This window comes from Alexandromys fortis, unplaced genomic scaffold, assembly GCF_014885135.2.
Source record: "Alexandromys fortis isolate MF-2015 unplaced genomic scaffold, M_Fortis_MF-2015_v1.1 scaffold_99, whole genome shotgun sequence".
Lineage (NCBI taxonomy): Eukaryota > Metazoa > Chordata > Mammalia > Rodentia > Cricetidae > Alexandromys > Alexandromys fortis.
Genome location: NW_026067982.1, coordinates 6,796,979 through 6,925,194, shown reverse-complemented (window position 1 = coordinate 6,925,194; position 128,216 = coordinate 6,796,979). Strand labels below are relative to the sequence as shown.

General features: G+C 45.6%; 8 protein-coding genes and 2 long non-coding RNA genes across 34 annotated transcripts in view; 6 read left to right on the top strand and 4 right to left on the bottom strand.

Moving 5' to 3' along the window:
* LOC126511460 (olfactory receptor 1361-like) overlaps positions 1-1,187 on the bottom strand; it is a 7,695-nt gene extending 6,508 nt beyond the window's left edge. Inside the window, exon 1 of the mRNA XM_050158614.1 lies at positions 257-1,187. Coding sequence (XP_050014571.1) covers positions 257-1,185 — 929 coding nt within the window. The 5' untranslated portion in view covers positions 1,186-1,187. The remainder of the gene's footprint in view (positions 1-256) is intronic.
* A 9,890-nt stretch (positions 1,188-11,077) lies between these two features.
* Positions 11,078-12,025, bottom strand: LOC126511459 (olfactory receptor 1361-like). Its single transcript, XM_050158612.1, has one exon. The coding sequence runs from the start codon at positions 12,023-12,025 to the stop codon at positions 11,078-11,080; it is 948 nt and encodes a 315-aa protein (XP_050014569.1).
* Positions 12,026-28,838: 16,813 nt separating this feature from the next.
* Prop1 (PROP paired-like homeobox 1) lies at positions 28,839-31,243 on the top strand. Its single transcript, XM_050158457.1, has 3 exons — positions 28,839-28,947; positions 29,915-30,138; positions 30,905-31,243. Exons 1-3 carry the CDS (start codon positions 28,839-28,841, stop codon positions 31,241-31,243), a joined length of 672 nt encoding a protein of 223 aa, XP_050014414.1.
* A 15,991-nt stretch (positions 31,244-47,234) lies between these two features.
* On the top strand, positions 47,235-56,732 carry Znf354b (zinc finger protein 354B). Of its 3 annotated transcripts, XM_050158495.1 has the most exons (5): positions 47,524-47,662; positions 48,119-48,203; positions 50,245-50,371; positions 51,086-51,181; positions 53,647-56,732. In XM_050158495.1, exons 2-5 carry the CDS (start codon positions 48,171-48,173, stop codon positions 55,194-55,196), a joined length of 1,806 nt encoding a protein of 601 aa, XP_050014452.1. In that variant the 5' UTR covers positions 47,524-47,662; positions 48,119-48,170; the 3' UTR covers positions 55,197-56,732. The 3 variants fall into 3 exon arrangements, with proteins under 3 accessions (XP_050014453.1, XP_050014451.1, XP_050014452.1); XM_050158496.1 differs by lacking the exon at positions 48,119-48,203 and having other exon boundaries at positions 47,235-47,662; positions 51,127-51,181; positions 53,647-53,728; XM_050158494.1 differs by lacking the exon at positions 48,119-48,203 and having other exon boundaries at positions 47,515-47,662.
* On the bottom strand, positions 50,379-65,201 carry LOC126511386 (uncharacterized). Of its 2 annotated transcripts, XR_007594682.1 has the most exons (5): positions 65,044-65,201; positions 60,037-60,110; positions 54,020-54,062; positions 53,849-53,922; positions 50,379-51,140 (listed from the first exon to the last, which is right to left on the bottom strand). It is a non-coding gene; the product is annotated as an uncharacterized lncRNA (long non-coding RNA). The 2 variants fall into 2 exon arrangements; XR_007594683.1 differs by lacking the exons at positions 53,849-53,922; positions 54,020-54,062 and having other exon boundaries at positions 65,044-65,198.
* A 16-nt stretch (positions 65,202-65,217) lies between these two features.
* Positions 65,218-80,390, top strand: Zfp2 (ZFP2 zinc finger protein). 7 transcript variants are annotated; one of them, XM_050158503.1, is made up of 7 exons: positions 65,239-65,307; positions 67,137-67,224; positions 69,079-69,168; positions 70,301-70,426; positions 70,654-70,746; positions 73,449-73,519; positions 77,728-77,803. In XM_050158503.1, the coding sequence occupies exons 2-6, from the start codon at positions 67,221-67,223 to the stop codon at positions 73,496-73,498; spliced, it is 363 nt and encodes a 120-aa protein (XP_050014460.1). In that variant the 5' UTR covers positions 65,239-65,307; positions 67,137-67,220; the 3' UTR covers positions 73,499-73,519; positions 77,728-77,803. The 7 variants fall into 7 exon arrangements, with proteins under 7 accessions (XP_050014456.1, XP_050014460.1, XP_050014461.1 ...); XM_050158504.1 differs by having other exon boundaries at positions 73,449-73,515; positions 77,728-77,795; XM_050158501.1 differs by having other exon boundaries at positions 65,254-65,307; positions 70,657-70,746; positions 77,728-80,390.
* An 8,844-nt stretch (positions 80,391-89,234) lies between these two features.
* Positions 89,235-102,549, top strand: Znf454 (zinc finger protein 454). Its single transcript, XM_050158497.1, has 5 exons — positions 89,235-89,429; positions 90,365-90,499; positions 93,201-93,327; positions 93,654-93,743; positions 98,745-102,549. Exons 2-5 carry the CDS (start codon positions 90,467-90,469, stop codon positions 100,076-100,078), a joined length of 1,584 nt encoding a protein of 527 aa, XP_050014454.1. The 5' UTR covers positions 89,235-89,429; positions 90,365-90,466; the 3' UTR covers positions 100,079-102,549.
* A 2,784-nt stretch (positions 102,550-105,333) lies between these two features.
* Positions 105,334-118,484, bottom strand: Grm6 (glutamate metabotropic receptor 6). The gene is made up of 10 exons (XM_050158474.1): positions 117,999-118,484; positions 115,671-115,887; positions 114,996-115,131; positions 113,410-113,564; positions 112,073-112,213; positions 111,771-111,971; positions 110,604-110,749; positions 109,890-110,513; positions 106,498-106,809; positions 105,334-105,531 (listed from the first exon to the last, which is right to left on the bottom strand). The coding sequence occupies exons 1-10, from the start codon at positions 118,482-118,484 to the stop codon at positions 105,334-105,336; spliced, it is 2,616 nt and encodes an 871-aa protein (XP_050014431.1).
* LOC126511387 (uncharacterized) lies at positions 105,484-112,843 on the top strand. Its single transcript, XR_007594684.1, has 3 exons — positions 105,484-105,603; positions 111,944-112,116; positions 112,668-112,843. It is a non-coding gene; the product is annotated as an uncharacterized lncRNA (long non-coding RNA).
* A 7,590-nt stretch (positions 118,485-126,074) lies between the features above and the next one.
* The window catches only part of Znf879 (zinc finger protein 879), a 27,534-nt gene continuing 25,392 nt past the window's right edge, over positions 126,075-128,216 (top strand). For 4 of the 16 annotated variants that reach the window (XM_050158477.1, XM_050158493.1, XM_050158475.1 and 1 more), the window contains exons 1-2: positions 126,075-126,299; positions 126,886-127,398. In XM_050158477.1, the coding sequence (XP_050014434.1) occupies positions 126,904-127,398 (495 nt within the window). In that variant the 5' untranslated portion in view covers positions 126,075-126,299; positions 126,886-126,903. Of the gene's footprint in view, positions 126,300-126,885 lie in introns of all 16 variants that reach the window. The other 12 variants (XM_050158484.1, XM_050158483.1, XM_050158488.1 and 9 more) reach the window with 7 other exon arrangements.

Sequence of the window (128,216 nt, the reverse complement as noted above, 5' to 3'; positions counted from 1 at the left end):
GAGACGCAAAAGGAAGAGACGGACACGCGGCTCCCACGTGGGTGCGCTTTAATGGGGAGAGGGGAACACAGTAAGGGGTGGGACGTGCAGACACACAAGGGTAGGGGGAAAAGGGCCAAGAGGGGGGCCAAGAGAGCGAAGCCTCGTGGACCTTCACTTTTAACGGGGGGCGCAAGGTTATCTGGGAGGAGTGGCCTTCACCTGGGCGCGGCCAGCGCGCACACAGGTGACGGTAATCCAGGAGAAGTCTGGGAGCTGTAGTTTCCAAGGAATAACAATCTTCCTTAGGGCTCCTTTGATGTCACGATTCCTCAGGCTGTAGATGAAGGGGTTGGCCATAGGGGTCACCACTGTGAAGATGACAGAGGCCACTGCATCTTGTAGTGAGTAGGAGGAAGAAGGGTGCATATAAACTCCTAGGATCGCCCCATAGAAAAGACAGACCACAGTGAGGTGGGAACCACAAGTGGACATGGCTTTTCTTATCCCCTGGGTAGAGGGCATCTTCAAGACCTTAGAGTAAATGTGGGCATAGGAAACAACAATGCATACAAATGCTATAAAAAATATCACTCCACCCTCAGTAAAGATTGTGACATCATTGATAAAGGTATCAGAACAAGAGAGTTTCAGGACAAGGTAAGGATCACAGTAGAAGTGGGATACTGAATTATGGGAACAAAAGGTGAGTCGAACCATGAGGAGAGTGTGCAAGAGTGCATGCAGGTTTGTGATGACCCATGATATGGCCACCAGGAGGACACAGAGCTGAAACCTCATCATCAGGGTGTAGTGGAGTGGGTGACAAATGGCCACATAGCGGTCATAGGCCATCACACTCAGGAGGAAGCTATCCATGTTTCCGAATGCGAATAAGAAATAGATCTGGGCCATGCACTCCATGTAAGAGATGGACTTGCTTCCCACCATGTGATTCACCAGTGCCTTGGGGACGGTGACTGAGGAAAAGCAGATGTCGACACTGGAGAGGTTGGCCAAGAAGAAGTACATGGGTGTGTGGAGATGAGGGTCACAGCTGACGGCCAGGATGATGAGAAGGTTCCCAGAGATGGTGACCATGTACATCCCCAAGAACATCCCAAAGACAACGTCTTCTTGCTCTGACTCTTCAGAGAGTCCCAGGAGGAGGAATTCTGTGACTGTCGTCTGATTGTCACCATCCATGTCTCTGGAGAAGAAAGTGAGATTCGTATAGAGAAATCATTCACCAACACTTGGAGAAAATTTTTATGCAGTTTGGAAAATTTTACTCATTAGTGAGAAGTGACTGTTAGTAAAATCCCTTACAATGTATTTTTATAGCAAAGAGTGGTCCGTTTGAAAGGACTGAATTCTAATGAGTATGAATTTACTGATATTGCTGTTTGCTTAGTACCATGTTTATACAATAGCTAACTCAGTCTAGTGCTGGAAGCAAAGACCTGTATTTTAAGATCTGCATTTTGTTTACAGCCATGTTAAGCTCACAAATTAAGTAAAATATTTACCTTTATTCCCTCTGCAGGGTCTAGGAAATCAACCTGGTATCTTATCTCCTAGTGAGACCTGCAGGCACCAGGCTTCAGAAATAATTAGCATTTCCTTTGTTAGTCCACAATCTCAGACCCTCAGTATTTACTTATCTGCTAGGGATGTCTCCGGACCTGAATTCCAGCAGACCTGACATCCTTCTCCTCCCCCCTTGCCCATTTGCTATATAACATCTTCATAGAATTAATAAAGCGTGGCTTGATCAGAAATCCTGTCTTGCCGTCATTTCTCGTGTCTCTGTTTCCCTCCATTCCTCTTCCTCCTCTAGGTTTATCAGGGACCCCCGTTTGTATCTCACTGGCTGGGATAGTCTAGAAACTGGCATGCTACCTTTCATTGTACACATGAAGAAACTGTGGAGTGGACAGCTAGATACTATACCAGAAATCACTGATCAATACCAGTGAGAATTCCAAACAAGCTAATAGTCTTGTTCTCTGTGTTACACATATACACACATGGACATGCATGCTCACACATCACAAACACAACCAAACTTCAGTGTATGAACAAACACAACATGCACAACACACACATAGATGGCCTGTCGTACAGACATGCACACATTTTTTTTTTTACACATAATGTTTTCTCTGAACAAGAATTTCTGGGTGTAAGTTATCCTGCCTTAACATTAAGTCAGCTGGAACTATAGGCAGGTACCAAGTCCCCAGAAATTTTTGTGTTTTGTTAGCTTCCATTTATTAAATTTTAATCAAATAAAGTCACTGCTAGTTGTCATGTATTATAAACCCTGTAGTTCTGCTGTGATTTTTTTCTGTTTCAGCACAATTGGGAAGACCAACAGGCTTTGACAGAACTGCCTAGCGGTTGGGCATTTGCATTCTATCTGCTAAGATGTGGTCATCACAGCTCACACTTCAACCACTGCCCAGACCCCTGTGTGCAGTGTCTCCCCCACCCATTTCTCATTCAGAAGAGGGTGGCATACAGATTCTAAGTGCATTATTTTTCTACTGGAGGAAAAAGGGATTTACATGTGGATAAAACACAGATTCATGTGCATCTCAAAGACAATCCCCAGGCTAAGACATCTCCATGATCAGGAGGTGAGGAAAATATCTGGACTGCAATGCCCATGGAGGGAGACGAGGCAATTACAGCTGAAAAGGGAGGAGAGTCACCCTGGGGTGGTCACAGGCCTGGCTGGGGAAGAGAGGAGACAGGTGTCAGGAGAAATGGCCTGGCTGCAGGGACAGAACATGACATGGAATTTGGTGACGTTGGTTACAGGATGCTAGTGTGGTCCAGAAAGCAAGCTGACTGCTGCTGTGAGAGTGGAGCTAAGCACAGCGCTGTGATGGGAATCCAAGGTAACTTCTGGAGCATTGCCATGGATGTAGACCAGTGTAACAACAGCATCAAAGAGCTAGAATGAGGGCTGGGAAGATGGCGCAGTGGGTAAAGCACGAGCCATGTAAGTATGACGACCTGAGTTCAAATCCCCAGAACCCCCCTTAAACTCCACACCATAGAGCACGTCTGCTATCCCAGTGCTTTCATGGTGAAGTGAGAAGCAGAACTCTGCAGGAGTGCTGTGACACATGTGCAGCTACACTCATAAACATACACGGACACACACATAGACACACACACAATAAAATTTATAAAGCTAGAACAAGCTTCTAGTGGGTCACTGTGTAATAGACTATAGAAGCAGAAAATGAGAAGCAGAATGTCAATAGTTCATAAAAACAAACAAAACAGAGCTTTGCCTGTAGATGCTAATGATCCTGAAGGCAGATAGAAACAGAAAATGAGACTGAATGGAATGCAAAGGCAACTTGCTCCAGGGGGAAAGACCACAGCTAAGGCTCACTCCTCAGAGCATTGGGCTGCAGCTATTCCATATTTTCTCATCCTGTGCATTAAGAGATGGTGGACACTGGAATGGTCAGATGGTGGGAATAATATGAACATATCATGTGTTAAGCCCTAGCTGTACAGCTTCCATAGGATCAAGGATGGATTTTCCTTTCTTTGATTGACTCTTCAATTCCAGCTTTTGGATTTTATTCCACTTCCCCTTAAGCTTCCTTATGAGACAGAATGCAGCTGCCACTACTAATAAAAAAAACCTTCAGGATATATGTATGTATGTATGTACATATTCATATATGTACATATACCTAACTGTGAGCCTGTTTTGCTGAATGATTTCTGTGAGTCAGGGACTGTTGGGTGTGTCTGAGATGCCAAATGTGTAGACCCTGAACCTTAAAGGCTGCTTTGTCTCTGGACTGCAGCAGCAATCAACACTCCACTGCCCAGTTTCAGTAATATCCAAGCAGCCACAGTCTGAGACACCTTCGTTATACAACCACACACTCCAGGGGACAGGCCCAGAACAAATATGAGGACCAGGATACAATAATGACATTCTGTCTCTGTCTCTCTGTGTGTCTCTCTACATCTCTGTCTCTTTCTGTGTCTCTGTGTCTCTCTATGTCTCTGTCTCCTTCTCCCTCTCTCTCTCCTTCTGATTAAGCTTTTTAATACCATGCAGTTATGCTCCTAAACCTCAAACTCCATTCTGTTCTTCTGCTCCCTCTACCCACGTAGCAGCTTCCCCTGTGTTCCTAGTGCAGAGAACCTCACGTAGCAACAAGGCATGGACATGAGGAGTGAGACACTTTTCCTCCTTTCATCTTGGTCAGATCTGCATCTGCAGAGGGATTGAATGAAGTTCTTTCTCTATAAGTCATCCCACGTGCTCGTCTATAGGAGTCTCCCTGCTGTGGGGGTGGTCTCTGCTGTTTCCTCAACCTCCTTACCTGGGTGCTCTTGGTTACTATCAGATGTCCTCAGGAAAGTTCTCTCTCTGATGGTGCCATGGTTGAGACTGGGTTTTGAGAAATCCACACTTGAAGCTGAGAAGGAAAGGGCCTTTTGTCCTAGAAGAGAACATCTAGATGAGGCGTGTGGCTCTCTCTGTTAAGCTTGGATGGTTGGGAGTGAATAAATTGATGCTCCATCCCTGGAGGTGGTGCTGCCATGAAGATGGTGCCAAGTGTGTGCTCCCTAGGGTGGATTTCTCAGATGTTCCAATTAGAGACACAGATGAAGTGTTCCCATTGTCTGGGCAATGAAAATTAGGATCCTCAGAAAGTCAGTTCTTGTACAAGTGCTCACCACTAGGATTCTATCCTTGGTTAATTATTTATAGTTAATCATGTCTGATAAGATGATGCTTACAAACATATTACATGCTATCAAAATATATAAGTATTATGTATCATACAGCAATACAATATAAAATTTGATCAAGTTACAGAGGAGGTTAAAGTCAGCATCAAGTTGATATTAAAATCTAGTGAATACATTACTAGAAATCAGACCACAAATCAAATAATCTAACCATCATTGGTATGGCCTAAAAACAAGATTGGAGCCCACTATCCAGTATGAATCAATTACCAAGCCCAATTGTAATGACTTCTAAAACAATCATATGAATAATGTAGAAACAGCACTTGACAAATTCTAAAAATATTAATTAATGTAAAAATTCCCAATAAATCCCAAATCAAAGGTCTCCTCAATTTGATAAATGGTTTTTACAAAAAGATCTCATTACAATCAATAAGGTACCCAATATTAATCTTCATCTGTCATGTATTTCAACTACTCTTTCTCCAAATGACTTTGCTGTCCTTCTCATTCCCCAGTCCAATAATTGTTAGACTAAGCTCATCCATGTACAAGAAGAAATTTTAAGGTATTTGATTCGGCAGCAGTAAACCCTTCACTGTTTTAAATGTAATATATTTTCTACTGACACTGAGTCTTCTGAAGTTCAACACCATGAATCTCTCATCATTTGACTCTTCTTTTTCTCCCTTCATCTTCTAGAAAAAGTCAAAATGACTTGTAGGGCGAGCACGGTTGCTTAATAGATTAAGACACTTGTCACCAAGTCTGTTTGATCCCCAGAGCATACACGGTCAGAGGAAAGAAGTCACTCCTAAAAGTTGTCCTCTGACCTTCATATGCAACTATGGAACACATGAACATACACAAACACAGACAGAAAGCAAGAAAAATGTAATTCTTAATTTAAAAAAACATCTTGTATATATTGACATAAAGACATTTAATACGTCTTCTATTGTTTTTTTTCTTCTCTCTTTTGTGGGTCTCACCACATAAACCATGATGACCTTGAAATTATTTCTTTTTGTCTCAGGCTTCCAAGAGCTGAAATTAAAGATCTCAGTCTATACAGAGGGGAGCAGTAAGAACTGCAAACATTAGCTCTCCATGGTGTGGCTAAAGGGAAGGAAGGTTTCTATTGTTGATCTGAGAGAAAGACCTCATTTTGCTGCTTCCTGTATGTGGATGAAAATGTGATCAGTCAACTTCCTGTTCCTGCTGCCATGCCATGTCTTCCTTGCCATTAAGGGCTCTCCCTCTGGAACTGTGAGACAACACGAACTCTTTCTTCTCTAAGTTGCTTCGGTCTTGAGGTTTTATTACAGCATCAGAAAACAAGTTCAGATCTCTTAGCACAGGGAGATTCTGATTTAAACTTTCTCCTTTCCTGTGCAGGTTAGGATGGGAAGATTCTCTCTCCAGGGAATTATCAGGGCTGGTGGGGGCTCTCAAGTCAACCTAATAATTCAAATGATCCCTTCTCTACTGTGCCTGCCCCTGTTCTTGCCTTTGTTGTAGTCACTGGACACAGAGATTTTTATTGTAAGTGCAGTCCTGTCAGCATTTTCAAAAACAATGTGGATGTCATTTCATAGGTGGGACACTGAGAAAGATAACGCCCCATCTGCATGTGGTATGTGAGGAGAAACCGTCCTTTTCAGACCTCTGGCAGCTCTCTTGGGTAAGTTTGGGATCCCTGGCAACGCTACTGGGAACTATCATTTCTCCAATGCATAATTTAGGAGTCTGTCGCTTAATTTCTAATATTTGGTATTACTTCTAGATATATTGTTGGTATTTCTTCTTGATTGACTTTTGTTTGGGTCAAAAATTATAATCTGTGAGCTGTGGTATGTGTGTGTGCGATGTGTGTGTGTTTTGCATACACATATGTGTATCCAGATGAGTCCACACATGGATGCCAGAGCAGGATGTCTAGTGTCTTCCTTTATAAATCTCTAGTTTATTGCCCTAAGATAAGGTCTTTCACTAAACCAGAGCTTGCCGCTTGGGGAGGGGGGGTGTTACTGACCAGGGACCCACCTGCCGCCGTCTCACAATGCTGGGGTTAGAATATTCACAGCCTTGTTTGCCTTCCTTTGTGGGGTCTGGGGATGTGACAATTCCAACTCAGGCCCCCAAACCTACAGAGCAAGCACCCTTCCCCACTGAACCATCTACCTTGCCCTGAGCCTGGTAAAGTCATGTGATCTGTGTCCACTTGACAGTACAGTGTAGTTTCGTGTCAAGTGATATTGAACGGGTTAATGCTGTGTTCAGTTCTTTTCCACCAAGACTGGCCTTTTAATTTATGTGTACAATTCCTGAGAGACTTTTATTTCTGTTTATTTTTATTTCACATGCATTTTGAACTTTAATTTTGAGTGCACATACATTTTCAACTTGCACTGTCTTTCTTATGAATAGAAATTTCCCTTTTAGGCTAGGAAATAGTCCCAAAGTGTATTTTTTGTCTCATATTAACATAAAACCATGTCATTTTTTAATAAATTTTCTGTTTGTGTGGCATACATGGTTCCATTTTTAATAGCCCCTCACATGCATATTCAAGTGAATCATATTTTTGCCCACTAAGCTAACCTCTCCCATTTATTTATTTATTTATTTATTTAAGATTTCTGTCTCTTTCCCACCGCCACCTCCCATTTCCTTCCCCCTTCCCCAATTAAGGCCCCCTCCCTCGTCAGCCCAAAGAGCAATCAGGGTTCCCTGCCCTGTGGGAAGTCCAAGGACCACCCACCTCCATCCAGGTCTAGTAAGGTGAGCATTCAAACTGCCTAGGCTCCCACAAAGCCAATACGTGTAGTAGGATCAAAGAACCCATTGCCATTGTTCTTGAGTTCTCAGTAGTCCTCATTGTCCACTATGTTAAGCGAGTCCGGTTTTATCCCAGGCTTTTTCAGATCCAGGCCAGCTGGCCTTGATGAGTTCCCGATAGAACATCCCCATTGTCTCAGTGTGTGGGTGCACTCCTTGCGGTCCTGAGTTCCTTGCTCGTGCTCCCTTCTGCTCCTGATTTGGACCTTGAGATTTCAGTCCGGTGCTCCAATGTGGGTCTCTGTCTCTGTCTCCTTTCATCGCCTGATGAAGGTTAATATTCTGGAGGATGCCTATATGTTTTTCTTTGGGTTCTCCTTATTTAGCTTCTCTAGGATCACTAATTATAGGCTCAATGTCCTTTGTTTATGGCTAGAAACCAAATATGAGTGAGTACATCCCATGTTCCTCTTTTTGGGTCTGGCTTACCTCACTCAGGATAGTGTTTTCTATTTCCATCCATTTGTATTCAAAATTCAAGAAGCCATTGTTTTTTACTGCTGAGTAGTACTCTAATATGTATATATTCCATACTTTCTTCATCCATTCTTCCATTGAAGGGCATCTAGGTTGTTTTCAGGTTCTGGCTATTACAAACAATGCTGCTATAAACATAGTAGAGCATATATTTTTGTTGTATGATAAGGCCTCTCTTGGGTATATTCCCAAGAGTGGTATTGCTGGGTCCAGGGGTAGGTTGATCCCAAATTTTCTGAGAAACCACCACACTGCTTTCCAAAGTGGTTGCACAAGTTTGCATTCCCACCAGCAATGGATGAGTGTACCCCTTTCTCCACAACCTCTCCAGCAAAGGCTATCATTGGTGGTTTTGATTTTAGCCATTCTGACAGGTGTAAGATGGTATCTTTTTTTTTAGGATTTATTTATTTATTATGTATACAGTATTGTGTCTGCCTTCAGGCCAGAAGAGGGCACCAGATCTCATTACAGATGGTTGTAAGCCACCATGTGGTTGCTGGGAATTGAACTCAGGACCTTTGGAAGAGCAGGCAATGCTCTTAACCACTGAGCCATCTCTCCAGCCCGTAAGATAGTATCTTAAAGTTGTCTTGATTTGCATTTCCCTGATCGCTAAGGAAGTTGAGCATTTCCTTAAGTGTCTTATGGCCATTTGAACTTCTTCTGTTGAGAATTCTCTGTTCAGCTCAGTGCCCCATTTTGTAATTGGGTTGATTAGCCTATTATGGTCTAGTTTCTTGAGTTCTTTATATATTTTGGAGATCAGTCCTTTGTCAGTTGCAGGGTTGGTGAAGATCTTCTCCCAGTCAGTGTGCTGTCTCTTTAAATCTCCTAATGAATGCCACTCAGGGAGGGTAGTCTCTGCCGCCTATGTGGGGGACAAGGTAGTTACGGACAGCCTTCTGTCAGGGACAACAGCCAGCCCCACTGGGCAAGTGGACGGCTGTCCATACAAACACAGTCAGGCTGAGCAATGGAGAGAGGTGGGTGGTTCGTGCCTGCCACTCTCTTACCAAAGAGCTATGGCCATTTCTCATGAAGAAATGCTGGTTTTGTTTTGTTTTTGTTTTTGTTTTCATGCTTGAGCAGGGTATGGAGTTCTGAATTGGTTGGTGTGATTGGCATCCTGCTTTACCTTCTATTAGAGGCAGCATATCAATCCCTAGAGATTTCCAACCCACATCTATTGCACCTGGGTCCAATTCCAAACTTTTCTATTAAAATCAACCAAACTTTTTCCATACTCACTAAACTGGTTACAGAAATGTTGTAAGTACTGAATAGTGTGTGTTCTATCAGAATATATGATAAATGTCTATTTCCATGAAAGCTTAGTACTAGTCTTTATGGTTCCTGACATATTTGGGTGGGTATTGTCTTATTTACAGTTCCTTCCCTTCTCAGTCCTAGAGGTTAAAAAAGCCAGAGCCTCAGAGCTCAGGCTGGCAATGAACTTGCATCTTCTTGGCTCAGTGTCCTACGTGCTGGATCACAGGAATGGGTCCCTACACTTGGCTCTTCCTATGCTTCGTGTTGTATGAATTGTGGAGGGAAATCTGAGGGGGAATGTGCGGAAAGCTGGTTTGAACTGGCACCCTGGGAGCTCTGGGTGGCTGCTAAGAGCTGTCTCCAAGTGGTGAATCAATGCTTCAGGAAACTGTTAGGCAGGGAGCAGGAAGGGCGCATCCCAGGAGTCGTGGCAGCAGAAGAGAAAGCTCCTCTTGGTGGAAGCTGTTGCTAAGGGAGTCGGGAAGCACCCCGAATATGAGTATCTTTGTCAGACTTCCCTGCTGTTGCCTGGCATCCTGATGAGCTACATCTGGATGAACACCACGAAATCTGAAGACTGCAATCACAGTGATTGCCCATTACAGTTACTCTGTGTCTGACACACCGCACACAAGCATTTCAAAAGGTATTCATTTCTTGAGTAACCACTGAGGTGATTCAAAGTAGGAACCAAGCATATTGTCCTTCACCGTCACCCCAGTGCCTGCCTGAGAATCTATTCATGGGCCCAGGGAGCGTTCCAGGACATATTCTTGGCCCTCTACCTTCATGGCTGGCTTGTTATGCAGCTCATCAAAGGGTCAGAAATGGAAACAGAACCAATCCCCAATAGACTGTTTCCTGCACAAACAACTACCACATATTCTTTCACCCCAGACTGGGGCCAGGAACAAAATAGGATGTTTTCATCTTTCTATTTCCTTCATGCTTCCCAGCATTTGGTAGTTTATTTTTCTATTTCAATAAAGTCTTGGATACTTCTAAAGATCACTAGTGATTCTATGGACCTGGACAGGTTAATTTCTTTGTGATTCGATTTCTTTGAGCTGTAGATGGGAATAGTGTATCACATGAAAGTGAGAGCCTCAAGTAAGATAATACAGAGATAAACCAGGCATGGTGGCACACACCTTAAGTCCCAGTACTCAGAAGGTAGGGGGAGGCAGACCTCTGTGAGTTCAAGGTCAGTCTCCTCTATGTAGAGAGTTCCAGAGCAGCCAGGGTTACATAGTGAGACTCAGTCTTAAAACAAACAAACAAATTTGATGCAGAGATAATCTGTAATTCAATAAGTATTAGCATATATTTCATTCAAAATCATGCTGCAAAAATCATTTGTAAAACTTCACTATTTCACATGACCCTCAGAAGGCATATGAGTTCAAAGTCATACTAGCATCTCTTAATGTACTACTAGCATTTAAATTTAAATAAAAATTACTAGCATTTAATACTAGTCCTACTAGCATTAAAAGATGTCTACTAGCATCTTTTAATACTGCTAGACACAGCCATGGAAAGCACATTGAGGTGTCACATAAGGTCAGCAAACAGACTCATCTAAACCCTCTCTTGTGTTCTTCTCTAAAATAAGGGTCACAGGATTCATTCTAGATGTAGACAATAAATTCATAATTTTATGACTATTCATCAGCATTGTATTTACAGACAGCAAGATGAACATATGAATATACTCATCACAGCCTCCATTGCTCCATTATTGGTCTCCTCTGTTCTAAAACTTCTACCTGTAGAATTTCAAAGAACTGAGTCTCCTAAACATGAGTTTCCTTAGGGCTCCTTTGACATCATGATTCCTCAGGCTGTAGATGAAGGGATTGACCATGGGTGTCACCACTGTGAAAAAGGCAGTGGCCACTATGTCTTGCACTGAATATGTAGATGAAGGGTGCATATAGACCCCCAGGATCGCCCCATAGAAAAAGCAGACCACGGTGAGGTGGGACCCACATGTGGACAGGGCTTTTCTTATCCCCTGAACAGATGGGAACTTCAGTACACAGGAGAGGATATAGGCATACGAGACAGTGGTGCACGTGAATGGCGTGGCAGAGGTCAGCCCACCCACCGTGAAGGCTGTGACATCATTGATAAAGGTATCAGAACAAGAGAGCTTCAGAATAGGATACGGGTCACAGAAGAAGTGGTGCACTGCATTGTGGGAACAGAAGGTGAGTCGAACCATGAGGAGAGTGTGCAAGAGAGCATGCAGGTTTGTGATGACCCATGATATGGCCACCAGGAGGACACAGAGTCTGGGCCTCATCATCAGGGTGTAGTGGAGTGGGTGACAAATGGCCACATAGCGGTCATAGGCCATCACACTCAGGAGGAAGCTGTCCATGTTGATAAATGTGATAAAGAAATAGATCTGGGCCATGCACTCCATGTAAGAGATGGACTTGCTTCCCACCATGTGATTCACCAATGCCTTGGGGACGGTGACTGAGGAAAAGCAGATGTCGACACTGGAGAGGTTGGCCAAGAAAAAATACATGGGTGTGTGGAGATGAGGGTCACAGCTTATGGCCAGGATGATGAGAAGGTTCCCAGAGATGGTGACCATGTACATCCCCAAGAACAGCCCAAAGACAATGTCTTCTTGTTCTGACTCTTCAGAGAGTCCCAGGAGGAGGAATTCTGTGACTGTCGTCTGGTTCTTTCTGCCCATATCTGTGGGGGTAGAAAGTTCCATCTCAAGGTAAGATTGGAGGTCAACTCTTTAGCAAAAACATCATAAATTTGGAAGAGCTTAATTTTTGGCTGAGAATTTACTAAAACTGAGTAGTCTAGCTGAGCAATTTTACACAAGAGGGTTGTTAATTTTCATAGGGTCTGATTACAATGGCCGTGCTCTTCTTTGCTCCTGTTGGCGTGTGTAGGGTCTTTCCTGTGCTAACCCTTCCTTAGCCTGATAATTGTGGCATCACACTGCACTTTATAAGAGAAAAAACTGAAGCTTGAGGCGAGAGGTGATTCATCCAAATTCACAGAGCCAACGAAAGTGACTGCTTTAAATCAGTGGAAATATCATGTTATTGTCGTCTTTTTATGCTATGCTTTAAATAACTATCAATTATTAAAAATTTAACCCAGAGATAAATCTATATCTGATGCTACAGTAGAATCCTGAAGATTTTGTCTGTGATTTTTCTAATTTTTTTTTCAGAAACTGGAATCTTTGTGGGGTTGAGAGGCCAGTTAACAGTTTTGTTCAGAGTCTTACCTGCCCTTACCTTGTCGTCTGTCTGCTGTTGGGATGCGCTGAGCTGTGTACAAGCCTTTTGTCCTTCTTCCTGTGGTCAGAAGAGGAAGGGCAGATGCCTCAAGCCGCTGGATATTCTATTTGAAGAAAGAGATTGACAGACTGAAAAATAGCAAACTCACACTGAGCAGCTGAAAATAAACTTCAAGACTAAGAAACCAGTCCAGTTAAGGAAAGCCGCTGAAGACTGTGACTGCTCCATCTCTGTGAAGATTCGGGGTGCTTAGATGGGGAGGAAGGGGAATTGGTCTCCCTTGGAAAAGGAAGAGGGAGAGATGGCTCTGTGTGGTATGGTCTATCTGCTGGGACGGGGGTGCACTAGTGAACATTTTGAGAGGACCGACTAGTGTGCCTTCACTCGGGAAGCCATGAGTCAGTCACTAACGGGAGTCATGTCAGGGGAATTAAGCCAAAATGCTGAGATGTGAAGTCACCTAGCCTGGATTAATACCCAGACCTGAGTTAAGATGGGGGGTACTAGAAAACCCTGGAACATGGCTAGCATGCTCCTTAGAAGGTGAGGGATGAAAGCCAGGGAGAAGACCCAATGGGTAAAGTGCCTGCCATCAGGCCTGGCAACCTGAGTTCAAGCAGCAGGACCCATGTGATGGACAGAGAGAGCCAACATGTTATTCTCTGACCTCCACATGTGTACCGTGGCCTGTGCATGCATGCTCTTACACACAAATCAACATAATAAGAATAGTTTTAAAAACTTTGAGGGCTGAGGGAGTGACAGGTGACATCATACACAGATTTACCATACCAGTTTGGGATTCATTAGCTTCTGGTCTTCTGGCTAGATCCCACAGCACTATCAGACATAGAGAGGGGCAGTAGGATTTCAAGGGAGGATTCTCGTGTTTGAAAATCATGTGGGACTTCCACTAGCCTGGATGTTCTCGGCACAGAACCTCTGTTGATGTAAAGATTGGCCATAGGAGGCTGAGTTGGTAGACAATATATCATTTCATGGTTTAAACCTTGAACAAGTTAACCCTCCATAGGAAGTCACATACCACACCACACCATGTTCCCAATGCCTCTCAATGATTGCATGTTCTTTGGGCATACCCCGTAATAGAATTCTGCACCACCACCTCCTCTGCAGCCTCCTCACTGGGAGACAGTGCTTTTCTGTGACTTCAATACTCTGTTTCTGTCCATTATCTCTTATAAGCTGAGCTAGTGTTTGTTTGTATGAGACAGCAGGCATATCTGCATCATTGTTAGTGATTCTGAACCATAAAACCAAGTCTGCTTAATCCCCAAGTTTAGGTCTAAGCCAAGACACCTCTGTGGGGCTCAGGAGGATGTCTAAGTGGCCTGACTCCGAGATACTGTGTTGTATAGCTGGCACTACAGAGGAAAAAAGAGGTCAGACAATGGGCACAAACATGGAAATGAGAGGATGAATAAGGGTCCCTTGTGTGCCTGAGATATTCAAGGATATAGGGAAGTGAGGTTCTTGACTCGGAGCTTCCAGCCATGCATAATGGTAGCTGTGTGCTCTGTTTAGCAATCTGTACTCTTTTGTTTCCACCCTGGGTGTGTTGTTGCTACACTCTCAGCAGGGAGTGTGCTTTGACAGGAAAATGCTGGCCTGTATGAGGAAGCACTGGCTCTTTCTCCTTTGAGCTTGGTGAGATGCAGAGGAACTGGATAGATCTGTCTTTGTTTTCCTCAATATCATTTCATGTGTTTGAATCTCTGTGAATCCATCTGCTGTTGGAGGTGAAGGTGCCCTCCCTCACCGCTTCCCCGGCCCCTCTCACCTGCCTTTCTCTGCTGATGTCAGGGCCTCCACAGAGTCCCCATCTCTGCTGGTTCTGTGCTTGACCCTGGAGGATGGAAAGTCAATAGTTGGCGTTGAAAACCGAGGGGCTTTTCCTCACTGGAGAAACATGTGACTCCCTCTGGTCAAGCTTGGGAGGTTGGAAATTAATAGGCAGATTCTCCATCCCTTGAGAGCCAGTGTAAAGATCGCTGCCAAGGTAGAGAGCCCCTTGGGCGGAGGCCTCAAAAGTCCTCATTAGGGCATGAGCTAAGAAGTCACTGTTTATATCCATCCCACACTCGGAAAATGGGCCTGCAGAGGCGCTTTCCCTTTTTCCCTTGAATGTTTTTAATTGTTTGCTTTATTAGCTTATTAGTTTTAGTGAAATAATGGCTTTCATCCTGATACATATAATATCATATATGTATGATAGAATGTGTATCACTGTATTTCGCTCATGTCCACTTCCCTTATCATCCTCTATGTCCATGACTTACCGTATCCTTGCCAATAACCCCTTCCTCAAGTAGTCGTTGTCTACTTTAAGGTCTTATATATGCTTACATACACATATACAGGTCATATATACACATATATTTAAATCTGTATCCACGTCAAAGGAAACACGACATTCACGCTTCTTCCCCTGTTGGTCTCCCTTGTTCTCCCCCCTACACTGCCGTTAGACCCCTCCCTCCTCCCTCAGTCCTGGATTTTCTTAAATATTCAAAGAGGACACCTTTTGCATTATACTAAAGTGCAATTAGTAATTTAAAAAGTGTTTTTGAATCATACTTTTGATAATGTTGCTACAAAATCTTTGCCTAATTCAAGATCAAAAATATATTCTTATTTTTTTTTCTCCTAGAAATGTATTGTTTTGGGGCCAAGTGGTGGTGGCACATACCTTTAGTTGTGTCCCCAGCACTCGGGAGGCAGAGGTGGGAGGATCCCTGTGAGTTTGAGGTCAGTCTGGTCTACAGAGTGAGTTCTAAGACAGGCTCCAAAGCTACAAAGAGAAACCCTGTCTCAGAAAACTCCCCTAGGAAGGAAGGAAGGAAGGAAGGAAGGAAGGAAGGAAGGAAGGAAGGAAGAAGGAAGGAAAGAAGGAAGGAAGGAAGGAAGGAGAATGGAAGATGTTGGGAACTGTGGACCCCCAGACCCTGAATTTCCTGTAAAAAACTTGTTTTTCCTTTGCTTGCAGCTGCTCTGAGCGCAAGATAGGGGAGTGGTTCCTTGGTGGGCTTGCAGCTGAGAGTTGGGGCATGGTCATTAGTCAAGGAAACCCTATATAAGCTCCCCTGGAACACAATAAAGTTGGCATTCTTGATTCAAGGAGGCATTCTTAACATTCTTGTTTCAAGGATGACCCGTGTCTCTGTCTCTGTCTGCGTGTGTGTGTTTCAATCTCCAGCTCCTAGCCCATAGCACATAGCAGCGTGTGTAGCTGGTGTTGCACTATAGAAAAAACGAAATGTATCATTTTAACTTTTCTTGCTACATCTGTTTCACTTTGAGTTAATTTTGTATATAATGTGAAGCTAAGATGTGTTGAGTAGTTTTAATATGGTCATTTAATTCTTATGATTATTTGTCTAGAAATTATATCCCTCCATTGAATTGCTTGGACGACTTTGCGTCACGTGCATTGATCATGTGTGAGTGGGCACACAGGTGAATTAAATGTGGTCCATTGCTCTGTGTGTCTATGCTTTTGTTAACTGTCTGTGACTCTTTAGCAAGTCATGAGATACAGTGATAGGAATCCCCAGTCATGTTATTTTTCCAGTTGCGCAATTTTAGTTCATTTCCCATAGCAAAAGTAATAACAGTTTGTATCTTGAAAAACAAATTCTTCTGTGCTATGTGGTTTGGCCCATGGAAACCCTGTGTGCTGTCTTGAGAATAGATGACTTCCTGCAGATAAGGGGTTTTGAAGTCTTTCTCTTTTTCTCCACTTGTCAGGTTTCCTTTTGGTTTGTTTTCGGCATATAGACCTTGCATGCACTAGCTTAGATTTCATATTTTAAAAATAATTTTTATTTATTTTTTGAGACAGGGTGTCACTGTTTAGAATTGGCTGTCCTGCTTCTGCTTCCCAAGGACAGATTAAAGGCTTGCACCATGACACCAGCTCAAATGATTTTATACTATTGTAATGTATTACTTAAGAAACTATGATGTTCCATCTGTTCAACATTGCTTGTGTATCAAAATGATGAGTTTTGACTTATGTCCTTCCACCGTCTGTTAGCTAACCGTGTAGTTAGCATCAGCTGTCATTTGACATAGCCCAGAGTCACCTGGGAAGGGGAAACCTCAGCAGAAGAACTGCCCTGATCAGAATGAGCTGATGGTGTGCCTGTATGACATTTTCCTAATTGCTCACAGATTTAAGTACCATGGACAGTACCATTCCAGGCAGGCCTGTACAAGGCGGAACAAGCCAGCAGGTGGCAGTCCTCTGTCTGTGGCCTCTGCTTCCTCTTCTGTTCCAGGTCCTGCCTTGGGTTCCTGCCTTAGCCTCCTCTAATAATGGATTCTAACCAGTGCAACAAACACACCCTTCAGGCCCAGACTGCTTTTGGTTATGGTGTTTATCACAGCCACAGAAACTAAACCAGGATACCTGCCTAGCTACAGAATTAGGCGTTTGGTAAACTTTATGTTTGTTTCTTTCTTTGCAGTAATAAAAACAATATTTGTAAAGATGTTAAAGGAAGTCACATTATCTACAGACAGGATGAGACTTTTTTTTTCTTTTCAACTATGTATCTTTTCCTGTCTTGCTGCACTGGGTAGTATTTCTACTCCAGTGTTTTGTAGGAGAAGAGCTGTGGATGTTACTTTCTTTTGAGGCATATTTAGTATTTCATCTTAGATAAGTTTACATTTTACTTTGTTGCTGTTGTTTAAATTGTTTTGTTGTCTTTCCTTTTGCCCTGCTGAGAACTGGACCTTGGGTGTGCCAGGCAAGCACTGTACCCCCGAGCTATATTCCTAGCTCTAGCTCTATTTGTTTAGTAAATGCTCTTTGTTAGGAGAGGAGTCCTTTGATTTGGAATATATTAGGTATTTCTATAATTATTAATTTTTCTCTTGTTACATTCTCTCCTGCATCAATCCCTATGATCACAATACCATCCATTACAATGGATATGTTTGATAAATGACTCCCTCCTTCTCCAGCAAAACCTCCCGCTCTCCACCTAGCCTTATCTGGAGGATGTCCTCGGGCCTGGGGGACTGACCTTATCTGAAGACTGTCTAAACCAGTTGCCTGACTTATCTGGAACCCTACCACCACAGATCCCTGCTGGAAGGCTCCCTTGTTGCACACGCTAGAAGACTTACAATGGTAACACTGCATACCACATATGTCCATCCACTCTTCCCAGCCCTCTGTTTGTACAATGGGAAGCCCTGCTTAGTGAGGAATGTCAAATACAGACTAGAAAAAATGAATTCCACAATCAACAAATAAGACAACAAGGACAACTTCCACCCCCTGCCGGCTCAATTAATAAACTGGAATTATGACCAATTGTTAGGCCAGGGTAATTTTTCCACAGGAAAACAACAGGCCCCGCTCCACACTGGCTGCTTTGAACAGGACCACCTGTGTTTGCTCCAAGCCTGGGACTGTTTGACCTCCCCTATTCGTAGGACCTGGAAAGGCCTCTTCACCAACCTTTTTTTAAAAACAAACACCAATCTAAACTCTCCCAGATTTCTTTTTTAAAAAAATATTTTATGGCTTATTTAACTTTGTTTTATGTGCATTGTTGTGAAAGTGTCAGATCCCCTGCAACTGGATCTTCAGACAGTTGTGAGCTGCCATGTGGGCTCTGGGAATTGAACCTGGGTCCTCTGGAAGAGCAGTCAGTGCTCTTAACCACTGAACCATCTCTCCAGCCCTCTCCCAGATTTCATACTGAGAGTACAAGCCAGTCTAGACAGAAAAATAACAGAGCCCACAGCCAAAGCAATGCTCCTACATAATCTTGTCTGGAAAGGAACAACCCTGTAGCACAGACAGGCTTGTCACAGCCTGAGGTATGAACATTATCATAAATGGATCATGGCTGCTCATGCATCTGGACATCTTCACACCAGGCCTCCTCTCCTGCCCATGGCCTGATTCAAGATGTTTTAAATGTGGAAAGATAGGACATTGGGAAGGGGAGGTGCCCAAAGAATAATTCAACTGCCTCTGAACCCCCAAAATCATTTTCGTACCCTCTGTTGTAGAAAAGGATTTCACTGGAGTAAGGACCCTACCACCTTGAAACTCCACAGGAGGCAGCCCTCAGCCCCACCATTAAGAGGGAAAGTCACAGGGGCTCAATGGGTCACTAACACACTTGAAAACCCTCACCCCAAACTTTCGATTAAAATTGACAACAAAAATTTCAAATATTGATAGACCCAGGAACAGAAAAAAACTGTCCTAAGGCAAGCCAAGGTTCCCAAAATTGGACCCTCCTACTGGAACCCCAGTTAGTGGGAGTTGGGGGGGTCTCTCCAGAACGTTTGTTACCCAAGACTTTTACAGAAGAGGTGAGCCGGGTAAAACACATGGGACCATTAGACACCTCATGGCTCATGTGACCACTAACTTACTAGGAAGAGATGTCCTAGAAGACTTAAATGTGGTCCTTGCTGCTGGGAAAGAAGGAGAATGCCTCCAAATAAGAGATTACCAGAAATATCAGCATCAAAAGAAGCCCCAATCCTAAGGGTCGCTGTTCATACTTCATTCCCTGCCAAGAGTGGATCACAGAAGATACGTCTGGGTGGAACAGGGGCCTTTAAACAGGGAAATTAACTGTTTTACAGCTACTGGTTAAACACCAAATGGACTTGGGACACGCTGTCCCTTTAGAAGCCCCTATACCAGCCTCAGGGGAAATCATAGAATGACTCCGTGTACCAGCAGAGGGAGCTCCTTGACTATTATCTGTGATGGATGCTTTATCCAACATGATTAAGAACAAGAAAGAAGTACACTCTACAAATCAAAGGAAAGGAACCTGGCATGATTATCCCATCCACCCACCCAGACAGCCAATGGCGCTTACGAAACTACACTTCTTTTGCTAACGGTCTCATCGGCTTTTCAGGACAAATAGATAACCACCACCCAAAGGATAAATTTCTGGCAACCATACCACTCTTAAGGTGGCTCCCTCCCCGCTTATTCTCTCGGTCTCCTATCCTACATGCCCCCTACGGCTTTCGCAGATGGGAGAGTGTAAGTCCTACTGTGTAAGCGCTATCAGAGAGCGGCTTGCTCTAACAGGCATACCTGGGAGGTAGTCATCATAGATGTGCAAAAGGTAGACAAAGAAGAGTTATAAATGCACCAAAGAAGGGGAGGGTCAACACACATCAGCCTAGAAAGAATGATATTAGTGAGACCTTGTCATGAGTAGGTTTGCACTGACTGGAAATACAAACTGGATAGTTGGACAGCCGGTCGAATACGGGAATATCTGATGGGTGAGAACCAGTGAAATTTTGCGATCCCAGGGTAAAGGAGAGCGGGATTGACCGGCACGGCTGTCAGCAGAAGTCTGTTGCTGGGCGATGAAAGGAGACAGAGACAGAGACCCACATTGGAGCACCGGACTGAAATCTCAAGGTCCAAATCAGGAGCAGAAGGAGAGAGAGCACAAGCAAGGAACTCAGGACCACGAGGGGTGCACCCATACACTGAGACAATGGGGATGTTCTATCAGGAACTCACCAAGGCCAGCTGGCCTGGGTCTGAAAAAGCCTGGGTCAAAACTGGTCTCGCTGAACATAGCGGACAAGGAGGACTACTGAGACCTCAAGAACAATGGCAACGGGTTTTTGATTCTACTGGACCTATTGGTTTCGTGGGAGCCTAGGCAGTTTCGTGGATGCTCACCTTACTAGACCTGGATGGAGGTGGGTGGTCCTTGGACTTCCCACAGGGCAGAGAACCCTGATTGCTTTTTGGGCTGACGAGGGAGGGGGACTTGATTGGGGGAGGGGGAGGGAAAGGGGAGGCGGCGGTGGGGAAGAGACAGAAATCTTTAATAAATAAATAAATTAATTAAAAAAAAAGAAGTCTGTTGCTGGATGCACAGAAGAAGCAGTTAGAGGCATTAGTTGGCGGTGGAAAGGAGAAAGCCCACAACATATTAAATGTATTGGTTCCATGTGATTGTGGCTTCGATCTGTTCTTGAACCTGTGAATAGTGTCATATTTAATTGAATGTTTGATGGTAGGGAACTCTGTGATTGTCTGACTAATCATTTTTTTGAGTGTTTGGTGTGTTCCTTCAATGATGGCTTGACCCTGAGGACTGTGGGGATGCCAGTGTGGTGAGCTATCTTCCAAGTCTCACAAAAAATTTTAAATTGGTGGCTTTTAAAGGCTGGCCCATTATCAGTTTTGATCTGGAGGGGGAGCCCCATGACAGTGAAAGCACCCTTCAGTCGCCCTTTCTCTGGGTACAGGAGGAGTAGCAACAGACCCATCATCTGGCAGGGGACTTTCAAGACAAACTTGATCAAGCCGTGACCTCCACAGCTGAGAACGTAGAGTCACTTCAAAGGCAAATGAACTCTCTTGTGGAGCTGTGCTCCACAATAGAAGACCAATAGACCTTAAAAACTGATGAATTGGGAAAGACATGTGTGGTCTTGGGAGAAGAATGGTGTTTCTTTGTCAATGAGTCCAAACAAAATGTAAAGACCCTTAAAGCGCTACTTAAAGATCTTCTGGCCCGGTATCAGTCCCAGGACTTTTTATCCTGGTTCCATAACCCTTTATTCTCTTGGCTCCTCCCCTTTATTGGTCCTCTGATTGTGTTATGTTTTATTTTGATGCTTGCCCCCTGCCTTGTTCAGTTCTTCTGGCAACAGATCACCACCGCCACTAAAATGACCACCAATTAGAGCCGAGAATAATCCTATGGATTCATGTTGCTGAGCTACATAGCTGTCAATCTCTATACTTACTTTTATGTGTTTTCATGGAGCTTAGTTCACAGATATCTAATGAACATCGAGTGTACACATTTCCCCCATGTACTATTTATTAATCCTCTCATACATTACATTATTAGTAAGTAATGATTTCAAGAGGTGGCCCTAGAGGTGGCGAGAGAAGTTCAATGGGGTTGGACGATGCTCCCCAATCATGAGCTCTATAAGACTTAGCCTACTTAGAGCAGCTAAGGCTGCTTCTTAATTCTTCTGCAGCCTTAAATCTTCATTCTCTGTCTTTTACAGATGAGCTCACCGTCAGTTACTGCCCTGTTTGTATGTGTCGCCTTGGGTCATCTGTATCAAAGACTACAGGTTAGAAGTAGCTTCATTTAACAGAAGGAAAAACACAAAGCAAAAACACTCAGCCGTATTTCTCTCAAGATAGCCTCAGTCCTTTTACCTGAAGACAATGCTATTAATGTAACTCAGACTGGTCTAGGTCCCTCTTAACCCTTCCTGGCATTTGGCACTTTTAGGCACTGAAGGACCAGCCTGACGGTTTGCTGATTTCCAGCCTTGCAACACAGCATCTAAATGTCCTTAGGGGCTCCAGAGCCATTGCTGCTGCTGATGTCACTGTGTGCAGAATTCTGCTCAGAGGCCTCTCCTTTATGTTAAGCAAAGTGAGAAAATTAATCAAATGTGGTACTCGGTTCTACATTTGGAAGGAAGAGGGGAATCTGGTAGAAAGCAAGGTGATGAGGTGTACTGGATAATTAAACCCTTTTAGGCAGAAAGAATCGAATAAAGGTCTGTAGCTTAGCCTTAGCATTTGGATGGTAGCACAGGGGAGGGATGGGCTTACTGATAGGAGCAAAAGGGCCAAGGAACAGGCAGGAAAGGTGTTTAAGGGGTGATTGGCTGGGGCAGAGAACATTGTAAGCAATGCTTTTGGGAGATAGGTTATGAGATATACTAATACGGGTACAGGGCGGGAGGTGCCCTGGCATTTTGAGAGTTAAATTCAAAAACCAGTGAGAAGTTGCTGTGCTCCTGGACAGTTCCTCCCCAATCTGTACCAAACCAAAGGGCATGGAGTTTGCCCAGCAGATAGACAAAGACACTCTCGGAAGATGACTGCCAGAAGCAGGGATGGGGCAGGCGCCGCATCAAGAAATGCTCGTGCCAGCCTGTGCAGCCTTTGTCATTGTGACCTGTGTGCATAGTGTGTTCTTTATAACAGGCTGTCTCCTGTGATGGGCATGGTGGTCAAAAGTGGAAGAAGCAGGAAGGTGGGGGAGGTCCTATTATCTGCGAATGGTGGGTAAGGTCAAACACAGGAAAGTCTGCTATAAATATCCCAGATGCTATGTTTAGAGAGGTGTGCTAAGATAACTATGTCTGCCCATCCTTCCTGCCTGCCTGCCTGTTTGCCTTTCTTCCTTCTTTCTCTTTTCTTTTTCCTTAGACAACATCTTGTTGTGTACCCTAAACTGCTTCAGTCTCCTGCCTCTGCCTCTGAAGCGCTAGGACTACAGAAATATACACATTTAACTGGACGCTCCCTTTAAATGTCAGATGGATAATTTTATTGGAACCATAATCAATACCACCCCCACACCATTCTCAAATCACATGTTTGTAGGATTAGGAAACAAGCCAGCTGACTCTGAGGTTAGTCTAAACCTGCACAGTACAGTCTCATGTCTCATGGAGTACAGAGGGCTTCTTGATCCCCAAATCTATACGAGAAATGCTCCCAGAACATCGGGGCAGGGGTGTCTATGTGGTGAGTGGGGCACCCCGTGGTTTTCTGACTTGAAAGAAGTCTGCTGAGTTTAGGGATTTTATCAGCCAACCTGTGCTTTCTCTGTGCAAGGAAGACCTCACACTGGGAGTTGAATGCCAGAGAAGCCATCCAATGCTTGCTGTGAGCCATCGCAAAGGCTTGTAAGTTTCCCAAGTCCAGAGTGGGTCCTGGGGCTGACTTGAGGCATCTCCACAACACCCACAGCAGAAGCAATGTCTGTAAACAGAAAAGAGACTCCCCATAAGACATTGCTGCATGAGCCGGATTTGAGTGGTTCAGAGAGGTTAAAGGCCAAGGGAAAGGCTGGGGCTCCCTCCACTGAGATAGTCAGTGAAGTGGTCCCTTGAGAATCATCTGAGGAGAAACCCAAAAATAGGCATCCTGAAGGGGGTCACCCTTAGTATTGCAGACACAGTATGATCATGACACCCCAGAATTCTGCAGGCAGACACAAAGGAGGGACAGCTTCCCCCAACAGCCCAGGAGAAACAGCAGCTGACCTCCCTCTTTGCCTCACCTTCTCAGAAAGAGTAGTGCTGAAGAGGAAAGTAGAGGGGGACCGAGACTCCTCCTCACCTCCCCCTCGCCTCCCACCCTCAGCCCAGCACACCAAGCCAAGAACAGGTGGGGAATTCAGGATCTTTGAGTTGACTGAATAAGAATGTTTTATGTAATATACTATGACTGATAATGATGGGATCTGGCCAGCATGTTTTTCTGAAATTGGTTGAGAGATTAGTTAGTCATCTCAAGACTTCAACCCCAACTAATTGTGGTACCCTAGTTGGAAGGCCGTATGGCACTGAGTTCCTCTTACTCTGGACATGCTTTGACGCTCTGTCCCCTTCAGCTTTCTTCTGGGGAGTGAGTGTTCCAACCAGCTCTGGGGCGGTAACATTTGGTTTACATGATTTGCACACATTGGCTGCTGCTTTGGTGCACCAGTCTCTCCTGGCTTCTAAACATGGAACTGTCTGGCATGCCTGTATCAAGGAGCGTTTGCATCCTTTAACATTAAAACTAAGGCTTTTTATCCCAGCTCAGCTGATGTCCATCTTTGGGGCTCAGCATGGATCTAAGTTATCTCACTTGAGATACAATGTTATATAGCCATAGAGCGCAGTGGATAGACTGTGCAGTGCGGTAGAGGTAAGGGCTGAGTGGGGAGTCTAGACATCTGGCAGAGTGTCTGTCTTTTGAGGTGGAAAGTGACTCGTGGCTCCGAGCTTCTGGACAAGCATTTTAGAATCCCATATCTGCCATCTAATCCTTTGCCAGTGCTTTCTCAGTCCATCTTTAGTGAATGCAGTGAACTGTGTGCCCTGACGGGGTAGGGGGCGGGGGGAGGGAGGATGCCGCTGCATATCATGCTAACAGACACCACCCCACACCCTCGCCATGTATGCTTCCCCACGCCGCTGACCACACAGACACCACCCCACACCGTCGCTCTGTACCCTCCCCCAGCCCCGCACCGCTGCCCACCGATTGAACTTGATTAGATGCAGAGGGATGGAGTGAGCTGTCCTCCCCACCATCACCCCATGTGCTTGTGCGAACCTGTGCGCTGTGGAGATGGTGGTGCCGCAACTTCCCCTCTCACCTGATGCTGTCTGCTGCTGCTGCCAGATGCCTTTATAGACTCCTCTGGGATCTGTCGATTCCCTGCTTGAACCGGATGATGAGTCTGAGACTTATTCTCACAGGAGACCACTCTAGTAAGACACTGGGGCTTTCCCAGGTCAGAATTAGAAGAACTGGGGCCGATAAATAGACCTTCCCTCCCTGGGGACTGTGAGATCCTTGAGGATAGGGGTGGAGTGATTCCAGTTGCCAACCCTGAGGGCCCCCAAAGGCTGACTCCCCACAGCTCCTCATTAGAGCCATAAGCATACTAGTCTTTGTTCTTACCCCCCACACCCTGGACTTGGATATATCCCCGGATGAGAAGAACACTTTGGTGTTCGAACTTGGACATTCAACCTTGTTTTTCTGAATTTGATTCTCCATCCGGGAAATATGAAGAAGCAGAAGGTGAACAAAGTTCAATTTCACGATATTAAAGCTTTTTTTTCCCTTTTATCATTCTACACAGGATTTCACATAATACAGCTGGTCTCAGCTCACTACATAGATAGCCAAGGAAGACCAAGAACCGCTGCTTCTTCTGCCTCGTCCTCTCCAGGGCTGGTATTACAGGCGTGAGCACCACACTTGGTTTTACCTGGTGCTGGGGTTGAAACCTGAGCCCTACCAACTGAGCCATGCTCTCAGCCCTGCATGGCTTTATTATTTCATAAATCTAGGATTCCATAATGTATTCCAGAATATATCCAGTGTCTGTTCGTTTTTACCAAGTACATATTTATAAAACCAATTCAATCTTACATGAATATCTGTCAGAATGTATTCTTGGATTGAGTTCTCTGAAGAGAACAATCACTTAGTCTCATGTTATTATGGGATGGCCATACTGAATTAAAGGGAAGGTTCCAAGATTCGGAGCCTGGTTAGTTCTAGTCCTCTCTGCAGGATTCAAAGAGGCTGCTGGCAATGGTGGGGTTCTTGTTGGCGAAGCATTCTTCCCAGGGGGTGGAACCTTAGCTTTGTTGAAAGCCAGCTCCCCTCCAAGGCCCAGAAAGCCTGGGTCTTCTAAGCTGCCTGCATTTTAGTCTCCCCCTCCCCCGCCAGGCCTGCTGCTCTCACAAAGGTCCTTCTGCTGGAAACCCAGCTGCTGAGCACTAAACCAGACTTCCCTGCCTTTGACATATGGCCAGCTCTGTTCATTCTCCCAGGGAAAAAAAAAATTCCGCCACAAGAGATTGTTCCCGCTTTGGGTCTTACTTACCCTCATCGTCCTCTCCGGCCCATATCACACCACACTATACCTGGTCCCCTGCCCTGTGTCCATTAGAAAGCTGATGAAATTGAATGTCACAGAACGTCACAGCGGCTTTGCTCTGTACACTCTGTTAATGGCTTTGACTTTCTTCTGAATAGCCCCTAAGCCTTTGGGATTAAGGTTCGATTTACTAATTTATACTAAGAAAGCAATGACTAAAAATAGGAAGCCATTCCTGTGTTTTAATTTCTGTAACAGTTCATCTATCCCTGACACAGAAAACCAGAAGCTTCTAGAGAGAAAGTGAGCAAGATTTTTGCATTTCACTGTGCATTTTCCACGGAAACACAAAAGAAGAAATCAGCAATTCCCTTATAAACACTTTCTAATTATAAAACATGTTTCTAAGGTTTGTTTTATTTTGATCTGTATGTGTATGACTGTTTTGACTGCATGTATGTCTGTGCACCATGTGTGTCTCTAGTACCCCTAGGGGCCAGAAGAAGGCATCAGATCCCCTGGAACTGGAGTTACTGGTGATTGTGCTCTACCATGTGGGTCCTGGGGATCAAACCTGGGTCCTCTGCAAGAGCAGCCAATGCTCTTGACTGCTGAGCCATGTCTCCAGCCCCTATAAAGCGTATCTTTCACTTGGAGATGGCATTTATGATTTTTTAAACTCTTCCTGGTAGCCTTATATGTTTGATATCTTTCTAATTAGTCTTCATAAGGCCATATCATTTTTTAAAGTGATTAAAATTTTTAATGGCAATGAAAATTTAGCCCCCGTCTCTACAAAGTATTTGAGAGACAAGGAGAGTGGAGATCTGCATCTCAAACCAGCCAGCACCAAAACCCACAAAGCTGCCACTGACTGAGGTGGGTGGGGGAGCACCTGTAGAATTCAAACGGGGAATGGGGATCTGTGGGGACTGAGTGCTGTTCACAGGAGCAAAGAGTCCACTCTGTTCTGCTGTGGGTCTTCTTAGGTCACAGGTTCTGATGCAGTAGGGGGTGAGGCCCGAGATGTTGACCCTAACGAGCTTCTGCATGCTGCTGCTGCTGCCGCCCTCTGGAGTGGGTTAGGGCGCTTGTTGCTGAGCCTGAAGGTCTGAATTTGATCCCTGAGACTTGGAAGAAGAGAACCCACTCCCCACAGATTGTCCTCTGACCTCCATGTATACACCATGTCATCTGCACATGTGCACATGCACGTGTGCGCGTGCATACACACACATAATTAATAATAAGTTAATTAATCTTTAAAAAGGACTGTGGTGATTATCCTGTTTTGAGTAGTCGTGATGGTTTTAAGGGATGTGTTTGAGGAAGTCTGTCTGATCTTGGGAGTCAGAGTGTCTTATAAAGACAGTGAGTTCTGAGGGGACTCGTGTGTCACCAGTTGGGTGCCCTGAGAAGCCAGGACGTTATGGAGAGGTGGGAATCATCTGGTGTGGATGGAAAGTCCCCCAGTTTCAGTGTGTCCCGGAAGACCTTAATGTTTGTCCCTAAGATGTCAGCTTGCCCTTAAAAGATAAGTATATCTTAAGGGTACCAGGATGGACTTTCACAGTCAAAATCACTGAAAGAGACAGTACATGGGCCTTTAGAGAGTCCAAGCCAACCCTGGGGATTCAGTGAAGAATCATAATGGCAGTGTCTGGGAGCCTGAATTTATTTTGAGGTAAGACCTGAGGTCTGGGCTGGGCAGGACACACTTGAAACTGAGATGCCCTGGAGGATCACAGTCCCCTCAATCTGTAGGTCACCTTGACAGGTCACAGTACCCCAGGGCGCTGAAAGAGTGAGGAGGTGAAAGTTGGATGGGGAAATCAGAGAGTAATTGAGAACTCTGAGATGTGTGGAAATTTAGCCGTGAGCGAAGCCACTTATTCACCGCTGAGTGAACCCAGGGGTGAGCTGGAGTCAGGACCAGCAGGTGTGGGAGCCAATGTTAGGACTTTATGGAGAGTGTGGACGGGAATCACTTGTAGTGTTTGAAGGTCCTCAGACTTCAGTGTGTCCTAGAGTGGCCTACTGTCCTAGGGTGTCAGGGAAACAGGAGGACCGGTACACACCTGTGGTTTTTCATCCTCAGTTTCCTGAAAACACGTCTTTTGAGTACCGCTCACAGGCTGAGATGCCAGGCCTTGCTCCTGGCCCTGCTGTCCTTCTCTCCAATCCCCCTCTCTACAGTGGATTCTGAGCAGGGGTGTCTTCGTGGGAATGTCTTCTCCTCTGTCCCCTGCCTGCTCCCAGCAGGGGGATTTAACAGGACAAAAGAATCTGGTCCCCTGGGAATATGAGCTCTTGGCCTCAGCCCCTGGACCCTCTAACGGAGCACCTTCCCTCCTCCAGCTTGTGATCCTCCCCCCAAGCCAGGGGCTCTGGTCACCAAGACATGATTGGACAGGCTCATGGGGCCAGGAGGAGGTTGCTTCTCCAAGACTAAGGGAGAAAGACAGGTAGCGTGAGAAAGCAGAGGGCTAAGAGAAAACAGAACAGGGTCAGGGAGAAGGAAGTAGAGACAGGCAGAAAACTGGGCAAAGTCGAGAGAGGAGGAGGAGATGTCGATCCAGAGGAAGGGGCGGGGATTAGAAAATAGTGAGTGGACTGGTATCTAGCTACGCACGCTCGCAGGCACACACACACACACACACACACACATAGCAAGAGAGGCTCAGAAAAAGCTAGACGGTATAAAGGTATAAACAGGGGAACGAAAGGTCAGAAGACAAGACAGGATAGACAGACACAGAGAAAGCCTACAGGGAGTCAGAGACTGGAGGACAGCAGGCTAGCCCATCTTTGGTTTGCGTGGCTAGCTATGGAAGCTCCAAGAAGGAACCAGCAGGAAAAGCAAAGGAAGGGCCGTGCTTGTGGTCGACCCCTGCCTGAACCACATGTGACCTCTGGGACCCTGATCTCCACAGTCGGTGAGTGAATCCCCAGGGTTGGCTTGGGTCCCTTGGAGGAGCAGCAGATATGGATCCCAAAACCTGCTCGGCTTTGGGGCAATGGTTTGTCCCACGGACGGTTGAGAGACGGAAAGCAGAACTGGAGCTTGCCAAGGCTTTGAGGACCTCAGGAAACGAGACAGCGGAAGTCCTTTGCTTTGCAGGGTGGGAAGCGAGGCCTTATCTGAGGGAGCTATGGAACGGGCACTTAAGGCAAAGGCAAAGTCCGAGTCTTGTTCTTTGCGCAAGGAGAGAGCTGAAGGAATCGGGGGTTTTCCTCCAGGGGGCGCAGTTCTGAAGACTCTGGATACAGAGTGGGAGCCACACCCTTGGTTTCCCCCTGGGATGGGTCTCTGTACTCTAGACCCCTCCTTCCCTCAGTGCCTATCTTCCCAGGTGTCTCTTCTTCCCTCCCTCTCCCCCCCTCCCGCCCCTGTGGCTCTTAGACTAATTAATATGAGAGCTCAGGGAACCTTTGGGGAGGAGAGGCAAGCCTTTCCCACGAGCTCAAGTTCCTGCAGGATGGTGGCAGGGCCAGGGCAGAGGCAAGAGACACATCAAGAAGTACAAACGGGAAGGGAGAATGCGTTGTCTCTGTATAACGGGCGGGGGAGGACCCTCCATCCTCCTGAGCAGGGGTGGGTGAGATGAAGGAGGTGCATGGGCAATGAAAACTGTGAGCGGCAAGCAAAGAAGTCCTTGGTAGGCAGCAAAGAGAATACCCCCGAGGTGTGCCCTGTGAGTCCTATGTGGGCCCCGGAGGTGAAACACATACCGGAGGTGTGTAACCAAAGTAGTGGCAGACGCTGGAGGCAGAAACAGTGGTTTTGAAATCTTAAAGAGTTCTTGTGGAAACCCCACAGGAAGTAACATCTCAGGAACTAAGCAGAACGGCTGGGTGGTCCCATTATGAAGTGGGTCTCCCTTCATTTCCCTCCCTCCACAGACACGGGCCCTGAGGCTTTTAGGAGACTCTCTGGCCCGGGGCTGGGGAGACCTAAACTTTGCCCACAGAGGAGCCGTCCCCACTCCCGGCGCCGCCATCGCACCACCTTCAACCCAGCACAGCTGGAACAGCTGGAGTCAGCCTTTGAGAGGAACCAGTACCCTGACATCTGGGCTCGAGAGGGGCTTGCCCAAGACACTGGCCTCAGTGAAGCCCGAATCCAGGTGATGATGCACTAATGTATTTGGGGGAGAACCAAACATTTCCTGGGGGCTCTGTCTGGGCATAATCATGGGACTTTTGACCCTAACTTAAAAATTTAACAGAATATAGGCTTCATCTACCAGTTAACATGACCTTGGGTGCACCTGACCCCCGCTCTAAGCTCATTTAGGTGGATGTTGATGGGTGCTGGATGTAGGGCTGGAGAGGGGTAGCTCTTGTCCAGCATACACAAAGCCTGTGGTCTGATCCCCAACACCACACAAACAGAAAGAAAATCAAGACTCACTCCCCAGCCTTTCGTATGGACACAAACTGCAACAGACAGACAACCCAAACTGTTCACATGTGTACTGTCTTACTTCTGAGCACAGTCTTACATTTCCCTGATGTCTCCAGCATAGGGTTGGATAGCCTGAACTACAAACCCTTTCTTAGCCCCAACCCCGCGTACACCATTAATAATTCCCCAGTTTTCATCCCTCAGCCTCACTCTAAGGACACTTTCCTACTCTCTGGGGAAGAAAACTGCCATGGTGTCAAATTTATCTTTCTTGTCGAAAGTTGCCGTTTTCTATTCAAAGTTGTCAAAGTTGGGAGATGCAGTTTGGGAGTCGGCGTGAGGATCCTGCCTCAGCTGCAGTCTCTGGAAGAACTGCCCTTTCCCTAGAGATGCAGCAGGTGCTGACTTCCTGTCCTCAGAGGCCTGTGACAGTGCCACCCATTCAGAACAGGAGCCCTCAGGTGACTTCTCTTCCCTCTCTGCAGGTCTGGTTCCAGAACCGCAGAGCTAAGCAACGGAAGCAAGAGCGGTCGCTGCTCCAGCCGCTAGCTCACCTACCCCCGGCCACCTTCTCTGGCTTCCTGCCAGAGTCCCCTGCTTATCCCTACTCCTATACAACACCAGCTCCACCAGTACCCTGCTTCCCTCACCCTTACAATCACACGCTCCCCACCCAACCCTCCACTGGTGCCTCATTGCCTCTCCCTCCCCAGCCTGAGGACTGGTACCCCACCTTGCACCCAACCCCTGCTGGCCATCTGCCCTGTCCCCCACCCCCACCCATGTTCCCCCTCAGCCTTGAGACACCAAAGTCCTGGAACTAAGTGGTGACAAGGTCACCCTCTATCTACAACCCTTGTGAAACACAAGAAAATTGGGGGCTCCCTTTTCATCCTAAAGGGGACGTTAGAAACACAGTGAGGGGCAGTTCAGGATTGGACATGGGAAAGGGTGGGGGATCTTGATGAACTGTCAAAAGGGGAAGGAGCTGAGAGACTGAGGCGTTAACTGGTAGGAGATGTGCGCTCAAAAGCTCCAGTAGAGGCGGTAGGAGGGCAGCAGTGTGGATGGGACCAGAGGATGCTGCTGGCCAGTGATGACCAAAGAGAACTTGAAGCTTCGCTCCTTGAGATCCCGGTGGGAGAAGCTGAACTAAAGGGGGATCTCCACAGGCACTCTGGAGTCCTCTCCTGATGTCTTCTCCATTTCAGCGACACGCGGCTTGTGGTCCTATGTGTGTGTGTGACTTACCATCCTCCCTTCAGTCCTTCTCCTCTCCAAAGCGCCTTTGCTAATCTGCAAACCAAGGAAGGCCTGACCTGACGCAGAGCACATGCGACGTGACAAGCTCGGTCTGCAGGAGTCCGCAGCAGCTGCCTTAGCTTAACTTTGAAGTCAGCCATGGGTTGAAACAAACTTTGCTTGTAACAAAGGAACCTCGTGACCTGAGGCCAGCTGGCTCACAGACAGGCCATCCGAGGCTCATAACAGGTCATTCCCAGGAAAGTATTTTTCTGAAGAGCCTTGGTCTCGGCCCCTTCCCCCACAGAAACACAACAGAGCCTGGTTGGTGCTACCATTTCTGTTTTATGTGACTTAGATTCATTTTGTGTGCAACTCAGTTATTGGTGGGATCATGGAAGGGCCTTTAGAAAACAGGCCTCCACAGAAGGATAACCACAGTGCTTGTATATTTTCTTATCTATCAGAAACGCCTGCAGTCAAAATTCTTGTGGGATGCATCTAGATAATCATCTCATTATGGCAGACAAACTTTAGGAAAGACTCTGAAGCTATTCTCTAGACACTCGAGTTCTGCGGCTGGCGCTTCCACCAGTTACAAATCAAAAGTACTCTCTGTCAGACATGGCGGGTCATGATTATAATTTGAGTATTTGGGAGGGTCTCCAGTTGAACGGCAGACTGAACTGCACAGTGAGTCCCATGCCAGGCTGGGAGTCCTTGTCTAAAAAAAAACAAATCCAAAAACAGTCTCAAATAGTTACATGTATTCTGAATATGTACAGATTTTTATTGTCATTACTAGCAATTCAGTCTAGCAACAATTTACATAGTACTCCATGGTATTAGGTCTTAGAAAGAATATAGAGGGATATGGGGTATTGGTGAGAAGATGTTCCCACAAATGTGCTGGGAGGCATCCATAGTTGTCCAGGGACTCTTGCGGTCCTTGGCCTGCAGGTCAGATATGACACAAATGCACATGAGGAGATGTGTATAGATTATGCAAATATCACGCAAATACTTGAGTATTCTTGTAGTTGGGTCTCTGGAGAAGGGCCTAGAACCAATCCCACACAGATGTTGAGGGATGACCCCACTAGTTCTCAGTCCATCAAAAGTATTAGTTTCAGCACATCCATGGTGGGCTTTTGTTTTTGTGTATACCATTTTTTTTGACAATTGAGAGTGATGTTGCTACTACTCATCTTTAAATTCTCCTTTATTTCTAGAGAGAGATGAAAGTTTTGAGCTTATTGAAAGCTTCCATTTTCTTCCTTTCTCTGTAGCCTGAGTTATCTGTGGGTTGGTGTAGCCATCTTTCCACTCGTTCTTGAGAATGTTGGGGATGCTACTTGTACATATGGAAACTGCTTTTGATGTTTGTTACTTGCTTTCTGAGGGTTTCCTAAGAAAGTTAAACCCTGATTCCCTAGACACCTATTGTATGTAATGACTTAACTTTTGTTTTAAAATGTCTAGAATTGTTTCCATTTTGTAGAACTGGTAGAAGTTAGAAAAGAGTCTTCTGGTTCATCTTCTGTGTTTCAGGTTATACAAAGAACCCAGCTGATGGGCTCCTTGCTTTCACTGGCTTCTCCAGTGCTTTCTTCATCAACTGGGCAACAACACAGGGCTTTGAATCCCCTGGAATTTAATTTACTATGCACAGTAAAATAGTTGGTTATGTTTCCCCCTCGGTCAGCGAGTGGGTTATTCCTGTATCATTTCTTTGATGGTGTAGTTTTGCTCTATGACTTTGTAAGGGCATGTGTTTTCATGCACGAAGTTCTTGTGTGTACTGGGGCAGCTGTAGCCACCACATCCTTTCTCTCTGTGTTCCAGTACCAGAACCAGAGTGTCCCAACAACTGAACTGTGAGAATCCTGGGTAACTTTTAAAGGTCTCTTAACCAAATACAAAGTGTGTTGTGTCATTTCTCTCAGACTTCTGTGTCTCTCAGCAAAGTTGTTTGGTTTAGACTTACTTCACGGAGGCACGGTCTCATTCTGTGTTACAGGCTGGCCTTGAACTCGCTATGCAGGCCAGACAGGCCTGGCACTCTCAGTCTCCTGTCTCAGCCTCCTAAATGCTGGGGTTACAAGAGTGCACCACCACCATATCTAGTCAAGAAAGTTCTTTTGCTTTTTAGGACACAGCTTAAAGACCGTGTGTGTGTGTGTGTGTGTGTGTGTGTGTGTGTGTGTGCTTTTTGTATCTGCTCTTTGTAACACAGATATATATATGTGTATACATATATATTTAACTACATATAGGGGTATTATATATTTTATATGTGGCTGTATATCTAAATTATAAAAGTCTCCTAGGAAGAACTTTCTTTTTCAAAAAAATCTTCAATCTGTCATATAATTTTACACCTTTAAAATAAGCAGCCTTCATTTTAAAGTTAAAAATGATCATGGCATCATATGTTATAGTACATATACATAAAGGGAAATATTAAGACCACAGCAAGCTCCAGTGCCAGGAAGGAGGTGTAGGGTGTGCACATAGAGCCGCTCCATTCTGTGTGGTATCTGTCTGTGCATCTGTCCTAAGAAGTTCTGAATATGGAAATAGCTTGTAACAGTTGCCTGACTTAATGATCTTGCCTGTCAACAATGCCAGTCATCATAAGTAACTGTGTTCTCAGTCTATTTGCGATCACCAAAACCATGAACATGCGCACGCAGTCTTTTCCTTTCTGTAAATAGGATGCTACCATAGATGCTGATTCCTTACCACCTTCTCAAGATTAAGTCACAGACAACTTTCGAGAGGATTGTGTTCACCCTGCCTTTTATTGCTAGCACGTGACCCCTCAGCCACCCTTGAAACACACAAGAAGTGGAGTTGGTTAGGTGTTTTGCTTTATTATGTGACCAGCACAAATGCCATTGTGGTTTATTGCCAAAAAAAAAAAAAACTTTTGATGAGAAGTAAAATGATGACTCTCAGATAGAAATAAACAGATTTTCTTGAACTCAGGATTAAGGTAGCCATGATTAAGATGCTGAGGTAAATCCTAGGCCAATCAAAGGAAGGACACGTTTATGGATTGGGGGAGTGACACAATTATGTAACCTGAAGCAGCAATGGCCTTTGTAAGTTGGGAAGAGAAGTCCATTGAAGTTCCAGGAATGCTATTTCATGTCAATATGAGCTATTTTTGCATCACTACACTCATGAGTCATAAAGTGGCCCAAGAGCTAGCAGCTTCAGAGACTCCATGGAATCAAAATCAAATCACCCAGAAAGATCTTGAGGCATGGTTTTGCATCAAAGCGTTTCCCCCTGCATTTCCTCCTGTGCAGGGACCCTTACGTCCATGCGATGGCTGTTTCATAGGACCATCACTGTACATAAGGCTATGTACAACTAAAATCGTAAGGCAGGAGAGGAAGAAAGACGACGTAAGATAAAACTGTGACGATTACTTCCCAACTCACTTACCAAAAGTGTAGTTTAGGGTAGCTTTGGTGTCAACCACAAAACCAAAATATTAGAATAAAAGTGGAACCAACTTTGTTCAAATATGTAACAGGATATATCTCAATGTTGTTAAGAAAAATGGAGTAAGTCAAACCAAAATTAGTAGGTAGAAGGAAATAATGAAGATCAGAATAGAAATCAGTGAAGTTACTAGTAAAAGAACGCTGCGAAAACTCAATAGAGCCATCAGTTCAATGGGGAAATAATTAAAACCATAAACCCTTAGACAAACTAACCAAAAGAAAGGGAAGCAAGATCCAAATGAATGACACTAGAAATAAAGAAGGGTTGTTACAACTTATACCAATAAAATCCTTTGAATAGTTAGAGAATATTTGAAGACTGATTCTAAAAATCTGGGAAATGTAAAAGAGATGGGTAAATTCCTAGACACACATGACCTACCAAAATTAAATCAAGAGACTCCAAAGAATTTAAACAGGATCTGTGATGAGCGGCAAGATGGAAGCTGCCATGGTCTCTCAATAAAGAGGCCAGGACTCTGTCAGAATCTACCAGGCCCTCAAGGAAGAGAAATATCGAGTGAGGTGGGATCTCAGTGGTGTTTTCATTTGTATTTGCTTGTTGGTTAATGATGTTGAACACTTAAAAGTATTGATGAACTTGTATTTCTTCTGAGAATTCTGTCCCACTAGCAGAGAAGAAAGGAACGAGGATGAGGCAGGAAGAAGGATGGAATAGCGTAGGGGGAGAAGCCAACCACAGGCACACCAATGAATGAAAATGTCAAAAGAATACATTGGTTTTTATCATGCCCCTAAAATATTTAAAATAGCAGTTAAAAAAGAATGAAGAGAAACAGCCTGGGAACTGGGAGATGGTGCAGGTTAAAAATGCTTGCTACTCTTGCAGAGGACCAGTCCCCAGGTTCTGCAGCCCACAACTCTAACTGTAGGGGACCCAACACTCTATTCTGACCTCCTAGGCACCATGCACACACATGCATAAGCAAATATTAACCTTTAAAGGCCACTTTAAATAACTATTTTTCCAAACAAACTCACCGCTTTGATTACAAGAACTAATTGTAGAATTTGTTGAATGAACAGGTAGGATATGATCCAGTGTGGAAGGCAGAGAGCGCCTAGAAACCCGCGGGTATGTGGAAGTGGGGAGGCAAGCCCTTCAGACAGAGAACTGTTGTGGTCAACGCCTAGTGCCCTGAGTCCCATGAGATGCAGCATCCTTCGAGAGAAAACCAAGAGAAAGTTCAGGTTTATCTCAATAAACAAATAAAGGGACAAATATATTTATTAGTTTAGGGAGCTTTAGCTTTTGCTAAAAGTGCTTTAGATTATTTTTAAGACTTTTTAATTTTTATTTTACGAATTTTTTTTTCAAGACCTTGGCCACCTCTAGAACAGAGCAGGGCGAAGACGGGCCGTTTGGAGGATTTTCTTGCATAATTGATCCTCCTAATTGTCCCCTGATCCTCCAAGTGTCCGCTGATGTCCCTGACAAGAACGGTGTTCGGTCCCTTTGGCCGGAATCCCCTCTTCCACCTCCTGTTTCCCCGTAGTTGGTTTCTATCCTCTGTCCTCTGATCCTCACCTTGCTCTTCTTCTAACCAGCCCGCCCGCACTGGAGTCTCCTCCAACTAGAATACTTGGAATTAAATCTATTCCTTCCCTTTTACTACCCAGCTCTAGGTTTTTGTTTGTTTTTGTTTGGACAAAAGTCTTGCACTTGATAGGCAAGCGCACTACAGGGTGCGGCTTAGCTACACAATTCATGCTAATAACCTGTCTTAGAACTGCAGTCGAGCTGCTTATGAAGAAAACGGGCGGGGATGCTAGACTCCGACTCCCTTGGGTCTTAAGGGACAAAAAAAGAAAAGAAAAGAAAAGAAAAGAAAAGAAAAGAAAAGAAAAGAAAAGAAAAGAAAAGAAAAGAAAAGAAAAGGAAAGGAAAGGAAAGGAAAGGAAAGGAAAGGAAAGGAAAGAAAAAAAGAAAAGAAAAGAAAACCGCACGGGGCTATGCAGCTACTCTTGGAGCTTTCAGAGGAGTCAGTTAATGATGCCCTGAACGTAGGAGCTGCTTTGGCTTTGCCCTGCCGGCAGGGGTGGGGAGGGGTGTGGCCAGAGCATCCACCTCGGTGACGCTTCAACGGTTCTAACGCCACAGCCACGCTAGGTCTGCTGGACCTTCACTTGCCTGGGATTTCTGAAGCTCCCAGGATGCGTCTGAGATTTTTTTTTCCTCCCAGGAATAGTTATTTTGTAAATCATAAATGAAACGATTAAAAATAACAAGACAGCCGTGGCTGCCCCAGACTAGACAGTGCAAGGGGATCTTTCTCAGAAGCGAGCTCTAAGGGTGGGAAGTCTCGGTGAGCGGCAGAGGAGGCCACAGGACAGCTCGAACACACCACCCTGAAGTCTCTGACAGGGACAGGTTTTTGTTTTGTTTTGTATTGTATTTTTGGGTAGTCTTTCAACTTTTCTTGAGGATTGCCGATACCACAAGACTAATTTCCAGAAGAAAGAGGAGTTCTTACTGGATGGGTACACAGACCTCAAGGATGGCGGCTCCCGGGCTTTGGTAAAAGATGCTGGAGTTGCCTGTGGTGATCACACAGCTCTAGAAGGAGACACCTGAGGGCGCCGGTGCCTAACAGTGCTGAGGGCCCTCCAACAATAAAGTGTCCTCTGGGACACAAACACGTTATCCTGTGGCGTTCCCTGGACATTTATCAATATTCTGAGAATAATCAGTCGTCCTCCACGGAATCCAGAAATGATCCCCAAAGCCCAATTGTGGAAGAGAGAATACAGGACCGTTTTATTTTTGAGGAATGCTTGACTTAATGGAAAATTGCAGAACTGAGGAGGAAGAACTTTTATTTTTGTGTGATCGGAGCGAGGAGGGCAGGTTGGAAATGCGCCTCCTCACTTCCGGTCTTTCTCTCAATCTCCCACGGAAGAGGGGTAACCAAGCCCCTCTCTGTGGCTCTAACCTGCAGCACTGCTTCTGCTTCCAATTTCCTTCCTCGCTTTGTAAGCTCCTCGTACTACCGTTCCATGTTACAGAGGCCCAGAGGCAAGTCAGAGGCAATGCCATTTCTCCTGGATGCTTGGCAGTGAGCCCAGACTGAAGACTCTCCGGCACCCTCACTTTGCACCAGGGTTAATCAGGAGAGGAAGGCGAAGGTGCTGACTCGGGTCCCAGGGAGCAGAGGAAGAGCTGTTTCCCCTGCGTGCATGGGCTCATACTTCGTCTCCAGAACGCTACCAGATCCCCTCTATCCCGGGTCAGTACCCAAACTCAGGCTGCAACTTCATGGGCACGTGAACCAAGGGACTGCTCCGTTAAACTGCAGCCTGCGGCTTGGAGGCAGAGGCAGCAAAGAGCGGGTATCCTGGGAAAGACTTGTCTTCAAAATAACCGAAAGGAAGACCCTTTGGAGAACCCACAGATGCTGCTCACCTGGGCAATGCCATTAAGACAAGAAAACCAAAGTGCAGACCTTCCCATCCGTTCCCCTTCGCTTTCTGATTTCTTCCACCTTTCCTCAAGCTCCCAGGCAGAAGGAGCAACCCGACTGGTGAGCCCCCTCCCGTTAGCTGGGAACACTGTGCCGCGGCCTACCTGCAAAATCTCCATCCCTCTTCGGACTCTTCCAGGCTCCCTTCACCCACGTCACAGAGATCCAGCAGACAGGCAGCATCCAGAGTCACTCACCCATCCCAGCTACACCCTGCGAGGCCACCCAGTCTCACAGGAAGTCAACCTCCTCTGTCTTCTAGTCCATGGACTTTTCTGTTCTTCATTACTCCCCAGCCTTCCTTCCCAGCAGGAACCTAGAATCAGGTTTCTCTAGCCTAAAGCTGGTGAGCTAGTTCCTCAGTAAGTGAGTGGTTGCAGAATATGTACCACTCCCCCAGCACAGTGGAGCACACACATGTGCGCAAGTGCAGAAGGTAGAAGAGGGTGTTGTTGCACACATGTGCACAAATGCAGAAGGTAGAAGAGAGTGTTGTTGCACACACAATGTGCACAAGCGCAGAGGCTAGAAGAGGGTGTTAGGTGTCTTCCTCCACTACTCTCTACCTGTTCCTTTAAGACAAGTCATAATGATCCTCCTGTCTTGGCCACATTCAGAGCTGGTGTTTCAGACTTGCAGGTGTACACAGCTTCTTATGTTGCTGGGATCGAAACACCAGTCCTTAGAACTGGCATTGGATGTTCTTAGCCGCTGAGCCATCTCTCTGGCTCCCCCTCCCTTTTCCCTTTGGAGAGAGAGGCTCATGTCTAGACTCAGACTAGCTGGGATGAGCCTCCTGTCTTCTCCCAAGTGCTGAAATTACAGGCTTGTGACACCTCCCCCAGTTTTTTGCAGTGCTGGGGAATCAAACCCAGGGCCCTGTGCATGCTACTAATGAGCTACCCCCCAGTCTTGCCATAAAATTTATAATAGGTGTGTGGACCTTGCCCTAGAGAGCCAGGGATCAGGTAGAAGCCACCCCCCCCCAACCCTAACAAACCAATGAAATGCCTTTTGGCAATAACATACGAGGTCGAGTTCTCTTAAATTTTGTTGAAAATTGGCCTCCTCTTCTCTATAAGACACAGCAAGATGTTGTCACAGTTAACACAACAAAGTCACTTAGGAAAAGGTAACCTCAACTGAAGATTGCCTTGATTAGACTAGCCTGCAGCTACGGGAGGCATTCTTAATCGCTAACTGATGGAGGAGGGCCCAGCCTATCACAGGTGGCACTATCCCTAAGCAGGTGGTCTTGAGCTGTATAAGAAAGCTAGGGGTGGGGGGTCACCCTGCTTTGAGCTCCTTCATTATTGGCTGTACTCTGTAAACTGAAATAAACCCTTTCCTCCCAAACATTTGTTCTGGTCAGTGTTCTATTATAACGTCAAGAAACCAAACCAGGGCCAGTGATCATATATTGTCCAACACCAGGCTCCACACCAGTGCCTCGAGGGACCTAACAGGTGGTCAAGGAGTTCTAGCAGAGTCTCGGAGGGTTATTTTTGGGGTGGGGGGTCAGCAGTCTCTAAGAGGCTCTCATCTGAACCAGGAGATGACAGGATCATTAGCTTCAACTGTTCCTAACCTCACTGGCCAGGGTGTTCGTTGCAGCTAACACTCAAGAGTTCTTTCGGGAGCAAGCAACCTCGGAAAATCCCAGGAATCAGAGACCCTGCCGTACAAAAAGGGGTAGGACAGCATTGCCCTCTGGTGGTCATTGTGCAGCACTGCACCAAAGAACACTAAAGTACTTCATCTCCTTAGACATTTGCTGAGAAGTCTAATAATGGCCACACAACAGGCCAAGTGAGAACATACCCCTATAGTTTAAAAAAATGTACATTCAACAAGATGTGATTAATACATAAAACATATCACAAACTTGCCATTGCTATGAAGGAACCAATCATTGTAGAAGGAGAACAGGGAAGGAGCCATGGAAATATGACACTGGCAGAGCTGAGTCAGCCATGGGAACAGACAACATGTACAAAGACTCTTGAGGGAGGAGCCAAATAGACCTGGCCTCTCCAGCGGACCTCACCGTGGGATCTGAAGGCTTGGGATAGGACAGCCCAATTCCTATCATCTCAAATTCTCCACTGTGTGACTTTTTTAAGTGTAAGCCAGTGTCTACTCACTCAGTACAGACACTGAGGACAGACCAGAGAAATAATTCCAGCCAAGCCTGGCCTAGCAAGCCGGCATGCATCCTGAGGTTTCTTACAGGAGCAAAAGTGAGGAGTTATTCAGAGCGCGGGTGACTCAAAGGCAAATGCATCACCAAAAGTCCAGCCTAGTGTGGGCGATGCCTCATGAACGCAGTGTCCAGGAGCTCCCTGTACATCCTCCCCTGTTGGGAAGAATCCCCGTGCCCCAAAAGCTCTCCGTTGCTTTTATAACCTCGGGGACGTCACTTCAGAATCCTTCGACTCTAGGTTCCTTAAATTTCATTAGCTTTTCTTAGCCTTGTAATTTTCCCTAACTTCTTGAACCTTTTGAAACTGCCTCCTCCTCCTGAAGGAGGAACACAACCTTCTAGCCTTCTGTTCTTTCTGCCCCCCCCCTTCCACAGGGCTCCCCAGGCCTTGAAGGAGGTGATACAGAGGTCTGGTCACTTTCCTCCACCTGTGACTGAGCATTGGGCCACTATGCCACATCCATTACTTGGCACTTGAGTAGGTTATGAGTCTGTGCAGTATATCACCCATTACAAAAGGTTTCACTTCAGGACAACGACAACAATGAGCATTCATGGGCATAAACACAAACACTTAGAAGGCAAATTGATAGGCACATCCCATTCACGTAACAAAACAATAGCAGCTGCATCCCCAATGAAGCCTATGACCTCTTTAGCCATGGGCTTATGCCCTGGCTTATAGTACCAGAACTGAATGAGCATCTAGGGGGTGGGTACTGATCCAAACAGAAAGCAGTTCAGTTGCACCAATGACAGTAATGCCACTGTTTCATGAGTAGGTAGATTTTGTCCAGTTTGTCGGAAGTGCAATAAGCACGGTCCATAGCCAAGCAGGCTACAACAATTTTTCTTGAGAACCTTGCATAGCATCTTCTAGAGCTATGAAAGCCATTCAACAAGGAAGAAACTTTCCATTCAGTCTCAGTCTGAATTTCTCCACATCCTGCAACCAAAGAGTATAGCGTACTCTCTTGGCATGCAACCAACAGCAGTGGTGTGGTGGTTTGAATGTAATTGGGTCCCATAATCTCATAGGGAGTCGCACTATTAGAAGGTGTGGCTTTGTTTGAGTAGGTATGGCCTTCTTGGAAGCAGTGTGTCACTCGGGGCGGAGGTGGAGAGCTTGGAGGATTCCTATGCTCATAATATCACCCAGTGTCTGAGTCAGCGTCCTGTTGTCTGCAAGATGTAGCACTCTGAGCTCCAGCACCACATCTGCCCACACCCTGACATGCTCCCCATCATGACAATAATAAACTGAACCTCTGAAACTGTAAGTGAGCCGCCCCAATTAAAGGTTTCCTTTATAAGAGTTGCTGTGGTCATGGTGCCTCTTCACAGCAATAAAAAATCCCTAAGACAAGTGGAAATAGCCCTTATAGCATACGGCCAGCAAATTATAGGGAAGTATTCTGTGTGTGATGGCACAAGTCTTTAATCCCAACACCCGGGAGGCAGATGCTGGTCTGGTCTACGTAGCCAATTCTAGTACAGCCAGGGCTACAGAGTGAGACTCTGTCTTAAAAAAAAAAATTGTTGAGAGGTAACTGAGTTCCGGTATCAGGATTTTCATCCAACAACACCACAGCTCCTGAGAACGCCTTCCTTTTAAATTCATGAACTGTCCCTCATCTTTGCTGTTCCTGCACGTGCTTTCCCAAATGTGTAAGCCCTTCAAGAGTTAGCATTATATAAAGAAACTTTCCTGCAGAAGATGGGTAGACTCCTGGGAGGCCCCATCACTGATCATTCTAAGCAAATGCTGATTATTCTTAGACAGCTCAGGGGATAATTAGTAGTAGTAGTAGTAATATTACTACTACTAATAATAATAGCAATAATAGTAATAAACTGTTAGCAAAGGTTAATACACCGTGAAAGGATCGCATCACTTCTCTCGTGTATTTCATCTAAAGAGCAGCGTTGGGTGGAGCGAGATGTCTGGGAGACACTAGTCTAGCCTCTATAATACACTGCCATTTCCCTGGAGCCTTTCCACGTCCTCATCCCGAAGTACTGCCTCGTGCGTCTGGGGCTGTTGAACACCTTCCCTTCTCTGGGGAGCTTGTGCTGCCCTGCCTGAAGAAGGCCAGAATGGGCAGGGCAGTCCTAGTTTGCTGTGATAAGCGCTATAACCAAGGGCAGCCTAGGGAGGACAGGGTTTATCCGTCTCACACATCGTGATCAGAGCCCATCACCTAGGGAGGCCAAGGCAGGAACTCACACAAGGCAGGAACCGAGAGACAGGAACTGAATGCGGCAAAGTTTATGGAGGACCACAGCTTACCGCCTTGCTCCATGCAGCTTGCTCGGCCTACTTTCTCATACAACCCAGGACCACCTGACTGTGGACGGCACTGGTCAGAGATGGCCAGCCCTACCACGTCACTCATCAGTGAAGAAATTCCCTCACAGGCTTGTCTGTGGGCCAGTCGAATGAGGCATTTTCTCAGCTGAGGTTTCTTCTTATCAGAGGACCCTAGCTTGTGTCAAGCTGATTTAAAACAAAACAAAAAAAAAAAAAAAAAAAAAAACACTAACCAGAACAAGAGTCACACTTTAGACTGCCATGCCTGACCCTGCTGCGTGATAGGTTCCAGATCTTGGCCTTTCTGTGAACTGTGCTGGCTGAGAAAGCGTCTTGGACTAAGTGGCCAATCCCTCCCGCGCCCAGTGTGCTTTTGGGCAGGTGGGGAATGTACCCTGCATGCTCTTAAGAGGCTAACCGCCCACACCTGGGAATAGCTGGGTTTTTGACCTGTGCCGTTTTGATATCAGTGGCCCCTGTGTGAACGGTTGCTCAGGCTTCAAGGGCGTTCAGAAGTGTTCTCGACAGCGTTTGATTTTCCCGTTACCCCCACCCTCAGGAACGCGGATGACACAAAGGTACATTTGCCTATGAGTGGCCCTGACAGGCTCCACTGTCTGGTTTCCCCTGATTTTAGCCTCTCTTGGTTGCACATCACGCTGGTCTGCCCTTCATATCCCCTCCCAAAGCCTCTGCCATCTCATCTCACAGCAGAACACAGCGAAGTCACTGATGCCTCACACCAGGCCTGGGGCCCCAGTGGAGTCAACCTTAACTCTCCTGCAAAGAGAGCCCTTCCTGACCCAGGGAACTGGGTACCACACACCACTTCTCTCAAGACCCTGCCTCAGCATGCCTGTCTTCCTGTGGCATCCCAGTCCCTCACATTCATGGATATTTCAGCAAACAATCCCCAGTATCCCTTGTGCCCCAAGGGAATCAGGAACCGATTTCCTTTGTGTTGCCTTGGGTTACGTGGGCTTTATCTCATGGAGGAATAAGTGACATTGCTCAGATTTTCCAGCCATGGCACTTTCCCTAAGCTCTGTAGGTGCTGCATAAAGGTGAAAGATAAAATCCGTTGCTTCAAGACTTCTGGAAGAGTCCTTCTGGGGGTTCAGTAACCCAAACTGGAGGCTTGAGCCAACGAGGATAAAGGAACAAACAAACAAACAAACAAACAAACAAAAGCCAATATTTTGTCCCTTGGCCTCCAAGTTATCTTCCTTTTGGTCAGAGAGGCTATGAAGACTCCAGAGTTCTAAGCAAAGCACCTCCTGCAAAGAGAAGCATCCTCAGAGGGGAGAGCATCACCTCTGCTCCAAGGTAAGCCACGGGGTCAGGAGAATCCTGGCACTGGCTGCTTCATATGGCACATTGGTAGAGGGAAATTAAAGGAGGCACGGGGCGAGTCACACACCAGGAAGCCTGGGGTGGTCTTAATCATTTCTTAAAGATTACTTTTTGTCACCTAGATGATTTTAAGGAGCCAGTGATAAAGTGACTTGGTTAGGATTTCAACTGCTGTGAAGAGACACCATGGCCACAACAATTCTTATAAAAGAAAACATTTCACTGGGGCTGGCTTACAGTTTAGCCACGTCATCATGGAAAACATGGTGGCACGTAGGAAGACGTGGTGCTAGAAAGGTAGTCGAGAGTTCTACATCTGGATGCAGGCAGCAGGAAGAAAGAGTGACAGTGGGCCTGGCTTGAGCTTCTAAAACCTCAAAGCCCACCCCCATGACACACTTCCTCCAACAAGGCCACACCTCCTAATAGTGACAGTGCCTATGGGCCTAGGGAAGCATTCTCATTCAGACCACCACATAAAGAAGAACAAAAAAATGAGGTAGTATTAGAAACCAAAGATCTCCCAGCTCCTGGTAAAATGCTCATACCAACCCAGTTTAATCAGGAACCCTGTGCTTCCATAGCCCCACAAAGTTGTCCAAGTGATCAACTTCATAAAATTTATATTTATTTGTAAATTACCTGCATATGTGGGAGGGGGTCTGTGTATGTGTGAGGGCAGGTGCCTACAGGGTCTAGAGGAGGGCACTGAATCCCCTAGAGCTGGAGTTATGAGCTACCAAGTGGACTTTTCTGAAGGAATGCAAAAGACTTTGGGACTTTGGGAAGCAAAAGGGGCTTGAATGCTGTAAATGGAGTTTAATGGGCAAGCCTAGTAGGATCTTGAAAGAATGTAGGGCTGATAGCAATGTGGGCTGCAGGGGCCTAGCTCAGGAGGTTTCAGGGGAAACAATATTAGCAACTGGGTCAGAGACCATTCTTGTGATATTTTGGCAAAGAATATGAATGCTTTCTACCCTTGTCCTAGGAACATACCTGAGGCTAAATTTAATGCAATAGATTCGTTTTTCTGGAGGAGGGCGTTTCAAGAGACCTACATTGACTATGTCCTGTGGCTATCAGGACTCAGTCTCACGTAGGTCTAGAATGAAGAAAGAGCAAATGAGACAGAAAGAAACAAAGTGTGCAGTCTGAAGAGGAAAGGAGCACCAGGAACCTTACTGTGGCAGCCAAAGCATACGCTGAGAGGGATAATAAGGCTTAGGAGAGGTCTGATCTGTAGAGAAGTAAAGGGAAGGGCATCCTCAGGGCAAGACCCCATCCAGCTCAGTTCCACCTTCTAAAAGAAGAAGGCCTAAGGAATCTTCTGCTCCTGGGAAGGAAGGACAAACAAAAGCTACCACCAATGTGATTCAAGGGGTCCAGAGCTCATTCCAAGCTGGCAGCCAAACTTGACGGTGTTATTCAAATCGACTCTAGAGTCATGAAGGAGGCTTGAGCAATGGGGATGTGGAATCTTACTCTGTAGTTTCACAGAGCGGCTGAGACCATGTGTGTGGCAGGACCTCCCTAAGAGGCCATTGCACGAAGCCGTGGAAATGAAGTCCGTATTCCGTCAGAGATTGCCAAGTGTGGAAGATGCTAGAACCGTGGGATATATGCCAAGGAAAGCTGCACACTAGGAGTAGGACCAGCCCAAGAGAGAGGTGGGTAGCAAAGTTTGAGGGATGATACAGGACCCTCTCTCAATTCTTATTAAAACTGGATAAGGGCAGAGTTCAGATTATTACCAGAACTCAGAAAAAAAAATTTAGGGGATACTAGAGAATTGAAGGCAATTAAAACAATAGTCGAGGTAGGGAAAACTCAAGAGTCAATAATGAGAAAAAAAGCTCCTAGGATTTAGCCCTGAGCAATGCTAGCATTTCCTGAGCAGGGAAGGGGACCCAGGAGAATTAGGAAATGCCCGTCTCTGTAGTAAATATTACAGTAGCATGTTAGCAGTAGGGATGCAAGGTGGGGGCTAAGAATATTCGCTCACACTGGTGTGTGTGCATGTCTGTATGAGCGTATATGTCTAGTTACACATGAAGCTATACATGCATACATGAAACGTATTGTATTAGCCTGTTTTCTGATGTTATGTGATAGAGGTTTCATGAGATTCCATTGGAACTGAGTGTTTTCTACCTCCTAGCTACGGAGCTTTTATAAACTTTATCACATTATTCACACTTTTGCGGTAAGCACGCCTGTGTGTCCAGCCACACAGAAGTGTAGCACGTATAATCTACTGTTTAGATAAATAACCCGTTTTTCAGAAATGTACACCTACCAGTAAGCAAAGCATGACTGTATTCGATTCTTATCTTTGTCCTGAGTGCACTGTATCTATATCAGAAACAGAGATAAATATGTGTGTGTCAGAATCTATTGAACTTGCAACATACAGCATTTTCATTGGCAGCAATTTGCTCCCCCCCCCCGTGTGTGTGTGTGTGTGTGTGTGTGTGTGTGTGTGTGTGTGTGTGTGTGTTCGCGCGCGCTGCATTGCTTTCAGACCAAAGGATTGATTGATTGTAAACCCCGGAGCTCCAGGTTTCAGCCAGCCTGCCCCTTTTTTGCTTTGAATCTTGTAATACCCTCGGAGTCTAAATAATTCTTTGCACAGGTCAGTGTCTACTCTCTATCCCACTAAAAAGCACTGCAAACCAAATGATGTTCCCTTTTGTTCTCTAGTTTATTTCAAAAGCCTTACAACGCAATACGATTTCAAGTAACTGCGGGAGAAGTGGGTCTTTTCGGGACAGTGTCGGCTGGCCTCACCACCATTCAAACAAATGCAATTACGATGCTTTCCACATCCAAGACTCCACAGAGCTGCTGAACCCGGGGCCCTTTGCGGGGCCTCCACTGCAGCTGCGCACCAGAGCGACAGAGCCGGTCAACTTCAAATCCCAGAAACCCTGTGTCCCGGAGTGGACTACATTTCCCAAAGGCCTGCGCGTCCTCAGTCCTCGAACCCCTTTCCCAGCCCCGCCTCCCCTGTGAGTTTCAACCGGCTTGCTGGGCTTCTGAAAGGCTGGCTAAGAGGCTCGGGGCCGAGCTCTCCGGGGCTGAGTCTCCACTCGTGGCTCGGAGCCTTCATGAGGCGTGGCGGGAGCCAGAGGGAGGTGAGCGGCGTGGCCAGGCTGGAGGACATGGAGGCCTATGGCGGCCCCAGCTTGGGCTGCCCTGAGCCTCTGGTCCCCTTTCTGGGGTTTTCTCTAGGGTTCTGGAAATTGACCCTTTGACATCTGCGCTGTTGGGTGGGCATCACGTGGAGTGGAGGAACACTGTCCTGGGCCTGTGTCAGATCTGAGCAGGTGGAAACGGGTGCGTCCTCACTGTGACTCTGGCCTCGGTTTCCTAACCTGAAGGGGCCGGGCAATGCCAGCTGGCACGTGGGGGCGCAGTGAGTCCGCTCTATGATGGAGTCCAGTGTCGCCTAAGTCTTCTCTGATGCCCATCCCCAGCTCCTGCTTCTCTCTCTGGAGGCAGGAGAGCCAGGCTCAGCTGATGCTGATAGGACACATTCGGACATGGTGCTTCTGAGGGTGCGAAGTAGTCCGACTTTTTTCTTCCCTCAGATCACATTTTTGGAGACTGTACCCATCCTTAAGAAAAGCCCAGAAAGAGATCATGGCTCCAGAGCAAAGGGAAGGGAAGTCTCAGGTGAGCGCGTTGCCGTCTCAATTCTTAGTAGAAAGTGGGTTTTGTATGGTTTTGTTTTTCCTTTCTGACTGAAGCCCTGTATCCAGGATTTGGTGCCCATGGAGGAGCTGGTCCTTCATCGTGAGTGGTTTATGTAGCGAGCACACCCTGTGCTCACAGTTGTCTAGCCTCGCTGTTGGCTGACCCCAGTCTGCTGTATACCTACTAAATTGACAGTGACATACAAGTGTCCTTTTGTTTTGTTTTTGTTTTTGGAGACAGGGTTTCTCTGTAGCTTTGGAGCCTGTCCTGGAACTAGCTCTTGTAGATCAGGCTGACCTCGAACTCACAGAGATCCACCTGCCTCTGCCTCCCAAGTGCTGGAATTAAAGGTGTGTGCCACTCCGCCCAGATGCAAGTGCCCTCTTATCACTAGGGACACATCTGGGGAAAGTCCTTCTGGTCTGCCTCCTTCCTTCGTGTATGCTTCTCTCAGCCCTCACTAAGAGTGCTCATCTATTTCCTTTTGCCCTTGAAAATACTTAGATGCCCCCTCAGCCTTCTCCAGGCCATATCCCCACCAGCACCACCACTCTTTGGAACCTAAGTTTCGATTGTAGCATTTGTGTGAAAACTAATCGTGACCTGCCATTTTAAGGTGCAGGAATTTAAGAGATGCCCCACCTAGATGAGACACCACGTGGACAAAGGAAAGCCACACTGCAGGGGATACAGTTTCAGGAGCATGACTCTGAAAGCAGGGAGACAACTTCTCAAGAAGCCATGAAGAAAATCAGTGAGCACAGGGGTCAGGAAATGGGATGCTCAAGACAGCTGAATTTTAACCCATCCCCTCTATTGCCATTTGTGGGCCTTGAGAAAGTAAGTCTAACTTTCTGTGCCTCAGTTTCCTCACCAAGAAAATAAAAATAGCAACACTTGTCCTCTTCTAGAATAGGTCAGAGAATGGCATAGTTAGTTCGTGGAAGGTGTTTAGATCAGGCCAGGCTCATAGTGACGACTCAGCTTCAGTTACCCTGGCACCAGACTACACTGTATTAACAATACAGGTTATCTTTGGACCCTAAAGGGCTGGGATTTGGGTAGCTCCGTTTCCTTAAGCCTTCACATTCCATCTAGGAGAGTCAAGTTTTGTTCATGTCCTGAACCTTCACCCCTGTGTGTGTTTGTGAACCATGTCCCACATCTCGCTTATCTTCTCCCCATGTCAATACTACAGTAAAAACAAAAACAGGAATCCTCAGGGTCCAGAAGTTTAAGACCAAGGAAAGAACAGAGCAGGTCCTGTGTTCACGTGAGATGTCTTCAGTTGCGGTGCTGCTATCAGTGGTTTTGGCAGCTGCTGACCTCACATTCTTGTCTCTGAAGCGAGGCTTGAAGCAGGAGATTGTGTACAGGCTTACCAGTCTATCTACACAGCTTTTTTGCAATGTTGAAATTATTTTATGCATGTTCCTATTCACTGATTAGAGCAAGCAAAGACCATCTTTTGTATTCTCTCCATAATAAATTATGTTTCCTCTATAGGTATTGCATGCATGTGGAAATTAAGGGTAAAGAATCTTGCTGGCCATGGTGGTGCACATCTTTAATCCCAGTACTAGGGAGGCAGAGGCAAGCAGATCTCTGTGAGTTTGAGGCCAGCCTGGTCTACCATATCAATTTCCAGTTCCATCCAAAGCTATATAGACACTATCTCAAAAACAAAAACAAAATAAAAAACTCAAAAGAACCTTTATCAGAAGAACTTCTAATTACCATGATGTGCACTAATGGCCATACTCCCTGCACACACAGCCATGATGTGCACTAATGGCCACACTCCCTGCACACACAGCCGGATTTCTGCCCGCCGCTTCTCTCTGTGTATGAGTGGCTGGTTGATCATTAAATGGGTGATCCGGCCCCTTTAGAACCTTCAGTGGCATCAGCAGCATTTCACGATGGCCCGTCCACCTCCCACCCTGTCATCTCCCTCATGCTGTATGAGGAGCATACAGCAACTCGCTGGTCCTAGAGTTGGAATGGCTCTCCCTCACAGGCGTCAGTGACGTTCGAGGATGTGGCCGTGCTCTTTACTCGGGATGAGTGGAAGAAGCTGGACCACTCTCAGAGAAGCCTGTACCGGGAGGTGATGCTGGAGAACTACAGCAACCTGGCCTCCCTGGGTAAGGGCGTTCCCTGTGGGCATAGATTCAGAATGAGACCTTAGCATCGCCTTCCCTGAATGAAAGCTGTGGTTATTAAAACACCCTAACTGGGTTTTGCTGTAGGTCTGTACAGATCAGATCTCTATAAATGCTGGAACTGTTTGCCACTTTCAGGTGTTTAAGTGCCCAAAATAAGAGAACAAAGGGGGCTGATACTGTCCGTAGTTTGACAGTAGAAATCCTTTTCAGGGTTGAAACTGCATTTTCTTATTATATTTATTCTGTGCTGCCTGTAAGCAGACGTCCCTCAACCCTCCTTCTCTACCTATCTTTTGCCTCTCCCACTTCCTTTTTGCAGTCAGGTCAATGCTGTATACTTTATCTTTGAAAAGGGATAAAATTGTGTTTTCCTGCTGAAACAGGCTACTTGACACCTAATCTTTTTCACAGATACCTGCTTAGAAGTTTTCATTCTGCCTGTATACCCAATGTTCCTTTTCTAGAACTGCCTGCTTATTGTGCTTCCATAATGTACAGTTAGTTCTGCCAGTCACCTCCTATGAGCTACTTGGCCTCTGCTCAACACATCCCATCAGATGACAGGCAACAGCCTAAGTACCCTATAAAAGTGTGCTATGCCATCTCCTGAGCTTCCCACACAAATATGCAATGCTTGTTCATGTTAAAACAAAACTATAAGCCTTTTTTATTGTTAATTTTGTTTGTGATCAGGATTTCCATTTACCAAACCAAAAATGATCTCCGTGTTGCAGCAAGGAGAAGAACCCTGGAAAGCAGAGAAAGAAAGTCATGGCAACTCCTCTCTTGGTGAGTGGGTGGGCCTGTGATACCCCAGAATCTCTACAAAATCAGAACAGAAGGTAACCTCAGTGACTGGAGACTGCCCTAGAGCAGCGGGTTCTTTAGTGACAGGGCTGTTAAGGGGGAGGACCAAGGATGAGAAGATAAAGAAGATAGGAAAACTGGGTCAGGAATCTATGCAAGCAAGTTTATTAAGAAGTGCAGCATCTTATATTCTCTTTGTGGTGGGGACGGGAGAGTCAGAGGAAAGCTCTCACACAGTGGGGCGATGCCAGCAGGAAGCTAGCCAAGCAGTGTTGCACAAAGGGAACACAGAATACCTTAAGCGAGTGTCACAGACTGAGCCCATGGCAGCCTTGGGACTGCTAACCACAGCTCTTTGGTGTTAGAAGAGTTGCGTACTCATGATCTGAAGCTGAGGCTCCCCCAAAGCCCTGCCTGCAGGCCATTACTAACTCTGCCAAGCATGTTCCCTCTCCATACACCAGGGCCTCAGAGAAAGCCTTGGATCAGCCTATTCTCAACAGATTTCTTCAGGTACTTGATCCTCAAGGACTGATAGGAAATGGAAATCCCAAGATCCTAGACCCTAGCTTCCCCTCCTGTCTCTGCTGACTTTATAAATGAATATCTCAAAATCTCTTATTCTTCCTGAGGAGGCTGTGTTTCGTGCACAATAATTCAGCATACTTAAGGATATATTGAAAGTAATTCTTTCTAGCTATGCACAGAGTATTATAGAAAGAAAAGACAAAGAGAATGAGCTTGGAAGGCCTCATGGTGTTTTGGTATAGTTTTGAGAGATTTGGACTGTCCTCTGGATAATAGGAATATCTAAGAAGTTTAAGGAGATTTTTATGATCCCTGATATTTTAGTGGGGAAAACAGGTCTGGTGCAGAAATAAATGCCCCAAATAAATACACAACTAAAGAGCTCTGACATATCCCCACTCTGGCTTGTATCACCCTGCTTAAGATGAAAGAACACACTGATGTGGACAGAGCTCCACGACAGGCTGGGGAGTGAAAAGGCTGCAGAGCTCTGTGAAGATGTGGCACCATCTCTGCTCAAGAAAACGTGTTGTTTGCATGAGTGACAGCTGTGTAGGCAGGGAGCCATGGAAAGCAGTCATTACTTTTGGAATGCATCTGTAAAGAGGGACTTTATTCTGATGTGTAGTTTCTTTCAGAGACTGTTAACAGTCGTGAAGTCCTTATGTGATTGGAATTCACTAAGACTGGCTATTTTGGAAGCATTAGGAGGACAGATGCAAAGTAAGGCGAAGCTAGAGGTGGAAGCTTCCTGGAGCCACTTCAGGAGACGAGTAGGGGATGGAGTGGCTGCTTCAGGAGTGAGGGAAGTGAGACGGTGTCTGCTGGGTGAGAGCGTAGGAGTTTTCTGTGGTTTCCAGTTGAAGTACTTGGATAGTTGTTCACCCATAGGTAGATGTCTAAGGTAAGACAGATGTAGTTGGGATCCACATGAGAGGTTAAAACCCCTCATAGACACATGAAAGTGGAATTTGTAGCCTTGAGTTGACTACAGAGGGCAGAATTCCAGGAATGCCATTGCACCATGTTTAAGAGAAAGGAATCAGAGATGAGGAAAAAGAAATGAAGAAATGGAAGAGGTGGATGTTTTGGCAGCTGAGAGTTGAATAAAGGAGACTCCCTGACGTGAGAGCAGGACTCCCAGTTGGCCCTACCATCTGGCCATGTCCTTATCTAAATAAGCTGGATATAAGCAAGGCAGCATCAGGCAGGATGGGACCTGGTCCTGTTCTTGTGCAATCTAGTGGGGACAATGAGAGTGAAGATACCAAGCACACACAGGACACAGAATGACGGTCACATTAGACACGAGAAGTCTAGTGAGGACTAGGCAGCAAAGACAGGAGCTCCCTGATCATGTGGAGTCCAGTCTAGGAATTGTCTAGTAATGGTCAGAAGGGAGCCACTGTTGACCCAGGAGACAGCAGTCAGACTAGATCCTGCTATGGCCCATCGAAGGATTTGACCTGAGGATTTGAGAGTCTTGTACAGGACTGAGGAGTCATAAGCAGCCTGGAGCTGGGCCCAGCCCCCCATTCCCTTCGGAGAGCAGCCCCCTTAAATGAGCTTTGTTCATTCCAGTTGTTTAGCTCTCATACACTATTTTTTTTTTAATTTTCGAGACAGGGTTTCTCCGTAGCTTTTTTTTTGGTTCCTGTCCTGGAACTAGCTCTTGTAGTTCAGGTTGGCCTCGAACTCACAGAGATCCGCCTGCCTCTGCCTCTCGAGTGCTGGGATTAAAGGCGTGTACCACCACCGCCCGGCTTCGTACACTATTTTATAAAGTAGTATTTTCCATTTTTCCTTCTTGCTAGTATCTTTAGGCATATAGTATTTATTTAGGTATCTTCCTATATTCTTCCTATAAATCTAGTCTTAGCTAATCATACCCATCACCAGCAATTTTTTTTTTCTTCCAGGATGCAACAGCAGTCTTCAAACCACAAAATCAACTCAAACTAAAGATTCATCATCTCAGGGATTAGTGAAGAAACATCTCAAAAGAGACAAGTCCTGGGACTTCACCTCAGGAAATTTCTGCAGATCTGGCAATGGTTTTAAAAAGCAGGACAAAAATGAAAGCTTACAAATAACTCCAGTCACCCATATGAAAATCCTTACTGTAGATAAAAGCCATAAGAATTTTGAATTTGGTCCAAACGTCGACCTGAAGTCAGTTGGTAAACGAAAGATCACTAGGGAAAAAAAACAAAGAAATAGCCTCAAGAAAAATTCAAACTCACTTAATCAACCAAAAATCAAGACTGCAGAGAAACGCTATAAATGTAGTACCTGTGAAAAAGCTTTCATGCACAACTCATCCCTTCGAAAACACCTGAAAAACCATACGGGAGAGAGATTATTTCAATGTAGAGATTGTTTGAAAGCTTTCAGCCAAAGTTCTGCTCTTATTCAACATCAAAGGACTCACACTGGAGAGAAACCCTACATATGTAAGGAGTGTGGGAAAGCCTTCAGCCATAGTGCGTCCCTTTGTAAGCACCTAAGAACTCATACTCTGGAGAAATCTTATACATGCAAAGAATGCGGAAAATCCTTTAGCAGGAGGTCTGGCCTTTTTCTGCATCAAAAAATCCATGCCCGAGAAAATCCTCATAAATATAACCCAGGTAGGAAGGCATCCACTTCCCTTTCAGGATATCAGAGAATCCATTCCAGAAAGAAGACCTACTTGTGTAACGAGTGTGGCAACACCTTTAAGTCTAGCTCCTCCCTTCGCTATCACCAGAGAATCCACACCGGAGAGAAACCTTTCAAATGTAGCGAATGTGGCAGAGCCTTCAGTCAGAGCGCTTCACTTATTCAACATGAAAGAATTCACACTGGAGAAAGGCCCTACAGGTGTAATGAATGCGGAAAAGGCTTCACTTCTATCTCAAGACTCAACAGACACCGAATAATTCACACTGGGGAGAAATTGTATAATTGTAATGAATGTGGCAAAGCCTTAAGTTCCCATTCAACTCTTATTATTCATGAGAGAATTCACACTGGAGAGAAACCATGTAAATGTAAAGTCTGTGGGAAAGCCTTCAGACAGAGTTCAGCTCTCATCCAGCATCAGAGAATGCACACTGGAGAGAGACCTTATAAATGTAATGAGTGTGGGAAGACATTCAGGTGCAATTCATCCCTCAGTAACCATCAGCGAATTCATACCGGGGAGAAACCGTACCGATGCCAGGAATGTGGGATGTCATTTGGTCAAAGTGCAGCTCTTATACAGCACCAGAGAATTCACACAGGAGAGAAACCCTTTAAGTGTAACACATGTGGGAAGAGTTTTAGACAGAGCTCCTCCCTTATTGCACACCAGCGAATCCACACTGGAGAGAAGCCCTATGAATGCAGTGCATGTGGGAAGCTCTTCAGCCAGAGATCCTCCCTTACCAATCACTACAAAATTCATATTGAAGAGGACTCCTTGAACACAGATTTGCATGAGTAAAAGCAATTAACCAAAGTTCCTCGGAATATATACTTCATATTGACTTAATAAATATAATGAATATGAGGAAACTTTCAATTTAGTCCTATGAGATTAAAATTACAAGGATAAACCTTGGCTATATAATAATTGAGAAAGTTTTCCTACCTTCCAGTCACCTTTTAAGAACAGATACTTTAAAGTTACAAACATTAGCACTGACCATTTGTAAGGTAAAAGGAACACTTTTATTTTGTCCATATAATATATAATATATGCAATATATAAACCCTAGAAAAATCTGAGTTTAGGAGTGCTATGCTGTTGTTATTAGCAAAAGAAATATCAGCTATGAGCATATTTACTACAACCAATATTTTAATAGGGAATAACTAAAATACATGCATTTTTAAAGCAAGGGACCAAACTTAAAAAAAAAAAAACTACCTCACAATGTCTGAAATTTTCCTTTTCCTATGTTATTGTCAAAATGCATGATTTTTATTAAAGAGAAAGAAAAAATTTTGTGCTTCTAATTTTCTAACTTCCCTACAGTCTTCCCACTCTTAATTCTAATTTTGTGCTGTGAATTATTTTCCTTCATTGTCTTGACTCATTAGTTATTAAGCCATGCCCTGAATGGTAGCAGTAAATCTTGTCATAGTTGCGTTGGAGCAAACAGGCTAGACTGCCAAAATGAGCTGTGGGAGCTTAAAGACATCTGACAGAACTGCCTCGCATGCACACCACACACCTGCACCTCCAAACATGCCCGCCACACACAGACACACAAAGGACAAAATTGAGTTTTCCAGTGCCAATATATAGACATAATTGATTTTTACATATTTGCCTTATTTAAGTAACCTAGTTTATTTATGTGTGCATGCGAATTTCTAATAGTGTGTTTGTAGATTCTTGGCACTCACAATCATGCTATCTACAAATACCATTTTTTCTCTTACCAGTGTCTTATCTTTCTTAAAATGTGCCACTACCTATATATCATTTTAGTTTTTCTTATCTGATGACAGTGTCTTTTATTTATTTTCCTTATTTAGGCCCTCTAAAACGTGCCATACAATAAAAATAACAATACTTTCCCATTTAACCTACTAGCTTCGGTTTGTGGGTGCTTGTTCTGAAACTGACTGAACAGCGCTTGTGCTGAGTTTTCTCATAACGGAGTAGCATTTTGTTACATCCACTTTGTACATTGACTAAACATGATAGTTTTCCTCTTCGTTGTTTTAAGAATATACTTTCTGATTCTCACCACCACTGGGTCTTATAACACCCAGGCTGGCCTAGATGCCAACTATGCAGCTATCTTCCTGTTTCAGCCTCCTAAATGTATGACAGGCATGCACCACTGCACCCAGCAGTTGTCCTAATTTTGATGGTGTATGGGTAAAATAAATTCTTATTGGCCATGCTGTATTATAATGTGTGTGTTTGTGTGTAAGTCAGGTTTCTTCCTTAGTAAGTAGAAGCCCAACTGAAGTAACCAGGATTGTCTTCTATAAACTTAGAGCAGAAAGAAAGTAAACTTATTTTTATTTTATGTATATGAGTATTTTTGCCTGCATGTATGTAAATGTACCATGTGTGCAGCTTCCAAGACCATAAGAGGACATCTGAAAACCTAGAACTAGAATTATAGTTGTGAGCTACCATGTAGGGGCTGGGAACTGTTGTGGGATAGTCTTTTTGTACAATGTACAGATGTATCTCTGCCAAGGCACCTGATTGGTTTAATAAAGAGCTGAATGGAAAATAGCTAGGCAAGAAAGGGTAGACAGGGCTTCCAGAGAGAGAAGGATTCTGGGAGGAATCTGAGGTACGGAAAATTTATCAGTGAAACTCTGGGTACGGGGCAGGGAGTCAGACATAAAGTGTGGTGGAGAGGTAATGAGCAATGTGGCAGAACATAGATTAATATAAACAGGTTAATTTAAGTTATAAGAATTAGCTAGGAACAAGCCTAAGCTAAGGATTTTAAGTCTCTGGCTCATTATTTGGGTGCTGGCCATCCAAAGAATGTCCAACCACAGGGAACCAAATCCAGATCCTCTGCAAAAGCAGCCAGTGCTCTAACCCCAGAAATTTTTAACATACATATCTAGATAGAACAGTAACAACACCTGAACAAGAAGGGGAAACTTCTGTAACTCCAGTTCCAGAGCATCTGACTCTGTCATAACGTCTACAGGCCTGCATCAGGCACACATACACACATGTAGGAAAAACATTGATACACATAAAAGTAAAGAGTACTACCAAAAAAAAAAGGCTCAGGGTAAAGGAGTAAGTCACAAAACAATCCCACACCAGTTTGGAATTATGATTAATAAAAGGGTCATTTATTTAAAGGGGAAAACTTACAGATCACCATCCTAGACAACAGCCCTCTGCACAACCAGGAAAAGAGTCTCTTAGCTGGAAGTGGAGTCCAAAGCAAAAGAGAGAAAGAGCGCGCGCGCGCGCGCACACACACACACACACACACACACACACACACACACACACGGGCTACCGCTGCTATTTCAAGCCAAAGAGACCACACCCAAGTGGGCTGGTATTGGCTGAAGGAGTGGAAAGAGCTCCTGTAGCACCAGAGGAAGTGTGGATCATTCTAGCATCCTTAGGAACAGTGGGAGACAGCCTTCCTAGTATAGAGGGTTCCTGATAACAGAAATTAGGAAATTAATGCTTGAAATGAAAGCCGAAGTTAAGCCATTAGATATCTTGAGTGGTATCTGTAGTTTAAAGCTGTAAGACATGATCATGAAAATAAAATGGCTAATTTGAGGACTGTTTTAGGAAGAACATCTAAAAACAAACAGTTCAAAGGTTATTTCTGGATTGAAAAATTGCCTCTCACAGAAGTTTGGGAGCCTGAAAAAAAAAAGTTCTTTATTAGCAGTAAAAATTCTAGTTCTATTGTTAGAACTGGACAAATGTCCAGATATTTTTCTGTAGTCAGATCTTTTCATTGGGATCACTGGCTACTCAATAACGACACAGAGACTTATTGTTATAAAAGATCAGACAATAGCTTAGGCTTGTTACTAACTGGCTATACAACATAAGTTATCCCATATCTCTTAATCTATGTTCTTTTATGTGGCTTGGTTACTTTTACTCTCTACTCCCCATGCTGGCAACTCCACTTTCTTCTTCCCAGAGCTCTCTCTGCCCAGATGTCCATGCTATACCACCTGCCTAGCTATTGGCCTTTTAGATTATTAATAAACCAATCACAATGACATATGTTTACACCGTGTAAAGGAGTATTACACAGCATTTCCCCCTTTTGTCTAAATAAAAAAGAAAGATTTTAACTCTTAGCACAGTAAAACTATATACAATAAGAACAATTATTAGATAAGAATTGCATTTATAATGTCCAATCCATTTGCATTTGGCAAAATCAGAGAAAATATTTTATTGTCTATCCTATCCTAGTGAGTCTAAAGTTTTGTACCTAATTTTCTTTTTATCCCAATTTGTATACCAACCCCAAACTATTTTTTAGAACTCAAAAAATTTTTAAACAATTTAAGCTTTTATGTCTCTCAACCTTATATACTTTTGTGAGTTTTTTTCTAAATTTGGTAACAAAGAAAACTATAGCTATCTAGGCTTCAATCCCCATCAGAGACCCAAGAAGGATAAAATATCACCTGAATAAACAGGAAGAATAGTGTAAGCCACTTCTAAATTTAAGAAATGACAGAGATATCTGGCTGCCTGGACAGCCACCCCAAGGTTCCTCTGTAACATTGGGGCATCCATCTTTGGCCTACAGGCCTAGAATATCTGATAGACTTTTCTGTGAAGCAAGAATTTTGAAGGTATGTCCTATCCTGTTTTGTCAAACTTTGGCAGTCACTTTCTTTATGTCTTTCTTGTCCATTTTTGACAGTATACTGTCAGCAGTTGGGGCAAGGGCAGTTTCTTACCCAAATAGCTAGTTTTTGCTGCTTGTTTAATAATTTTTCTGTATACTGTGAATATGTATTACTCTCATTGGTTAATAAAAAGCTGACAGGATAGTAGCTATAGCATGAATGCTAATTGGTATTAATAAAAAGTCAGATATGGGGGTTAATGCTGAAGATCAGAGAAGCAGAGCACCAGTCACTAGAGAGTTCTTTGGCCTCTACCAGTGCTCAGACTGAAGGGACAATCCTGTCCTCAGACTGCATCTCCAGACTGCATCTGTCTCCACTAAAACTCAGACTGCACTGAGCTCCTGTCTCCTACCTTATATTCTTCTTTCTGCCCAGCCATATCACTCCTGTCTCCAGTTCCCCAATGCTAGGATTAAAGGTGTAGGATCCCAGGTGCTGGGATTACCTTTGTGTGAGCTCTGTTTCTCTTTTAGATAGATTCAATATTGTGTAGCCCAGGGTAACCTTGAACTAACAGAGATCCCTCTGCCTCTGTCTCCCAAGTCCTGGGATTAAAGATATGTCCCACTACTCCCTGGCCTCTAGTGTCTTAGCTCTGCACCCTGATCTTCAGCCAAGCTTTCTTGTTAAAACAAAGAAAACATCACTACAGGTAGATGGGAAAACCAAACTGAGAATGATGGGAAGAAGGAGGGGGGAGTCAGGAGAGATGCGAGTCAACTGTCCAGGAAACAAGAAATGCTAAAGGACAGGTAAAGCCACAAGCCATGTAGTGATACATAGATTAATAGAAATGGGTTGATTTAAATTGTAGGAACTAGTTAGTAACAAGCCTAAGCTATTGGTCAAGCATTTATAATTCATATAAACCTCTGTGTGGTACTTTGGGGAGTGACTGATGAGTATTTGGGAATAGGCAATCAGGACAGAAAATGTCCACTTACATTTTGCCACAAAGAAAGCAAAATCCATTTGGAGATTCTTTGAGGCCCATCATCTTCTCTGAAGTAGATTGGTGCTGCCAGGAGCAGACATGTAATGAAAAGACATGTGTTATTAAAACATCTTAAATGCCATATTCTGTAGACCTCTGAAGTGTTTGAAGATCACCCATCTATTTAAAATATCTCTATTTGACCTTGAAGCCATACCTCACATGATGCAAGTTTGATTGTTATTTGTGACTAAGTAGTAATCTGCATTTTTTTAATTACCCTAGTTTGTAATGACTTTCAAGGACTAGAAATTTATATTAAATTGTTAAATGAGCTGCATAGGTGCAATACCTTAAACAACTAGAAACATGTATATGTTCTAACAAAACAACCTTATATTTGTATCAATATACAAAAATCCACACCAATGTAGAATATTTAAGACTAGTAGTTGCTTTTTTAATTTAAAAGTAGATTTGATAGTCTACCCTTTTATTCTATCATTTCTATATTCCCCCTTTTTTCAGAACAAGATCCTTGAATCTAATCTTTTTTGTTCAGCTTTTTTCTTAACCATTACCAATAACAATTTGTAACCAACCCCCCCAAATGATGAGAAATATTCATAACTCATTAAATGACCGAAAATCACACACCCCACCTCTTAGGAATGTGGCTGTCATGTTCTCTAGATTTCTTCTTGCTGTCTAGGGGTAATGATATCTCTAGGGGACCCCGATAAAATTGGGATAATAGTCAAGTCCAAGTCCTGGGAGAGTTAACTGTATTATTTGTTGTTCAGTCTCTGTGCAATGGGAAAGTGTAAGGCTTATCTGAAGTCCTGACTGTGGTAGTCTGTGAGGCTAAAGTGAAGAATTTTGGATTAATTTCATTGGCAGAGGAAATCTCAAAACAGCCTAGCATAGACTCTGTCACATGGTTACTAGTGCTAATTCTAATAAAGGTATATAATGAAAAGGAGCAAGCTGAGCAAGAAAAAATATTTGAGGAGGAAAACAGCATCAGAAAGTGGAGAAATATGAAGGAAAGGAATAAAGGGAGTAGTGACCTCAGGTTAAGATCCCACCCAGCTAAATTTCCAACTTATGAAAAGGAACTAAAGAAAAGTTTAGAGCAGGATGTAGTGGGTTTTAAGTTTTCTTTAAATGACCAACCTCTCCTCCGATGCAAATAATCACAATCAGACCAAATCAGACCGAATTAAAAGATACTCAGGTTTAATGAATGCCAGCACTCCAGGTAACCCCAGGAAAACACGAAAAAGGAGAGACCACATGTTCATTCTCTGGGGAGCAGTTTAAATAGCCTGTGGGAGTGGCTTTAACCTTCCTTGGGGAGGGGGTTACCATTTGGTGGGCTTTCTTGACCCTCCCTGGGGAGAGGTCACCGTTTGGCAGGCTTTCTCAGAGGTGGAGCTTGGACTGAGGCAACTCCCAGGAGAGGGGGCTTTGAAATGGAACTTTCCACCCAACATTCCAAAAATGGATGCCAGGGGTCTGGGGTGAAGCCCGCTAACCAAACAGTGGGGCACACCTTTAATCCCAGCACTGGGAAGGCAGAGAGGCTGGCAGATCTCTGTGAGTTTGAGGCCAGCCTGGTCTACAGAGCAGGTTTCAACACAGCCAAGCTTAGGCCATGAAAGACAGAAAGCCGGTGAGGATGTGATTGAACAAGGGGGCCATGTTCCAGTGCCAGCAAGTAGCAGAACTTGGCAGCTGCAGCCATGTGGTTCTGGTTTTAAAGACAGAAGAAAAGAGTCTTTTTCAGAGACCAGGAATGTGTCGTGGGTGTCCCTGAATGGAGTCCCTGTAGAGAGGCCATTGCACGAAACTGAATTAAAGCCTGGATTGCCTTAGAGAACCCAAGATGTTAAAGATGCCAGATCCGCTGGGATTCCTATCAAGGAAAGTTGCTAACAGGGAGTAAAAACAGCCCAAGAGAAAGGAGAGTGTGCAGTCAACAAAGCTGAACAGAGTTGGAGATCTGAAGAGCATTTTTGACATCACATGTAGAGATGCAGAGTCTGAAGTTTGCCCAGCTCGTTTTTGGTCTGGTTTTTGCCAAGTATTTCCTCACTATGCTCCTTTCCCTGCATTTTGGAATGATAATGTATATGTGATTACAGTTAAGAGATTGTCACGTAGCTCAGAGAAGACTTGGGACTTTGAAACAAGTTTGAGACTCTTACAGACTAAGGGGACTTTTGAAGTTGAACTGAATTCATTTTTCACATGATGATATGGCTATAGGCCTTTGGAGGCCAAGGGAGTGAAATGTGGTGGCTTGAGAGGGAGTGGCCCCTAAAGGGAGTGGCACCATTAGGTGTGGGCTTGTTGTAGGAAGTGTGTCACTGGAGGGGCAGGCTTAGAGGGACTCTCAGTTCACCTTTTCCTGCCTTTCTGTAAAACAGGCAGCCAGCACCATGAGTGCCTGCGTGCCACCATGTTCCCTGTCATGATGATAATTGACTGAACCTCTGAAACTATAAGCAAGGCAGCCCAATTAAATGTTTTCTTTATGAGTTGCCATGACTATAGTATCTCTTCACAGCAACAAAAACCCTAACTAAGATACCGAGTAAGTGCAAGGGCAGTTGTTTTAAGAATATCTCAGAGCCTCAAAGAGATCTCTGGCTTCTTTACGTGTCACACCCCCAAGGCATAAGGAAGACCTTCAAGTAGATAAGGATGTCTTCCTAAAAGTGGGACAGGTAGTACGCTCAGGACTTTCCTGGGGAAGCTTAGAAGCAGTACTCTTGGGAGAAGGCATCAAGGATTCATAAGAAATTTTCCATAAATCCATTATCCCTAAGTTACATAACTATGTATGCATGCAACCCATGAAGATCAAAAACAGGTGGCACAGCGGTCACCATGTGGCTCATCTTGGCTGGATCTTTGTCGAGCAGCTGTGCCATCCTCATCAGATACGTCTGCACCTTACCCCATCAAAGAATATGATCTAGAGACCAATTCTATTAAATGTGTGGCTACTTTGAAACCAGCATAAAATCATATCTATAAACCATTTCCTCCAAATCTTGGAGAAGACTGACTTATATGGGGCATAAAATCATATCTATAAACCATTTCCTCCTAGTCTTGGAGTAGACAGATTTATATGTGTCTATCAACTTGTTAATTTTGTTCTTCAAAGGTTGTACATTTGTGGTGATGTTTTCTGGTCAGCTTTTCTATCTGAGTGGAGAGAATACAAGTTACTTTGTATTTGGTGAAACTATGCAGACAGTGCAGACCTGTGACTTCAGTATTCAGGAAGCCTTGAACTTGTATCAGTCCTCCTGCCTGATTCCCCAGTGCTGAAATTACAGGTGCTCACTAATATGCCTGACTCTGGAACCGATTTTCTTTTCTTGTAATTGCTTTTTGCAGGGTTACTGTAACATTTCTTGTAAACCCTCAATTTTTTTGGGGGGGGGGGTTCAAGACAGGATTTCTCTGTAGCTTTTTTGGTTCCTGTCCTGGAACTAGCTCTTGTAGACCAGGCTGGCCTCAAACTCGCAGAGATCCACCTGCCTCTGCCTCCCGAGTGCTGGGATTAAAGGCGTGCGCCACCACCGCCCGGCTCAAATTTTTTTTTTTAAAAAATATGTTTATGTATGTATGTATGTATTGTAGGCAGACTTTTCTTTCTCACCTGCCAGTTTCCAAGTAACCAACACAGAGATGTGATATTAATTATAAGTGGTTGGCCAATAGCTCAGGCTTGTTGTTAGTTAACTCTCACAATTTAAATTAATCCACTTATATTGATCTACATTCAACTATATGGCATTATCTCTCATTCATCTTGCACATCCTGTTTTCTTTGTGCCTCACTACCGACTCCTCTGACTCCCCACTTTTTCCCAGTGTCCTTAGTCTGGTTTCCCCACCTAACCTCATCCTGTCCAGCTATTTCAGCTTCTTTATTAAAGCGTCACAGCATAATTTTCACAGCGTAAAGGAATGTTCTACAGTGTATGGTATGTGCATGTGAATGCAGGTGCCCGTGGAGACCAGAGGTATTAGATGCCTTGGCCATGAAGTTACAGCTGGTTGGAGCAGCCTGATGTGGGGTGCCAAGAACTCGGGTCCGGCTCAAGAGCAATAAACGCTCTTAACTACTGAGCCATCTCTCAAGCTAAGCCCTCAATTGTGATTTTTTTTCATATTCCCATATTTTTAAATAGTCCAAACAAACAATGGAGAAAGAGCCAGACACTACAACTGAGGACAAGAAAGAGATTTCTATTTGGTATGTTGGCAATAGGGGCAGCAACTTGCACTAAACAAGAGCTCAACCCTGAACACAAAAAAGCCAGCTAGAGATTTGTAGCCAACAGGGGAGAGCATGTTGGACATCAAGGAGGAGCTTTCTGCTAAAAGTATGTCACAGACTTAAGACATAGGGGTGGGGTTTAAAGAATTTGGTCACGTGTAGAGGGTGAGAGACTGAACGCATTTTTTGAGGCGAGTCAAAAAGTGGCCTCCAGAAGCCTCTCCAATATTTGGTTCAGGAGCCAGTCTTTGTCGCAGGAAACAGAAGATTTACATCCTGAAGGAAAAAAACAACGGGGTAGGAGACAAAGTGTAGAAGAGGGACTATTGAGGAAAGAGGCCAAACGAAGACGCAGGTGGATGGAAGAGGGTGGCCAGGGGGTGAATGTGACGCAATGCACCGTATGCAAGTAGGAGTATGTCAAGGTTTTAAGAAAAACATTGAAAAGACACATACGACCACCTTTATTTATTTACTTAGATAAGAACCAAACATTATAGTCTCTAGCCTATCTTTTTATCCTAAAATGCCACACGCTTCTCCAAGCTCCAGAGCGGCGGATGCAGCCGAAATTACCTGAGCATCCACGAGTCGGTTGGTTTTCCACAGAGACAACCCTGTAGCCCTAAGTTAGAAGAGCAGTATAACAGGAAGCCCCTGTCTCCGGCTCACGGAGCGCCTCGAAGTCTCTAGAACATTACATTACTAGCTTACCTCTCATGCTCCCTCATGCAAGAGGGTGTCCAGGGTCCTCTTACTTTAGGGAAGGAAAGGTTCTGGAACCGGTTTCTTTAAGGAAACACGTTTAAGGTGGTCAACCGCGCACGTGCACCAGAGGAACCACCCCTCGCCAGTAGCCCTGCAGCTGCGCCTGCGCCGTGGGTCACTTTGTCGATGCCCATGGCCTGTGGGAAATGTAGTCCAGCGCGCCCGGCGTGGCTGCGTGAGCGGCCAGCCTCTGTTTCTTCCGTGACTGGGGTGAGTGCGGAGCCTCGGGCTGGTGGTCTGCGAGCGGGGAGGCGGGGGCGTTCCCACTGGGAGCCCGGGGCTGTGGCCCGAGGGCGGGGCCGGCTGGGCTGTGCAGTGCGCGGTCCTCCACGCACACCGCGGGAGTCGCAGGTGCGCTGCTCACGCGGGCGCCAGGCCGCAGACGATACCGGGACCGAGACCCCCGCTCGGCCCCTGCAGTACCCCATCGGCTCGCTCAGGAGCTCTACCTAGCCGGGCAGCCCTGGCCCGGTTCGCGCCGCGAATGCGTGGGGCACCCCCTCTCGGAAGGCGGGGAGGACGCGGGGCCGCAGTCGGGGGTCTTCGGCCTTTGTGTGCACCTCTGCTGGGCATCCGCCCTCTGCCTGCAGAAGCAAAGGAAAGGCGCAGAGTGGGTCCTGGCTAAGAGAGAATGTGCTCTCCAGAATTCTAAGTTCACTATTGGTCTACTAGAAAATCCACGGGCAAAGTCATTCGAAATCTGTCCAAAACCCATGTGTTGTATTGCGTAAACGTGTATATGTATAAATAGAAACATTTTACTTATAAAAATAGGAATGTTGGTGACCTTCCTCCATTCGCCTTTACAAACGGAGTTACAAAATGCATCTTATAAGACGCTTGAAGTACTTTTAATCCATGGTGCCACCACCCAGTGAAGATAGAGAATGAACTTAAAACATTAATGTTTAAGGGCAGTTAATATTGTCATTTTAATGAATGGGAGGAAAAGTAAGACAGAACGTTGCCGAATCTAATTCTCTCTTTGGACCTTTGTGTTTTTCTATTTTAATACTGTAAATGGTACAGAGTATCTGTAAATACTGTAAATGGTACAGTTTATGTCATTCTTTTTGGATTGCCTCTTTCCATCAATCTTCAAGTAAAATTTCCAGGCCAATCTTACATAAGACCTTTGAACACCTCCTGTCTTGTTCTTTACAGAAAGTAGCAATTTATAAAAATGGTTGCACTGATAAGAGAGACTGACGGCCCCAACCAACGTGAAGTGTTAGTATTCTCTTAAGCCTTGGTGCAGGCCAGATGTGGTGGTATATGCCCTTAATCCCATAGAACAGGGGGATTCATTTGAGACCATCCTGCTCTACATAGAGTTCTGGGCTAGCCAAGGCTACATAGTGAGGTCCTGTCTCAAAAAAATATCCCAGAGCTAAACTCCAGCCTTTTTTATTCATAACTTTTACATCTGTTATGAACAAACAGATTTCATGAATATACATAAAAGTTGCGTATTCCTATAGTCATATAAAGCTCCCCTGTCTTCTTTTTGCATTTTCATATGTGTGTATGCATGTGTGTATGGGTACAGGGTGTACATGTGTCCAAATCCACATGAAGACCTGAAGTCAGTGTTGGGACTCATCCTTGGTCTTCCTTCAAGCCCACAGGCATTTCATCTTCTTGCTTGTACCCTCGTCCTCACGGCGCAGTAAATGCCGCATCCACTGAGCCATGCCCAGGGCCGCCTCCCTCCTCAACCTCTGTTGTGTTTGCAATAACTAGAGAGACCTTCCTTTTCATCACATCATAAAGATGTTCATTTATAGTTCTTTATAGTGTGTGTGTGTGTGTGTGTGTGTGTGTGTGTGTGTAGTAGCATTTGGATTTGTTCCATTGTTCTTCCCTGTTGGTCTGTAATATCCATGAAGGTGGAGACTTTGCCTGTTGTATTTACGGCTGTACTCCCTCTGACTTGGCATGCTGTTCTTCTCACAGTAGATGTTGACGAGATAGTTAATGTGTCAGAGGGCCTTCAGTAATACTATTGAGCTGACTGGTTTTCTGTCACCTTGACACAGGTTGGAGTTATCCAAAAAAGAATGAGCCTCAGTTGAGAAAATGCCTCCATAAGACCTGACTTTAGGCAGACAGAACAAGCCACAATGGGTAAACCAATAAACATTATTCTTCCATGGCCTCTGCACCACCTCCTGCATCCAGGTTCCTGTCCTGTTGGTCTTAACTTTCTTCAATAATGAACAGGGATAAGGAAGTGTAAGCCAAATAAACCCTTTCCTCCTCAAGTTTTGGTCATGGTGTCAGCACAATAGTAGTGACCCTAACTAAGACAATTGAGTTCTCATTAAAGCCATTTAAAATGAAAGGGGAAGAGGACTGAGAGATGCCTGGGTGGATCAAAATGTAGCACGATTTCTAATTGGTCTTAATAACAAAAATCCTGAGTTAGATATAGGGGTAAATGTTGAAAGTTCTTAGTTCTGCCGAATCCTCAGACCAAGTGGGCAATCCTGTCTCTAGGAATCCTCAGCCTGAATGCCATGAGCTCCCGTGTCCTCCTGCCTTATATTCTTCTCTTCCCCCAGTCACCTGTCCCTTGTCTCCACCTCCCAAGTGCTGGGATTAAAGGCATGTGATCCTAAGTGCCAGGATCAGAGGTGTGAGCTTTATTTCTCTTTTAGATTGATTAAATCTCGCATAGCCTAGGGTGGCCTTGAACTTGAAGAGATCCATCTTCACCTGTCTTCTGAGTGTAGGGCTTAAAGGCTTAAAGGCTTAAAGGCTTAAAGGTGTATGCCACCACTGCCTGGCCTCTATGGCTAACTAGTGTGGCTAGCTCCACATTCTGATCTTCAGGCAAGCTTTATTTGTTAGGTCACAAACAAAATACCACCACATTTTTTCCGTGCCTCCTGTGCAAGCATGAGGACTTGAATTCAGATGGCAACGCCCATGTATGAATCTAGGTGTGGCTTTAGAGAAGTGTGGAACCCCAGTGCAGGGGAGGTGAGTCACAGAGGCAGGAGGATTGCTGGAGTTTGCTGTCCACCAGCCAAACTCCAGATTCAGATACTCTGACTCCAGGAAATAGGCAGAGAGTAGTAAAGCCACCAGAAGTCCTCCTCTGACACCTACATACATACACACCCATATATGTGTGAATACACCGCACACACATATGCATACACAAACATGGATGTACGCTGTGAATAGACCACACGTGTGTGAATGTACCACACATATGTTTGGATACACCACACACTCAAACCTGTACAAACAACTGAAAAAAATGAAAATTCCTTGCTAATTTAAAAATAAGCTAATGTAAGTTTTGTGCTGCAGAAGCTTAAAAGATTGTTTGACTTTCTTCTTCTACCTGATAACTAACCTCTATGCCTGACTCCACTTCACGGTGTCTGGTAGCCACTACAGGACTCCTGCTTCATTAAAACCCACGTACAGAGCTGAAAATATCTGGTGTTTGCCTTCACTAGGACCCCTTAAATTTGTTTTTTCTAAGGCTGGAGAGGTGACTTAGCAGTGAAGAGCCCTTGCTGCTCTTGTAGAGAACCCAGCTCTGGTTCCCAGCACTCACAGGTGACAGTTCCTGGGGATCAGGTACATCTCCCACCTTCTCCACACCAGACAGGGACATGGGACACAGAACATAAATAAATCTTTTTTAAAAAGGATGTTTTACAACATGATTAACTAATCGCTTTTCTATAATTAACTTTAAAATATTGTCATTGTGGTGCATATATTGTCTAGGAATGTGTTAGGTGTGTAGATTCAGGTCAAGGAAGTAATAGCTTAGAATCCTGAGCCAACCTACCAATGAATATTCGTTTCTGTCTATATACCTATGGAAGCTTAACGAAGCAAAGTTTATAGGTAAACTATTTAATTGTACTTATGCTGATACCTCACCCTTCTTATTTATTTGTAGGTATTTTATTTTGCCACAGGAGTGTCTCTCATGGCTTCCTTTCCCTCCCCCAGATCCACCTCTAGAGACTGCACATTCTCTAGGAAGGCCCCACAGGAAGGAGGAAGGCAATGGCTGTTTGGCCTCTGCCATTGGGAGCTCAGGTGAGACATCATTGTCTGACGTCTTTTACTCCCATGATGTGAATGGACTTCATTACAAAGGACAGATGTATTGGAGTATTAGAGCATTGGGCCCCTTCAGTGTCCTTCACCTCTGTGCTCATCTGACACTGGAGTTCTCAGTGGTACTCAAAGGCTGGGGAAGGAGCCCAAGTCCAAGGAAAGATGGATTGGTGTTTATAGGGCTTATGGACTACCCGAAGTCAGAAAAACCTAGGAAAGGGGCAAGGGTGTGGTGAGGAGGGAGTCTGCCATCTCAAGATGCCTCAGAGGAGGGTCTGAACTCAGCTCTGCTTGTTTGCGTCACTCACCCTTAGCCACTGCTCCATCTCCCCAGCCCTCCCACAACCTCTTACACATTGTCACTGGGAGACCAGGCTTCTAACACTTGAGCCTTTGGGGTCAAACCACTTCAGGAGCCAAACCGTAGCACTCCTATGGACCTTCTTTTCCTGTCTTATTTCCTGAGATGGTCAGTGTTAATTGTCACCTTGCCAGAATCTGGAATCCCCTGGGAGATGGGTTTGGGGGCATGCCATCTTGATTGGGTTGAGACAAGAAGATTTTCCCATAGTGAGTGGCACCATCCCCTGTCTGGGACCCTGGGCTGTGGACATGGTTAGGAGGAGCCTGAGCCTCAGCATTCATCCCTCTCTGCTTCCCAATGTGGATATCATGTGACCAGCTGAGCTCTGCCGTGCTTTCATCTCTTCTCTGCTTCCTGAATGTGGATGTCATGTGACCAGCATCCCTCTCTGCTTCCTGATTGTGGATGTCATGTGACCAGCTGCTTCTTGCTCCTGCTACCTTGACTTTTGCAGGGTGATGGTTTGCACCTTTGAACTGTGAGCCAAAGCTAACTCTTTCTCTTTCAAGTTGCTTTTGTCAGAGTATTTTACCACAGACAGGAAACTGCAGCAGTTCCCAATCCACTCCCTGTGTTATTTTTTCTGGCTCTCACATCTGTTGTTTGCTGCACCTGTTTGGTTTTCATCGGAATGTAGTTATGTTTTCCTCACACACCCCGATGCCGTGTTTCTTCCGGCCCTGCTTGGTCTTTTTTCAAGGCCTTATTGGCAAAAATCCCCTGTTAAGGAGGAATCTGTGGTTTCAGGACTCAGTGACATTCAAGGATGTGTCTGTGGACTTCACTTGGGCGGAGTGGATGCAGCTAGATTCTGTGCAGAGGAACCTGTATGGCAGACTGGTGCTGGAGAACAGCAGGAACCTGGTCTCCTGGGTGAGAACCCCCCTGCCCTTGCAACTTGACCTTTGCCCTTTAGCCGTCCGCCATATGGAATTCATGGGTTTGACTTGAAACCCCAGCTCCCGTGGGGCATTGTTTAGGATAGTCCCTACGTGAGAAGTCTGTAGAGAACGGAAAAATGGAAATGGAGGAAATCAGAACTGTTCGGGGCTGGGTGTTGACTAAGTTCGGTACCCAAACTGGGTTTCTTTCCTCCCAAGCAGGACATCAACTTTCCGTACCAGATGTGATCTCTGAGCCGGAACAAGTACTGAGCCTGAGAAAAAGAGAACTCCCAGGTTGCATCTTTCTGGGTAAGTGTCAGGGTGCAGAGACTTGTAATGTAACATGGGTGTCTTACTAAGAGGACGTGTAAGAGGGATCTTGGGGTCTCTGGAGGGACCCGCTCCCACAGGTGTGTACTGTATGAGGACAGTGCCACCGTGCTGTTGAGACTCATCCTCTGTCGCCATATCTATGTCCTGGTCTTGGAGGAGGGGTGGGTGCATCGTGAGGCTTGATCACTGCACCTGCAGCATTCATGCGTTGCCTGGAACCTCTGTGCATTCGGAAATGTTTGCAACGACTGTTTCCTCTCTGTCTTCATCTGTGTTCAGTTAAATCCGTCACCAACTGAGACATCCCCTTTTACTCTCTTTGTTCCCAGACCTAACCAAATTCCTAGCTTCTTCCCCTTGTTTATGTAAACATTTGAGAGCTTTTTTTTTCTGGCTGCCTAAATAGGCATTTTGAATAGTTTGCATATTTTTTTAAATATTTATTTATTGTGTATACAATATTCCATCTGTGTGTATGCCTGCAAGCCAGAAGAGGGCACCAGACCCCATTACAGGTGGTTGTGAGCCACCATGTGGTTGCTGGGAATCGAACTCAGGACCTTTGGAAGAGCAGACAATGCTCTTAACCACTGAGCCATCTCTCCAGCCCCCTAGTTTGCATATTTTTAAAAGTGAGAAATGACTGTAGTTTTGTTTGCATTTCTAGCAGCTTTGCATCTTACATATTCCATTTATCACTCCAAAATACCCCATCTGTGTCCTCCCTCCATTCATTCCCTGCCATGCAGCTCTTAAGTGCTTCATGCCTTCGTCAGTCCCTGTCACAGCCACACGGTCTCTTTGGGACGTTATCACTGACTTTTCTCTGCAGAAAACACCGTTTACATCTTGCTTTTCCCGTAATTCCAACCCCATTGTTTTAAAATGTACTTTTTTTTTAAGCTAAAGAGTGAGCAAGGGACCTAGAGATGGCTCAAATGGTGATGTGCTTTAAGCATGAGAAGCCGAGTTCAACCCCCAGTGCCCACATTGAAACCAGGCCTATAGATTACAGACTGCTCACACCTGTAATCCAGCACTAAGGAAGCAGAGAAAGGAAGATCTCTGGAGTTCACTGGCCTAGCTAAATTGGTGAGCTCTAGGTTCAGTGAGAGACCCTGTCAGAAAAGAACGTAGAGAGTAATAGAGACACCTGTCTTTTCAAAAACAAAAGAATGTGTTACTGTATTGATGGTGATGTCTAACCAATATAAGTATCATGTTATTTATTGGGAAATGCCCTCAGGAGTAGATGCTGGGTGCTCAGGGGTAGCATGTCATCCAGTGAGCTAAGAAGTGATCTAGCAAAGCCAGTATGGGTATCTAACACAGAGAAACAGAATAAATGTGGCCCAAGTATCTGCAGCCAGAGAATCTGGGTGAGGGTCAGATGTCGTCACTGTTCTGTGGGTTCACACTTTCAAAATTAATAAAAGCACCAGGGAAGCTGAGGAGAGACTGTCTGTTATCTGACTCCCAGGCTCTCTCCGTCTGTAATCTGACAGTTTGTCAAGGGAACAGGAAAACAGTTGCGCTGAGTCGTGGCATGCAAGTTACCCTGAATGCACTTTCTGAAGAAAAAAGAACTTTTATAACTTTTATAGGCATAGATAAAAGGACGTTATCAACAAACACATTCAGTGAATACCTTGGTTGGGGCCGTGCATAAGTGGCTAAGGCTAAGCAGGAAAGTTCTGGCTACTGGGCTGTGTTGGTATTACACTGTGTTCTTGGTGAGGTGATCAAGGCGCTGGATGGAAATGTTTCTTTGTGGTGCTAGAGATCAAGCCCCACCTCTCACCCGTAAGCAAGGGCTTTATCACTAAGCTTCATCCCCAGCCCCATGCTTTTGGTAATGGTTTCCTACTCTACTTCTTTGTCTTCACATGTTTATGATTGGAATGCACACACTATTCACTTGTCTTCCTGGGCGTCTGTCTGCCTGCTGGCACGCAGGCTCACTCAACTGTCATCACTGTGCTGACATTTCATTATATGCCTACCCAGAAAATGCTTGATAATATTTGTTGAGTATTGAATAATATTGGGTGACATTAGTAGAACTTTTAAAGTCAGGTACAAATGTGGGTATGAGAATTGTAACCATATCTGTAGAATTCTTACCAGTGGAAATTGGAGAATTGTCAAGATAGAACCAAAAAGTCAGAGATGTTCTCACACAGGTTACAGATGCATGCCTGGGGTTGAGGAGGGAGCTGGCTCAAGGAAAAAGGAATACAGCAGTATTGATAAGAAAGGATAAATACCTATGGTTTTATCCTTTCTTACTTTATAAACTGAGTGATCAAGAAGCCCCTGTGACCCAGTGCTAAGGGGCATGTGCTGTGCTCTGTGAGGAAGAATGCAGAAGCAAATACAGCCTGACACTTCATCAGGGTTAGATGGAAGGGAAGGAAGAACAGAAGAGCACCTCCACTGTGTTCTTCATGGGAATGGATCTGTATGATCCTGTAGAGGAGAAACTGGGGAGCTAGGAAAGTGGAGCCCGGGAAACAATGTTGCGTTGTGTAGACTTTGCTCTTTCCAGATTGCCTTACGTATCACTGTCAGCGGTTACGTAGTGTCATGTTAGCAGGTAGATGTCTGACTTTCTGTAAATGTGTAGTAATGGCCGTGTTCAGTTCTCAAGTCACATGGGTCTTTCCTGACTTTTGCAGGCCTGGCGCATTGTCTTTTGGCTTCCTGTGTCCCTGGGAGGATCTCCTAGGCCAGTTGTTAAAGTTTGTAGGTAATCTTTTTGTTTTACTTTTTCTTATGAATTAAGTCCTGAGAATTTGCATTTAAGATAGGCATATACATCTAATAAGGAATGTATTTAACCTTAATTAGTTTTGTATAGTATTAAAATAATTTGAGTTTAAAACTGTTAGCACTTTGCAGAATAGCAAATACTTTGTTCTTTTTCTCAGTTGATTTTTGAAATATATATAAACAGTGATTTTTAAAGCATATATACTATTTGACACAATGCATATTCTGTTAAACTGTTAATAAATTAATGCTTAACTCTTTTTCTTACATAAATAGTACACGTACCATCTAACAGATAAGGAGACTGAAACACAGAAAGGTTAAGAAACCTGCACAAGGTCACACAACTAATAGTGGTTGAAATTGGGGTTGGAGAGATGGCTCAGAGGTTAACAGCACTGACTGCTCTTCCAGAGGTCCTGAGTTCAATTCCCGCAACCACACGGTAGCTCACAACCATCTGTAATGAGATCTGGTACCTTCTTCTAGCATGCAGGCACACTTGGCAGGCAGAATACTGTATACATAATAAATAAATTAAACTTTAAAAAAATAGTGGTTGACTCGAGTACATCTGTAATAATTAAAATCCAAACAGATGTAGTCAAGTTGACAACCAAGATTAGCCATCACAAGGCCATCCCGTGTAATCCCGACACACAATCACATCTCCTTATGTCATGGCTAATTTCCAAATGAAAGCAATAACCAGGTCATAATTCCACCTAGCGTGATATAACTATTCCATGTACAACTGTGAATGGATTATAGGTGGCAGTGTCCCCTGAGGAATGATTAGTCTTTTAGTGTCTCATAACTTAAATGCAATAACCATTAATATTATCTTAGTTGATATTACATGATTTAAAAAAAAGCAGGAATACAAATATCACTTAATATATATGTGTATATGCACAGACTCATTCTTTTGTTTGTTTTTGTGTTTTTACATCCCAACACAAACTCGTTCTTAACACAATAAGACAGAAACGCTCATGTCAATTAGAATTTCTTTCTGTCACGTGGCCTTAGATAGTATTCATAGCTACTTTCCTCTCCTACCCATTCTGTGTTTCTTCTGTCCCCAGCAGGTACCTCAGAAGGTCTTAAGTCTTGGTTCTTTTCTTGGAGGAGTGACCCATACTTTCATTCCCAAGAGTCTGGACCCTTTGTCATCCTGCCTGGATTGAGCTGTTGTAGTTTCCCATTGACTTCATAAGACCATGGTAGCACCAAGAGTTGCCCTAAAGGATCTCCTACATTCCAGACATAATCTTCTTTACCACTGTTGTGGAGAAACCATTCAATTTCTCCCTGGTGATCTGGATCAAACACTCCTCCTAACATTTATTCCTCTTTTAGACCATGTTCAATGGAATATTTGCATCTCCTAGCAGGAGTGCTGCTTCATCTGGAACTAAAACCTCTAGGCCAGCAGAACTTGAGGTCATGAGAGCAGGAAGCAAAAAAAAAAAAAAAAAAAAAAAAAAAAAAAAAAAAAAAAAAAAAAAAANAAAAAAAAAAAAAAAAAAAAAAAAAAAAAAAAAAAAAAAAAACCATGGGGAGGGGAGTCAGTAGGATTGATAGAGAGTAGAATTATTCCCATTTCCATCCCCTTGATTACTGGACCTGTGGATCCTAGCTGTGGGAGAAACTACACCATATATTGGACACTGATTCAATGCATGTGTCATCTTCTGGAGAACTTGTCCCAGTCGTCCAGGCTGGGCACTCTCAGTGTATCTTATCATTCTCTCGGCCATCTTCAGGACGATGGAGAACAGGATAAGATCAGCGGGCGTGGGCCCACTGTTGCTCCTCTCTGGCTGTGAAATGAGTTCCTTGGTTGGAAGCAATGCTATATGGAACAACATGGCAGTGAAGAAAGCATTCTGTCAGTCTACAGATGATAGCTTTGGCAGAAGCAGTCCATGCAGGAAAGGCAAACCCATAATCAGAATAAGTTATCTATTCCAGTATCTATTCTGTGTTGCGTGAGACATTCAATGGAATGTCATTTTAGGCTCTCTGGCAGCAGGGAGGGACAGTTTCTGGGAACTGAACCTCGAACCTCCATTCAGAAGCATATTTATTGATTGTACACAAAGGTTGTGTTTGGGGTACAACAAGTTCCTCATACCAAAGCCCCTTCGATCTATTCTGTATGTTCTCTGAAGGAAACCATCACAGCCTGCAACCTTGGCCCTTATTGTGTAGTGTTTGCAGTACCCAATAATGCAAGACCTCCAAGTGAGCCTCAATAGTCCTGTGACTAAAGCCAGGCAATGGATGGAGACGCCTTTCAGAAAAACAAACTCTATAAATCATAGACAGCTATCACTGTTCTCTGCTATGATTTTTCCAAGGTACCTTCAGCAAATATTAATACATTCTGCTGTTACCCTTGATACAGTGAAAGAAAACTATTACATTCTAATGTTTATCCAAGATACAATGACTCTACTAGATTCCCACTACAAGTAAGGACAAAGTGTTGCCCTTTGCATGAAGAAAGTAGCCTTATGAAGTAAAGTCGACAACCACATTAGCTATCACCATTCCCTTTCCTGGCTCTTCTTTACAGAGTTGCCATCTGTCTGTGCTAATGGAATCCCCCTCCCCTGACTTTTTGTGACTTCTGAGTAACAATTCAAATATTCTCAAAGAATGTGAATTGGATAACTGGATGTGACCAGAGTGACCTGGGGCAAGAGACAGCTGCTAGCTCATATATTCCTGCTGATACCACTAGATAGATACTCTCTCCAGAGTTACTTAGGGACATGTATTTCAGTGGCAATTTCGGCTTGACTTAAAATTTTTCTTTTTGTTAAAGCAGGTCAGCTTGGAAGGGAGAAGCTCTGTTACTTACATTTCTTGTTTCAAAGCCTTTAGTTTACTTACCCAGTGTTGATCTCCGCTCTGTTGACTTTGATCAGCAGCCCTAAAATGGATTCTCAGGCTGCAGTGTCCTGTCCTCTGTCCTCACTGAGTGGCTCCTGGTCCTTTCCTCTCTGCAGTTTCCTCTAGCAGCTCAACCGACTCTCTTCATCTTGCTCCGCTCATCACAGTTCTCAACTTCACAGGGAAAATGTAGGAACGTGTAAGGCACTTTAGGCCTGTTATATCTGTGAGTGGAACATTTCTTAAAGGTAAGGAGAAAACCTTTAAGACAGCAACCTCCGCTAAGAGTGTTCTGTTCTTTATGTTGCAGATGACCGTACTCCCCAGGGGTAGTTTACACATAGTTAGGGTCTTACTCCTTATCAGATTATTTTATCCTCTTTTAAGTCTGTGAAAGCTCAAATCCAAAGAAACATTATTAGCTGTGTTTATCTCAGTCTTGTTAGCTCCCATCAGAATGAGTTAAGCTCTGATTCCAGCCTTCAGTGACTTTTCTAGCCCAAAGTACCAAACTCTTCCACATTCTAGCCACAGATGGGTCCAAAAGCATAAGAATGACATGGTCAAGTTTACACCTCAGAGGCCCCTCTTCTGGGCACCAATTTCTGTCTTAGTTTCTTTTCTGTTGCTGTCATAAAATACTCTGAGAAAAGCAACTTAAGGGAGAAAGTATTTATTTAACTCCTGATTCACGTTAAAGTCCATTTGTGGTGGAGAAGTCACAGTGGAAGGTGACTGAAGGAGCTGTGTCTCTACAGTCAGAACAGAAATGCATGCAGGGTAGTGGGCAGCTTGTATCTCTCCCTCTTATACAGGATCCCCAGCCCAAGAGAAGGCCCATATGAGCCTTCTCACATTGGGTAATGTAATCAAAATGGTCCTCCACAGTTCAGCCCAGCCTAGATAATCCTCACTGAGAGTCCCTTCCCAGGGAACTCTGGATTCTGTCAGTATGGAAATTAGCACATCGTTCTGGTCTGCTTTCTCCAGCCTGTCCCTTCTGTGTATTTTCCTTAGTTCTGCATTCACTGTGAATCCATCCCTGCTGGATGAGCTCCCTTCTCTCTATTTATTCAGCTGGTTATATTGGTTCTTCTGTTTTCTGTGGACTAGTACGCTGCTCTTCACCTTTTGATTTTGCTAAAGAATTGTAAAAATATTTTCAAAATCTCTTAACCACGCTGAAGTTATTCTAACTTTGCTCTCGTAGTCCCCTTTGTGTGGTTTCTAGTCACTCAGCACAGAAATCAATATGCATTTAAATTATTTACTTTTTTTCAGGCTGGGAAACAAGACTTGAAACCAAAGAGAAACTCTAAAGTCCAACATTATTGAAAAATTGCCCTATGGAGCCATGATGGAAAAGGAAGATTTCTGGCATTCAGCTTTAGGGTCTGTCTGGGACCCCTCTTGTCGGCTAGAGGGGCAGCAGGAAAGATATCTGGGCCAAGTGGCAGTGGCCCAAAAGGAAACCTTTAATGAGAAGAGGGTGTGTGATGGTAATAAAACTGAAAATTGTTCCATTCAGGGTTCAATGCTTAACACAGCACAAGGCATTCCTTTGCCAAAAAGGCCTCGCAATTGGAATTCACGTGGAAAAGATTCCAAGCAGACTTCCAAGTTAATGAAATCTCCAAGAATGTTTATAGGGAAGAAAATATATGAATGTGACGCTTGCAGGAAAACCTTCAGCCAGAGTTCCTCCCTGCTCAAGCATCAGAGGATCCACACTGGGGAGAAACCCTATAAATGCAACGTGTGTGGCAAACACTTCATTGAACGCTCCTCCCTCACCGTCCACCAAAGGACTCATACCGGAGAAAAACCCTACACATGTGATGACTGTGGGAAAGCCTTCAGTCAGAGCATGAACCTCACTGTGCATCGAAGAACGCACACTGGAGAGAAACCCTATCAGTGCAAAGAGTGTGGAAAAGCTTTTCGTAAGAATTCATCCCTGGTCCAACATGAAAGGATTCATACCGGGGAGAAGCCCTACAAATGTAGCGACTGCGGGAAAGCTTTCACACAGAGCATGAATCTGACAGTGCATCAGAGGACTCACACCGGAGAAAAGCCCTATGAATGCAGCGAGTGTGGAAAAGCCTTCAGTCAGAGCATGCATCTTATTGTGCATCAGAGAAGTCACACCGGGGAAAAACCCTATGAGTGCAGCGAATGCGGAAAGGCCTTCAGTAAAAGCTCGACACTCACTCTGCACCTGCGAAATCACACTGGAGAGAAACCCTACAAATGTAACAAATGTGGCAAATCCTTTAGTCAAAGCACATACCTTATAGAACATCAGAGACTTCACTCTGGAGTGAAACCTTTCGAATGTAACCAGTGTGGGAAAGCTTTTAGTAAGAATTCTTCTCTTACTCAGCACCGGAGAATTCACACTGGTGAGAAGCCTTACGAGTGCATGGTGTGTGGAAAGCATTTCACGGGGAGGTCATCCCTAACTGTCCATCAGGTGATACACACTGGAGAGAAACCGTACGAGTGCACTGAATGCGGGAAGGCCTTCAGCCAAAGCGCCTACCTTATTGAACATCAAAGAATCCACACTGGTGAAAAACCCTATGAATGTGACCAGTGTGGGAAAGCGTTCATTAAGAATTCATCCCTCATAGTGCACCAGAGGATCCACACAGGAGAGAAGCCCTATCAGTGTAATGAATGTGGGAAGGCCTTCAGTAGGAGTACAAACCTTACAAGACATCAGAGGACTCATACATGAGAGTTGTCACTGGCACCTTCATCTTGAGTAATTCTTTAATAATAATCATGTCATATCAATGTAGATGCTTAATAACCATAACTAAGGTGGGAACCTTTTAGTTGAAGTACAGCATAGCATACCAGAGTAACCATATGAAAGCTATGAACACTTTTATTCAGATGGTAAAGTCTTGTATCTAATACACAAATGAGGAAGACTTCAGCTGAAGATAAGCTCTAGTGTGTCATACTGGGAATTCTAATTTGGGCCTCACAGAGTTTTTACACTGGATAGAAAATGTGGTAGTACTTAACTGGACAGCCCAAAAGTCTGGCATAGTTCTAACCCCCATTAACTTAAACAAGTCACCCACTTTCATGCGGTCACAGTGTCCTTATGTGGTAAATGAGAGAGTTGGAATTTAGAAGGCCTGTGGGATCTGTATTAGATAAAATGTCCAAAAGCAAGATGCAGGGAAGTTTTTGTGGTTGGTTTTTTTCTGTTTGTTTTTTTTCCCCCCGTTTTTATTTCATATGGTGGTTTTATTTCATATGGTGGTTTTTCTGGAATGTTCCTCTACCTCTAACTCCTATTGTCCTTCAAGTTCTTCTCTTTCCCTGAATTGATTTATCTCCTAAAATGTAGGCTAGTTGCTATTGGGTGGCAGATAAACTGTGCATATTTTAATGCCACAGCATGCTGTTTTGAATTCTCAACTAATAGTCATTAAACTGTTGTTGAATAAGCTGATTGTATTTATATGAAAATGTGATTTAAATATAATCTTTAAATACTTAAGTATCAATGCATATCTTTGTGTCTTACTAGACTGTCATGGAAATTCAAAGACATGTGGATTGAATACTAATTGTGCTGGACAGTTTTATGTCAGCTTAACATAAGCTAAACTCATCTAAGAGGAGGGAACCTCAATTAATTCCTCCATAAAATTGGGCTGTAGGCAAGCTTGTAGGGCATTTTCCTAATTAGTGATTGATGGGGTAGGACCTAGCCATTGTGGGTGGTACCATCCCTGGGCTGAGAGTCCTGGGTTCTGTAAGAAACCAGGCTCAGCAAGCCAGCAGGCAGTACCTCTCCATGGCCTCTGCATCCCTCCTGCCTCCAGGTTCCTGCCCTGTTTGAGTTTCTGTCCTGACTTTCTTCAGTAATGAACAGTGATATGGAACTGTAAACCAAATAAACTCTTTCCTCTCCAAGTTACTGGTCATAGTGTTTCATCACAGCAATAGAAACCCTAAGATGCTAATAGACATAGGAATTCAGCACATTAATAAAACCTTTGCAACTCAAAACACACTCAGAACCACCACAGGAGTAGTTTATAGATAGATCATGGTAGTAGTTGATTTATTAAATGCATATTGACTAAGTCCTAGATGTGAGATAGTTATTGGGGGGGGGTCACTGTAGGCTTTCTGGATGGCAGAAAATAGTTCATGAAGAGACAAGAATGAAACTTCACTCATCTCCCTTCAACACCAATGCTGGACCAAAACTTATGAGTCTGACACCAGTTCGTTTATTTTAGCCATATTTAAACGCAGCATGATTTTGGGGGAAAAAAGTTTTCTAATACCAACTCAGTCCTGTGAGTACAACAAAGCTTAAGACATGTTTACATAGAAGTGTGTAACAAAGTCCATAGGGCTTCTTCCGTAAAGATGGGGCCTGTTGACTCAGAAACAGTGCTCAAGCTAAGGTCTGTGGAGAATGACTAAGGTGGAGTGCCTGTGGGGGTCAGGATTCGACCTGGCTACTAAGACATAGAAGTCACTTAGATTGTACAAATGACATCACTCATAAGGATGAATTTTATGGACTAGAAATAATGCTCAATGTTTGGGGAAAACCGGCATCATATTTTGGGGAATATGGGTGGAGCCTGGCTCAAGAGGTTGCAAAGGATTACTTGGTTGTAAACTACATTTTCCCCCAGCATTCCAGGACAGCCAAATATCTCCTCCCTTTGAAGAAACTGTGTTTTCCTGGCTTTTCTGGTACATAACTGTATGCACAAGAACCTTTTACCCCTACAAGATATAATCAGAAAACAAAAATTAACATTAGCATTTTTTTAATTCTCCAAAGGTCCTATTTAGAGGTACACACACACACACACACACACACACACACACACACACACACACGGAGGAAATCCATAAGGTATTCTTTCCCTAGTGACTTTCACTAGCCCCAGCAGATAAATCAGATAAATGGAAGTTTCACTACTTTTGTCAGAAGTTTTGTTAGACACGTCTATTCCAAGCTAGCCTGGGCAGCCAGTGTGGTTACCTTTGCACCTTTCTCCATCAGCAGGAGTGACATCCTGTTTCCACCTATATCACTTACTGGGGCCATGCTCAAGGCATTTCATATGTTAATGCCTGTTTCCTCGTTTGTTAGTGATGCAAACCTAAGTGCTTCTGGTTGTGTTAGACAATAAAGGCACTTAGGAAAGCGCCTAACACAGTTAGTGCTAAAGGCTACCCAGAACCCGCAAACATCTAGAAGAACCACTAGGCTCTCAAAGCAAACATCTTAGAGAAAGGTGAAAGGAAAAGTATTGGCTCAGGACCCCAAGACCAAGTTCTCAGCACAAAGGAGATTTAGTGAGACAGGGAAGGGGATCTATGTATGTCTCTCTTCAGGTCCTCGTTGTATAGGTTCTCTGAGATTGTGAATTGTAGGCTGGTTTTTCTTTGCTTTATGTCTAAAAGCCACTTATGAGAGTATATATGGTATTTGCCTTTCTGGGTCTGTTACCTCACTCAATATGATATTTTCTATATCCATCCATTTATCTGCAAATCTCAAGATGTCACTATTTTTTTCTGCTGTGTAGTACTCCATTATGGAAATGCACCACATTTTCCTTATCCATTCTTCAGTCGAGGGGCATTTAGGTTGTTCCCAGATTCTGGCTGTGACAAACAATACTGCTATGAACATAGTTGAGCACATGTCCTTGTGGCACAATTGACCATCCTTTGGGTATATACCCAAAAGTGGTATTGCTGGATCTTGAGGTGGATTATTTCCTAATTTTCTGAGAAATCACCACACTGATATCCAAAGGGGCTATACCAGTTTACACCTCACCAGCAATGGAGGGGTGTTCCCTTTATCCTACAACCTTTCCAGCATAAGTTGTCATCAGTGTTTTTGATCTTGGCCATTCTGACAAGTGTAAGATGGAATCTCAGGGTTGTTTTGATTTGCTTTTCTCTAATGGCTAAGGATGTTGAGCATTTCCTTTTTGTAAGGAGGCTGCTTGTTCATTTCCTGGCTGCCCAGACTCCCGAAATAAGCACTCAAAAACTATTAATCCACTATGTCGGTGCACCAATTTGTTGGAGGGAGGCCGTTTGTTGGTTCCAGGCTACTCAGCCCCAAAATAACCATGCAGAAACTATATTATTGAAATCACTGCTTCTAACTTCTTTTTGGCTAACTGTTAAATCTTAATTTAACCCATTTCTATTAATCTGTGTATCACCACAAGATTGTGCCCTACCAGCAAAATTTTGGCATGTCTGTCTCTGGCGGCGGCTCCATGGCTTCTCTCTGGCCCCACCCTTCTTTCTTCCAGCATTTAGTTTAGTTTCACCTACCTAGCTAAGTTCTGCCTTGCTAAGGGTCCAAAGTCGTTTCTTTATTCATTAATGGTAATCACACCATACAGAGGGGAATCCCACATCTTTAAGTATCCTTCAGCCATTTTAGATTCCTCTGTTGAGACTCCTCTGTTTAAGTCTGTATCCCACTTTTTATTGAATTATTTGTTCTTTGATGATCAATTTCTTGAGTTTTTTGTATGTTTTGGAGATCAGACCTCTGTCCAATGTGGGGTTGGTAAAGACCTTTTCCCATTCTGTAGGCTGTCATTTTGTCTTGTTGACCGTGTCATTTGCTTTACAGAAGCTCTTCAGTTTCAGGAGGTCCCATTTATTGTTTCTCTCTACTATTGTCTCTGCTACTGGGGTTATTTAGGAAGTGGTCTCCTGTGCCAATGCGTTCAAGTGTACTTCCCACTTCCTCTTCTGTGCAGCTCAGTGTGGTTGGCTTTATGTTGAAGTCTTTGATCTATATGGACTTGAGTTTTGTGCATGGTGATAGATATGTATCTATTTTCATCCTTCTACATGTTGATATTCAGTTATGTCAGCACCATTTGTTGAATATGCTTTCTTTTTTCCATTTGACTTTTTTTTTTGCTTCCTTGTCAAAAATTAGGTGTTCAAAGATGTGTGGATTGATATCCAGGTCTTCTGTTGGGTTCCATTGGTCCTCCTGTCTGTTTTTATGCCAATACCAGGCTGTTTTCAGTACTGTAGCTCTGTAATAGACTTTGAAGTCAGGGACTGTGATGCCTCCAGAAGTTCCTTTATTGTACAAGATTGTTTTGGCTATCCTGGTTGGGTTTTTTTGTTTGTTTGTTTGTTTTTGTTTTTGCTTTTCCATATGAAGTTGATATTGTTCTTTCAAGGTCTATGTAGAATTTTGCTGGGCATTGCATTGAATCTGTAGATTGCTTTTGGTAAGATTGCCATTTTTACTATGTTAATTCTACTTACTTAAGAGCACGGGAGTAAGCCAGACCCAAAAAGAGGAACATGGGATGTACTCACTCATATTTGGTTTCTAGCCATAAATAAAGGACATTGAGCCTATAATTCAGGTTCTTAGAGAAGCTAAATAAGGAGAACCCAAAGAAAAATATATAGGCATCCTCCTGAATATTAGCCTTCATCAGGCAATGAAAGGAGACAGAGACAGAGACCCACATTGGAGCACCAGACTGAAATCTCAAGGTCCAAATCAGGAGCAGAAGGAGAGAGAGCACGAGCAAGGAACTCAGGACCGCGAGGGGTGCACCCACACACTGAGACAATGGGGATGTTCTATCGGGAACTCACCAAGGCCAGCTGGCCTGGGTCTGAAAAAGCCTGGGTTAAAACCGGTCTTGCTGAACATAGCGGACAATGAGGACTACTGAGACCTCAAGAACAATGGCAATGGGTTTTTGATCCTACTGCACGTATTGGCTTTGTGGGAGCCTAGGCAGTTTGGATGCTCACCTTACTAGACCTGGATGGAGGTGGGTGGTCTTTGGACTTTCCACAGGGCAGAGAACCCTGATTGCTCTTAGGGCTGACGAGAGAGGGGGACTTGATTGGGGGAGGGGGAGGGAAAGGGGAGGCGGCGGTGGGGAAGAGACAGAAATCTTTAATAAATAAATAAATAAATAAAAAGGAAAAAAATAAAAACCAAAAAAAAAAAAAAAAGAGCATGGGAGATCTTTCCATTTTCTGGTGTTTTCTTTCTTCAAAGATTTAAAGTTCTTGTCATGCAGGTCTTCAACTTATTTGATTAGAGTTACTCCAAAATGTTTTATGCTATTTGTGACTATTATGAAGGGTGACGTTTCTCTGATTTCTTTCTCAGCCCATTTATCATCTGTGTGATACTGACTTTTTTGAGTTAAGCGTATATCCTGCTACATGTAATTTTCTTTCTTAGTAATGTCTTTGTGTAGGTTGGGTATCAGGGTAATTGTAGCCTCATAAAAAGAGTTTGGCAATGCTCTTTCTGTTTCTACTGTATCAAACAATTTGAAGAGTATTGGTATTAGTTCTTCTTTGAAAATCTTGTAGAGTTCTGCACTGAAATGATCTGGTCCTGGGCTTCCTTTGGTTGGAAGACTTTTGATGACTGTTTCTATTTCTTTAGCAGATATAGGTCTATTTAATTTGCTCATCTGGTCTTGATTTAATTTCATAAGTGATATTCATCCAGAAAGTTGTCCATTTCCTTTAAATTTTTCAATTTTGTGGAGTAGAGGTTTTTGAAATATGACCTAATGATTCTCTGAATTTCCTCCATGTCTGTTGTTATGTCTCCCTTTTTATTTTTAATTTTGTTAATTTGGATATTCTCTCTCTGCCTTTTGGTAAGTTTGGATAAAGGTTTGTCCATTTTGTTGATTTTTCTTGAAGAACCAACTCTTTGTCTCATTGATTCTTTGTATTTTTTCTTTGTTTCTATTTTGTTGATTTCAGCTCCCAATTTGATTACTTCCTGCCATCTAGTCCACCTGGGTGAGTTTGCTTATTTTTATTCTAGAATTTTCAAGTGTTCTGTTAACTCACTATTGTGGGATTTATGTAGGCATAAATCCAGCTTCTTTATGTAGGCAATTAGTGCTATGAACTTTCCTCTTAATACTGCTTTCATCATGTCCCATAAATTTGGGTATGTTGTGTGCTCATTGAATTTTAGGAAGCCTTTAATTTTTTCCTTTATTTCTTCCTTGACCCATTGATGATTCAGGTGAACATTGTTTAATTTCCATGTGTTCGTGGGCTTTCTGGAATTAGTGTTGCTGTTGAATTCTAGTTCTAAGCCATGGTAATCCAATAAAATACATGGGGTTATTCCAATTTTTTTTGTGTCCATTGAGGTTTGCTTTGCTACCTAGTATGTGTCAGTTTTTGAGAAGGTTCCATGAGGTACTGAGTAGAAGGTATATTTTTTTACATTTGGATGGAATGTTCTATAGATGTCTGTTAAGTCCATTTGAGTCATAACATCTGTTGGTCCCCTTATTTCTCTGTTAATTTTCTATCTGGCAGATCTGTCCAGTGATGAGAGTGTGGTGTTGACATCTCCCACTCTTAGTATGTGTGGTTTAATGTGTGATTTAAGTTTTAGAAGTGTTTCTTTTACTAATGAGGTGCCTTTATATTTGGGGCATAGATGTTCAGTATTGAGAATTCCTCTTGATGGATTTTTCCTGTGACTAATATGAAATGTCCTTCTTTGTCTCTTTTGATTGTTTTTTAGTTTGAAGCCTATTTTGGTAGATATTAGGATAGCTACACCAGCTTGTTTCTTAGATCCATTTGATTGAAAAAAATTTCCCAACTCTTTATTTTTAGGCAGTGTCTGTCTCTGAGGTTGAGGTGTGTTTCCTGTATATAGCAGAAGGATGGATTCTGTTTTCATATCCAATCTGCTAGCCTGTCTTTATATATAGTCTTTATATAGGTGATTTGAGTCCATTTATATTAAGGGATATTAATGACCAGTGTTGTTAACTCCTATTTTAGTTTTCATTGTTGGCGACGTTATTGTGTGTGTGTTTCCCCTTCTTTGGCATTTGCCGCTGTGAGAGCATCAATTGTCTGTGTTTCTGTTGATGTAGCCAATTTCCTTGGGTTGGAGTTTTCCTTCTAGTACTTTGCCTAGGGCTGGGTTTGTAGCTAGGTATTGGTTAAATATGGTTCTGTCATGGAATATCTTGTTTTGCCCATCTATGTTGATTGGAAGTTTTGCTGGATATAATAGTCTGGGCTGGCATCCATGGTCTCTTAATGTCTGCATAATGCTTGAGCAAGACCTTCTGGCTTTCTTTGTTACCATTGAGAAGTCAGGTGTAATTCTGATAGGTCTGCCTTTATATGTTACTTGGCTTTTTTCCTTTGCTGCTCTTAATGTTCTTTCTTTATTCTGTATGTTTAGTGTTTTAATTATTACGTGGCAAGAGTGCTTTTTTTTTTCTGGATCCAGTCTTTTTGGTATTTTGTAAGCTTCTTGTATCTTCATAAGCACATCTTTCTTTAGGTTGGGAAAGTTTCCTTCTATGATTTTGTTAAATATATTTTCTGTGCTTTTGAGTTGGACTTCGCCGTCTTCTATAATTCTTAGGTTTGGTCTTTTCATGGTGTCAAATATTTCCTGGATATTTTGTGTTAACCTTTCATTAGCTTTAATGTTTTCTTTGATTGATGATTCTATGTCCTCTATTGTATCTTCAGCACTTGAGATTCTCTCTTCCATCTCCTGTATCCTGCTGTTTATACTTGCATTTGTGGTTCCTGATCATTTTCTCATAGTTTCCATTTTCATAATTCCCTTGGTTTGTGTTTTCTTTATTGCCTCTATTAATAGTTTCTTTCATCTGTTTGATTGCTTTTTCTTGATTTTCTTTATGGGATTTGTTGATTTCTTCCATTTTTGTTTGTCTTTTTCTCCATTTCTTTGACAGAATTTTTCATTTTCTCTTTAAGGGCCTGAAATATTCTCCTAAAGTTATTTTTTTAGGTCATTTTCTTCTGCTTCATCTATTTGGTTGTTCAAGTCTTGCTGTTGTAGGGTCACTAGTTTTTTGTTTTTGTTTTTTTGGTGTTGTGTTGCTCTTTGTGGTGTTGAGTGTGTTCTTGCAATCTTTTCCTCTGGTTGATGTAGTTGGGGCTGTCTGTGTCTCTGGTGATCAATCTTCCAGGTGCCAGTGGATCGAGGATCAGATGGTTGCTCCTCATGGTGCAGTCAGGGCCATGGTTCCAGTCACCCGGGAGGTTACTCGGTGTTCCTGGAAGTCGCTCTGTGTTTCCGGAGATCACTCGGTGTTCCTGGAGGTCATTCAGCACTCCTGGGGGTCACTCTGCAATGTTGGTGATCAGGTGATTGTTCTATCTGCTCCCAAGGAGGTTGCTTGCTTGGGGCTGCTTCCATTGAGGTAGCTAGCTACCTTACGCCTTCTCAGGGAGGTAGCTGACTCATGCCTGCTCCCTAGGTCGTCGCTTCCTTATACCTGCTCCTGTGGACATGGCTGCCTCAAGTCTGCTCCAGCAGAGGTTGCTGGCTCAGGACTTTTATGTAGATGTCCCTGGCCTGGGCCTGCTCCCCTGTACCTGCTCATGTGGAGGTCCCTGGCTTAGGCCTGGTTCTGCAAAGGTCTCTGACTCCCTCGGTGGTTCCTGCCTTGCACCTGAACCCGCAGAGGTCTCTGGCTAGGGCCTGCTTCCTCAGGGCTTGCTCCCTTGTACCTGCTCCTGTGGAGGTCGCTGCCTCAGGCCTTCTCCAGATTGCTGGTTCAGGCCTGCTCCTGTGGAGGTCGCTCGATTTTTTTTTTTCAAAGCTAGAATTGAAGCCAGAAGATGCTATGTCCCTGTGCTACCACCATCCCTAGCCCTCACCCTAAATCAGTTCTCCCCAAAATTGACCAGTTTACAGATATATGCATCTGTCCACTTCAAACTTCCAGTGCTTCCCTACCACACACAAAATAAATCCTATGTTCCTACCGTGGCTGTCAAGACCTCAGAATCACACGCACATTCATATTGAGTTGTTTTCTTTCCTTTTCCCTAGCGATGATGCTAAACATTAAATACACCAAGCCCACTTCTTTGCAGGCAGCTCTTCCCAGGAAAGTCAAATCTCCCAAATATCCCCACCCGTTCGCTCTGTAACTCCCTAACAGGGCTCTACTGACTTGTCACTCCCTGGTCCCCTCCAGTGCAGGCTTCACTCTGTTTCTCCAGCCTCTGCACAGTGCCTGGCACCATCTGCAAAGCGCCGGATAGAGTCCCTGACATTGCATCCTAAAAGGGTGGCCAGCAGACCCTGAATTGCCAAACCTTAGGTCATAGTTTAAAATTTAAATTTAATTGTTTTACTATTTTGCCAACAAGAACATTGTTCTATGAATACTTACTACATATTCAAAGGCAACTAGATGTCTTTAGGGGGAGGCCCCGATATATCACCCCATCCTCGCCGGCTCCACCCCGCGGCCCCAGAGAGATTTGTTGACCTCCAGAGTCTTCGCCTCCTGTCCTTTCCAACTCTCATCCCCAAGCATCTGGGTGACAGCCAGGCTGCTCCGCTACCTGAGGGGCTCCGTGCGCCCCCTGCCTGTCCGCCGCACGGACAGAAGTGCCCGTCAGAGAGTGCGATGCTGACAGTTTTTCCAACCCTTTCCCTGCCGCTCGGTTCCTGGACCTTCCCGGGCTTTAGTCGCAGGCCGCAGAGTCGAGCTCCCTGGAGATAACATCCTGGGCAGTCTCCAAATGACCAGAATGTTTCTCGCTCCGCTATCAGTGGAACTGAACCTTCGAGGAGGTTCAGTGCCTCCACGAAGCCTTCTGGGAACTGTAGTTCAATCCACAAAGCCGCTCTGCGCAGGCGTACAACATCACTTTTTGCCTCGCACTCTCCCTCTGGGAAAGAATTCCAAAACCCTGGAGTTGCAGCACAGTGATTTGTGGGAATTTGGGTCCCTGGGTCCCTGAGCAACGCGCAGGCGCGATTCCGCTGTAGGCAGCAGGCTCCTGCTCATTGTGTCCTGATTGTTATGTGGCGGCTATGCTCTGTCGCCGCGATGGAGGCGCCTCGAAAGGCAGCCCCGCGGTGATCATCAGCGTCCAGAGCCAAGAGACAGAGCGGCTGTCAGGTCTGGGGGAAGGGCGGAAGGGACTCCGAGCAAGGTTGAGTTGTGGTCCGTTTTAGAGGACATGGATCCCCATGCCCTTAATTTCGCAACACGCGTACTGAGATTTGACCCCACACAGAGAAAGGACCGGCAGGATGGTCTTGTGGTGGAACTGAGGGATCCGAACATGACTGCATATGGAGAAGGGTGGGTCAGGACCTCTAGCGTGTCTGGGGACAGACTCAGGAAGGCAGTTGCATCCAGGTGATGAGTATATTCCCGGTGGGGCTTTGAGTCCTGTCTGAGGAACTTGAGAACGCGCAACTGCAGTGCAGCCCCTGGACTTGACAAAGCGGTGGGGGGTGACTAGTGTGAATGATTCTCTCTTCTCCCACAGCCCACCCTTACAGACACATACCACACAAATACACTGCCTTTGACTCCAGGTCTCTTAACCAAACCCAAAGGAGAATCCCGAGACCACACAAGAGTTTGGCCTGTAAGGCTTCCGATTGAAGAGCTGACTTGCTTAGCTCCCCTCCTGCTTCAGAAGAAAGAAGTCGACGCTTTTCCCTCCTCCTTCCCTCTCATTCGGATCAAACTGTCCCAGGAGGAAAGAGTGTCTTCAGACTCCCAATCATACCTTTAGGGGGAGGACAGAGAGGGTGGAAAGCGCTTGAGAACTGCAGCTGAGGCAAGCTTTCTGCAAAGGGAAATTCAAAGCGTTTAAGACGCAGAATGGGCGGTGTGGAGGCGCTGACCACTGGGAAGATGCAAAGGGAAATGGCATGGTGAGCAAGTCACCTTACAGACAGGTGAGGACAGTGTCTCTCAAAAGCAGTAGGGAACTGGAGGAAACTAACCAAAAAACTCATTGCTTGGGGGGTACTGAGGATGCCAGGATAGGAATGTTGGGGTTCATGCCTGTGAATTTTGATCCAACCCTCTCATCACAGGTGTGCGGATGCTTCTAGCTTGAGGACCCCCACAGTTGCGAAGTTCCTCACCCACCTTCTCAGTGCTTGGTGGTCCTCAGAGAGCTCACCAGAGAAGAAGGGATGGCTGTCAGCCACCTCCCGGCCTTGGTCCAGGTGAGTGGGTTATGGGAGGGCAGTGTTGTGAGTCACCTGCCCCTGCAGTTGGGTTCTTGACTCAAAGAGTATAAGGTTGTTTGCTCTAACCACTCTGGTCTCCCCCAAACATCTGACCCCAGTTGCTCCCTCCCACCCCACCTCTCATCCTAGTGGGCTTTGTAGGTGGTACGGGCAGTCAGGAGTCTAGCTTAGTCTAAAGTGAAAACTTTTCACTTTCTGTTAGCCAATAAGATGGGAGTCCAAAATGGTAAAAACAGGGTCTGACATAGGAGCCAAGAGAAGGAATTTGAATTTTTCCTGTGAAGCTGGGGTTTCCTAGGCTTCTTATTCCTTTCTTTCTTTTCAAGATACCATGTAACTCTTGTTTCCCAGGACTATTTAATATCAGTAAAAAATATTCAAATCGGGGTATAGCTTTGTGGCAGAGAACTTTGCTGTTATATAAAGGCCCTAAGTTCAGTCTCCAGCACTACACACACACACACACACATAGCTAGGCATGGTGGTTTATACACACACGCAGACTCTCAAAAAGCTAGGCATGGTGATTTTTACACACACACTCGCAAAGCTGGGTATGATGGTTTACACACACATACACACACACTCACATAGCTAGGCATGGTGGTTTACACACACACACACACAAAGCTAGGTATGGTGTTTTGCACACACACATACACACAAAGCTACGCATGGTGATTTACACACACACAGCTAGGCATGGTGGTTTGCACACACACATACACACAAAGCTAGGCATGGTGGTTTACACACTCACACTGCTAGGCATGGTGGTTTACACACTAACACATACATTCACTGCTAGGCATGGTGGTTTGCACACACACATACACACAAATCTAGGCATGGTGGTTTACACCTGTAATCCTAACACTTGGCAGGCTGTAGAAAGACTGAAAGTTCAGGTCCAGCCTGAACTCTCCAGGGCTTCATGGAGAGCCTTCTCCATAGAGCTCAGAACTAGAAACTATTCCGAGTGGTGCCACCCTCTTCACAGCCACGCTCATTTGGTCAAACCTGTTCTAATTCCTTTACCTGTAGCCTTTAACTTTGTAGGACAGGAACACATGGGAGGTGAGAAGTTGGGTGAGCAACCAGCCAGTTCCTGCTTGCTGGCTGCTCTCTCTCTCCTCTTGTTTTTCATGGGCAAAGGCACTTTACATAGAGGCTGAACGTTCAAGGTTGGGCAACCATGTGTAGCAAGGGCTCTATGCTGCATTGTATGTAGTAAATGGCACCACAAGGCCGGAAAGGAAGGGGTGTGGAGAGAGGAAACCAGAAAGAGAGCCGGAGGTCTTGTAAGAACCTGCTCATAGCAGCCCCTGCCATCCAGAGAGACATGCCCCATCTCTCACTTCCCTCTTAGGCCCCACTTCTCACAGATTTCCCACCTCCCAACACTTTTGCACTGACATCAGGCACACGGACACTGGAGGAGCGAACCATATCTGAGGCATAGCAGTTAAACGCTGTTTATGTTGTTTACAGGCTGCCGTGATTTAGCTGCCACTGGGCAGACATAACTTAGCGATGTAAAATGTGCCAGGTCTAGGAGCCATGTTAGACACCCGTGATGTAACACTTCTAGAGGAATCAATGCCCGGGTTCACTTCAGCCAGTGTTTCTTGGCTCCTTGCTGTGTACTGAGACCTTGGGCACAGGTAACTAACTTAATTAAGCTATCTTAAGCTAAAGCAGCATTTTTTTTTTTAAATTTCCACTTACCCCTTCTTCCTCAGTGCAGTCTAACTCCCTGTGAAGACCACGCTGTGAGAGGCGCTATCTTCCATGCCGGATTTCAGATTCCTGAGAGAGAATTTCCAAGGAAGAGAGGAGTTATAATCAGAGAAGACATGGTGTCATAGCATAGAACAATCACTTCCGTGGTGTGTGTGTGTGTGTGTACGCGTGTGTACGCACGCGCACTCACACAGGTATCGGGGTGGATAATGAGCAGTCGAAGGGAAGCAAGACTTACTGAAAACAGTGCCAGTGAATGACACGGGTGCGTCCTGGGCAGTGCGCTGGGAAGCTGTTTCATCTTGATGTGAACACAGAGAATATTTCTCCTGGCCTAGATGGTGTGGGTCAGTCATTCGGTCTGACCTCCCAGTGTAATCCGGAGTCGTGGAAAACATGAAATACGTAGGTGGCTGCTGGGGAGACACAGCATGCCGGTCTACAGTAAAGGTTTCTTGAATGTACAGGAATATGCTCTAAAATAATGATTTAAAACAGATCACAGGAGTATGACATTGTTTGCTGTCCTTATCAGGTGTTAGCCGCTGTACAATACTGTCTGCATTATGCGTCCATATCACTGCTAGTGCAGGATGCTTATCTAAACCGTCATCACCATACACATGGAAGTGTGTGTTGCGCCGACACTACCCCCGCTACGTTAGGGCTGTGGAGCTAGACAGGAGATGTTGTGGGCAAAGGAAACAAGTCCACAGTCTCACTGTTTCTCTCCGACTGGCGTCAAAGTGGGGGACATAGTATGTCTTCCACACAAAGCTCAACCACTAGGAGATGCTGAGGAGATGCCTTCCATGTCCCTGGACACCAGCTTCCCACAGACGAAAGGTTAAAGGTCCCCATGCGCTGCTGGGACAGCCAGGATCAGCTTCCCTGCCCGATCTCCTGGCCGGTAAGAAAGGGTTCTCTGTTTCAGGACTTGGTTACCTTCAAGGATGTAGCTGTGCTCTTCACCCAGGAGGAGTGGAGCCGGCTGAGCTCTGCCCAGAGGGCCCTCTACCGGGACGTGATGCTGGAGAACTACAGCAACCTGGTCTCGCTGGGTAAGCTGCACCCCTGGACTGCCAGAGAGCAGAGTGGGTTGGAGCGGGCCTGCTGATGATACTGCCTTCACGCCTACCGTGTCTGCCTCCCTGGGGCCCCCAGAGCTCTGCTGAAGTCTCACCTGTGATGTGTCCCAAGTAAGAGGGTGTGGGAACAGACTGTGTCAGGCCCAAGCCACTCCTCCCCCCCACTCTTGCCAACATGCTCCCCTTCCTGTCTGACCACCATTTCCAGAAAGTTCTGAGGACCAGGTCTCATCCTTACAATGACTTCTGTCTCCATTATGAACAGATAAGGTCAATTTTTCTTCCTCCTTCAAAAACAGGACTCTCGGGATGCAAACCAGATGTGTTTTGTCACCTGGAGAAAGCAGACAAATGTGTGACAGAGGATGCTCTAGAAGGCTTTGTTCTGGGTAAGAATCATGCCTGTGGGACACTGGGAGGAATGAGGTCTCCGCAAGTGTGGCAGGCCCGGGCCACATTGTCCCAGCATGCGTATCTAGACTGGTGTTCGTTATGGAGGTCTGTGCTTCTCTGAGCCCTTCCTTCCATCGCTTGTTTCTTTTCTCTCTTTGTTTCACATGAATTAGATGTCTGGGGCTGGAGAGGTGGCTCCGCAGGTAAGAGTGCCTGCCCCCTTCAGTGGACCTGACTTCAGTCTCCAGCACCCACATTGGGCAGCTCATAATTGCCCGTAACTCCAGCTCCAGGAGGGTCCAACATCCTCGTCTGGCCTCCATAGGCACACTGCACACACATCCATACACATAAATGAAAATAAAATTAAAAAAAAAATAGCCGTCCTCTTCCCCCACCCCTGTGATGGCGTGACCTCTCTTAAATCTGACGTGCAGAAGCTGCCTGCGTGTCTTTAGTGAGGAGTCTCCTGGGGCTCTGGAGACAGGTCTGTGCTTGCTGAAGCTCCCCTCTTTCCACCGAAGCCCCACGCATGTCCTCACCTCCCTCTTGTTTCTCTAAGCACATGGGAGTATATTCAAGTTGCGTTTACCTGCCCCCCCTGTGCCAGGCTGTATGCTTGGCTGCAGGTGCCAGAAGGACCAGGGCTGTCATGTATTTTGTTATATATTACTCACACTTAGTGCAGCGTGTGGCTGCTGGTGAGACTGGCTGCCTGGAATGGAGAGAACATCACTTGTCCTGAGGAGTCCCCTAGGGCTTGTGACTCACCGATGGAGATATGTCTTTCTGCTACTTTGAAGTGTTTGACAAAGCTCCTTGCCTTGCCTACGATGCTGCAACGTTGCACTTTTCTGGAGTGTGTAACAGGCTATAAAATGTCTTTGGTGAGGGTAAGGTGGGCAGAATCTCTACATAGTCCTGGCTATCCTGAAACTTGCTATGAAACAGGCTAACCTTGAACTCACAGAAATCCACCTGCCTCTGCCTCCAAGTGCTGGGATTAAAGACTTGTGCCACCACACTTGACCTATGAAGTGTCTTGTAAGACCTATTATTATTTTTCACTGCAATCCAGTGAAATAGGTAGAGGTTTATATTTTATAGTTGATAATTACCCACCTCAAATGTCTAGGACTCAATGTTTGATGGAATTTAACTAGCATAACTCAAAATTGCAATTATTAAGAGATATTTAATTTACCGCTGATACAGCACAGTGGTAGAGCATACATGAAGTTCTAGGTCAATGTTTCTCAACCTAAGGGTCAAGACCCCTTTGGGGGTTGAATGACCTTTCTACAGAGGTCACTTAAGATAGTGGTGGAAAACACAGGTATTTACATTACAATTCATAACGGTAGCAAAATTACAGTTATGAAGTAGTAACAAGAATAATCATGTGGTTAAGGGTCACTACAACATGAAGAACTGTATTAAAGGGTCACAACATTAGGAAGATTCTCATCCTCTTTTCTCGCATCCCTCTGCCCCCTCCCCACACCCACCTACCCTCTCCCAGCCTCCTCTGACCCCTCCCCACATCCACCTACCCTCTCCCAGCCTCCTCTGACCCCTCCCCACATCCACCTACCCTCTCCCAGCCTCCTCTGACCCCTCCCCACATCCACCTACCCTCCCCAATCTCCTCTGACCCCTCCCCACACCCGTCTTCCCTCTCCACCTCCTTTCCAGTTTTATGTCGCATATGACCTATTGCCCGCCCCTTCTCAGCATCTCTTCCCCTCTCACGGTCTCTTTTCTTGTTTCATAACCTATATCCACACTCACATACAACACATAGAAACATTACAAGCTGGGGTATAAGGGACATGTAATATTTCCTTCTGAGTCTGACTTACCTCGCTTAATATTAATACTTTCTCTCTCCTTCCATGTTCCTGAAACTTGCCTTTTTCTTTATGATTTTATAAAATTCACTGTGTATAGGTGCCACATTTTCTTTACTGTTACCTGTTGATGGACGTCTAGGCTGGTTCCGTTCTCTGGCTACTGTGGATTAAGCACCAATAGACATGGATGAGATGTGGTAGGATGCAGGGTGCTTCAGGTATCTGTTCAAGCGTGAGATAGCTGGGTCATATGGTAATTCTATTTTTAATTTTTTTGAGAACTCTCCATACTGATTTCCATATGGCTGTACTTTACACTCCCACCAGCAGGAAATAAGGCTTTTTCTCTCTGCCTGCATCTTTGCCAATTCTCGTTCTTAGACAGTTATTTTTAATCAAGAAAGAAAAACATCATGATAGATGGTTTTGCCTTTAATGTTTTCTCTCCTCTGGGCCACGAGCTGACCGAGAGCTGGAACTAAGTGCTGCACGGGGTGGTCTGGGGTAGGCCTTTGTGCTTGTTGACACATTTATTCCTTGAGTGATGGATGCCCTCTGCAGCTGACCCCACCCAGTGGAGATAATGGACTCGGGCTGATTTCATGCTGCTCTTGGGTGAAGGCTGGGATTAGCACAAACCCACCTGACTCCAAAGCTGTTGCGTTTTCTTCCCTTCTCCACATTGCTTTCAACCATGCAGCATCCCAAGGAAAACCACTAGACCTCTTATCTCAAGTACCTGCTGGCCATTTTTATACATCCTTCCTCGTTTATGCCTCAGTGTCTGGTACCCTTTAGCTCTCAATTCTTGTTTGATCTATGAATGTATTCATGCAGAGTTTCACTTAAAATTTTGTTTTTTTATTTTATTTGTGTGTGTGTGTGCACGCATGTGTGTATGTGCAAGTGTGTGTGTGCATGTATGCGAGTGTGCATGTGTGTACAGATACCTACATATACAGAAGCAGGAGGATGTTGAGCATCGCTCTCTGCCTTGTTCCCTTGAGGCAGGCTCTCTCACTGAACCTGGAGCTGGCTGTTTTTCAGCTAGTCTGGTGGCTAACAAGCCCCAGTGATTTTTCTGTCTCTGCCACCATCCTCTCCAGGGCTGGGGTTACAGCTGCTTGTGACCATACTCAGTCTCTGCACAGTGCTAGGAATCCAAACTCAAGCAATCTTACCCACTGAACCACCATTCCCACCCCCATTTATCATTTTAAGTTTGTATTTTGTCCTCTTATTCTCTGTCTTCATTCTTTTTTTTTTTTTTCGCTTAAATTTATTGGGAATTTTTTTTTAGAGCTGATATATTGCCCTTCCATGCTGCAATTTTATTTCTGCACTTAGCATTATCATTTCTTTCTTTTTTGGCCTTAACATACATTTATTTTTAATATTGTGCTCTGACTATAATAAAAAATAGCATAATTTTTCAACAGTTTTACGTGCTGAAATTATGTGCTACTTTGCCTAGCAAAAGTTCTACTTCTTTTTTCAGTGTTGGGGGTTGAACTGAGAGCCTCATGCATGCTCTACCACTAAGCTGTGTACCCAGCCCTAAGGAGTTTAAACAGTGATAAAGATGCAGTACTCATATCCTGCCGCCCAGTTTAAGAAAGAGATCTAACCCCCATTGAAGTCCAGTGTGGTTCCTCACATCGTCCTCTAGTACAGCAGAAAGCCACTAACTTGGTTTCAAATGTTGTAGTAGTAGTAGTAGTAGTAGGTGGTGGTGGTGGTGGTGGTTTTTTCTTCAAGACAGGGTTTCTCTGTGTAGATCTGACTGTCCTGGAACTTGCTCTGTTGAACAGACTGGCCTCAAACTCAGAGTGATGTGTACCACCACATCTGGCTTTTTTTATTTTTATTTTAATGGGCAGAGTGGGGTAGTGTGGCAGTGCACGTGGGTGCAGTGCTCTCAGACACCAGAAGAGGGCATCCTGTAGCTGGAGTTACAGGCAGTTGTGAGTCCCAGTCCTCCGGAGTACCACTGGTACTAGAAAGGGAAGTCAGGTCCCCAAGATGCTGACGGAGCCTTCTCTCTTCAGCCCCACTAGCTTTGTTTTGTGTCAGTATTTCCTGGACTTCTTTTCTGGGTCTTATTTTGTTGCTGTAGCAAAATAACTGGGAGAAATGAAGGAAGAACCTTAGAAGGAAGGTCCATTCCAGCTCAGTTTCAGAGTTTGTCATCCATGGTGAGCTGGCTCCATTGCTTTTGGCCCCATAGCAAGACAGAAACACCATAGAGGAAGGGGGAGGAAACTTCCACTTCATGGTGGCCTGGAAAAGGGACAAAACAGGAAGGGGCCAGGAATAAGACATACTCATAGCAACATGCTTCCTCCAGCCAAATCTTGCCTCCTCGTAGCTCATTCTACTGAGAACTAAAAATTAATGAGGTTGAGCCTTGGGGGTGGCTTAGTGTGTTAATGCTCACTGCACAAACACAAGGACCTGACTTCACATGCCCGCCTCTTGGGTGAAGCTGAACATGACACCATACATCTGTAACCCTAGCATTGAAGGGCAGAGGGAGCCACCCAAAGTTAACCTCTGACCTCTACAAGTGTTCTCGGCTACCACCCTGGCTCTGGATCCCTAAATTCTGCATGTGAGATGACATTGAACTTTTCATTCCCAGTGGTCTTTGAACTGCTATCAGTCTCTGCCTCCCCCCCCCATCTCTCTCTCTCTCTCTCTCTCTCTCTCTCTCTCTCTCTCTCTCTCTCTCTCTCTCTCTCTCTCTCTCTCTCTGATAAAGGTAAATCTAAACTTTCTTTGAATAGAGCATGGCATTGAGACATAACCTCTCAAATGTTGGGATTATAAGCATGAGTCAAACTTGGCCTATTAGATAGTTTTGAGCTTTAAAAGATGAAATCCATTTAATGACAAAGAAATGAATACTGTTGTCGGAATTCCAACCTTTGAAATCAAGCTCCCAAACCCTCCTGCCTCAGGTATAGCATTAGATAAGCCTCCACCATACTCCGTGTTCACTCCTCTGGCACTTTCCCTTCTTATTCCCATGTTAAATCTTCAGCTGCAGTTTCTTTGTTAGCGTTATTAGCAGGCTGTTCATTTCATTTCATCAAGCTGTTTCACTTGGGTAAAAGTGACGTTTCTGTTTTCAATATCTTTCAGGGGGGATCACAGTGACCACGAGTAAGAAATTTCTCAGGGCAGATACCCCTAAAGAAGAATCGGATCCATGGATAACGGAGGAGAGAGTCAGCAGAGGGACTCACTGGGAATGTGCTAACCTGCTAGACTGGAAATTCCAGGATGGTCAAGAGGTCAGGTTGCAGCAAGTGGTCCTCACCCAGCAGGACACTCCATCAAAGCTTTGTGGGCAGAAAGTCCCGGCATCTGAGAAGGGCTGCACAGGGAACTCGCTACCCGTCCGAAGTCAGAGATCTCAAGCAAACAAAAAAGTGTTTGAATGTAGTGAGTGTGGAAAAGCCTTCTCTCAGAGTTCCACCTTTAAGACACACCAGAAAATTCACACTGAAAAACTCAGCACCAGTCAGGAAACGCCTATTAAAGAAAAACGCTACGAATGTAGAGAATGTGGGAAAGCCTTTCACCAGAGTACACACCTCATCCATCACCAGAGAATTCACACTGGTGAGAAACCGTATGAGTGTAAGGACTGTGGCAAGGCCTTCTCGGTGAGCTCTTCGCTTACCTACCACCAGAAAATCCATACTGGAGAGAAGCCTTTTGAATGCGACGTTTGCGGGAAAGCCTTTATCCGGAACATACACCTTTCCCACCACCAGAGAATACATACAGGAGAGAAACCTTTCCAGTGTGACATTTGTGACAAAGCCTTTGTTTGCAGAGCGCATCTCACCAAACACCAGAACATCCACAGTGGGGACAAACCCTATAAATGTAATGAGTGCGGGAAAGCCTTCAATCAGAGCACAAGTTTTCTTCAGCACCAGAGAATACACACCGGAGAGAAACCCTTTGAATGCAACGAATGTGGAAAGGCCTTCAGGGTGAACTCTTCCCTCATGGAACACCAGAGAATTCACACGGGGGAGAAACCGTATAGGTGTAATGAGTGTGGCAAAGCATTCAGGGATAACTCGTCCTTTGCGCGACATCGGAAAATTCACACCGGAGAGAAACCTCACCGATGTGGCGTGTGCGAGAAAGCCTTCAGGGACCAGTCGGCCCTCGTGCAGCATCAGCGGATTCACACGGGGGAAAAGCCTTATGCATGTCACATCTGCGAGAAAGCCTTCAGTGACCACTCGGCCCTTACTCAGCATAAGAGGATCCATACACGAGAAAAGCCGTACACGTGTAAAACCTGCGGGAAAGCGTTTATTCGAAGCACACACCTCACCCAGCACCAGAGGATCCACACGGGAGAGAAACCCTATAAATGTAGCAAGTGTGGGAAAGCCTTCAACCAGACTGCGAACCTCATCCAGCATCAGAGGCATCATCTTGGAGAAAAATGATATGAATGCAGCTCATGTGGGAATGACAACATTCACTACTGAATATAAGAGAATACATAAAGAATCGCAATGGAGTCTTTTAATAGGATCGTTGTATTTACTGGGAGCCAAGTTCCATGGTGCCATGGGTTTTTGAGAATGTTAAGGATGGCAAACATACCTCTCCTTTTAGTACTGCCTCAATTGGAAAGTGGTATTTTATTATTGGCCTGAATTACCAAGTACTAGAACCAAAATGAAACTTTATTAAAAGTATAAATGTCAGTTTATCAAGTTCACGTTTGTTAAGATAATTATAAAGTTATAAAAATTAAGGTTGAGAAGCAAATGAACAAAAATGTATGAAAATGGTCCATACGCATTTTGTTCTAGATGTTCTTCTATAAGAAAGTTGCCATCTTTAGTCTCCCCTCACCCGCATCCGTGATGCCTAGTTTAGAGACGTTGCCATCAGTCACCCACGCATGAGTGGAGTCATTTAAATCATGCTTCTCATGAGTCTGCTTCTGTTTCAGCCACCTTTGGGCAAGTCTCCTGGGCCCACCTGCTCACTTGCTCCTTATCCGTGTTCTTCCGGGAAGGTTCATTTGAATCGCATGACCCTCTTCTAACTTAGTTCCAACTATTATTACCATGTTCCGTGTTATCACCACCATGGACCTCATTCATAATGCAGATCTGAGCTGCAGAATTGGCAGTGTCCATTATACTAGATTTCACACCCAAATCCAGCTTCCAGAACTCAAGGTCTCTGGAGGCAGAGGGTCATCAAAGGTATGGTACAAGACCTCAGCTAACTATGATACTGGTAATACCTAAATAAGGACTTTTACCCTCTGGCCGTTCCAAGCCATTGTGAGTTATACTGTCCACAGGAGTCAGGGGCTTGATCGGTTTCAATGGGACAGTCCCTACCATCTAGTTGTGGTTGATATTCCTGGCCACTCCCACTTTAACTCTCTCCATAACCGCCAACATGAGTGAGACAGGGCCTCTAAGGCCAGTTTTCAGATGCTCTGGCCCATTACTTGTTCCCCGTCAGTTCTTTGTACCTGACTGCATTAGAGTGTATCTGCCTCTCTCATATTATTGGTCTTTGTTGAGCTCTATCTGGGTTTCCGAAGGTATCAATTCTATGTTCTATAAAAGCAACATGCCTCTAATTTCTGCTTATATGTTTGGAAGGTCATTTCTTCTCCTCTATTGGGGCATCTTACCACTTAAAGACTCTATTGTTCTGACAGTGTTGGACAATATATCGAGCAGTTCCAAGGGTCCTGACATGAACAATAGCACCATTGACATTCTCTGGTCAAGGCCAGACCCAGGCCTAAAGGCTGTGACTGGCTAATCCTACAGGCAGGTCTTTCGCCGTCATTAATCCCTCAATATTGTTTTTAGACATCACAATCACAACCACACATCTTTCTGTATGCAGGCCCTGGGGACACACTTCCACACCACAAAGAACAAGGGATCTGTACCACCAGTGGTATGTACTCCACAATGAAGAGGGAGGAGCCAATAAACTCATTCCAGGAGGGACGTTCCGGGTTCCTTGTTTGCGGAAGTGTCATCTATGAAGCTGGGTACTCTTGTCCCCTAAATTCCGCCCTCAGTTAAAGAAGAGGAAATTCTATATTGTGTCAGACTCTAGGTTGTTACATAGACCTGGAAGCTTCGGGCACCTCAAAACCTAAGTTCAGTTTTCAGCAGTGTGGGCAGGCTTCTCATGTTAAATGGCTGAAATCACATGTGCATCTAAAGGGGCATTTCAGGAGGTTATGTGGCACTCCCAAGGGTGTGTACTCACACAGCCATCTGCAATATCACATGACTGGACCTGCAGACTGTGTATCTACCTGCGGCACCGTGTTCCCTGGTAGTGATGCCTGCTTACAGCACTCCATATGACCTGGGTCCTGACTCACACAAACCCTCCCTCGCCTTTACCATGAGTCTCTGAGAGTTTGCAAGTTCCTTTTTGTTTTGTATTGGTTTGTTTCGAGACAAAGGTCTCTGTAAGCCAGGCCTATCCAAAACTCACTAAGTCCAAGACGACCTCAAATTTATGGCAGTCCTCCTGCCTCAGGCTCCCAAGTGTCCCACTTGAGAGTCACATTTCTCATTTTGCCCTTCATCTTTTTGCTGATAACAAAGTTGCCATCCAAATGGCAAGTACTGTACATGTGTCAGGGTGCCTGTCCCCTTTATCTCAGTGACAGCCTAGGAGAGTGGCTGCAGTCTCCTTTTCTCTGAGCTCATTTTCCTCAGGTGTCACTTGCATGTTTATGTGTGTATCTTGCACTTGCCTGGTACCTGTGGAAGCCAGGAGAGGGAGTTGGATCCCCCGATGAAGTTACTTCATTGCCCAAGTACTACTGGAAACAATCGGCATTTCATTTCTGTCCATCTAACACTCAGAGCAGCAGGAAAATTTTTACATTTAGAAATAAAAGCATTTAGAGTAATAAAGAGTATTTCATTTTTGCTGTTGATTTTCTTTGTTTCTTGGAATAGGGGTCTCGTGTAGTCCAGGTTGGCCTTGAACCAACTATGTAGCTAAAGCTGACTTTGAACTTCGATTCGCCTGCCTCCAGCTTGTGCCACCATGCCAAGCAGTTACAGGTGTTTCTGAGGATCATTCATTCTAATAGACGATGGAAGAAATTTATATACGACTGAACATTTTATTACCTTTTAGAAGAAATCTTGCAAACTGATAACCAAAGAAACAACAGAAAACTGAAGTCAAACTTCTGGGGAGTGTTGTATTTGTTAACTAGGATTCGCTCAACAAAGTGAAAAAGCAATGTGTGTAATGGATTATTGGGGGTAAGTTCCCAAGAAGCAAGCTTGTCATACATGTGACAAAACTAGAATATGTGTGACAAAAATTTCACACCATTGAGAAAATATAAGCCTATTATTAATATAAAAAAATCTCTTACATGCAAGTCTCAGCCAGTTCCCTGGGAAGAGAGGTTATGAACAAGTGAAAGAAGCTGATGGAGGGGCAACGTTTCTCCGATTTGAGCAGCTCATACTGGGTAGAAAAACTAATCATAATAAAGCTGGACTAGGCCTCTGATCCAGAACTCCACTTCTGCTAGACCCTACAAGATATAGCAGGAGGATTAACTCAAGGGCGGGGGATATGATAAAGCCTTCAGATATAGTCTAGCTTTTATTCCACGGGGGCGGAGGAGCATACTCGCATAATCTCCCCCCGTAAGATTCACAAATGTGAAGGGAAAAAAAATCACAAAACTTTATTGGGGAGTTCAGTTTGATGGCCCTGATATCTGGTCATTCAAAACTATGAAGGAAACTCTTGGGGAGTTTCCAGTCCCCCAGTGAGCTCAAAAAGGAAGAAAGAAAGAATCAAGGGGAGGAATTTCAGACGAGAAGCCTCTTGTTTAAGTCACAACTTGGGTACAATGAAGGATTCAGAAAGGACAGAAACCTCACGGATGGATTAAATGTGACAAGTTCTGCCACTCTACACAAAGTCAGCCCTGAGATGGAGAAAACCAGTGACTGAATGCACATGAGAGCCCTGGGAGGAAGGTGGAACTCTGCGTATTAAGGACTTCCCACCAGAGGGCAAAGTCCGGAAGTGGGGTCTCTGGTGGGAGGCCAGGATTCTAGTCAGTAACAGCTGGTGAGGAACCCGTGAAGTGCAGTCAGTGGAAAACACTAGAACTCATTCTAACTCAAAGCCTGGGGGAAACCACATGAATGCCAAAAGAAAAAAATGGTGGAGAAGCTTTCAACTAGAAGTCAGAACTCACCACAGAGAAACACAAATCAGTCGGTACAGGACAGTATTCAGACCATAGCTCACTGAGTCCGGAAGAGATCAGTCACATGGGCAAGGTGTTCTCAAGAGGACACATTTCACAGGGACAAGGCTCTCTCAAGAGGACACATGTCGCACTCTAGGGACTCAAGCAGGACAGGAGCTTTGGCAGGAGCCTCAGAAAGAGTTCAGCAGGAAATGCAATATCACACTTTGAATTGTGGGAAAACTGGGAACACATGAGGCCAGGAAGGGGAATCTATAAAGCAGAAATATTCTTAAAAAAAAAAAAAGCCTCGATGGTGTCTTCAGAAAGCTAAAGTATTGCACCTCCAGGTCATAACCCACTACCTTGGAGCATCTGTCCATTGAAGTGCAGCTCACTTTCAAGACTTAAATACTGGAGAATTCACAATGAGTTAAAACAGCTAATTCAACACATTTAAAAAACAGGGAAAACAAAATTCCCTAACTAAACACCAGCTCTGTAAAAGAAAGATTAGTAAAAAATGAAAGTCCATGCATGGTGTTTGAATAGCTTCCTCCATTTGCTTCCGTCCACCTCTCAGAGAGGCAATCCAAGAACATATGCAGGAGAGCCTTTATAGCCGTCCTTATCATTTAATTAAGCCGGACATGGTTACACATACTTTCGACCCCAATACTTGGGAGGCAGAGGCAGATGGACCACTGTGAGTTCGAGGCCAGCCTGTTCTACAGAGTGAGCTTCAGGACAGCCAGGGCTACATAATAACAATAATCCTCGCCACAGAAACAAGACTGTTCCTGGACCCCCACCCAACAAAGCCCAGCTGTTCTTCATTCTCTCACACACTAACATGTTGGCATTTCTTCAGGTTGGAGCAATTTACTGGAACATACACAGCCAAGAAACGCTGTCAAACTTCGTAGATGATCCTGTGGAAAGAGAGAAAAGGAAACAACCTCACAGAAGCCTTCCCTGTTCCCAACTCTCTATGCTGTAGGCCCACCCCGGCACCCGGGACTCTCACAGGCTCTCATCTTCTGTGTCAGGAAAATGAATGAAGACCCCCAAGTTTCCTTTTGTGGTCGTTGCACCCTGGCCAGCCCCAAGGTGATGCTGTTGGATAAGATAAATCTCACCCCAACCTGACAAGCCCTGGCTTCACCATGGTCTTTGAATGCCTGACCAGAAGGCATTAGTTTAGTTTTTGTCTTAAGGTAGAAACCTGAAAGTGAGTTTTGTGGGTAATAAAGACGGAATGATGACGTTGGTATGCCCAGGAAAGCGGAAGTCCAACATGGCTCGGGGTCTAGCTCTTTCTGAAGGCACGTCCAGCCGTGCTGGGCGTGGTCTTCACGCATTTCCAGCCTCTGGTGGTCACTGTGGAGCCTTTGCAGCTTCCACTGTGAAGCCAGGAGAAGCAAAGAAAGGGCAAGGAGCAACCTGTGACACCCACACTCCATCCTGCTACTTGGCATCCTCTGCGTTCTCGCTCTTGGGCGGGGCCGCTATCGTGGACGTTGTCTTGAGGCTGCGCTTCCGCTTCTGCACATTCTGCTCTGGATGGAACAGGATGACGTAGGTTTTGGGCACGTAGAGCATGCCGAGGGACACCGACGCGCTCAGGCTCAGGGACACGGTCAGTGTGGTCGTTTGGATATAGATCTAAGCACGGAGGAGGGAACAAGACGGAGCTTAGCCCTGTTTTCTCTCGATCCCACCGCCTGTAGACTGGAGGTGAGTTACTTCTGTCAGGTGAGCGGGAACAGAAACAATGGAAAGGTTAGCAGGAGAAAGTCAGGCACAGTGTGGATCTGGTGTAGGCAGGAAGATGGGTGGAGTGACACAGACTGAGTGGGCTATTAAGAAAGAGAGAGTCGACTTGAGAGGTGGCTCAGCGGTACATGCACTTGCAGTCCGTCAAGCCTGTAAATCCAAGTTGGATATAAGAGAACTGATTCTCCAAAAGTTGTCCTACAATCTACGCAATTTGTACTGTGGTACATATGCATGTGCTCATACAACACACACGCACGCACACACACACACACACACACAGAGAGAGAGAGAGAGAGAGAGAGAGAGAGAGAGAGAATAAATATTTTAAAATTCCCTTTAAAAAAGGAAGAGGGGCTGAGAGGTAGCTTAGTGGTTTAGGAAGACATGCTGCTCTTGTGGATTATATGGGTTCAGTTCAACACTAGGCAGCCTACAATCACCCATAACCCATAACCCCATTTCTAGGGGACCCTATATCCTTTTCTGGCCTCCTAGGGTGCCTGCATGTATAATGCTATACATATAAACAAGCAGGCATATGCAAGAAAAATAAATAATTTTCAGATTACAAAGGAGTGAAGAGGATGGCACTTGGGCAAAGGCTCCCGCTCCTAAAGAGGCAGAATTTATTAATGAGGAAATGATCATGTTTTCAAATATAGAAATGAGGGAATAAACAAGGGAGAGAGGAATGAATGGACAGGCTCAGGGCTATAAGAGAGACGAACAAGTGCATCCACCCACAGTCGTTCTAACGAGGCATCAGGATGGGTGGTCCAGCTCCTGGACAGTAGAGCCCTTCAGTAGGGGGTGAGCAGTGAGCAGGAAAAGCCTGCTGGGGGACTCAGTTACCTTCTCAGCTGACTGGGCGGTGCCAAAGAAGATGGGAACGAAAGCCAGCCAGATAATACAGGTGGTGTACATGGTAAAGCCGATGGGTTTGGCCTCATTGAAGGTCTCAGGCACACCTCGGGCCTTGATGGCATACACTGTACACGTGACCATGAGCAGGAGACTGTAGCCCAGACATCCAATGAGGGACAGATCAGACATGTCACACTTGAGCACACCTCTGGCCTGTTCCGGGTCCACCGTCCTCTGTTCCTCATAGTCAATCACGCTGTGTGGAGGTTGGGCCCCCAACCACGCTATTACTGCTACTACCTGTGGGAACCAACACAGTGTCAGGGACATACTGTCTTCTAGTGAGGAGTCCATTGCAGCCCCTCACCTGGGTCTCTGGCAGGTCAGATTTCTTATGATGTTCATGGCCTACTGAGTTGGATGCTCCGTCTTGAAAGACTAACTGTGAAAAAGGATCGCCCAGGGGTGTGTTCCTACCTGTGATGGTGTGTGTGGAAAGGACAGTTGTGCTTGAGGCACGTGTGGACCACATCGGGGTGGGGTAGGGAAGCAGCAACCTGACCACCCCACACTGGGCTTTAACCGCATGCCATACCCCTGAGCACCTTCAATGCTCTCCAACCTCCTCCTCAGTGTCTCCCTATGCAGACTGGAAACCCACAAAATCTGTCATGAGGACATGATGCCTTCTCAGAGGAACCAGTGCCACCAATGAGAACCAGCCCCCAAAGGGATGTCTGTCCTCACACCCACGCTGCTCCGTAGGTGTGAAGGTACCAGCTTGCACACAACGAGCAACATGGCAAAGCTGGTTTCCAGCTTTCCTTTCCTCTCCAAAGCGAGATAACTATGGACAGAATGCCATGAGCTTATGGGTGAATGTGCACAACATGGTCCCATCATAGGCCAGAGGCTAATGCCCGAGCCTTCACAGGGAGAAAGTGGAGTTTCAGCTGCTTCCAGTGTCAACAGACAGATCCTGAGCCAAAGGAAACTGAGGGATGAGCATAAATATGTCTGCATAAAAGTGAGATCCTGAAGGGGGTGACCCATGTGTCAGTTCAGGTTGCTCACTATATAAGAGTGTCAGATGAAAGGGTACGTGGGGTTGAAATCTAGCAAGCCATCCAGTGCCATGCCCTCTGAGGAAGGGGTCTTCAACTGAAGAGTTGTCTCCATTAGACTGGCCTGTCTGCATGTCTGTGGGGGACATTTTCTTGACTGCTGAATGATATAGGAGGGCCCAGCCCACTGTGAGCGGTACCATCCCTAGGCAGGTGCGCTTGGTCTCTATAAGAAAGGTAGCTTAACGTGAGCCCAGGAGCCAGCCAGTAAGGAGCATTCCTCCGTGGTCCCTGCCTTGACTTCGCTCAATGATGGACTACGACTTTTAAGTATTAGGTGGGAAAACCTCTTTCCTCACCAAGCTGTTTCTCATAGCAACAGAAGAGAAACTAGGGCAGTGCCCCGTAGTAATTTGTGCACCCAGAAGGCACACCCTTCTCCTGTAAGCCGCAGCTCAAGGAACTAGGGCCTAATGAGATAAACCCTCCCCATCCAGGCTGGCAACGTTGGAAGCTTCTCCTCGGTTAGGGGAAATGTCACTCAAAAGAAGCTGGAGCCTGCGGCTGATGGTACGCAGGATGACCAGCAGCCACGGTGTACTCTTACTGATGGCACAACCCATGTGTCTGATACAGAATCAGCAGTTCACATTGTAATAAACTTCTATAAAATGAACAATGACTAGAAGCTGACAGTGCAGAGAGGAGACTTCAAGGGCCCAGTCACAACAGTAGGCATTGAGACTGGGTATGATGGCCATGCCTTTAATCCCAGCACTTCAGAGGCAGGGGCAGGTGGATCTCTGTGAGTTCCTGGCCAGCCTGGTCTGTATAGTGAGTTCCAGGCCTGCAGGGTTGCATAGAGAGACCCTGTCTCAAAAAAGAAAAAAAAAAAGGAAGGAAGGAAGGAGGGAGGGAGGGAGGGTGGGAGGGAGGGAGGGAGGGAGAGAAGGAAGGAAGGAAGGAAGGAAGGAAGGAAGGAAGGAAGGAAGGAAGGCCACTACATATTCCCTATATTGGTAGAAGCATCCAGAAAAGCTGAAAGTGTGGAGAATCCAAATTCATGAGGCAAAACAGATAAGTGTGAGGGGGTGGGGGAACACTGAATGTTTTGTACGCATCTCCGTCCAAAGGGTGAGGGGTGTCACACCTTCTCAGGATGCTTGGGGCATGGTTTCTGGAGAAAGATCCAGCATCTCCTAAACACAGAGAATCCATTGAAGTGGAATTCAACACGGGATACAGATCCAGGAAGGAGGAAGGTCATCTGCCCGGGACAGTGTGCCTTGTCACATGGCCAGGCTGTGTCAGCACCCAGAGAGCATATCAGGGTATACTCTGTCACACCAGCCACAGCAACCCCGCCTCAGTCCATTCACCTTAGTTCCCTCCCCATAGGAGACACCGAGTCTGTGGAGCTCTGTCCCACTCTGTAATAGCTGCACTTAAGGAGAAACCGTGGGAACTTTGAACCCCAGTTTTTTAATCTTTGTTCCATCATGAGATGTTGGCTGTAGCAGAAAGGATGCTGCACTCCACAGCGTCTGTGGCCTCTGAGACACATTCTTGCCCTATTTTCATGTGTGAGACCCCGTTTAACTTCAGCAGATAACAACATGGCTGAACAGTTGGATGCTCCATTTCCTCTACAGATTTAGCAATGGAAATGGCTGTTTAAAAGTGAGTTGTGCTCAATTTTGAAGAAAAACAGGGTACAGTGTTCTGCTGGTTGCTTGGACAGAGTCTCACTGTGTCATCTGGGCTGGCCTCAAATTCACAGAGATCCTCCTGCTTCTGTCTTCCAAGTGCAGGGATTAAGGGTGTGGACCACCACACTTGGTCTGTCCTTCTGATTTTTAAACACAGGGCCCCAAGTGGAAAAAGTTGACTTTATGAAGCCCACTTCTTTGAAGGCTTTTTCTTTAAAAAAAAAAAAAAAAAAAAAAAAAAGACAGAGTCTCACAATGTAGACCAGGCTGACCTAGAACGCTCTATGTATAGCACAGAGAGCTCTGTCTCCTGAATACATAGTTAAAGATGTGTGCTACTACACCTGGCCTGAAAATTGCTGTGGACATGAGGATGGTTTTGAACTTCTGATCCTCTTACTTTCACCTCCTGAGTACTAGGATGACAGATTGTCACCGTGCTGGGTTTATGCTGTGCTGGGGAATCAAACCCAGGACTTTTGCATGCTAAGAAAGCCCTCTACCAATTGAACTGTATCCCTAGCCTCTTATTCTCCGAGTTCCAAGCTGGAGGGACTTAGGCATTCCTCACGCACTCACCATGTTACTGAGAAATCTGGGGACCCACCTGCAGAGAGGTGAGGCAGAAGGTGATGACCAGCTGTGATGTAGGGCTGATGAAGGGTGGCGGTGTGACGGAACGTTTCCCTTGCTCAAAGATGCGGTAGATGCGGTTGGTCTTGGTGAGCAGGGCCGAGTAGCTGAGGGTAGTGCCCAAGCCCAGGAGAAGTCTTCGGGCAGCGCAGACAGCCGCACAAGGCTCAGCGACCATGAGGAAGGTGATGGCGTAGATCAGGAAGATGCCAGTGAGCAGCACATAGCTAAGCTCGCGGCCGGAGGCACGGACTATGGGAGTGTCATTGTGGCGCATGAAAGTGACAATGATGGTGGTGGTGGCCATGATGCCCAGTACAGCCAGGAGAAGGGGCAGCACAGCCCATGGAGAAGACCAGGTCAGGCGGACCACAGGTGTGGGGCGGCAGCCAGTGTGGTTGGGTGTGGGCCTCATGTCCCCTGGACAGGCCTCACATGTGAACTCATCCACCTGGAAGCGGTACCCATCGCAGGCTTCACAGTGCCAGCAGCAAGGGACACCCTTCACCATCTTTTTCCGTTCACCAGGCCCACAGGGGAGGCTGCATTGAGAAGGGGGCATCTCATGGGGGTCTCCTGACCACTGCAGGGCTTCCATCTGGAACAGAGGGAACACAGGCCGCTGACCTCTTCCACCAGGAATTCAGAGCCCTTCACCTCCACCCAGAGATTAGTCCCTGACACTTACATCCAGTCTAAGGGCCTCTGCCCATTGGCCCACAGCCTGATACCCGCCACTGCTGGCACTGCCATTGGTTGCCTGGTACTGGAAGATGTCATAGCGCCCGGGGGCATCTCCATTCTCATTGAACATCACTGGGGTTCCTGCGCTGCCTGCAGGGAGAGGCCAGTTGTCTCTAGTTGCTTTTCCCAGCCCCAAAGCCATCTTTTGGAAAGCCTCAAGGAACAGCTTGACAGGCTCCTGGCAGGATGCTCAGCATCACTCACTAGCAGTGATGTAGCTTCAGACAAGGTGATGCTGCCTCCCAGCCATGAGGAGGACATGGAACAAAACATACCTCTCAGAGCTGGAAATGGCTCAGTGGGTAAGAGCCCTGCTGCTCACGCATGAGAACTTGAGTTCAGATCTTAGCACCCACTCCCAGTGCTCAGGGGCAGAGGCAAGAGGATTGCTGGCTCTTGCTAACCCCCAGCCTAGCTCAAAGGAGTAAGGTAGGAAGAGCTAGAGCAGAATACCCGATGTTCCTTCACAGACAAGCACCCAAGTGTATACACACACATATATACAACTCTCGCCAAACCTAAACTGCAGGCATCCCACATATCTGGTGGAGAGTGTACAATTTTATGCAGGATAGTAGTTGAATGTAACACAATTCCTGCAAGCCCCATGCGCATGAGGACTCCTTCAGGTCTGTTCAGATACAGTCCTTAGAGCCTGGACTTTACGCAGGTTCTGATGGTGCAGAAATATGTCAGACCCATGCCTTTTGTCACAGGAGCTCAGAGCCTGACTGGGACAACATTTGGAAGCCTGTGACTATCCATCCACAACAGGGAGCTTGCTGTGGTCTGTACTGGACCCCAGGCCCACCACAGAGCCTGGGTCTTCTAAGCAGTGTGCAGTGGACAGGGAGTGCTATATGACTTGTTGGGCTTGGTAGATGGGTCAAGCAGCAGTTCCCCAACATTGAATTTTGCCAATTGGCTCTGAAGATGAAGCCCCCAGAGGGTTAAAAAGCAGAGGCTTGCACTTGCATCAAACCCCCAGGAATCAGTCCTAGTGTCTTCTCTTCCATCCTGCCTTTTTTTTCCACTCTAAATTGTCATGGTTGCTGCAGATCAACCCATGGAAGCTGGCTTCCCCACCCTGTGGGGCCAGGCAGCCACTCACCATTAAAGCGGACCGCTCGAATGTAGTTCAGCAGTGTACGGCCATCCGTAGGCTCCATGGCTGGGCACAGACCTGTGTGGCCTGGGCAGAGTGCTTGGTGCATGCTGTGGAGTGCGTGGGCGATGGCGTACACGGCATCTATCACAAACTGCACCTTCCCCTCCTGCTCATAGGTGGAGTCTTGGCCGATGCGTTCCTCACCTGTCCTAGGAAGCCCAGAGGAAGTGTGCCTGGCCCCTGGACACCAAACCTGAACTCCCCATCCTCTCCCCGTCATCGTCCCCATCCCGGGTAGTGCTCACCTGTGCATTTTCGGGTGGAATCGTCTGACTGACCCCCTGAGCTGGTTAGTTTGCAGTTAAAATTTTCTTCCCAGAACTCAGCAAACCAGATGTTTCTCCGGTTGTTCTCCAGGGAACGCGTCATGAAGTATTGGTCAAATCCTAAGAGGCGGGAGGGCCTTAACCTTCTGAGCCAGGTGGACTTTTCTCATGGTCCTTTGTCACCAGCCCACTTTCTTTCCAGGAGTGGCCCTGTGACCAAGTTCTAGATCCTGAAGATAGAGATCAGGGTGGGGGGTCCCCAGAGCAAGGTGCCTAGCAGGGCTAACCATATTGGTGATCTCTGGGTTGTATTGAGTGACCCTGCCTCAGTGAATAGGGTGAAGAAATAATTGAGGATGATTCCTGATATCAACCTCAGGCTGCCACATGTACGCACACGCATCTCCATCCTGTATTCACGTGCACACACATACATGTGCATCATGTACACACACACACACACACACACACACACACACATGAAAACGGGAGAAAAAGGTGAAGATACTTGGGAGTTCCAGGGTAACATTTGCAACCTTAAAGAATTTATCACTGCCCATTCTGTCCCCATTAGGGTGTTGCTATGGCTACGTAATTAACAAGACTTCTCTATGTATCCTGTGACCATGAGGCCAGAGACAGAAAAGAAACAAAGCTTTAGAAAGAAAGGCAAGTAGACCCCAAGATTTTGAGAACATTGGCTCACTGTTCCACACCTGATACCCTCCCCCACTTCCAGTCCTCTTCTGATAAAATGCCTTGATTGCTAACACTCTGCTCAGTCCAGTTTTTCCACTTGGCATTTATTTAGCATTCTAGCTAAAAGAAAGGGTGCGAAGGTGAACACCCCACTAAAGCTGGAAGCCTGTGGGAGATGGCACTCCTCTTCTTCTGGGCTCCCGAAGCAGGTCATCAACCCTGTATTTTGGGTTCCGGGTTCAGAGATACGGACAAGCATCTCACAAAGTGAACCTCACAGATGGAAAGGGAGCTGATGAGCAGACAAACTAGACCTGGCCTCATCACTTTTATCAGCTGGATAGTATATTCCACATCCTCGGTTTCTCTCTCTCCAACATTCCCATTTAAATTACCTTTGGTAAGACCCAAACTATATGCATGGTGTTTTGAAGCCACAGCAGAACACTAGGGGTTCTTTTCCCTCCTAGGCCACATTCAAGCACTGCTTGCTGGGATATAATCATAGAATCTCAGAGTCACAGCATCTGGGACTCCGAGAAGAGAGTGGTTCCTGTTATAAAATGAGCATCCCAAAGAGAAAACATTTGGGAGGATGAGTGGGGTGGGGGACTTACCATCGATGGAAGCCCTTTTGGGTAAGATGGTGATGGCCCCCACAGCCACCTCCTCTAGGTTCAAGATGGGGGAGATCTTGGATCCCCAGCTGTCTGAGCCAACCCAAAGGAAGTGGCCAGTCAGGTTGGCCTGGCGTGTGGCCTCCAAGACCCTCCTGGTAAGAGCAGAGCTAGAAGTAAGGTCACAACCTAGGAACTTTCTCCAATTTGCTCTTGGCCACCTCCCATCCTGTATTCCTCCATCCTACTCCACATCGATCATCACATTCCTGTTTGTCAGGGCTCTGCCCAATGTGTGTGAGTGCATGTGTGTGTGAGTGTATGCGTGTGCATGTGAGTATGTGAGAGTATGTGTGTGTGAGTGCGTGTGTGTATGTGTGTCGGATTGTATTGTGTGCACACGTGTACATGTGTGTGGTGGCCAGAGGTTAACTTTAGTGTCATTTCTCAGGTTCCGTACACCTTATTTATCTATTTATTTATTTGAGACAAGATCTCTTTAGTGGTCTTGAGCTTGCTGATTTGGGTAGGCTGACTGGCCAAGGAGCCCCAGGAATCCTCCTGCCTCTACCTCCCCAGCCTGGAATTACAAACAGCGAGCCACTAGGGATTGATCATGGGTCTCTGGGCTTGTGCAGCAGGCACTTGGCCTGGCCCTCTGTCCACTCTAACCCACTCTGCACTGGCCCTCAGATGATGCTGTGGTTTGGATTTGGTTTGAGTGTGTCTATCTGGTGGAAGCTTGGACCTCGGTGTTAATACTGGGAGGTGATGTAACCTTTAAGTCTTGAATCTCAGCACTTGGGAGGCCAGCTTGGTCTACATAGCAAGTTCAGGGATACATAGTGAGACGCTGTCTCAAACAAACAAACAAACAAATAAATAAGAGGTGGGGCCTAGTGCAAGGCTATTGCATCCCTGAGGACATTGGTTGTGTCCTCTGGAGAGCTGAGATAGTTCTGTGAAAGTGAGTAGTATAAAAGACAGAGCCCAGACCCTCTTCCTTCTGGCATTCTGTCTCACCATTTGTCAAAATGCAAGGCAAACAGGACCCTCAGGGGAGCTGGTTTCATGCTACCTCCAAAACTGTCTTTTGAAAACATGTCTTTCCCTAATAAATCACCCAGACGGGGAGATTTTGTTAGCGTAAAGAACAATGGATTGATATAGAGAGCTCATTTGGGGAAACTGAGCAGCCATTTCACCCACGAATGCCTCTACCAGTGTCACGCCCAACTTCCTGTCCTGGGAAAGCACCTTAGCTAGCTTTGGACGATATAAGTGTCAGGGTTTACTGGGAGTGTACCCTCATGGTACATTTCCTGCTCTTGGGTCTGCCCAACAATTCCCTCTCCCATAGTGAACAATAGAAATAGCCATGTTTTCCTGTGTTTCCCAGGCTAGGCCTGTGACATCTCCAGCCAGTTAGGCTGGACTCATACCCTGAACACAAGACTTCTGATGGCAACAGGAAGTGCTTGGGGAAAGGAGAGGGGAGGCTGCTCATGGCTGGGAGTGCGGAAGGATAAGGTCTCACAGAAAGAGCCTCAAGAGAGCATGGTGACTGAGCGTGCCAACAGTCCCACCTGATGTCATCCTCGTTGGCAAAAATGATGATGCCCCGAGCGTTGGGTGTTTCCATGAGTCTCCGGATCACTTTGTGGAATTCTCCCGGCTTTGGCTCCCTGGGAATCTTTATTGATTGTGCAATGCAGACACCTCCTGGATGTCGGAATGTCAAAGTCAACTCTTGTCTCCACTACCCTCGCACATACCCACCTGGCTGCCACTTCTGTGACTGTGTAGGGCTTAACTGAGGAATCTGGACACTGGAGAGCTTGCCTGGACCCTACCTGGCAGACCGTAAGCATGACCTGAATCCCTTAAAGCTGTGGTTCTCAACCTGCGGGTCAGGAGCCCTCTGGAGGGGTTGAACAACCCTTTCACAGGGCTCGCCTAAGGCCATCAGAAAACACAGATATTTACATTATAATTCTTCATAGCATAGTTGAAGTAGAAACAAAATAACTTTATAGTTGGGGTCACCGCAACATGAGGAACTGTATTAAAGATTCGCAGCATTAGAAAGGTTTAGAACCACAGCCTTACAGGGGCTTTGCCTGCCTGGAGCACACTTCTGGGCTGCTATGGGACCATCCTGCCGCCACCCCACCCCAGTCTATGTCCCTTCCAGTGGTTTCTGGCTCTCCCCTTCCTTAGCTGACTGTTCCCTGGGACCTCCATCCCAACTCCCTACTCACCGGCCTCTCGGGAAATCTGCACAAAGGCCTCAACGCCACTCTCGCCATAGTTGCCTTCAGAGGCCAGTGTAGACACGTAGTTCCATCCCAGCGCCCGCACAATGTCCACCATGGCCTGAGCCTGGTAGGAATCAGGGGGCACCACTCGGGAGAAGAAGTCATAGCGTGTGGAGTCACTGAGCTCTGGGGCTGTGGAGGCGTAGCTGATCTGGGGTATCTGAAGCAGGAAGAACAGACAACTGGGCTGTGGTTGGAGGCTCCGTAGACCAGCGTGGCCATAGGGACTCAGGACATGGGCCATAGACAAGTTGGGAATAGCTCTGGGAGACGGTAGGAACCTGAGACTCAGATGAGGCCAGCTGGAGGGGCCACACACACAGGCTAGATGTATGGGACTAGTGGAGTCTACAAATGGATGTGATGACTGGAAGGTTAGAAGGGCTTAGAGCAGTGTCACCAGTGACAGTTGCACAGGCTATCAGCCAAACAAGGACACTGGAGCTTAGGGAAAGGGTGCCCTGGTCTGGGGGAAAGGGGGTTCTGTTGACCCTGTCTCCCAGAGTGAGTGGCAGTCTTTTTCAGTAGCAGCCCCCTGCTAGGATCAGAGCAAAGCAGGGCTGGAGAGGAGGGTAGTGCCAGACTGGACAGTCTAGGGGAAAGGCTTGTGGGAAACTAGGTTTCATCTATGACCATTAGAGAGATTAGTAGCAGGGATTATGGGCTGAACCGTGTTTCAGGAAAGTGGGAGCTGGGCTGGGAAAGATGGAGCACAGAACTGAGGAAACAGGGCAAGGAGGCTGAAAGCTTGGGGGGGGGGGAGCAGATGTGACCCCGAATGAGATAAAGAGGGACCAGCAATCAGCACAAGGTCTGGCAGGGAGTCCTGGAAGGAGGGGCTGGGGCTGCTCTAGGGCCCTTTGAAGGAGGGTGGGGAGGCAGTGCAGGAAAGGTGAGTGGGAAAGAGAGAAACAAAGAAGGAGGGTGGGAGGAAGAGAAGGAGGGGCGAGGCTTAGCTGGAGAGCATGGGGAGACAGAAGATAAACAAGAAAATAAAAACCAGAGGAAAGAGAACAAAGAAAGGCCTACTGGTTGCAGCAGAACTGATGCCCTCTTCAGTGCAGTAAACCCCACCCACGATCCACAGGATGACTGCTGTAGAGAACCCTCAAACTCTAATGCCAGAGCCACCCTCCCAGCCCCCAATCCCTGCACCTCAGCCTGCAAAGAACATAGTGCCCCCCAGCGATGAAGATGCAGAATCTTGCAGATGAGCTGTATAACAAGGCAAGGAGGCTCAGCTAGTCTTTAAGAACCCCCTGCACCAGAACGGGTTAAAAGGCAGGCATTTTGAAAAGGAATTTAAATGATGATCCAAAGATGAAAAAAAGGAAAAGGAAAGAGCAGTGGCACTTTACCCAGAATTCTCTACCCACTAGTGTAGCTCAGGGCAACTTCCAAGGGTTTTTGAAGAAGGACCTAAATCCCATGAAATCTCAATTTCTTTATCATCCAGGAGGGCTCCGGGACGGGAGCACCGTGAAGAGTTGTACAGATTGTCAGCAGAACCCAAAGGAGAGGGCAGCTGGGGACTGAGGTCCAATCTGCCCTTAGTCTGGTTCAGGCCTGTCAGGTTCCGGTGCCAGCCCGGACCCTAAATTATTTCTCCAGGACCAGAGGGAAGGCATGGGAATAATTGAGACAAGTCACATGGATTTATCGGGAGGGAGATTCTCAGTGGTCCCTCATGAAATCCTGAGTCCACATCCTGAAAATTCCTCTGCGTTTATTCTCCAAACAGCCTTATATACCAAACATAAACTAAGGGGGAAATTCATTAGCATTCTGTTTCCTAGGTAACCAGGCGAATGTTTCTGGTCTCGTCCACACCTTTGACCACACCTTTCTATGCTTTTTGTCTCCCTATCTTCCAGCCCTGTCACACAGGCCTGAATTAGCATCTCTATCCCAGGCGTCCTCCAAATTACAAAGAAGGAGCAGAACAACATTAGCATATCCTGACTCTTTGTTAGGGAGGTGACCACCTCCTGTGTGGCAGGTGCAAAGTACGGCCTGGGATTCTGGTCTCCATACCATGTAGAATTATGGGCACACAAGACCACGGACTGATGGGAAAAGGGACACCTTTCACTGAAAGGTACAAGCTTAGGTCAGCCAGGCGGCAGGCCAAGATGGGAAAGTTGATCTGCCCCAGTGGGCAGCAGCTTTTTAATCTGGATGAGCTGGTGCGCTCAAAACAGATTCTTCCAGAAGGAAGTTAAGGCATCAGACACCTGGGAGGGAGCACGGGTGGCAGACGCGGTCCCTCACCGCAAACAGGCGCAGAACGTTGGCGACCATGATGGACACGGAGCTAGCCGAGGCACCCACTACGGCCACCACGCGTTCTGGGGGTGCGGCGCGCAGCGGGGGGACGCCCCCGGGGCAGAGCACGCTGGCCTCGTTGCCATCACCGCGGCCTCGGATGAGCGCCTGCACGAAGCTCAGAGCCTGTTCCAGCGCGTAGGTGTCCCGGGAGCAGGTATCGAGCAGCCGCGCGCCCAGCCGCACGCCGGGCAGCAGTTCTGGGTCGGCATTGACGCGGTCTAGAGCGTAGAGCATCGCCTCCAGCCGGTGCACGCCCTGTTCCTTCTTCAGGGCCCCGCACGCGCGCCCTGCAGCTCCCCGCGCGTGCACCGGGAACAGACCGCCCAGCGTCAGGCCGCCCGCCAGGCGCACCGAGCCCGCACCACGCGCCACTCTCGCCTGCGACAGCCACCAGGCCAGCAACAGCAGCAGCACCCGGAGCCGCACCATCTGCTCACGGGATGCGGGAACCGGAGATACCAGGACGTCCCGAGTGCCGGCCGACTCAGCTGGGAATCTGGCCAGACGCAAGGAGGCAGGAAAAGTTGGTGACTCGGTGACTCGCGCTCAGGCAATTCCGCCGGCTCTCCCAGGCCTCCACAGGGCTGTTGTCAGCTTCCCTAAAATTGTCACCCAAGTCCCCCTCTCCCCCCTCCCCCCAACCCCGACGGTCTTCATGGCTGCGTCCGTCCAGTCCCCTCTCCCCACAGTTCCGGGCACCTCTTCCTCTAGACCCACCTCAGCTCACTCTAGGATCCCTCCCCAGTGGTACTCACCTGAGCCAACCTCTGACCAGTAGGACCGGTCTCCAACTGCTGTAAAACCAGGGCTTCAGCCTAGAGGATTTAAGGATTCTGGGGAGGGATGAGGGGGAGAGGAGAGATCCCCTCCAGAGCTTGCGAGTGGAGGAAGGGCTCTCTTTCCTCTCTCCCTCTCTGGCTCCCTGGGTCTGTTTCTACCCTAGACTGTCTTTAGATTGTGTCTGACCCAGATTGGTTGTCTGAGCTTTAGGGTCCAAGCCTGGATCCTGGCAACACCAATAAGCTTGACCACTCATCCTCAATGTGCCAATTAGAAAGCCAGCTAATAGTAAAATTCGGAGAAAAGAGATTTACATAACCGAGAAGAGGAGAAGAGGTGTCCCACCCCCGCTCAAATAGATCTTCAGAGACTTGGGTTTAAAAAAAGAGACGCACAGCTAAGTGGTTCTGGTAGTTGGGATCCAGTCTCTCCTGCAAGGTGGTCTGACAAGCTATGAAACTGGGTTATCTCTTCCTGGGAGGCAAGCTCCCTCCAAGTTGCTCCAGGCTTCAGTCTTTGGCTTTCCCAGCACAGGACTCCTGGGGAATTTTAATTCTTCAGGGTCTGATAGCAGATGGACAAGTACACACATGTCTCCAGAACACCCTCTCCTGACAAGAGTGTTGCTGACATTCTGACACTGCCCTTTCCAGTGTCTTGCTGTGATCTTGATTTCCCTACCTAGCTAGCTCTTCTCCAAATATCACTTATTATACTCCCCCCCACCGCCCCTAAATCCTCGGGCTCTCCTTCTGTTTTGATCGCTAGAACCTTTTTCCTTTGAAACTAATATTTCTATATATGTATTTGTGTGTGTGTGTGTGTGTGTGTGTGTGTACACAGAGGTTGGTTCTCTCTTTCCACCATGTGAGTCCTGGGGATTGTACCCAGGTTGTGAGGTCTTTTTTTTTTTTTTTTTACCAGCTGAGCCATCTCACCAGCACCCAGTAGTCCTTTTGAATGCAGGTGTCTAAGAACCTCCCAGCTTTCTCCTGGCAATCCTTGCCACAAACCTATAAGTGGCAGATGACAGGAGCAGAGGGTGAGTGAGCCAGAGTGCTGCAAGACCAGGCTTGGTAAGGTGGTGAGAGGAGAACATGCTGAGCTTCCACATCACCAAACATACAGAAGCTCTCCAGAGAGACTCTCCCATCCTGCAGACTGGGAAATAGATAGCTCAGGGAGTGACTGACAGCCCAAGGCCATGTAGCTGGCTTAGGTCAGCAACTAGATTTGCATTCAGAGTGGTGTGAAGCCACCGGCCCACCCACTGGTCTTGGAGGTAGGACTGATTGACCCTGCGGGCCCCCATCTGGGTCAGGAGCCCTGAGCTGTCCCCCAGGTCATTCTTAAAAGCTGCCCTGCTCTCTGGAGCTGACTCGCACTGTGAAGATGCTTGTATTCAACTGTCTCATCTCATCATTGGACCATGGTGAGGGGCTTTGGCTCAAAGATACTTTCCCATCATTGCCAACAGAGGACAGGATTGAGCTCTCTGAAGCTGGACAGCTTAGGCATCTTGGAGACAGATGCTGAGCCTCAGCTTCGGGGGATTAATGGGCTCACCGAAGAGGAGCCTGAGCCAGCTTGTGCTCCATTAGTCAGGGTGGATTAGGGAGGCAGGGAGGTCTGGGCATGGCTGGTGGAGAGAGCAAGCAGCAGAAAGATGTTACCATTCTCTGAATTCTCTTACCCCCATAGTGGTTCACTCTCTCCTGTGGTGAAAGCCAGGTTAGTGGGGCTAGCTAGAGATGGGTGACACTGCAGAAGACTGTCCAAGCAGAGCATTTGTGTGTGTACGTGTGTGTGCCCACGCATGGGCATCAACCACTCCACACATTTAATAACCAGGTGGTTTTTCTTATGGAAAAGACAATACATTTGAGGGTTCAATGAATGGGGGTGTCAGAGGTTCTGATCTTTGAACTAGGAGTGCTGTGAATCGTCCACCTTCCCACATTTAGGGAGCATGTAGGCAGGAGAGTTGGTGCATCCAGCTGTCTCCAGCACAAGGATGCTGAAAAGCAAGGCATCTGCACCTGAGGATGTCTAGTTATACTATCCTGCATGGACCAGGGTGGAGCATGTGTCACCAAACAATCCCATATTGGTTATGTTTCTCATTGCTACGATAAAATATCTGGTAAAACAAGTGATGCAAGAAAAGGGTTATTCTAGCTCACAGTTTGGGGGAACACAGTCCATCGTGGCTGGAAGGAGTATGAGATGGCTGGTCACATTGCAGCCACAGTCCGGAAGAAAAGAGATGAATTCTGGTGCTCCCAGATAGCTTACTTCCTTTCCACTTATATTCAGTCATAGTGCCATGCACATTCAGGGCCTATCTTCCATCCTCAGCTTAACTGGAAAGCCCCTCACAGTTACACTCAGAGATGTGTCTCCCAGGTGATTCTAAGTCTATTAAGAAGGCAGGGAGGACTAGCCACCACCACATCCCTCATCCCACTGCTGCTTTGTCTGCCTGTCCTTCTGCTAGGCTCTTCTATCAATACCAAGGCCGCTTTAGACTTCTCTGTGGCAGCAGGGAGGGCTGTTTAGAACAATCCATCCCTCATCAACATTCATTGTCACCACCCCTCTGCAAGCTTCTTTATCTCCAGCTTTGCACCATGGAAAAGGCTCTTCAGTACAATTGCCACATGGACGCGATGTGCAAAGACTGGACTTGTCAGGTATGAGCAGCACTCAGGGCAGCTTGCCACAGGGTAGCCTGGTGGCAACCAGGGACAACATCTCGCCAAGAGTGAAGCACCATATAAACGGAGTTTTTAAATGTAGTGTACACATGGCAAAGTACTAGCCAGCCACAAAGGAAGAACAAAATGTCATTTGCAGCCAAATGTCTGGAACCAGAAGACATCATATGTAGCACAATCAGCCAGGTGGAGGCACACACGGCACAGTTCCCTCATATGTGGAAAACAGCCTGCAAGTGGAAAAGGCCCAACAAGGGGCTGGTAGGATTCGGGATGAATGGGGAAAGGCAGATTAATATAAGCTGCACACATATACAAAAATGGCACTGCAGTCCCATTTACTAACATTTAATAATTTTCAAAGGCTGAATCATTGTGGAATGACTATCACTTTGTTACCTCAAACATTTCATTTTGGGGGGTGATCAAAACATTTTAAATCCACTGTCTTAGCAAACTTTGAATTTTCGGCACTCAGTATACAGCTACTTTCACTATTCTGTGCAATTGACCAAGGGTGTGTGTGTGTGTGTGTGTGTGTGTGTGTGTGGTGTGTGTGTGTGTGTGTGTGATGACTATTCCTTTTATCTCACCAAGTCTGTATATGCCCTGATTGCCATCAATTCATTTCCCCAAGGGGGAAAATGTCCTGTTAACAGAAGTCTAATGTGTTGATGAGAAAATTACAGGAGGCTGAGCTACATTTAAAGAGAGACTCTGGATGAAAGGACCTGTCCAGCCCCCAGCCTCATCTTCTAATTATACCTGGCAGATTAGTGACTTCCCAACTGGACTCCAGCAAGGGACAATGCCTGGTGGGGACAACCCAATCACGGGCCATAGGCCCCCTGACAGGTTCAAGCAAACTGCTTGGACTCAGTGAAGAAAAGAGTTTTACAAACCATGGATGAAATGTTGAAGGTCTGCCCAAAGATATTCTGAATGGGTGACTCGTGCCGTAGACAACTGGTCTACCTTACAAAATGGCACAAATGGGTGACCAAACAACAGAAATTTGTTTTCTCACAGTCCTGGAGGATAGAAGTCCGAAACTAGGGCAGCACATGAGCCAGGTCCTCTGTCCCAGGCTTGTAGAGGATCGCCTTCTTGTAGATGGCCATTGTTCTGCACAGGGGCAGCCATCTCTCACTTCCTCCTCTCAACTCTATGAGATGGGGGCGGAATTTCTATAGTCAACTTGAGCTGACAGAGAGACAGACGATTAGTGATGCACACAGCTGGTGTGCCTGTGAGAATGCTCCAGAGGGACTGCCATGGTTTAGCTATGGTCACCGATGGCAGTCCATGATGACCTTGTAAGCTGCGTCGGTTTATTCCTCACAACTCCGTTCCAGTGCAGTTAGGGAATCTGTGTTTGACCCACACGGCCTCCAACACCAAAGTCATGAAGATTTTACCTGTACTGGTTGGGTTTTTTTTTTTTTCAACTTGACACAAGTTCCCAGTCCTCTGGGAAGAGGGAAACTCAGCAAAGAAAATGTCCCCACAAGATTGGGCTATGGGACATTTTTTTTGATTAATGGTTCATGTGGGAGGACCCAGTCCACTATGGGAGGTACCAAGCCTGGGCAGGTGATCCTGGGTCTACAAGAAAGCAGGCTGAGCTACCCACAAGGATTAAGTCAATAAGCCTGTTCTCTCATGGCCTCTGCATCATTTTCTGCCTCAAGTGCTTGCTCTGATTTCCTTCAGTTTGAAGCTGAAATCACAACTCTTGGGGAGCCAAGTTGCTTTTGATGGGGGTTTAATCACAGCAATAGAAACCCTAACTAAGGGGCTGGAGAGATGGCTCAGAGGTTAAGAGCATTGCCTGTTCTTCCAAAGGTCCTGAGTTCAATTCCCAGCAACCACATGGTGGCTCACAACCATCTATAATGGGGTCTGGTGCCTTCTTCTGGTCTGCAGGCATATACACAGACAGAATATTGTATACATAATAAATAAATAAATAAATATTTTTTTAAAAAAAGAAACCCTAACTAAGATATCCCCTATGTTTTATTTTTAGTTTTTTTTTATGGTTTTAGTGCTAACATTTAGATCTTGGATCCATGTTGAGGGAATTTTTGAGGATAATATGAAGTTGGTCCGTGGTCAACCATTTGCATGTAAATACCCAGCTGCATTCACAGGAAGCTTCCACGGTGGATAATGACTAGGCAGAAACCCGAATGAAGAGTATGATAAAACAATGTTCATGTCTGGCAGGCAGAAAGAACAGCAACTGGAGACCAGGCGAAAACAAATATAAAAATAACAACAACAACAATATCAAGAAAAAGGAACAGGTGTTCTTGTTGAAAATTTATCTTTGAAACTCAGGAAGAAAAACAACTTAAATATGAGGCGGATAAAACTAAAACAAACCGCTAGGCCATAAGCAGATCTGAAAGCAGGACATTAGTACAAAACAAGATCCTGATCTTAAAGAAAAATCTAGCAGGCTGGGGCGCTAGCTCAGGGGAAGATTGCCTGCCTAACATGCACAAAGCCTTGGGTTCCATCTCAGCACTGCAGGGAAAAAATGAAAAGGATCACAGCATTTTTCAGAGACCAGCTGGCACAGTAATGACAAAGAGGCACCAAACACAGCGCTCTTTTCTCGGGGTGTCTGCTCTCTGTCTGTGTCAGCTCGCCACATGGAGGGCCTTTCGCTCAGAATAGAAAATATTCACGTGAAGCCTTCTGTGGTGATATTTTGTTTGTGCGCTATCACAGCCTTCTACGGGACACCAAACTAACCCATAATAGTCAGCAGTGTTGCAAAGGAACTTCTCTGCTCAGTAAATACCACACATTTGCAGATGATAACAACGCATGCCCTGAAATTAATACACAGGTCTAATAAAAAATGAAATGAATGTTCAAGCCAAACCAAGAAGCAGAGAGAAAGAAAGACCCAGTCCAACATTTACAAACTGACAGAGACAAACCTGTCGCAGCCGGTCTTGTTCGGTCCAGAGATGTACTTCAGCGGATTAATGATTTAGGAAATGTATTTCTGTAATTCACTACATTAACAGATTGAAGGCAAAAACATGATTATCTAAATGGATGCAGAAAAGGCATTTGGTACTGTCTAGTAGTGTTCATTCATCATTTAAAAGTTTAGCCATCTGGGGATCTTCTTTAGCTTGACAAAATGATCTGCTAAAAACCTACAGAAAGTCCTGCGCCCAGTGTGGAGTCAAAATAACCCATATGCTAAAGTGGTATGTTTTAGTATGTATGTTGGATGCTTTGTCTGTTGGTGGGTTGGTGTTTTTTAGGTCGGGGTAGCGCCATTCCTTCTGGCATACTTCGACAGGAACAGAAGTAGACAACATCTTCCAGCATTTGGTGACTTTAAATCTTTGTGGTCTTCTGATGATGAAATTCTTCCACTTTGGTTCAGCAGAAGTCCTTCATGTTGATTCTGTGGAGAAGACAACACAACTTTTGTTGGCCTTCTTCCTTCCAGGCACTGTTCTTATCTAACGTGGCCCTTGCAGTGGACTTCTTTAAGGAGCTCTTTGTGTTGATTGCTACCTGGAGACCATAATTTATATCTAACTGTGTGGTTGAATTGTCATTCATCAGAACCTTTACAGTGGACAAAGACAAGGTCAAAATTTTGTAAAAAGAGGGCTGGAGAGATGGCTCAGAGGTTAAGAGCATTGCCTCCTCTTCCAAAGGTCCTGAGTTCAATTCCCAGCAACCACATGGTGGCTCACAACCATCTGTAATGGGGTCTGCTGCCCTCTTCTGGCCTGCAGCATACACACAGACAGAATATTGTATACATAATAAATATTAAAAAATTTTGTAAAAAGAGCTAACAATGTCCAACTCAAATAATGAATAAATTTTAACTCTAACTTTTTGCTTTCCTGAAAATCTGGACTGCCAGATTATCAGTAGCTAATCTGTCTAAGCTAAATATAGTAATAATCTGAAGTTTATTTGCTTTATATTTGCTTAAAGTATGAGCCAGCAATGGAAAATGGTTCATATTGTTTCTTTTCTTTTCTTTTCTTTTTTTTTTTTTTTTTTGAGACAGGGTTTCTCCATAGCTTTTGGCTTTTGGTTCCTGTCCTGGAACTAGCTCTTGTAGACCAGGCTGGCCTCGAACTCACAGAGGTCCGCCTGCCTCTGCCTCCCGAGTGCTGGGATTAAAGGCGTGAGCCACCACCGGCCCGATATTGTTTCTTTTGTAGGCTACAAAAATCATAATTTTCTATTAAAGAGTGAAAGAGGACAGTCCACTCGCCATCTCAAACTAAGCAGCCAGCGCCTTATTCTGCATTTTTATAGGGCACTCACTTTGCTCTTGTTAGTACTATTACCATTGTAATTATGAATGCAACGTGCGTAAAAGCCTGGGAGGTGATGACTTCCAGCCTTTAGGCTCCAGTCTCCCACCCTGGCACAGTACAGAGTGTCGCGGTGCCATCTGGGAAATGTAGTCCGTAATGGAAACCAGGGGGCGCGCACACGCGCAGTTGAGTCCAGTATGGTTCCTTCGTTGGGTGTTGGGATTTTTTGGTTTGTAAGCAAAGCGGTTGCAGCTAGGAGCCCACGGGGTGGGGCTGTGCTGTGGGAACTTGTTTAGCCAATAGCCTTTAAGATACTGGCCCACTTTGGGCGTGGTCACATGTGCTATATACACAATATGTAAAAACGTGTGCCGGCCCCTTGGCTGCTCGATTCGGTTCCAGTGTCTCCCCACGCTGAGGACTGCTGATCTGTGAGTCTACCCTTAATAAAGAAACCTTTATTATACTCCATTCTGGGCTAGCGTGGGACTACTTTATTATAAGCTGCAACAGGGCATCGAGCGGGGTTGGAACGCGCAGAGGCCTTGGCGGCAGGTGCAGGCCTTGGCCCTGACTCCACGTGGCTCTGGTCCCGCGGCCGGGATAGCGGTCTAGGAAGCATCCGGCTTCAAGTTTGCGAGTCTGGGCGGTTGAGCACAGCGCCTGCAGGCTTCCCGTCCCGGAGCCCAAACTTTGTTTATTCGTTCCTTGTCGGTCTTCGATATTGGACAGTGTCTTAAAAGTGAGACCCACAGTCCGTATTCTTTTTTGGTAAAGTTCTGTTCCTTTGCTGTAAGGTTTTACTGTTGGAAAGGAGGGGAAGGATGCTGGACATGGAACCCAGGACTTTAATATCATGCGCTCTTCCATGAGCTGCACCTCCAGGCCCCTTTCTCCAAAATTTAAACTCAATGCTAGCTAGTGCTGTTTCTTATGCGTGCGTGCGCGTGCGTGTGCGGGGAAGGGGGGCGGCGAGGGTCTGGTTAATGTAAGAGACTTTGGTAATTCTTTTGACAGAGGCAAACGCCCACGTGGATGAGAGGACTGGTTTCTAGTTGGTGGCTTCTGAAAAGGGTACACATTCTGCAGTCACTTCTTTCATGTAGAGTGGCCAAGTGCAGGTGTGTCCAATATTTATACCTTCTCTTGCCTCCAGGAGTTGCACGCCATGGTCCCTTTTACCTTGCTCATGTACTCAATAGCTGTAATTGCTCGATTTGGTTGTCTTTATTCCCACAGACCCAATATCAAGGCATGCTTGTTGCCTACTTCTGTCTTTGGCCAGCTATAACGAGGTGTGCTTTTTACTTGCTTCTGGTTTTGGTGGTCATGCCCAGGTTCCATCTTGCTTGGGGGAGGCTGGGCTGTGCAGATGCCCAGCGGGTGGTTTCTAACCTGGTTTGGCCCAGTGAGGACTGGAGAGCAGTCAGAATGAGTGGACCTCACAGCCTCTTCCTCTGCCTCAGGTGTCTTCTCAGGAGGAGCCACAGAGGGAGAATGGCCAAGAGGTTGCTGCCAGCCCCGGTTCAGGTGGGTAAAGGCCACTTCTTTTTGAGCTGCCTTCGGTCTGCAGAAGAGGCGGGTTTATTTCATCCTTTCTTGAGCTTCTCTGGGCTCAAAGAGGAACAGAAACTGCTGAAAGGTGAGGTCGAAACTCAAAAAGGGCGATTCCTCCTGTCTCAGGAATCAGTTACATGGCCACTGACCAGAAGTTAACTGGCATCCCTCACCCCCACTTACTGAGCAGATATCAGACTGTCAGGCTCTTAGACAGTCCCTGGGTTCTTGCATTCTCCTGAAGAAGATTTCAGCAAGACATATAGAGCGAGTAAGGTGTTCTTAGAGCAGGAACTTACTCGTACATGCAGAGTAGCTGCCAAGAGATGGGTTCAGCCCTAGGGTGTTAGCTACAATTCTTAATATCTTTTTCCAGTGAACACTTTTGATTAGTGGAAACCTTATCCCCCCTTGCCTCCCCAGTGTATGTTAACTGCTTGAGGTCCTGTGACCTGATTGTCAGATCAGACTAGCCTTATTCTCACTTGCCTCTTCAATGCTCACCGGCTTCGATAATTTTTGGCCATAAAGCTAAAATTAAGCAATAGAGCTGTTGTTCCCACCCCAGCCCCTACCTTCATACTCATATTTAACGTCTGCCTGATGCCTAGAAGTGATTCTGTGCTACATCCAAAGGAACAGTAGGACAAGGTGACAGGGCAGGAATGCAGGAGCAGAGCTCAGAAACCGGTAGGTTCAAGTTTGTTTATTTAGACTTAGAGTCCCTGATGATGGGTGCAAGCCACTCCTTTGGTGCCTGATTGGCTGAACTTGTAAGAAACCCAGAAATG

Bases quoted from the DNA above. Each gene is read 5' to 3' on its own strand.
- LOC126511459 (XM_050158612.1), bottom strand. From the start codon at position 12,025: ATGGGCAGAAAGAACCAGACGACAGTCACAGAATTCCTCCTCCTGGGA.
- Prop1 (XM_050158457.1), top strand. From the start codon at position 28,839: ATGGAAGCTCCAAGAAGGAACCAGCAGGAAAAGCAAAGGAAGGGCCGT. The intron at 28,948-29,914 runs GTGAGTGAATCC...CTCCCTCCACAG, and splicing joins GACCCTGATCTCCACAGTCG to ACACGGGCCCTGAGGCTTTT. The intron at 30,139-30,904 runs GTGATGATGCAC...CCCTCTCTGCAG, and splicing joins TCAGTGAAGCCCGAATCCAG to GTCTGGTTCCAGAACCGCAG.
- Znf354b (XM_050158495.1), top strand. From the start codon at position 48,171: ATGGCTCCAGAGCAAAGGGAAGGGAAGTCTCAG. The intron at 48,204-50,244 runs GTGAGCGCGTTG...TCTCCCTCACAG, and splicing joins AAAGGGAAGGGAAGTCTCAG to GCGTCAGTGACGTTCGAGGA. The intron at 51,182-53,646 runs GTGAGTGGGTGG...TTTTTCTTCCAG, and splicing joins TCATGGCAACTCCTCTCTTG to GATGCAACAGCAGTCTTCAA.
- Zfp2 (XM_050158499.1), top strand. From the start codon at position 77,801: ATGATGGAAAAGGAAGATTTCTGGCATTCAGCTTTAGGGTCTGTCTGG.
- Znf454 (XM_050158497.1), top strand. From the start codon at position 90,467: ATGGCTGTCAGCCACCTCCCGGCCTTGGTCCAG. The intron at 93,328-93,653 runs GTAAGCTGCACC...CTTCAAAAACAG, and splicing joins CAGCAACCTGGTCTCGCTGG to GACTCTCGGGATGCAAACCA. The intron at 93,744-98,744 runs GTAAGAATCATG...AATATCTTTCAG, and splicing joins TCTAGAAGGCTTTGTTCTGG to GGGGGATCACAGTGACCACG.
- Grm6 (XM_050158474.1), bottom strand. From the start codon at position 118,484: ATGGTGCGGCTCCGGGTGCTGCTGCTGTTGCTGGCCTGGTGGCTGTCG. The intron at 111,972-112,072 runs GTGAGCACTACC...TTCCTAGGACAG, and splicing joins TTCCACCCGAAAATGCACAG to GTGAGGAACGCATCGGCCAA. The intron at 110,514-110,603 runs GTAAGTGTCAGG...CCTCTGTTCCAG, and splicing joins CAGAGGCCCTTAGACTGGAT to ATGGAAGCCCTGCAGTGGTC.